Source organism: Elgaria multicarinata, chromosome 7 (assembly GCF_023053635.1).
Source record: "Elgaria multicarinata webbii isolate HBS135686 ecotype San Diego chromosome 7, rElgMul1.1.pri, whole genome shotgun sequence".
NCBI lineage: Eukaryota > Metazoa > Chordata > Lepidosauria > Squamata > Anguidae > Elgaria > Elgaria multicarinata.
This window is the reverse complement of record NC_086177.1, coordinates 56,973,361-57,117,539: the sequence shown is the minus strand read 5'-3', so window position 1 is coordinate 57,117,539 and position 144,179 is coordinate 56,973,361. Positions and strand designations below refer to the sequence as shown.

Sequence of the window (144,179 nt, the reverse complement as noted above, 5' to 3'; positions counted from 1 at the left end):
ATGGCTGGCTGGGGGGTGCTGGGCATTGTAGGACTTTTTTCTGTCAAAACATGCATGGGATTGTGGCATTATTGAGTGAGTATCTCCTACATAGAGTGTCTCCTACCTAGAGATACCTTCAGAAAACCTCAAATGGAGTTTGGAAATGATCATGTTAGAGAGCAGCCAAAGATCCTCTGTCCAGTTCTTCACTGGCTTTTCAATTGGTGCTTCCCTCCCCATGAAACTTTGCCATCCAGACTTTAGTTCAGCACCACATTTTGTGAACAGGTAAAGCCAATACTGCTTGAAGTACGTAGTCCCTTTCCCAAAAAAACCAAGCTTTGAAATAATTGATATGACCCATGAAATAACTTATATGAATTTTGAAATAACTGATATGAACTTTGAAATGACCTTTATGACATATATAAATGAACACATATATTTTATTATCTTTATTTGTTGAACATTTCCTCTCCTGCCTTCTAGTGCAAAGCCAGTGCTAGTAGCATATTAAAAATGATCCAGTAGACAATAAAACAAACCAACAGAAATAAAAATAAAAAATCAAACAATATCCAACATTTAAAAATAAATCTGTAACAGCATAACTTGGGTGCTAAGTCCTTGTCTTTAAAAATATGTATGTTTTTGCCAGTTTTCTAAAAATGAACCAGTTCCACAGTCAAGAGGAAACTACTGAGAAGACCCCAATTTCTTATAGCCACCCTCCTCACGTTAGAAGGTGGCTGCATTTTGAACAAGGATTGCTTAGAAGATCTTGATGTGTTGTGTTCAGACACAGTGAATGAACTGTGCAACATTCCCTTAAATTATGAGTGTCGTCAGTTGAACATTTTATGGCACGCTCGTGACTGGCCACTCACAGATCTTGGCGGGATGTTTTAATGATGCTGATAGCCTAGTGCCAGACCTCCCACATCCCCGCTCCATTTCTTTCTTCCCTTATACTACTAAAAGCCCTGCTATAGGTCTGGGTTTAAAGCCCTGCCAAGTTGCTGTATACAACCCTGTTTAATACACTGCTAGGTTGTTACCAATTCCCTGTACAAAGTCTGAATGTGGGATCAGAGCTCAATAGACAACACACCATGCCGTTAATGATATATATGTATTGTGGAGGCTCTCTGTAAAATGGGGGTTCTTTCCACCATTTAATGAATACATCTCAGACGTGCAACATACTTGAAACTCTGAAAAGTTGCTTAACCAGGTACGTAGTGGCCAATTTTAGGAACGCAGGAAGCTGCCTTATCCTGAGTCAGATCAGATCAATGCTTCATCTAGCTCTGTATCACCTACTCCAGTCTACCCCAACCTGGTGCCCCCCAGATGTTTTGGACCACCACTCTCATCAGCCCCAGCCAGCCTGGACTGGGGAATGCTGAGAGTTGGAGTCCAAAACTTCTGGAGGGCACTAGTATGGTCTAGACACTGACTCGCAGCAGCTGTCAGGGACTGAGATTGGGGTCTTTTTCAGACCTACCTAGAGATGCCAAAGAATGAACCTGGGACCTTTGGTGCATGTGCTTACCCCCCCCCCCAACACACACACACACGAGCTATTCTTTTATGCTGTCTGGAAAACCAGGTCCCAGCAAAGAATAAGAACCCCGTGAGAAACCTGTTCTAAGGGGAAGGGGGAGGGAGACTGAGTCATGCAAACTAACTCGCACATGCCAGAAAGACTGGCTGGCTAGGCCCACATGAATATTGTGGGGAGGAAACCCAGCACCTTTGCACATTGGGACCGCTTACAATGACTTTTGTTGCTGATGGCGCATGTTTGGTTCCCCTTGTTAAATGTTGTGAAGCAGGAAACAGGTTTTGAGGCAACAGGGTCCTTGGGAGTTCAAGCTCCTGCCTCCAAATGTTCTTACAAGATGCACAGTTGGCACCGACTTACAGGAAAGATTTAATTAGAATCGGAAGGCACTGGCTCCACTGACCTTGTATTTATATTCCCTGTGTACTCTTGGCTACAATGACGTTTGCTGATAGTTTACATTGGTGATTTATTTAGATCAGCCAATGGAGACTTCTGCAGAATCAAGGAAGATGGGAGTGGAAGGTGCGTGGGGGGAGGGGAGTGTGTACAGGGGATGGGGGTGGGGGGTGGGGACGAGAGGCCAGTAAGGAGGATGCCTATAAAAGAGAGGGACTGTGAGTAAAGCAGAGAGAGTGACATATTTATGAGTCCAGTATCAGTTGCCTGCACTGATAAGCCATGGTCATTAAAGGAAGGAAAAGTCACCTTTGTGTATATAAAATATGCAAGATACATAGCTTGAAAAGAGTGGACAGGAAAACATTGGGTAAATAAAGGATATCCCATAAAGCATAATGTGAAAATGAAATTACCTCACTAGACAGGAAAGCAGTCCATCTATGCAACAGGAATTTAAGGGGGGACGGGACGAATCAACATTTTCAAAATGTAGGGTGCAATCTTATGCATGTTTAGACAGGAAAAAAACCTCCTATAACTCCCAGCATTCCCCAACCAGCTATGTCTAAACATGCATAGGAGTGTGCCTTTATTTAATTTTTATTCTGCTCTCAGTCCAAGGAGCGGGTAAGGTACACTTGCTTCTTCACAGTGATATCTTTATCCTTACAACCTGCTGAGGTAAGCTAAGCTGAGAAACAATTACAGCTCTGGGTTGTCTGTTGCCAAGGAGAGCCAGTGTGGTGTAGTGGCTAAAGTGTTGGACTGGGAGTCGGAAGATCTGGGTTCTAGTCCCCACATGGCCATGGAAACCCACTGGGTGACTTTGGGCCAGTCACAGACTCTCAGCCCAACCCACCTCACAGGATTGTTGTCGTGAAGATAAAATGGAGAGGAGGAGGATTATGTACACTGCCTTGGGTTCCTTGGAGGGAAAAAGGCAGGATATAAATGTAATAAATAAAATAAATAAGGTTTTGAACATCACAATGTTGACTATCTCAACAGGAGCAGTCAGGAACCAGTATGCATACTCGCTGCTGCTCCTCTTCCCAACAAACCATGGTTTATTAACTGTGGGTTGTTATGACATGCAAGTTGGGTCAGTGGGTCCAAGGCCATCCAGAAAGCCTCGTGAGATTTGAACCTACCTAGGTATCCCTGTTCCTAGTCCAACATGCTAACCTGCTAACCACTAGACTATTACTGCTATGCTAAAGGGATGGCCTGTTCTTATGGTGGAACCTTAATCAGAAACCTCTTATGTGAATTGAAATGATGTTTTTAAAAAAACCAGTATCCTCTTTCACAGTATAGCTTGATAGTTTGAAACCTCTGTCAGTTGTTATTGATAAAATGTTGGTCTAGTTGTCTGCAGTTGCTCAGGTTTACTTAACACAGTTATTGTGAATAGATAATTCACCACGTGAACAAGACTCTGGTGCACCAGAGGAAAGAATATGTAGGAGTGTGCAAAACAACAACACACAAATAAATGTTTTGTTTTCATCATTTGTTTTCAAAATTAACTCATTCATTTTCATATTTCCCACTGATTTCAATGGAAAACCTGGCCAGTGTTCTGCTGCCTGCATCCAGTGTTGGCATCAGGTTTTTGAGGTCTCTTGGGCAAGGCAGGCTCAATGGGCCTCCTCCCTCAGTGAATTCTCACCGCCATTGTCACCAGCTGTAATTGCTCATCCTCATCTTCTTATGAATCATTGCTCCCACTTGCTTGCTTGGCAGAGAGAGAGCCAGTAAGCAAGTAGGTAGTGGCATCTAGTGCTGCTCCTTCCCACCACCACTGTTGCTTGTTGCCAGAGTGAGAGTCAGGTGAAAAAGCAGGTTGCAATGATGATAAGGAGGAGCAAGTCCAGGCTGCTCTTGTCAGTAAGGCCCAGGTGGGAATGGGCCCTTGGCAGGTGCCCAATGATGTCTAACCTTGATGCCAGCCCTGTCTGCAACTTTGGAGTTTTCCATCCAAATGGCATGTATTTTCTGATCATCGTTGACTCCCTCAAGACATCAGACCTGCCACACTTCAGACAGATTACTCAAAAATGGGTCCCCATAAGCAATGAATAAAGCACACAATCCTATAACCTTCCCATGGCTTTCAACGGTAAGTGCTGTTGCATTTCTCCTGCTTGTAACATTGGTGCTTTACATATTATTAGCATCAAATGTTTTGGTATTCTGCTACCCCTCCAAAGGATCAGAGCAGCCAAATTTCCAATAGATTCCCGCTACCACAATGGCATTATTGGATACAGTCCAAAGAGTATAAGACATTCTAATATCCCATCCACTAACTAGACTTTGTAATTAATAGTTGCTACTTTTGAATAGATTTGTATCCTTTAAAAAAAGTTATTTCAAGTACTTAATTTCTATTCTCCTCCACCATCTCCCCCGAATCAGAGATTGGACTGTTGTGGGGTTTTTTTACAGATATGCTTAATAGACACTGTAGATTCAAAAAAACCTGGGCTTGGGGTTTTGGATTTCAACTAGTTACTCCTCTAACTGATCTTTGAACCACGTGATTAATAAATACAGGACCTCGCATCATAAAAGCCACTGTACATAACTCAGAGTAATATGTTACTGATGGCAATTTCTACAGAGGAGAGGCCCACAGATAGACCAGGATGGAAGCTGCATTACCTCCCACTCCTCTGGAGCATGATTTCTGCCTGATTAAGGAAGGGGTCATTGGTAGGACAGCCTAAGAAAGGTCAGGCAGAGCCACTTGAGCAGTAATTCCATGGACCAATTTCATTCTCCTTTCTGTCAGGAGTCATCCCATATTTTCCATGGACATATCTGAAAGCAAGATTTGCTTGTTTCCCCCCCCCTCCCCCGTTAAGAACAGTCTTGAATGGGACAACAGATGAATACCTGTCAACAGCAAAAGAGGGAGGAAAAAAGAGTAAAATGAAAGAATCAAGAAGCCATTTTAAATGAGCAAAGGATCTCAGGCCCTTTCTACACCTAAGGATTATTCCAGGAAAATGGAGGGATCGTCCCTGCCTGCTCCTGGGATCCCCTGTGGTTCATTTGCATGTACAGGGATAATCCGGGCCGGGGGGGGGGGGAGGCAGGTGTAGAAACAGCCTCACATACATGACAGATTTTCCCCACTTTTCCAATATATTTATCGAAAATATTTCTCTACTGCCTTTTTGCCACAAAATGGTATTCAATAGGGTAGGCCACTTATGAATCACCACCAAAAGAGGACACACACTTGCATATAATTTGCATATGCTAATTTATATGCATATATGCACATTTAGAAATAATTATTATAATTTAAATAGAAAGAGACTATGGCCTAATCTACACCAAGCAGGATACTGCACTATGAAAGTGGTATGAAAGCAATATATAAAAGGCAGGAGCCACACTACTGCTTTATAGTGGTATTGGAGTGCACTGACAACTGTTGGGACCTATTGACACACACCATATACCACTTTCATACCACTATATCCTGCTTGGTGTGGCTCCTGCCTTTTATATACCTCTTTCATAGTGGAATATCCTGCTTGGTGTAGATAGGCCTATATCTGTAGTGCAGAAGATTGTAACCAGAGGGTCTGCCTGTTCAGTCTGTTGTCCAGGTGCTAACTGAAGATATGCAGCAGTTCAACTGGAATTGGACTGGGCAGCCCTTTAAAGAGGACCCCTTCAAACAGAGGATGTGCCCTAGCAGCCTTCCAAATGGAAGACTGTCTTCTGTAAAAGAGGACACCTGAGCACCCTGGCACTGGCTTAACAAAAGCAATCAAAACAAAACTCCAGAAATACAATATCAGTAAAACAGCCATTAGCAGATAAAAACAACCTCAATGCACTAATAAAAATAACCCAAGGCAATTTCAACAGGCATTGAGCAGAGCCATAACTGGCAAAACTGAACAATAAATGACATAAACTACAATAACAATGATGGGGAGGGGGAATGTAGAAGCCAAATCAATAATCACTAAGAGCTCAGGTAAATACAAGGGTCAAGGTAAGGAAAATGCTTAGACAAGAAAAACCAGAGAAGCCAATAAGAATAATGTGATTAAAGTGACCATCCTAGTCACAGCAGTCCAGGTAAATATGCATAGGATTGCCCTGCCTGCTAAAGCATTAGCATAAGAATACAATAAAGTTCACTTCTTTGAGAGAATTCCTGCAGGTATGTCCCAATATTCCCTTTACCAATGGGAACTTTCCCCCTAAGGCTCCTAACCACACATCCATGAGGAGGCAGATTTCTCTCCTGATTGCAGCTGGAGAGTGAAGGGATAAACCTCCCTTCCCTGGGCTCTAGACTTAAAACAAGATATGCATGATTCATCCTTCTCGACAGGAGGGAGTTGTTGCATTTATTGTCCTGCTTGTGGATTTCCCATTGGCAGCTGGTCGGCCACTGGGTGAGCAGAATGCAGGACTAGATGGATCCTGAGTCTAATCCAACATGGCTCTTCTCATGCTCTCATGATCAGAGCCAGGGCACATGGAACAGAACAAAGGCCACAGCTAGACCTAAGGTTTACCCTGGGATCATCCAGGGTTCGCCCCTGCCTGAGCACTGGATCCCCTGTGTGCCATCTAGATGAACAGGTTTGACCCCTGGACGATCCAGGGATAAACCTTAGGTCTATCTATGGCCAAAAAGTCACTGGAAAAAGAGTCCTAATGCAACGCCCTACTTGAGATGGGTGACCAAGGATAGGCCAGATTATTTTCCCCAACAGATGAATCTCCCAAAACAGACATGAGGCGAACGTCCACTGGGAGAATGGGCAACTGGGAAAGCTTTCACACAAGGAAACCAGGGAGCAGAATGCTAAATAGAGAGGTTTGCCTGGAAAGGTTCCCCAGGTATTTACTTTATTGCCCTTTGCTGTCTTTTTGGCACCAGGCAAAGGCCTTTTTTGTTTTCCCAAGCCTTTCAGATCCAATGTTAATCCCAATGACTGTGCTACACTTTTAGCTTTCATGTTTTGTATTTACCTTTTAATTGTTTTATTGTTGTGAACCGCCCAGAGAGCTTCGGTTCTTGGGCGGCATAGAAATGTAACTAATAAAGAAATATTCTTTTTGTAAATCGCCCTGGGAATGTGATTGAAATGTAAAAATACTTCAAATACTTAGTATAAATATATGGGAGGAAGAAGGAGTGGGCAGATCAGAGAATGTGTTGGGTCCTTTCAACCTTAGGACATCAAGCAGATCCTTAAAAAACAAAAACACTGGACTAGCCTAGAGCACAACTGCTTAAGTCACTCCCAGGTACACATAGTCCATAGACAAGAGTCACATGTCCCTATGCTCATGCTGAATTCAGCAGGGCATAAGATATCTACCAGGAAGGCAGTGGCAATAGAAAAGATGAATGTAAACAAGTCAGTAAATTAGAATACCTAGCAGAGTCAACTAAATCTTTTGAAGTGTAGCCAGATTGACTGTCACCACTGAGCAAACCGCATTTGTGGTTGCACACACAATAACATAAAAGGTGACCAATGCAGATGACTCAAGTGCCCACACCAGTAATCTTAGAAGGAGAACAATAGAACCTGGAGCTCTTATCCTTTTCGAGGAAAACCCCCCAGATAACCTAATAGCAGGACAAGCAAAAGAAATCCTCCCTCTCTTCTGCTAAACTACTCAGGAGGATAAGTTGATGATTAATGTCAATTGGTGTAGTCCAGATCTGTTGAGGATTGTCATGGAGTTCAATGGAGAAAGAGTTGCATCTATGCACAAGGGGCACTGAATTATACATATTCAAGCCTGACCCTGCTAGTTAACAAGTCATTGGATTTAGGAAACATCAAACATTTCCAAAGGGGACTACAACTCCCATCATTCCCAGACAACACATCTGGAGGGCACCAGATAAGGGAAGTCTACTTTACAGTATAGCTTATCTATTAATTACACAATCCACATAGGGCTGGTCAAGACATTCTCTTGCTTGAGGAGGAAAAGCAAAATGGTGCACCTATACACATACACACTCATTGTATCCAAGTTATTTTGGCACCTGAGAAAGAAAACCCTACAAACCTCTCCCTTGCAGTAAAAAAATGCAATAATAATGGGTTGGATCCAAGAATGCCATTTTGCCAGTAGAATGGGTTTTAGTGGCAGAATGGGACTGTCTCTCCTATCAACTGCAGCCCCCATGTACCCTCTTGATCTGCTCTAGAGGGTCTCTCAACACCCACCCACGCCCAGGGCAGATTTGAAGGGCCTATGTGAGTGGCTGGAGGGTGGAAAAGAGGTTGGGGAAGTCCCATTCCACCAGCGGGATCCGTTCAGCCAGAAGATACAATACAAACTTCTCCTGTTGACCTTCAAAGCTTTTCACGGCCTAGCTCCTGCCTATCTCTCCTCTCTCATCTCACACTATTGCCCCGCTCGTGCTCTCCGCTCCTCTGATGCCATGCTTCTCGCCTGCCCAAGGACCTCTACTTCCCTTACTCGGCTTCATCCTTTTTCTTCTGCTGCCCCTTACGCGCTCTTCCAGAACACTTGAGAACTACAAACTCAATCACAGCTTTCAAAACTCAGCTAAAAACCTTTCTGTTCCCTATAGCTTTTAAATATTGAGTTTGTTCTGACTCTATACTGTTTAGCTTCACCCTACCCAGTGCCTGTTTACACTTCCCTGTGCCTGTTTGCATTCTCTTTCCCTCCTTATTGTTTACTACAACTTTATTAGATTGTAAGCCTATGAGGCAGGGTCTTGCTATTTACTGTGTAATCTGTACAGCACCATGTACATTGATGGTGCTATATAAATAAATAATAATAATAATAAGAAGAATGACCATCTTAGATCCAACACGTTAAGTTAATTAATTAACAACTTCGCTGGCCTTTCATGAAACCCAAAATCAGCTGCTCAAAGTGGTGACCTAATGGTAGTGCCAGTCACAATTTGTATCACATTCGAATACTGAGCTAGAAGATGCTGTAGCTGCTAGAGGAGAAAGTTATCAATGGCTATAGTCCTGATGGCTCTATGCTACATCCAGTATCAGAGGCAGCATGCTTATGTACACCAGTTTCTGGGTAATTTGGGCGGGTAGGTGCTGTGGCACTCATGTCCTGCTTGCAGGTTTTGTGTGGGCAGCTGGTTGGCCACTGTGCATGAACAGAATGCTAGACTAGATGGACACCTGGTCTGATCCAGCATGACTCTTCTTATGTTCTTTTGCTAAATGTAGGTACTCCTTTAAACCTAAAGAGTCGTTTCTACAAAATTGGACCCAACTAAAATAATGGACATCTCTTTCAACTTTATATCCTGTCTAATTTTAGGTGGTAAGACATTGCATTGCCTCTACCAATTGGAATCCTTATCCTCTCTAGCTAGGCATGCCCTAAGACCAACTCATTCTCCAAAAAACTGTGCAAAACTTTTTCCATGTGCTGGATTTTCCAAAGTTAGAAAGCTGACCTGGTGGTGGCATATACAAAAATGTTGTTGTTGTCAATGCGGACTACTTTTGATTCTGTCCTTTTCTTCTCTGTGCAGCAAACACAGAATTATTATAGATGGGGAGGCTGATTTGAAGGCTTTCCCAAAATTTCTTTCCCCCAGTGATGTACTAGCATAATTAAATTATTGTTGATAGCAAAAGGCGACGCTCAAGGAATAGCAGATGGAAGGTGAGAGCACAGGAGGGAGAAGGCCATATGAAGTCGTTCACACAACACGACAATCCAGAGTATGGGTTGAGTATGGATTGTTGTTGAATTGTGGGTTGTTGTTGAATCATACATAGTTCTGTTGTGTGAACCCAGCTACACTAACAAACTGTGGTTTGCTAACCATAAATAACCCACAGAGAGAACCCATCGTTGTTGTTGGAATGTGAATTCTGGGCTGTTTGTAGTCAACAAACCATGGTTGGTTAGCATGGTTGGGTCACACAACAGAACAACCCATGATTCAACAATTCACCAACAACTCATACTCAACGCATTCTCTGGGTTGCCATGTTGTGTGAACTAGGTGAATGTCTTTCTCTTTTTCTCTTCACACCCTCAGCTCTCCCTGTATATTTTCTCCAGTTTTTTCTTTCCCCATACCCATTCCATCCTCCTCAGCCCTTTCCCACTGTTTCTGCCTTCCCCTTCCCCTCCCACAATTTCCCACATCCTACTCACCTGGAGACAATCTACACTTGTCTAGATGAAACGTAACAAGTTGGCAGAGATGACGTCAGCAGTCACGTGATGCTGTTGTTGTTACGTTTCTTCTGACTTTTAAAACCGTTCCACTTTCCATTAAAATCGTTTTAATACTAACAATGTGCCCCAACCTTTCGTTGTTTTCAAAGCCGTGTTTCAAAGCCATGTCTCGTGACCATGGTCTTTGCTTCCTGTGAACAGCAATTTTGGCTGAAGTGGGAGTGTTGTGTGTTGGGGAGGCTTTAATCTTGCTCCCCCAGCGATCCCAAGCAGTCTGGGAACAGTGATTTGGCTGTGTTGAGATCACTGGAGTGGGGAGGTTAAAGCCTCTCCCCAGTGATCCTGTGTGTGTGTGTGAGAGACAGGGGGGGGATGTGTGTGAATGGTTATGCAAACGGCCAAAGGCAGAGGCGCACAAGTGAGGGCTTTGCTAGTTGAGGGGAGGGAGAGCTGGCACAACACCACGAGGGGGAGGGGGACAGAGGCTTATTTTTTTTAAAAAAACGCTTATCTTTCCGGGCGCACGTGGCCCCTTTAAAACGCTGCAGGGCTTCCCTGCTCCCAAACTTCTCAGGATCGGTTAGATGGCTCTAGTGCGCAGCAAATAGCAGCTAACAACGGGGGTCTGGAAATATTTTTCTTCTGCTGCTGCTCAGTTCCACAGCAGTGGAAGGAAGTCTCTGCAGCATGGAATCAACAGGCAGCCGCCCTCTCTCAGCTGTGCACATTCGTAGTTGCAAAGCTCTGAATCCACAGACGTGTCGCCCCGCCTCCCTGCCATCCCGGCAGGTCTAGCAAAGCTCAGAGTTACAGGAAGAAGGAGGTTTACTTCAGAGACGACATAATGAAGAACGTTCTAAAGAAGAGTGTGCCGGGGTAAAACGATAGAAGAAAAGGTATTTCGGTTGACTGGGCTCAAGTTGCATTTCCTAACGTAGCAAGAAAGGACGCAACAATGCACTTAAACAACGATGTAATGAATAGTGTAGATCCCCTCCTGCTCCTCCCATTCCACCTCTCCCTCTACACCAACCCACACATGTATTGCTCCTCACTGCTCTGTCAGTTCCCTCTTCCACATAACCTCCTCCAGTGCTTCAGGGAATGGGGGGAAATGTCTGCCCTGCAAAGATACCAACTGGATCATTTCATGTGCAGGAAACCTGGTCAGAATCTTTAATGGGCAGGTTCTTCGTTCCTTCCCAAAAAGGGCAGAGGAGATATAGCAGAGCTCAGCAACTCCCCTGGCCAGCCTCCCCTCACTTCAATATGGAGAGGGGAATTAGATGGTTTCAGGAGCAGTACATATGTATGAGAGAGTGGGTGTGGGTGTCATTTTGAACTTCTCTCTTGTTTTTCTGCACATTTTTATAGTCTTGCCTTTCCCCAGTTTTGTACCTTCAGCATTTGCCTATGGATATCCAGAGTTAGAAATACATAGATTATTTTGATCCACTACAACAGGGGTTAGCAACTTAATGTCAATGGGCACCAGTGCACTCGCAGACACCTTTCTTGGTGCCCACAAAGGTCCCACTTTTAAAATAAATAAATAAAAAATAAAATAAACCTGTTTTCCTATTTCAAGCTGAGATTGCTGTGAAAATAATTTCTGTTCTGCCCAAAACTGTGAGTTCAAAATAGTTTAGTGTGTTGGGGCTCAGACTCCACCTCTTCTAATTGCTTTTTTGCCATTTTAGGGTAGTACCCAGGACAGTGCCCCAAACTGCCAAATGTGTCCATGGCCCAAAATGACTCCCTGCCCCTGTACTACAATATTCATAATGCTTAAAAAAAGCATAAAATCAAAGGAATAATAAACTCTGTAGATTATACAGAAAACACTGAAGTCAGTATATTATTGGAGAGTTCTTCAGGAAATGCCTGTGAAAACAGCTTTGTAAAGTAACACTGCTGTGGACACTTTCAAAGTAAATACGTTGCTAAATTCCTAGGCTCAAACCCAGCGAATGTCATTTGTGGCTAATTCCCACTGAAACTGACAGTTAGTTGCAACTAAGACCCATTGCTTTCAACAGGATTGATAATGAGCAACTTTAGCTGGATTGGGGCCTTAATATTTATTTCGGGGGTTGTTTCAGATTGAGTCATTCAAGTGGACCAATTGAAATAGATGAGAGTTCAATTATTTATTTATTTATTTATTTATTTATTACATTTTTATACCGCCCAATAGCCGAAGCTCTCTGGGCGGTTCACAAAAATTAAAACCACAGTAAAACACCCAACAGTTTAAAACACAATTAGTTATGTCCCATTGATTTCAACGGGTCTACTCCAGGTTTCTCCAGCCTATTTACCCAACGGATCTTGCATTGGACTACAGCTCCCATAAACCTCAGCCAGCATGGGGATTATGGGAGTTGTGTTCCAATATATCTGGAGGCGCAGGCTTGGAGAAGGCTAATCTGCTCTCAGCATGACTAAATCCAATCCTTAATATTTAAGAGAAATATTTGAGAAGCAGAATGAGATACATAGAATTTTTTGTAACATACATATTAATTAGCAAATGGATAAGGGCAAGTGCTAGATAGTAAGAAAGGAGAAGTCAAAAATTGAAGTTTATGAATCAAGAACAAAATAAAATACTTGAGAGTTGTTACATCACCAAACTCTCTGTCAACCATCATGTTTTTCCATCATTCCAGGAATTTTAAGGTTTGTGAATTCATCAATAACGGACATTAAAATGGTGTCAATGAGCTAGCTTATTCACAACACAAGCTCTAAAAAATTAAAAAAACAAGAAAAATATTGTAAAAAAAGAAAAGTGCAGGAAATTAATGCAGCAGGGTTAGCACATATCACGTTTTGAAGTATGTAAAGTAATACACAGTGAACTGGTTTGCATGATCACCAAAGCCCACCATGGCTTATGTAAGACATGGTGGGTTGCAGTGCATGGGTTGGTTATTCAAAACCCATGGTGGGTTACCTGTTTAAGCCCCAGTTGGGGCTTGTCATGTTGTCCAAACCTGGGCAGCAGGAGTTGTTTAAGGGTTAAACAACCCTCAAATGGTCTTTTGTAGGGTTATCTGAGGGTTGCTTAACCCTCAAACAACCCCTGCTGCCTAGTTTGGATGACACAAGAAATCAAGGCAAACCTACCCCTACCTGGAATTGAATATTCAAAATGGCCACCCACATGGAAGCATATGACCATCAAATGAGTGCCAATTTTTTGGTATTGGGCATCCAAACCAAAGGGGGGGAATGTACTGCCTGTCAAATCCAATAGGTGCATGCATGTATTTTCAATCATATTCCTCTCTAAATTGCAAGTGCATGGAGGTCCCACTTCCATGAACACTGAGAAAAGCAATCCTGAAGTTAGTGATGAATATCAGTAAGGTGTATTACGCAGTAGTAGTGCAACTAGGTAATTTAGACTCTGAATATAATGGACTTATGGGGGCAGGCTCTTTCAATGATAATGGGCCAGTTTCCATGATCACCACAGTCCATCATGGCTCGTTTAATCCATGGTGGATTGCGACGCTTGTGGGTGGCCATTTTGAATATTCAATCTCAGGTGGGGGTAGGTTTGCCTTGATTAATGGATCCAGATGGTTTCCAAAGGGCTCTGGGGAGTTTTCCGGCTGATAGGGCTGGCTCTCCTGTCGAAACCCTGGTTGATCTGTGGAATGCAGAAATGACCCAGGCAGTTGACAGGATTGCTCCCGAGCGCCCTCTCCTGAGTAGAGCTCGTACGGCTCCGTGGTATACCCCAGAGCTGAGAGCGATGAAACAAAATAGGAGAAGGCTTGAGGGCAGGTGGAGACGAACTCCTAGTGGATGCAATCAAATATTGGTAAGTGCCTATAGTAAGGCATATTCAGGGGCACTGAGGGCAGCAAAAAAACAATACTTTGCTGCCACTATTAAATCTTCAATTTGCCGCCCAGCGGAGCTTTTTAGAGTTGTCCGGGGGCTATTACATGCTGGTCCCAAGGACACGGTAGAATCATCTGAGGCCCGCTGTAATGAATTTGCTAGGCACTTCCAGAATAAAATCTTTTGCATCCGCCAGGACTTAGACTCCAGTGTTATAGCAGGTGAATCTAGTGAGGTGTCCAGAGTACAGTCTTGTCCTGTAATCTTGGATGAGTTTCAGTTGGTACAGCTCGAGGATGTGGACAAGGTGCTTGGACAGGTCCGCGCAACCACCTCTGTACTGGATCCTTGCCCTTCTTGGCTAATAAAAGCTAGTAGGGATGGAACAGCCGGCTGGGCCAAGGAGGTGATTAATGCCTCTCTACGAGAGGGAGTGGTCCCGGACCGTCTGAAAGAGGCGGTAGTGAGACCACTCCTGAAGAAAACTTCCTTGGACCCGGAAAATCTTAGTAACTACAGGCCGGTAGCAAATGTTCCATTCCTGGGCAAGGTCCTTGAGCGGGTGGTGGCGGGCCAGCTCCAGACACTCTTGGATGAGACTGATTATCTGGATCCATTTCAGTCGGGTTTCAGGCCCGGCTTTGGCACGGAAACAGCCTTGGTCGCCCTGTATGATGACCTATGTCGGGAGAAGGACAGGGGGAGTGTGACTTTGTTGATTCTCCTTGATCTCTCAGCGGCTTTCGATACCATCGACCATGGTATCCTTCTGGAACGTCTGGCTGAGTTGGGAGTGGGGGGCACTGCATTGCAGTGGTTCCGCTCCTACTTAGCAGGACGGCTCCAGAAGGTGGTGCTTGGGGGACATTGCTCGGCCCCGTGGACTCTTCAGTATGGAGTTCCACAGGGATCGGTCTTGTCCCCCATGCTGTTTAACATGTACATGAAACCGTTGGGTGCGGTCATCCGGAGTTTTGGAGTGCGCTGTCATCAGTACGCTGACGACACGCAGCTCTACTGCTCCTTTTCATCCTCATCAGGTGTGGCTGTGGATGTGCTGAACCGGTGCTTGGCTGCGACAATGGACTGGATGAGGGCTAATAAACTGAGGCTCAATCCAGACAAGACTGAGATGCTGCTGGTGGGTGGTTCCTCTGATCGGATGGGGGGTGTTCAACCGGTTCTGGATGGGTTCTGAAGGAGCAGGTTCGTAGCTTGGGGGTTCTCCTAGAACCATCTTTGTCACTTGAGGCTCACGTGGCCTCGGTGGCACGGAGTGCTTTCTACCAACTTCGGTTGGTGGCCCAGCTACGCCCCTATCTGGACAGGGATAACCTAGCTTCAGTTGTCCATACTCTGGTAACTTCCAAATTAGATTACTGCAATGCCCTCTACATGGGGCTGCCTTTGAAGACGGTCCGGAAGCTGCAGCTTGTGCAAAATGCGGCGGCCAGATTGATAGCTGGAACAGGGAGGTTTGAGCATGTAACACCGATTCTGGCCCGCTTGCATTGGCTGCCTATATGTTTCCGAGCCCAATTCAAGGTGCTGGTCTTAACCTATAAAGCCCTACATGGCTTGGGACCACAATACCTGATGGAACGCCTCTCCCGACATGAACCTACCCGTACACTGCGCTCAACATCTAAGGTCCTCCTCCGAGTGCCTACTCCAAGGGAAGCTCGGAGGATGGCAACAAGGGAGAGGGCCTTTTCAGTGGTGGCCCTCCGACTGTGGAATGATCTCCCCGATGAGGCTCGCCTGGCGCCAACATTGTTATCTTTTCGGCGCCAGGTCAAGACTTTTCTCTTCTCCCAGGCATTTTTAACAGCATTTTAACAGCATTTAACAACGTTAAGTTTGTTTTTAATGGACCCCACAATTGTTGTTTTTAAATGGATACTGTTGTTTTTATACTGTTTTTATGTGTGTGTGTGTGTGTGTGTGTTTTTAAATTGTATACTTTTAATGTTTACTATTTTTAAATGTTGTAAACCGCCCAGAGAGCTTCGGCTGTGGGGCGGTATATAAATGTAATTAAATAAATAAATAAATAAATAAATTTCTTGTGTCATCTAAACCCAGGCAGCAGGGATTGTTTCAGGGTTAAACAACCTTCAGATAACCCTACAAAAGACCATTTGAGGGTTGTTTAACCCTTAAACAACACCTGCTGCCCAGGTTTAGACAACATAATAAGCCACAACTGGGGCTTAAATAGGTAACGTTTGAATAACCCAGCCATGCACTGCAACCCACCATGTCTTACATAAGCCATGTTGGGCCGTGGTGATCATGCAAACCAGATCCCTGTGTATTACTTTACATACTTCAAAATGTGGTACGTGCTAACCTTGCTGCATTTGGGACTCCCTGCTCGTTCTACTAAGAGGAGTCCTGGACTTCTGCCTCAGAGACTTACCTTGATGTTATTTTCACTCTACCAACCTATCTTTCCTACCAACTTTCACCACTGATAGTAAAGTAAGAAAATGTTAACGGACACAGTACAAAAAGACACTATAAAAAAGAAAATCACCATCAAAAGATAGCTAAGGTTTCTCTTTAAAAATTGCTCAAAGAAACCCAGAACAAACAAACCCAAGCTTTGAGAACAGCAACAGAATAATCTCTTTTTGTTCTTTAACCACAATTCTTCAGCCAGAGCAATATTTGGAAGTCAGTTGCTATCCACTCCCCCACCCCCCTCAAAAACAAAACTGCAGAGAAAACAAGTGGAGGATCAAATGGATTAGACACGAAGCAAACCACTTTGGGGACGGAAGATGTTTGAAGCCAAACCACAAGCCACATTTGTCAAGCTCTTAAAAAATAGAAGCAAAGGATCAAAGCGGTAGCCTTCAACAAATATTAACATTTGTCACCTACTATTACTTTTGATGTGCTACTTTTTGAATTTTGTAAAGACAGCCAAGTCCTACAGGAAAGAACCTTTGCACATTCAGAAAACTAATATAATGGTATCTTTGCCAAAACAAGGAAGTCCTAAATGAAGGTAAGAAACTCAGTATACCTGCCCGCCCCAAAGTAAGGCATTGATCCATAAGGTCCATGCAAAGTATCTTATCCCTTACCCGAATAAGATTCTCCTGTTTATTATCCATTTAATATAGTTTTATTACCACTGAAATCTTATGTACATCCCATAAGTCCTACTATGGCCTCAGCTAGACCTACTGGTCTAGCGTGACAGAGGGGTGAAGATCACACAATATTTTTATCACGAGTTCTCCCCCTCTGTTTACACGTGGCGCAAAATGACCTCAGAGGGAGAGGACGTCACACCAGCCATTTTCTTTTTTTAAAGAACACAGAAGATGCATACGAGCACTCATGTGCTCAAAAGATGGTGGTTTTTTTAAAAAAAGTAAGTTCCCCGCTCCCCCCGCCCCGATGGGCACAGAGCTCCTAAGGAGCTCTGCAGCCTATGTGCAGGTCCCGGCTCCTCACAAGTAACAGTGAGGAGCTGGGACAAACCGCGATGCCCGGCCACATGGTCCACAGTCTCGGGATCAGCCCAGGACCACTGGAAAAATGGGCTCAAAGGGAGGGTGAGATCCTGGGGCAAGAAGGGATCATCCCTCCCTGATCCAGGGATCCCCTGTGCATCATGTGAATGCACAGGGACAATCCCAGGGATCACTCCGGGATAAAGCCCCATTTAGCTATGGCCTGAGTTTGAAGAGACTTACAGCCTTTCTATATGATGCTTTTATTGTGCACCTGTGATTGCTCACTCACAGTATTTTGTGGGACCTTTACACAACAATGTCATCCTCCAGGGCCTCTCCCACTCTTTGCAACCATTTCCCCAGATTTTTTTTTCTTGGATCAACAGAAGTGTGGTATTATTTAGAAATGGTGGAATAAGACGCTTATGCATTTGCACAATTCCACTATTCCACAATGCCATATAGTGGTGGTGTAACAAAACATATAAAAAGGCAGAGAAAGAAAAACCCTGGGGGAAAACGTGTGTAAAACAGCTGATCTTCATCTCACAAAGTATCCAGAATCAGACGCCTCAGTAAAGGTGTGGGTTAAAAGCCTCTCATAGAAAAGCCCTTACTCCCTAGTAAGTGTGTATAGGATTGCAGCCGAATAGCGCATATACCACTGAGTTCAAACATGCTTACTCCTAAATACATGTGCATAGGACTGCAGGCTAAACTACAGTTAAAATATTGTGCAACTCATCAGATTACTACATTTATTTCTTTTACAAAGTTATAAATGCATTCATTCCCATGTAAATATTTTGATAGGTCTCCCTCTTACAAGCCAAGTACTGTTAAACAGTGAATTATTTTTGCTTATCTAGACCCTGCTCATCAAATCTCAGTTATCCCAGTTCAGTCTCCTTCCAGATCCATTTAAATGTAACTATGGCCATAGCTAGACCTAAGGTTTATCCCTGGATCGTCCAGGGGTCAAACCTGTTCATCTAGGTGACACACAGCGGATCCAGTACTCAGGCAGGGGCGAACCCTGGATGATCCCAGGGTAAACCTTAGGTCTAGCTGTGGCCTATGTGTCTGTACTTTTAATTCTCTAATTATTAGAATGTTATCAATGTCTCTGCAGACGTTCAGATCAATGAATTTATATAATACAACATTTTGCATTTAAGCAGAGGATCACGGGCATACACTCTAGAATATTGTAGCCAGAATATTTAAAATCAAGATACCTATCCTTCCTTTTTCCACATTGCCAGTAGACACAATTTGTTGTGTTTCTGAGCTGAAATTTTAATAGAATGGTTCAAAGGAAAACCTTCATCGCTAGCTTTATTTCAGTATTTGAACAAGCTTTTGTCAGCTATGAATTTCTTCTTCAGGTAGACTAAATAAGAGACAGAACGTCAGATAATTTCTAGGCTCAGAGATGTGCTGAAGTCTCAACCGGCTGGGCGCCAGTTGTTTTCCTCACCCCTTCAATCAGGTGCTTTTCAAGCCTATGCTGACATCCAGAGCAGCAGAAATCCAATAAGAAGCCCAGGCCCACAGCTTGTTTTATGAGCAACTTGATCCATACTGAGAGATTTACTGGTCTAGCTCCTAGACATTTCTCTGCATAATGTGCGATGCACAATAGCAACAATAGCTCAGCCTTAATTTAGGAAATCTAGTTATTGTCAAGTGTGGTAAATCATCTTTAAAACAAACACTCTTAAAGTTTTCAAGATAAAGTCCATTCCGCTGTGATGATGTGGTAGTATGGAATGCTGAGAGGATCTGGGCAGGGATTCAAAGCAGTAAAATCACATTAGGTAAGATAGAGCCGCCTCTTGTTGCTGGGTTTTCGGAGAATGTTGGCACCAGGATGACATGCCGGATAATCCTTAACAGGGCAAGTGTGTCTGATACATGTCTTTTGTTCCAGTTTCACCTGCATCTTTGAAAAACCTTATAATACACTCTCAGGGCCTTTCTAACTTATCTTTGTCATGCAATAAGTGCAAATAAATGTTACTTATTGGGAAGAGAAAGAGAGGATCCATACCTCTTTCCTCCAGGAAGCAATTCTGTTGCAGGTTTTGTTAGTGAGAAAACTAATGTTGCTCTTGGGGAGAAAAGGATATTTTACTCCAGTTCTGGCAGTAAAAGCTATTATGATTCTGAGTGCTGGGTGATACACGTTCATATAAGGATCAAAGGCACCTATTGGACAGCATCTATGCCCTAGTAACCCACATCAAAATTCATTCCTTGCTAAGCATCTGTGCAATAGTACCCTGCATACTAATTCATCATGCTTGACAACTTTGTGCTCTGGTGTACCATTAAAGTATAGGAATGCTAATGCAACCCTTTGGGGATAAAGAGCTTCATCCCACGTACCTGTTTCCCTCGAATTATCCCCTACAGCGCTAAGCTGTCGCCGTTGTTGTTGCTACCGGGTGGCAAGAACTTTTGCATACCAGGAAATGGGTTTAAGGGGGGAAATGTAAAAAAATCATTAAAAATCAACGGATGACCCAATCAGGTTCAAATTTGGTATGCTTAAAGCTCTCCTTAATAGCTATTACTGTGCCAATTTTGATGTCTTTATCTTTAAAGCTTATGCAGATGTAAGCATTTGTTTAATTTTCCTTCAAATCCTGCTCCTGCGCCCCAGTGCGGAGTTGACGCCGCTCCGCCACCAAATCTCACAGAATCGCTTCTGTGGGGTGGTGTCGAGAAATCCCCACTGAGGGAGGAAGCACGGGCTTTCCTGAAGCCAATCAGGAGTCGCCATCCGCCCAGCCCCCCACTGTTTTTCTCCGCAGCTTTGCTGGAAAGCCCCGGGTGGCTGTGCAGTAGCTGTTGCGTCATATAATCGCAGCTTATATGACGCAGCTTTCCGTGCATTTAGACCATCCCCCAGTTAAGTGGGGTGCCAAATTCAAGGGAAAAAATACAAAAGAATATATGCACAGACACAGGAAATATGACCTAGACTGTGGTGAGTGAGAATAGGGGATATCCTCCTGCCCCACTGCTGCTCCTAGGTGAACACAGAGAGTGAGACACACCCACACCCATTCAAGAGCTGCCACTTCCTTTGCCCTTGAAGGGCTGAGCCTAGGAACCAGTGGTGCCTTGTTGGCCACGTCACCCCAATATTTATTTATTTATTTATTTATTACATTTTTATACCGCCCAATAGCCGAAGCTCTCTGGGCGGTTCACAAAAATTAAAACCACAGTAAAACACCCAACAGGTTAAAAACACAAGACCCCCGTTGGGCATTGTAGAGCGGACAGCTGTGTTTCCTTTGTTGTTTCTAATCAGACCTTGTTGATACAGTGCTTAGTGGGGGAAATAAATAAATAAATGGGGTGCATTTTATTATAAATGATAATATTTCTGCTTCCAAAGATGCACGGGGGTGGGGGAGAGGGGTTGTTGCTTCATTAAATGGAAAATAGGGGCCAGTGTGGTGTAGTGGCTAAGGTGCTAGACTGGGAGTCGGGAGATCTAAGTTCTAATCCCCAGTTGGCCATGGAAACCGACTGGGTGACTCTGGGCCAGTCACAGACTCTCAGACCAACCTACCTGGGTTGTTGTGAGGATAACATGGAGAAGAGGAGGATTATGTATGCTGCCTTGGGTTCCTTGGAGGAAAAAAGGAGAGATATAAATGTAATAAATAAATAAATAAATAAAATGTTTCCCAGTTTACAAAAAAACCTCCACCTCAGCCCAGATCTGCCCTTCAGGCAACCATGTAACATCACCAGGCACCTCCTTGTGACATCACTAGACCCTGCCTTTGTCGAGTTGGCAACCCTGTCCACAGCAAGGTTGTTTTCCTTATAACATGGCTTCTCACACCTACTGACCATGCAGGAATGGGAAATTGCATTGTTGGTGTTAGATTTATATCAGATCTACACCAGCGTGATATAACACTTCAAAAACGGCTTGAAAATTGTATATAGAGTGTGCCCCAACAGTCAGGGCCAGCGCGACCATATAGGCGAACTAGGTGGCGGCCTAAGGCGCAGACCTCAGAGGGGCGCAGAGTAAGCCCTGTAACCGGCACGCTGCCGCAGCTGCACCCCTAAATCCCAGGCCTAGCATTTCCCACCATCCAGCAGGGCCCAAATTAACCTGAAGAAATGGGGGCGGGGGAGAGGGAGAGACACACCAACACTTTTGAGAGGATCGGGGCGTAGGAGACAGATTTGTACCGCCATAGAGCCACTCCTCTTCCTCCTCCTCTCCGGCCCATCTCAAGTCCACTGCCAGTCGCTCCACCTTGCCGCCCACTGACTTGGCTTCCCACGAGGAGCGGGGAAGTGTTCTCTCCTTCCTCCAGAGAGTTAGGCGGTGGAGGATACAGAAAGGAAGGCTCTTTTGGCGCTATGGCGAGTGCTCTCCTAAGCGTGATTACTTGGAAATAAGTCCTCGGTGGGATAAATGGGACTTCTTGGGGATGGGCATAATCTAAGCATGTTTCGACCAAAAAAATTCCTACAATTCCCAGCATGCCTCAGCCAGCCATGCTGGCTGGAGACATGCTGGGAATTGTAGGATTCCCCCCCCCATTCTAAACATGCGCAGAGTTGCGCCCTAAGTATGTACAGGGTTGCAGCCTCAAACTGCATTCTTGGGACTGGCTGTACGTCCCAGAGAATTTAGGAAGAGTTCCCCTAGAAGGCATCTAGGCTTCCCCCCAAACCAAATCCCTGTTTTTTTAAAACATAAAACTCATTCACCTCCACTATGAATGCCCATGATGTTTCATGGTTTAAATTTTCAGAGCACCACAATAACTAGACCCAAGTCAATACACAGATGCGTACAAGCCGGGGGAAGATTTTATTCATTTGTTTCAACACACCCACACACCCACACACCATTCCATTGAAGCCAATAGCCTAGTTTCCCAATAGCATGCATTGACTCGCACCCATGGAAGGGGCATAATCCCATCTTAAATCAGTACTGACTTTTATGAAAAAATATACTGAAGATGTACTTAAGGACTGCAAGAATTTGGAAAAATCATTAATGCATAATGGAAACAAAGATATTGATGCTGAAGATCTGTGTTGCAAACTTATAGCAATAGCTCGAAGACTTCCAAAGTCTATGCCGCCACAAGAAGTACTTCTCTTCATACTACAACAAAACTCCTGGATAATGTGCCTAAAGTTTCTGTTGCTCTAAGGATCCTTCTCACACTTCCAGTATCAGTGGCAAGTGGTGAACATAGTTTTTCAAAGCTCAAATTTATAAAAACTTACATGCGCTCTACAATGTTGGAAATGAGACTAGCTGGCTCTGCAACTATATCAATTGTTCTTAAAAATCAAAGATGGCAAAAAAAAATGTGGGGTGGGGTGCAAGTACCTTGCCTTGCCTAGGGCGCAAAATAGTCTGGCACTGGCCCTGCCAACAGTTGTCAATACAGTTTTTAAAAAAACACGTTTTAAAGCAGTAGTATAGATCCTGCCTTAGTGTAGTATCAGTATACTAGTAAGAAGACAACAGAGCAGGGCGGATTCTTTATCATTTGAAAATACGCTATATACACAACAGTGATTTAGGGCACAATCCTGTGTATGTTTAGACAGCAAAAAGTCCTGCAACTCCCAGCATTCCCTAGTCAGCCAGGGTGGCTGGGGAATGCTGGGAATTGCAAGACTTTTCCCTGTCTAAATATGCATGGGATGGAGACCTAAATGTATTAAATTCAACAGGTAATTTAATCTCCAGAGGAGAGCCATTTTTACTCTGTTGCAGCAAAACCAGCAAAGAGTCTTGTGGCACTTTAAAGACTTACACATTTATTCTGCTCCAAGCTTTCGTGGACATGGTTCAAAAGGGCTGTGTGCATTGTAGGATTCCTGCAACCTGCACTACCACATCTCTTTTGCATCATTACCAGGCCCGGTGCTGCAATAGAGGCAACTCAGGTGGCCTCCTAGAGCGCCAACCAAACGGGGGTGCCGAACAGCGTACCCGGAAGCTGCTCTCCTAGAGCGGCTTCCGGGTGTGCTGTTCCAAAGCCGCCGCCCCAGCCTCCGCCCAACCCCAGCGTCCTGGCTCCTTCGAAGCCAGGATGCTGGGGTTGGAGCTGACTGGCCCGCGGGGGAGAGCAGCAGCAGCAGGGGGAGCCGGGTGGGGGGCGGCCTTGGCAGCCCCTCAGCAGCAGTAGCGGCGGCTCTTCATGTCCCGGAGGCGGCGGCGGCGGCTGTGAGGGGGTCGGTGGGCCGGCCGGCCCACGGCGGCGGCGGCCCCACCCTGCGTCGTAGTTGCCGCCGCGCCTTGCCCCGGCCCGGCTCTCGCCCGCGACGCGCTCCGGCCCCCCAACCCTGGTGTCCTGGCTTCAAAGCCGGGAGCGGGAGAGAGTGGGCGGACGAGTGGGCGGGGGGGAGCAGTGAGTGAGCGAGCGGGGGGGGCGGCTTCAGAACGCGCCTGCCTAGGGAGCAATATAGTCTGGCGCCAGCCCTGACCATTACACAACAGGAGAGGTCAGAAGTTGTGTTGATGCAGGATCGTCTCATGACCCACTAATCCTCTTTTGCATTACTCCCCCCTCTCCGTTTCATCCATTGTTATTCTTGCAGTAGGCAATATTCAAGACTGTGAGTCATCATCACCGGAAGAATGTACTTGCCTTTAAAAACCTAATCAGAAGACATGGCCCTCAGCGAAATAATCCAATCTTAAAGGACTACCCCTGGTTAAGATTAAATAGACATGGTGAGGCATTTTACCATGTCATAGAATTATATGGCTAGAAAGGATGCAAAAGTAAATCAATTTAAACCTTTTCTCAAGTCAGATCATCACTGTGGATGTATAATGATATTACCTTAAAAGTGCAATCCTATACATATCTACTCAAAAGAAACCCTATACACTAGGGGTGTGCACGGACCCCCCGATCTGCTCCGCGGGCCGATCTGAAAATTTCAGATCGGCCCGCTCCGCACCGCTCCGCCCATAGTCCACTCCTCTTCGCCGCGGAGCTCCGGCTCCGAATCGGAGCTCCGCAGTGGAGGGGAGTGGCGCCAGGTAAGGCCCCCTCCCTCCTCTCCCTTACCTGCATCCGTCCGTGGTCCTTTGGCTTCTTCAATTGAGCCCGCGGCTCAACCAGGAAGTCTAGGCCTGCCTAGACTTCCTGGTTGAGCCGCGGGCTCAATTGAAGAAGCCGAGGGACCGCGGACGGACGCAGATAAGGGAGAGGAGGGGGGTTTACCGGGCCCTGCCGCCGACGCCGCATGGGCGACAGCGGCAGGGCCCGGTAAACCCCACTTACCTTTCTTGCGGAGCTCCGGATCGAGGCGAAGGATCCGCCTTCACCTTGATCCTCTTCGCAACGCTCCGCTGGCCCCGCAATCCTCTTCGCCTCCGCCTTAAGGGTAGGCGAAGCCCCCCCCGCTCTGCTCCTGCTTCTCCGGTTTGAGGAGAAGCGGAGCACATCCCTACTATACACACCAGTTGTTGGAAAACATGGGCAGGGGGGTGCTGTTGCACCCATGTCCTGCTTGTGGGTCCCTGTTTGACAGCTGGTTGGCCATTGTGTGAACAGAGTGCTGGACTAGATGGAGCCTTGTTCTGATCCAGCATGGCTCTTCTTAAATTCTTATGTTGTTAAGTCCCATTGAGTTCAATGGGGAAATGGCTCAGTCCCAAACAAAAATAATCAAATGTCCTTATAAAACTTATTTTCTATGTGAGCATGCATACGATTGCAACCCTAAGCTGCCATCTTCTATAAACCCCACCATTCAACAACATGAGACTTACCGTTGAGAAGACATGTGTAGGATTGTGCTGGTGACCTGTTTTGTGACTGCCCCCTCCCCTGCTTACAGAAATAAGGCAAATATGTTCAGCCTCTTAAAGATCTCTCTCTTTGTTCAAAGTCTCTTTATTCACACTTGACTGATTCTGGATGTAATCCCATGCAAGCTTACTTCCAGGTAAACATGTAGGTGATTTTGAATGAGTTCTTTATCTATATTTTTCGTAATGAAAAGCAAAAAGAAAGCAGCATAATGATAGTTAAAACTGGTTATGCAGGTTGTATCTGTCTGCCCCTGCACAATGTTGCCCTTGTAAAACGTTGCACTACCTATAACATGTGAACTTGTACTGCCCTCACAACATTAGGTTCATTTCCTGGGCATCACGTCAAAACGGTTTCTTAGAAATTGTTAAAACACGTACACACACACGGCTAAGACGACGTGACTCAAAATTGTTCTCTTCAAGGTGGGGAGCATAATCGTAAAACATTCAAATGTAAATATACTGGAGGGAGTTTCTGAAAACTTGTTTCACACCTAAGCCAAGGTGACTGCTAGGCATAAAAAGCTCTTTGCAATAAAACAAACTGATTTATAACTGCAGAAGTTGTGAATGGACTAAAGTGATTATCCATTCACAATTATACACAGAAATCTTGCTTATATCCTGATTCCCAAAGAGCCTATTTTACACATTGGAGACGGGTGAGGTTTTAGGCCAGGGATGGGGAACCTCAGACCTGGGGGCCAATCTGGACCTCCAGGGTTCCTCAAATGGCCCTACCCCCACTCCCTGGCCTCACTCCTTTTCTCAACCACTGCTTGTTTGGTGGTTTCCCAGCTTCGGGGCAGTTTCCCCTTCATTCTAAAACATTGAATGCCTCTCCTAAGACTTATCGCTTCATCCCTACCTGTTTCCCTCAAATTATTCCCTACAGCGCTAAACTGTCGCCTTTGTTGTTATTGTTGTTAGCTAAATCACACCCCGGGCAGCAGCGCTCCTAAGATCTTTTGCATACCAGGAAATGGGTTTAAGGGGGGAAATGTAAAAAACCATAAAAAATCAACGGATTACCCAATCTGATTCAAATTTGGTATGCTTAAAGCTCTCCTTAATATCTATTACTGTGCCAATTTTGATGCCTTTATCTTTAAAGCTTACGCAGATGCAAGCATTTGTTTAATCATTTGTTGGCATGTTTCTCCCCAAATTGAAATGTTCTTTTTCTCCCTCTAAACTAGCAATGGGCAACCTGTGGCCCTTCAGGTGTTTTGGCCTAGAACTCCCATCAGCCCTAGCCTGCATCGTAAATGATGAGAGATGATGGGAATTGTAGGCCAAAGCATTTGGAGGGCCACAGGTTGCCTATCTCAGCTCTAAACCATTTTATTGGGGGAAAGAGACCTCAGTGGGGGAAACAAGTCCAATGAGATTTCTTCCAGCAACTCCGAATGTCCTATTAGTCCGGGATAGCAAGAAGCATTCGAAAGTTTAGATTCATGGAACAATAAAACAATGAGCTGTGTCCAGTGTTAGAGTAGACCCATTGAAATAAATGGGACTGAAGTTAGACTATAATTGGATAGAACCCAATATGGTGGGAAACAATGTGCAACCTGATTCGATGCATTTTTACTCAAAATAAGTTCCGCAAAGTTGAATGAAATTTCCTCCCTGTGCAGGGACTGGGGAGGGAGAACATCCAATCAGAACTGCTCTTGGAGATGACTGTGAAAGAAGGTAAAATCTGCCTACCATCCCTTGCACTTGGTGACTTGCATGTGTGTGTGCAACTGTGTGTGTGCAGGTGGATGTGTGTGTGTGCAGGTGTGTATATGTGTACATGCACGTGCATGAGTGTATGTGCACACACATGTGTATGTGTGCATGCATGTGTGTGATATATTCCTGATTCTTAACCCACTCCCCCCCACTAAAATCAGGAGCCAGGATCAGGAGGGATTTCGCCTGTATCCTAAATGCAATTTCTGGAAGAGAATAGACTGGAATGTCAGGAGCAAGCATGAAGGGAATGTGAAGGGCAGGAGAGAGAGGGGGAAAAAACCTCTCCCTTCTCCCACCATAACATTTCTCAACCGGGTGGTGAAATCTCACAGCCCTTTAATGGACTGTGAAAGATGATCCGACTCCCATGCCATAATTCACTTGCTTTTGAAACTCTCCTCAATTTCAAAAGCAGTTTGCCCCCTGGCATTTGGAGCTGCGGGGGCAGGCGGGCAAAGGAGGCTCATACCCTTGACATCCTGGAACTAATTTCATGCAGCAAAGTGCTGTGTGAGTCTTCTCCTGTACTTTGTAAATGAAGACATTGGTTGGTTCTTCTTGAAGAAGCGTGAGTTAGACCCTTTTCTTCCATTGCATCTGCTACAGTTTCAGCAGGGCCTCCTTAAATCAGCTCAAAAGCTGTAAACCAAATAATGAATGACCACAGAAAATGACGTTGGCAGAACTCCACTGAAAAGATTTGTTAGAGAAATTGCAGCTGATTTACCGGTTGAGGGCCAGCGTTGGTGCTCTTTAGGTTTAAGACAAAATATTTGAAAAATTTCTTATGAGAAAAAACATTGCTACTAATCCAGGAAATGTTCTGATGGTAATGATAGATGCTAACAGGAAAGTAAAATTTGTTCTCTTCTAACCTGGGCAGAAGTCCCTTTTGAACAACGATAAAAACAAAAAATTGTTGGGATTTCTGAAAGTTGGTTTCCTAGAGAAGACTCATCTCATGAAGCTGAATGGTGGAAGATTCAGGACAAATGTATTTATTATGTATTTATTTGTTATATTTGTGTACTACCCAATAACCTTCAGCTCTCCGGGCAGTTCACAAAAGAAAAATTAAAACCATAAAATAGAACAACTTAGTAAAACATAATATAAAAACCTTAAGTTTAAAACAGAATAAAACCAAGTAAAGGCCAGAACTAAAAAACCTGGGAAAATAAAAAGGTCTTTACCTCACATGGAAAAGACCACAATGAAGGAAAAAAGGAGGCTAAGGAGAGACATGATAGATTATGCAAGGTGTGGAGAATGTGGATGGGGAGACATTTTTCTCCTCGTATAATACAAGAGCCCGGGGTCATCCCATGAAGTTGACTGATGGGAGATTAAGGACAAATAAAAGGAAGTACTTCTTCACTCAGCACATAGTTAAACTATGGAATTCACTACCACAAGATGTCGTGATGGCCACCAATTTGGATGACTTTAAAAGGGGGTTGGATAAATTCCTGGAGGAGAAGGCTATCAATGGCTACTAGCCCTGCTGGCTATGTACTACCTCCAGCATCCAAGGCAGTAAGCCTATATGCACCAGTTGCTGGGGAACATGGGTGAGAGGGTGCTGTTGCACAGTGTCCTGCTTTGTTCGTCTCTAGCCAACTGCTGGTTGGCCACTGTGTGAACTGAGTGCTGGACTAGATGCACCCTTGGTCTGATCCAGCATGGCACATCTTATGTTCTTACGTTCTTAAGGTGCTAGGTGAGCCTCTCTGGGGATGGCATGACACAACCAGAGTGCCACCACAGAATAGGCCCTCTCACCACCTGCCTCACCTCAGTTAGCAGGGACACCCGGAGAAAAGCCTCTAAAGATGATCCAGGCAGGTATACATGAAAGGTGATGTTCCTTCAGGTAACCAGGCTCCAAACCATTTAGGGGTTTGTGAGTTAATACCAACACTTTGAATTGGGCCTGGAAATGGATTGGCAGTCAGTACAAACCATAAAGCACTGCTTTAATATGATCCAATCATCCAGTCGCTGTTAACAGTATCTCTGCCCTATTTTGGATCAGCTGAAGTTTCCAGGCCAATTTCAATGGCGGCTCCATGTATAACAAAGCCAAACATGACTTACCGGAGCATGGATAACTGTAGCGACATTATTTCTGTTTAGCTAAGGTTGTAGTTGGTTTATCATTCTAAGCTGATAAAAAGTGTTCCATGCCACTGAATGTATAATGCTGGAATCAAAAGCACTCTTAAACTTTGGTGAACATGGGCAGTAGGGCTCTTGCACCTGTGTCCTGCTTGTGGCTTCCTGGTCAACAGCTGGTTGGCCACTGTGTGAACAGAATGCTGGAATAGATGGACCCTTGGTCTGATCCAGAATGGCTCTTGTGAAGTTGTTATGCTTAGGGGAAGTGCAACCCCCTCCAGCACAGGTTGAATATCACTCAACCACGTAGACAAGCTACCCAGAAACAGTACTTCTGTCTTACCTGGACCGAGTGTAGGTAGTTGGCCCTCATCCAGTTCATTACTGCACCTCGATATTGATTCAGAACACTTGGTTTTGATGAAAAGGAGAAATGGAGCTGGGTTATTTGCACCTCGGTTCCTATCTCCAAGTAACCTCCCCCAGCAGTTTCATGTAGATGTTAAACAGCATGGGGATAAAAGAGAACCCTGTGGCACCCCATAGCTTAACTGTCAAGGGATAGGGCCATATTCCCCTAGCACAACCATCTGGAATTGGCTATCCCTCTGGGAGCAGAACCTGTTTACACTTCCCTGTGCCTGTTTGCATTCTCCTTCCCTCTTTATTGTTTACTACAACTTATTAGATTGTAAGCCTATGCAGCAGGGTCTTGCTATTTACTGTGTTATCTGTACAGCACCATGTACATTGATGGTGCTATATAAATAAATAAATAATAATAATAATAATAATAACCAGGCAGAAAGAGGAATCAATGAGGGACAAAAGTTGGAGCGGAGAACCAACGGTAAGGAAATGCATCCATCCGCCCCCATGTGATGACATTCAGAGTCTGGGAAAGGTCCCCTTTCTGGTCTACTTTTCTGGTCTAACTAAAATCTGAAGGCATAATTCATTTTAATTCCTATAGAAGGCTCTCTTCAGCTTCAGTGTTCCTGAAAAATCACCACATTTTTGGAGTGTTGGCTGCAGGAATTACGTTGCTCGTAATTCATAAGGCTCACCCCACCATATTTCAAGCAGCTCTCCAAATCACATTGGTCCATAGCACTGGATGTAGCTGTCAGGTGTGGATCCACGCAATAGTGGTATTACCTAGCTCACATAGCAACATCTTGTCAACCAGGATACCATGGAACACTTCATCAGATGCTTTGCTGAAGCACAGAGACCTAATCCATTCCCAACCCAGAATCCCTGTAATATACAAAACCATTCTCTGCAAATGCCCAGATGCATCGTAACGACAGACATTTTGCTAGTATAAAATAGAGAGCAAGCGAGCATGCACAGTGGTATTTGTCCAGCATCCTGATCGCTGGGAGAAGAATCACAGTTTCCCAGCACCAAGTTATTGCAGTCTGAGTGCTGTGAAAATGTGACATCTTCCCTACCCAGAACAGAAGTGCTGAAGATATATGGAGCCTGTGTAATAAATAAGCGTACACGCACACACACACACACACACACACCACTATTGTGTTATAACTGATAATCCAGAAAGGTTCTGGATCTCAGCGAATACTGTATAGTAGTGTAAGAACAAATAACACGCAATAGGTATTTTTATCTCATCCAAATCTATCTAGCTACTTTAGTCATGTAATCCAGCCTGAAAGCATTGGAACACCTTCTTATCTTTAATATATTTACACTCCCATTTTACAGATAGGGAACTACTGGATAAAACACAAGTTGTATTTGGTGGAACCATTCACCGCCTGAAAGTGATGCTCGGTGCATAAATGCCATCGAAAAAAAGAGAGAGGTCTTTGAAATTCTAAAGCGCTATTGAAAAATCCAAAAATTTAGATTTTATCAATATTCAGCAACGACAAATCCCAGCACATGTGTACACAACCTCAAAGAGGCTCCCTTTTAAAGAATCACCAGCTAGCATATTTGATTCACATTTTGTTCATGCATATATATATTTCTGACTTTTCTCTTTCTAAAGCTATATCTATTGAGATCTTGGTCCTTAAAGTATTCCCCTTCTCTATATCTATATCATTTATAGCTCTATCGCCTATATCTATATCTAAACTATCTGGTATAGGTAGCATTTGCAAAACTGGACAAGAATTTCCAAACTGGCTTGCACCTCTGAAAAGATAAGTTCTGGTCAACTGAATCCCAATTCTTCTGTCTCCACTTTGTGATATATTTTATGATCTCAGACACAGCAGATTGTTAGCCTGCAATGTTTGGAAATAGTAGATGATTAAACCTTCTGGCCAGGTGTAAATGCAACCTTTGTCTTCCTCAAGCTGTGCGAGAATTACTTTCCTCCTTAAAATTCCCACCTGTCTTTGGCACATGGAGCCTTACGAAAGAACCTTAGCATACAGCCAAAGCTCAACGTTCCAATATTTCTAATTTATGAATGTATCAGTGGAACATGTTCACTGGGTTTTCCTGAGTTTCAGGAAAAGCGCTGAGCAAGCCCCTAAAAAATAGAAAAAATGCTCCCTCAGAGGCTTCTAGCACCCCCCACCCCTCGCTCCTCCACTAGAGAATTTTGTACCAGGCAAATAATAAAAAAGTGTAATGATTTACTAGGCTTTTAAAGTGAACTGAAGGTAAGTTTGCATTGCTGCTCCATCTAAATATTCACTTAGCCCCCTTCCCCCCGCCTCCATTATTGTCACACAAGAGACTATTCCTAAATCCTAATGTATTCTTGATTCTTTAAGAATTCTCCAACGTTTTGAATGTTACCTTGAAAGTCACAAACATATGACATTGCCTCGCACACAAAAATCTGAAGACTGTACAGAATAGTTATATTTCTTTGCATAAGATTGCTACCCACCCACCTGCCATTTTGATAGGGCTTCTGTGTCTTCAACAGCTATCTGACAGAAATTCAACAGGTTAACACTTTTCCTTGTATGAGTTTACAATGATGGGGAAAGTTGCATCTGTTGAAAAAGGGCAAAGAGACCTGATTGAGCAGGAAAAGAAATGGGCAACTCCGTCTTGGTTTCTCTTGGTCTTGGAATATAAGCATTCAAAGCTAGTTATAAATATGTACAATAAGCAGTTCCATAATTACGATAGACTAGCATCAGATCAAATGGAACCGAGTATGGGGCTATGCAAGTTGGGTCTGGCTGCTCTTCATTGAGTTCTATGGGCTATAGCCTGGGATACAATTGAAAGAGAGCAAACCACTTAAAAATCCGGGCCCACAAGCCACAAATCTACACAAAATTTGCCTATGTGAACTTACATCTATAGAGACAAATTCAGAAATCACTACTAGGATTTATTTATTTATTTAAGTTGCACAGAGGGTGCTGTCAGCCAACTAATTTCTCATCACTTCAAATAAGATAAATTCTTATCTTAAAGTGATCTTATTTGAAGATCACTTCAAATAAGATAAATTCTTCAACTAACTTGCCCCCCACTCCAAATTAGTAGTTCCTCTTCAGTTACAATTAGTTTGCAACGGCGTGAAAAAATGCAAAACAAAGGAGTTTCTGGTAGTTTTTTTTGTTTTTGTTTTTTCAGGAGCACAAACCTATCTTCCTTTGGCACCAATGTGGACACTCAGGGCTCTTGAGAATAGATCCAGGATTGGGGCCCAGGCCTAGCAACACCCCTGCATGGAGATCACCAGGAGATAGAATTATCCTCAATTCCCTCTGTGCTGAAGCACAGAGACCTGCTGTATTCCCATTTCCAGCATCCCTATAATATATGTATGTGTTACATTTATATCCTGCCTTTTCCTCCAAGGAGCCCAAGGCGGCATACGTGACCCTCCTCCTCCTCTCCATTTTATCCTCACTACAACCTTGTGATGTAGGTTAGGCTGAGAGTCAAAGACTGACCCGAAGTAACCCAGGGAACTTCATGACTGAATGGAGACTTGACTACAGGTCTTCCCACCCCCAGTTCAATGCTTTTACCACTATATTAATGCTGGCTCTCCCAGGGTCTTCCTCTGCAAATGCCCAATGCATCCCCGTGAGACGCATGTTGTTGGTATGAAATCATGGATGGAAGAGAGCAAGTAAGCACGCACAATGGTATTTATTCTGCATCCAGTTAAATTGTTCAAACCGTCCTATATCTATGCTCAGTGGCATTAGCAAACTCAGCCCTTTGAGGGTCACTGTCCAGAGGCCTTTTATTTGCTCTTTGAGGTAGAGTTCTCACCAACAGGCATATGATGCAGAGAGATTATTGCTAAGCAAATAATGGGCAGTAAAGGCCCTGTCCAAGTATTTTCTCAGCACGTTGAGGCTGCCTACCAGTCAAGGTAAAATGCGAAGGTAACAAAACTGGACTCCAAATAATTTGATTTCATTCTTTTCTCCACTAACTCCTGAACTGTGTTTGCTCAAATATTGTCTTCCTCTGGCTCAGAAATTGGGGTGGTGGTGGTGGTGGTGGGGTAGATAGCAGGGAAATGATTCCTGTCTCCCATACACACTCATCAGTCAAAGTGTTGAATTTTGTCTAATTTAGGCAGAATCTACACTACTGCTTTAAAATGGTTTATAATAGTATTGACAACTTTTAGGGCCCAGTTTTCGAACCGTTTCCAAAGTGTTTTATCCTGCTTGGTGTAGATCTGCCCCAAAAGAAGGCAACACTCAAATGGGCCAAATGTCTCAAAGAGAACAAGAACAATATAATTTGTGTTGTCACGTTTTCTTCCAGGAGGACTCTGTGCCTTTAACAAGTACATGGCAGGAAGAAATTCAGTAGGTGGGATTTTCCTGGCATAGTGATGAGGTGGCTTTGCATTTTGAACGTCTGCTGCCTACCAAGCAGTAGCTCCAAGCATTGCTAAAAGGTGTAGTGCTTTCTCACAGCATCTGTGAATATTGAACAACAGAAATAGGCATTTCAGAAAACATAGTTGGTAATTTCAGATCAATATGTCAAACTTAGTCCTACCACCACCGCTCCCACAGCATGTTGGTTCAGTTGGGGTTCCAACAGTGAAAGCAGATTTCCCCATCAGGGTCTAAACTGATGGCCTGGGGTGGGCAACTCGTGGTCTTCCAGATGTTTTGACTTACAACTCCCAACAGCTTTAGCCAGCATAGTCAATGGTGAGAAATGATGGAAGCTGTTAGCTGAAATATCTGGAGGACCACGAGTTGCCCACTTCTAGGGTGACCATGAAAAGGAGGACAGGGCTCCTGTATCTTTAACAGTTCCACAGGAAAGGGAATTTCAGCAGGTGTCATTTGTATATAGGGAGAACCTGGTGAAATTCCCTCTTCATCACAACAGTTAAAGTGCAGGAGCTATACTACAGTGACCAGATTTAAAAGAGGGCAGGGCACCTGCAGCTTTAACTGTTGTGATGAAGAGGGAATTTCACCAGGTGCTGCATGCATACTAATGACACCTGCTGAAATTCCCCTTTTAATACAAGTGTTAAAGATACAGGAGCCCTGTTCTCCTTTTCATATGGTCACCCTACCCACTTCTGCTGTAGAAACACTATATTCCTTACCTCTCTCCTTTGGCTGTCCATTTACTTCAGCACTTTCTGTACCCAGCCTCTTTTGTGAAGTTTTGCCCCAATCTTTATTTCTCTTTGTCCCTCTCTTCTTTAACTCTATGCCACTACTACTGTTTCCTTTGGCCCCAGCTTTTAAAAGCTGTTTCCTTTGGTCCCAGCTTTTAAGCCTACTGCTTAATTTACCCCACTTCCTTTAGTCTGTTCCTGCCTAGAGAAGCATGCCTAGCACTCCTCAGAACGTAAGAAATGCCATGCTGGATCCGGCCAAGGGTCCATCTAGTCCAGCACTCTGTTCACACAGTGGACAACCAGCTGTCTACCAGGAACCCACAAGCAGGGCACGAGTGCAACAGCACCCTCCCGCAATTCCTCTCCCCATAGTATTCAGCCAATTCTAATCTTTAGTGCTGTAAAGTTTCTACAAAAACTTGCCAAATTCCCCCTGCCCTCCTCCCTTTTCCTCAAGACTGATTCTCCACCTTGTCTTTCGGGATTCTTTTTCTCAGTCCATTGTCTACTCTGTACCTCTGGGCTCCTTGTCCCTTTGCTTCCCTATTTCCCAAGATCTTTTTCTGATCCCCACACATCTTGTGTGAAGTTTTTAATCCCAGCCAAACTGTTAACTTTCCTTCCCTCACAAAATTGCAAATAAATAAATAAATAAATAAATCCATTGTTCCCTAAGCAAATGAATTTTCCATGCCACCAAACCAGTTGCTCTAACCAATCAGGGTTGAAACCTTCATTGCCACTTATGAAATGCTAAAATAAGGATTACATTACCAAATAAATCATATTGGGGGTTGCTTTATACTGAAGTTGATCTGAGAGATATGCTTTTGAGTTTGCACACCTAAATCACATCTCACAGTGGTTGACTGGAGCTGCATCCAAGTGACTCCAAAGTCATGCACTGGCCACCCCCTGCTGTCTTTTGCAGTTATAACTTCCCTAATTTATTTATTTTTTAAAAAGTTAAAATCATTTTACTATTTGTTAAGAGAGTTTTGTGGATGCTTTTGATGGTAGAGGATGGTATTTTGTGTCACAGCACACAAAACCAATCATTCGGCCATAAGAGACAATGGCAGCAGCTAGGATGTAGATCAAGCACTCCATCTTCTCCAACTTAGCTCTTGGCTTCCATCTATTCTTTGCAAGCAAACTAAACATTGTGATGTTGAATTCTGACCTGAAAGTTGTCTAGCTACATGAGCAACGTCAACAGGAGGATGAAGTGTTACAGGGTTGATGGTTTGACAGAGAGAGCAGATATATTCTGGCCCAGTAGTCAAGTGCATGAACATTCTCTACAGTTCACTTTGTCCTTGGCTCTTACCATACGTGTGAGGACATTCAGTAGAGCCAAGCCCTCCAGCTGAGCCAGAGAGAGCATCCGTATATGTCTCTGTTAGCCTTCCCCTTCAGTTGAGGCACAAACCTAAGCATGCTTAGGCAGGAAAAAAAGCCCTACAACTCCCAGCATCCCTCAGCCAGCATGGCTATCTGGGGCATGCTGGGAGTTGTAGGACTTTTTTTCTGTCTAAACAGGCATAGGATTGCACCCCATGTTTGTTATTTCCTCTGTTTTCTGTTTACTGCTTAATGCTGTGTTTCTTTACTTTTTTTCTAGTTCACCCTCCTTTCCCCTTTCTTTTCCTCCCGAGACATTTTTTCCATGTCTTTAATACACATATGTGTATGTGAGAGAGTGAAAAGGTTAGTTCTTAACTTTAGTCTTGGCAGCAGGGAAAGCTGCTGGGAGTTGTGCCACAGTTCAATTCACAGTGAATGAAACGTGATAAGCAAGAGACTACGGAACTGGTAAGGGGGAGCGTAAGACTGCCATGGCATTGGGGACTATACCTGACTGGGAGCAAAAAGAGAGAACTCCAGTCACTCAGTCTGGCAAAGTTCCCCCTCAACGCTCAAGAGAATTGTTTAGTGTCTATGAAATACAGTTGGAGATGATGAGAGTGATGGTGTAGGAAGAGTCTGAAGGAACTTGAGTGGGAGCTCATTTTAGAGCACATAATGACAACCCATGGTGGCTTGCATGCATCACTCAGAGCCCTTCAGCACAGTCTGCCACAGTCGCCCAAGCTCTCCTGCCATTGCAAACCTGCTGCTCAATCCCCATGCCTACCTTTGATGCTGGCCCTGGAGAAGATGGTGCAGAAAGGAAGGAAGGAAGGAAGGGAGGGAGGGAGGGAGGGAGGGAGGGCCCTGGTAGTGCTGGCTCCAGGTTTTGAAGACCCTTGTACAAGATACCTTTAATGGGCCCACTTACTCAGTGATTCTACTGATTCATTCTCATTGTCACTAACTACTCTTACTCCTCATCTTCTTTCTCAACATTGCTACCACTTGCTTGCTTAGCAGGAAAGAGGCAGTAAGCAGGTAGGCAGTGGCATCAGCCATTTCTACAGCAGCCCAAAAATGCGGGCTGGTCACGGCCGAGTCTCTGTGCATCCAAATGATGCAGGGTGCAGGGGGGGAGCATGGATTTTCCCAAGGATAAATAATTCCTGGGAAAACCCGATTCCTCCCGTGGTCTTGGGATCATCCTGAGACCATGGGAGGTGTGTGGCCGCCCATCCAGCTTCTTCCCTCCTCCCCACGAGTAGCGGGGATCAGTAGAGGGAAGGAGCCAGGCCAGGAAGAATCGGGGAGTGGGGTGGGGGAGCGGGAGCGAGTTTCTCCCCCCACTTGCCTTTTGTTGGAGCGTGAGTGAGCTCCAGCTCCTGTAACTTAAAAAAATGCCCACCCCCACTCACACAACGTCCCTCCTCCTATCGGACACGGGGAACAATCCCAGAAGGAGGTAAGTCCAGGATTGCTCCCCTTCCCTCCCTCTACATGTGTATGGTGAAGAAAGGGCCATCTACTACTTCTCCTTTTCACAACCATTGTTTGGGCCACAGCAAAAGGAAGGTTAATGAGCAGGTTACAATAATGAAGAAGAGGAACAACTTCAGGGGATTTTTGTCAATGGGTCCCTGCGGGAGTGTGGGTCCTCAGCAGGTTCCTGACCATGTCTACCCTTGACATCAGCCCTGAGCCCAGGTCCTGCCCTCCTCTGAATCTGGCCCCACACACCCCCACACACCCCTAGAAAAAGTAAAGGAGTACACAAGGAAGGGAGGAGGGAGTGGCCAGATGCCCCCAGTAAAGAACTCCATTTACCCCCATGCAAGCAGCACGTAGACACTTTCCCAGCCCCCTAGCCTTGTCAGCTCCAAAGAACACCAATTGAGTTAATCCCATCAAGACAAAGGACATCTGAGAGCAGGTATTTCACACTGATGGCGTGGCCAGATGCCCCCCCCCCAGCTCCAGTGCCACCTAATTTCAGGTAAACATAGCTTAACTGCCAGGACAACACCAGGTCAGTTTCAAATGAAGCTGACCAATCAAACCCAGCCAAGTCCTTGCAACTGCCCCCTAGCCACATCAGGCAAAGCAAATGGCAATCTCAGCTGCAATTCCCCTTCTGACCACTGCATGGAAGTATTTAAGCTATTGTCCTGCCCCAGCCCGGTGTGATCCTGCCTTTGCAGCGCGAGCGCCAGGTCATCACCTACTCTCGAGAGTAAAAGTTTTTGGAGACCAACGCCTTGTCTGTGATCTTTCGCGAGTGTCTCAATATTGGGTTTTGGCACACTTGGATTTGGCATAATTTATGCAACACACCCACTGCCAACATACAACCCCCAACCCACCATCTACTGCTGCATGCATGAAGCCCCCATTGGCAAAAAGGTTGCCTATCCCTGTTAAAAATAGTGAAGAGATGTTTACATATGGCACCCAAAGCTGGAGAAGGGAACTCTTAGTGGCCTGGTGTGATCAATTTGCCAAAACCTTTGCCAGTAAAAGACCTTGCATTCACTCTGACTTGGACTCCACATTTAGAGCAGGAACCAGGGATGGTGCACCCATGGCATCTGCTTGTCTTGTTTTGAAGGATAGCTTTCAGTTTCTTCAGTCTGAAGAGTGACCAAGTTGCTTGGAGGCTTGAGACTGTCCATGTGCTTGTTTGACCACTGCCCATCCCAGTCTCTAATATGAAAAGCAATACATAGCCATCAGGACTAGTAGCCACTGATAATCTTCTCCTCCAGGAATTTAAAGCTACCCAAGTTGGTGACCATCACCCCATCTTGTGGTAGCAAATTCTATAGTTTAACTAAGCACTGTATGAATAAACGCTTCCTTTTATCTATCCCAGATCTCCCACCAACCAACTTCATGGTATGACTCTGGGTTCTAGTACCATGAGAAGGGGAGAAAAATGTCTCCCTCTCCACTTTCTCCATATCACGTGTAATTTTTGTACACCACTATCACGTCTCCCCTTATTTCCCTTTTTTTCTAAGCTAACAGTTCCAAATGTTGTAACCTTTCTTGGGGTTGGGTAAGGGTCGAACTCCTTGAAAATTTTGGTTGCCCTAAGTGTCCTAGATGGGAGCATTCAATACTGTAACATTTTGTTACAGGTTCTATAACCAATAACCATTTGAGCTAGTATCCATTGCCACATGTTGTGGCAGTGGATTCCATGATTTATGTATGGTATGAAGAAGTCCTGTATTTTGTCTGTCCTGGATTTACTGCCAATCAATTACAATGGCCTGGTTCAGACAACACGCTAAACCATGCTGTTTAACCACAAAATGGTTCCCTTAACCATTTTGTGGTTAAGCAGCATGGTTTAGCGTGTTGTCTGAACCAGGCCATTGTGTTGCACCAAGGTAGAGTATTACGAAGAGAGGGAGAGAGGGGGAATCATATGCATTTAAACACAAACATTTCACTGTTGCTTCCTTCTAAATAAAGCACAGCCCCGGGTTTCTTTTAAACTTCAAATACATATTTTAGAAAAAGTACCTAATGCAAAACAAAAGTGATTCAGAGAAGAACAAACTAGATGAGCATTTGTGGTCAAACATTTTGTCAGTCTGGGATTTTCATAGGAATCCTAGAGCCTCATTTTGAACTCATACGTTCCTAGCCCCTACAGTGGTGGGGGAAATCTTAGAAAATTTAACCTTCACATATGCCCACCTCTTTCCCTGCAAATCTGCATCCACGTCTCATTGTCTTTATAGTCCAGTTTGCTCTGTTTGTGTACCGAGGCTAGTGTCCCTGAGTGCTCTTTTGTGCCTGTTATAAATAGCGCTTTATATTTCAACCACTCTGCTTTCTCAGGAGGCTTTATTCGCAGCTGTAAACCTTTGATAAGGTTGTTGAACTGAACACTGGAAGAGCCTGTTAAAATATGAGAAGGTTTCATTCTTGTAAAAATGTCTCAAACCTTATTATTATTAATGCATTATGCAGGCAATCAAAAATAAAGAAAAGATTTAAAAGAAAATCCCATTTTTACAACATAACGGTATAATACATGTTTTGATAACATTCGTCCCTAGGAATTGCTATGAAATACCTGAAGCATATGTAATTACCATTATCATTCATTCATGTATTATATTTCTTTACTGCTGCAAAGCCAAAGCACTCATTATTTTTAATGCATTGCAGTTTATAAATGTCATTAGCAGAGGATCCCACTTTGGTGTACTCATTTGTAGATAAATGCTTGGAGAAACATTAGATAGCATCATTACTGTACATTGCACTTTATGGAATAATTTACAGAATAACATCAATAAAAAAGACAGGTCTCTGCTCCAAGGTGCTTTTAGCCTAAATTTTGTTACTAAAGGGTGAGACAATAGGGGAGAGGCAAGAAAAATAAATGATCAATGTGAGCAAATGTATTCACATTTTTCATTTGTGAATTGTGAATCAAAATGATTGGAAATTGAGTTAAGCATCAGATTTAAGCTTACTCAAGTCTAGACAAGTTGGGGCTGATGCAGGTCCAATGGCTTTGGAGGCATTGGTGCTGTCAGGCTTTAAGGCACATGTTTGGGGGCTTGGTCAGCAGAAGGAGCAGGAGGGGCCCAAAACATAGCAGGGCTGACTTAGCACATTTTGAAATAAGTGAAAGAATGCAGCATGTTGCATCTAAAGAGCCTCCCACTGCCCCACACTAAATAAGACTTCTAAGTCCAGTTTTTAAACTTATTTAAGTGCGAGTGTGCCTGTAATACAGAGTTGCAATATCTCTAACTGAACAGATTTTGGAATTCTAGAAATTCTCTGGAAACCTGCTTTTTCTTTGGGTAAGTTGATAGTGAATGTTACCAAGAACACTTTTCATAATCTTCATTACATAGACTCTATCCCTTCTCAGAGAATGGGAACCTTTCTATGTGAAGTCCATGCTAGGATTAAATACTGAAATGAGCTTTATGTAAGGCCACCCTTAAAGACACCTACCAAATAGTCAGAGTTGTGAGTATATTATTCAACCAATGTTGCAGCAAGTCCAGTCACTGTCTGTCTGTTCCAAAGCCCAGTTCAAGGTGCTAATGCTTATTTTATTTATTTATTTATTTATCTTCCCAATAACAGGTATTCTCTGGGAAAAGCTGAAGGAATAAAATATAATATAAAACCACAAAAGCTAAAGTAACAAAATACAAAACAGGACAGCAAAACAGCACAGGTGGAAGTAGAAAATATATTAAAACACCCATAAAATCTTTTTAAACACCCAAAAAACCTAAACTATAAAATATTTGGGAGAAAAGAAAGCTCTTCTAGACTTTGGCTTCATTCAGACAACATGATAGTCAATGGTGGGGTAATAATCAACTCAACAGTTGTTTATCTAGGGGTTACTCCACACACAACATGATGATAATAATAAACTACGGTGTGGATTAGGATCACCATTGAGCTGCCTATTAGTCCATGCTGAGTTGACTCACTCATCCCCTGTCCTCTCTCCCCCCACTCAGTCCTCTTGCTAGTATCCCATCAGCCATTGCTGCTGAAAATCTATCCTGCCAGCTAGACTAGAGTGACAGCCATCATTTTGACCACTCTTGCCTTGCGACTCTGTGGCTGATGAAATAACCAGCGGTGGCTGAGGAAATAACCAACGATGCCCTCCACACAATACAGTAACTAATGGTTGTTCAAATAGCCAACTCCGCACAGCATTGGTTATTTGTGTTGTTTATTTTTGCCAAATTACTAACCGTAAGTTAAAAAACTCCCTCCACGCAATAACCCATGGTGGTTTAAATAACCAACCATCAACTATTTAAACCACCATGAGTTATTGTGTTGTCTGAACCCAGTCTTTGTCTGGTTCCAGCAGGCAAACCTCTTTGGGAAGGCATTCTATAAGCAGGGCGCCACCACTGAGAATGCCACCCACCTAGCTTCCTTTGGTGAGGGAACCTTGAAGAAGGCCCTAACAGATGACCTAAGGGTCTGAGAAAGTATCTGTAGGGGAACACATTCCTTTAGATATTCTGGCCCCAAGGCATTTAGGGCTATAAAGATCAGTGGGTACTGCACTATATTCATAAGTGTGTGCCCCAGAGCATAACTACATTTTTAAAAAATACCAACACAGTGGTGCCTCCCACGAATATAGTTGGCTGGTATCAGTATTCAGGGGGAGAGTGACAATATGGAATAATTTTTGCAATTTGGGAAGGATCAAAAAGGCTTCTAGGCACATTACATAGAAAATTAATCACTGTAATACATTGTTGTGTTGGGAAATGATCCAATGCCAGCTGAGCATGAAAACTCTTGATTATTGCCTGGCTGGAAAGTAAAGAGAATGGAGTACGTTTTAAAATAGCTACCCTACGTATAAGGGTTGTCTGATTCTATCCAAAGTAAATGTTGAGTTGAACATTTACCCTTCATTCTTCACGACTGCTATTCTTTTTTCACATTTCACTTCCAAACTTTCTCGTGTCTCTTTTTCACTTCATTGCTATGAGCTCACTAGCAAATTGTGCTACCATAACTTCCCAAAACGATACCTTGAAGATTTTGGCTTCTAAGTAATTTTCTGGCTATTGTCTCTTCCTTATTTTTGGTATTGAAACCTTGGAAATATGTTATTCACTACTGCAGCAAAAGTGTAGTAACAAGATAGGCAAGGTCAGACATCTGCTGCTTTCTCCACTTTCTTATCCATGATGTCACAAGCATCAAGGACTTTTTGCTCATTAGCACCATCAAATCCTTGCAGAAGTTACAAACTGACTAAATTTGTGGCCTTCTGCTTTAGTCATAATAGAGGCCCACTTGTTAGAAAATGAGGCGTGCAATTCCACTAGAATCAGTGGGAACTCTGACATTTACAACAAGTAATGTGCGTCGGCTGCCCCTCTGTTCTGTAACTGAATCAAGGTCACAGAAAAGACTGAAATTAAGAGCTTTTGGCAAATGCATCAAGAAGTGAGGTGCTATTATTTGTTTGTTTTAGATTTATGACTCAGCCTATCCATAGAAGATGAGTATTGGTAACAGCTTTTTAAAAAATACAATTTTAATAAAAATCATTTAATATACAAAGGACCCATGCATTTTAGCATCTCCTACTGAAATAATCCTTACTCATTCACTAAACACTTGAGGTCTCCTACCACCGCCACCAAAATATTCTACAATACAATTGGGTGATGCTGTAATCCATTTGAACAGAGCAGGAGACAGGAGAAAGAGAAAGAATAGAAATCTCAAGGATCCCACATGAGGAGCCATAGGTGGAAAATGTTAATATTTACCACTAATCCCCCATTGGGGTCTCTGTGCACTCAAAGGAGACCTTGTAAACCGATTCTCTATTTCATATTAACTGCCATTTCCTTCAATTGAGTTTCTTAGTGCTGGAAGTACAAAAAAAGGCAGAAACTTGAAGTTTCAATAATAAAACTCTCCAGTAATTCCAAAAACTCTAACGTTTTCTTAACTGCACTATTAAAAATTTAAGAACTATGTCCACATCTCAGCTCAGAATGGTTGCAGTCAAGCCAAAAAGAAAAACAATAGAAAAAAACACCCACACACAACTCAGTAGAAGGCTACAACAACCTTTTTATGTTATTGGTAAAACGAATTAGAGAAAGAGGGAAAAACAGTGGAGTGATGGCTAATCAACTTGCAATCGGAAAAGAGCCGTCACAGTGTTTTCCTTTCTACATAATACATGGGTTGGTTAGGGCGCACAATACCAGGCCGTGCAAAGGCCTTGTAGCCTTCTGTTTCAATGGCTTGTTGACATAAGGTGGAGCTTGGGGTTATTGTGATGGAGGCAGCTTCCTGCCACAGTTTCTGATAGCCATAAATCAAAACAGTGTTACTGGCCTTTTCGTTCTCAATGCTAGGTAGCAGTAGAATTTTTAAAAGGAACTTCAAAAATGTAAAGAAAAAGATTTGTCCATAACTGTGTTCTATTGATAACTCCTAGGCTTGCTCTACACAAGTGCTTTTTATCAGTACTGAAGTGGACTGATAACTGTTGGGGCACATTACACATTCCATATACCATTTTTCTAGCATTATTTCCCACTTTTTATTCCAAATTATCCAAAGTACCACAAAAAATGTCATTGTGTGTGCTATGAGGTATAAAATGTGTAAGAGGGATTCCACCATGATGGAATCGTATCGATGTGACACGAGGTGTAAATCTGGCCCTGGTGACAGCAGACTTCTTTATGAGGCAAACATGTTGCTTGCTTGTCTGCTTCTTTGTTCTGAATCAAAACAAGCCACCGTCATCCGAACCTGGGCTGCATGGTTTGTTGGAGAATTAAACAACCCTCAAATAACCCTCAGACCTGGTTTGCACTATCACTGCAGCCCATTATTTAAGCCATGTTGGGTTATGGCACCTGCCAGTGGCCATTCTGAATATTCAAGCTCAGCAGGAGGTTGCCATGGTTTGTCTTGTCATCCAAACTTGGGTGATGGAGTTGTTTGAGGGTTAAACACCCCTCAAGTATCCCATGGTCTGTTGTCTGTTGTAGGTTTATTTGAGGGTTGCTTAACCCTTAAACAACCCTTGCTGCCCAGGTTTGGATGTCACAACAAACAATGGCAACCCCCCACCCACCCCGCTGGGGGCTGAATATTAAAAATCACCACCAGCATGTGCTGCAACCCACTGTGTCTTAAATAAGCCACAGTGGCCTGCAGTGATCATGTAAAATAGCCCTAAAACAGACCATGGATTATTTGAGAGTTGTTTAAACCGCCAACAAGCCTTTCAGACAATACAATAAGCCATGGCCAAGCAATGATTATGCATTATTATTTGCAAGATCATTGTGACTTGTTTTGATCCTGCAAATGGGGTCAGAGGGAGCAAAGGCCTCCTAGAGGCTTGACATGGAACATACTAAACAATCCCCTCCCTCCTTAATTAACCCTCTCCCCCGAAAAGGATATTTGACTAGATAACACGTAACAAGTGTAAGGGATGGGTGAATGGAACTGGGGCTGGCCTGTCTTTTAACATGTTAATTTTATTGTTATGGTTCATAGGAAAAGGGAGATAAGCGGCCCAGCTGCATGGGGGAGAATGGTGAAGCCAGGAACCGCCTGAGGCATGTCCGCTTGGCCTTGAGAGACATTAACATCTCAGGCGGAGGTGTGAAAGATCTACGTATGAAAAGCCAAGGGGAGGGGGGAAGGAGTTGGAGAAAAGAAACTATGAAATATACTTTGTGGGGGGAGTTCAGGCGGTTGGCTGACTCCATGGCTGGGTGATGTATGAACTGTAGTTTTAGTTTTCTGGCTTGCTTTTTCTGGGTTCTCATATATATGCATGTTTTAATAGTTTTTAGTATGCTAATCCCATGTAACCTACCCGTTTCCAAATAAATGGTCTTAAACCTCAAAATTGTGAGCTGTGAGCGTTTGTTCTGGGGATCTGTGCTAAATCCAGTCCAAGGGCCGGCTTTTGCTGGTGCGTGCTTCCTTTACAACAAGTATAACGAAGGAATGTCTTTGTGTAGAACAAAAAAAACCTAGTGCAGAGATGTTGAACCTTTATCACACCGAGATGGACCAAGTTCTATTCTGGAGGAAGTGTCAGGGGCTGGATTTGGACTTCAACTACCTGCATTCCTGACCAATGGCATGACAGCAGGGGCTTCTGGGAATAGAGGCCCCAAACATCTGGAGATCTATCTTCTGCCCACCACTGGCCTAAAAGCTTGAAATACACAACCATCAGAATTGTTCTTCAAAGACATACTTCATCACCTGCCCTTGTTTTTTTCAGAATTATCCGTCAGAAAATTCATTTGGGTCTCTCTTCCTTTCATGGGAAAACCTTCAACATGTCCTGTCATGTGTGAATGCCTCTGACCTGTAACATCTGAAAAATATGATTGCTAACTTTTCATACACTGGAGCAGAGCTTATTGCAGCAGTGAGGAACCTGTCACCTATAAGATGTTGCTGGACTGCAACTCCCATTATGTGTGGCCATGCTGGTTGAGGCTGATGGGAGTTGAAATCTGGTGACATCTAGATTCCCCACTCCAGGTTTACTGGAAAATAAAGCTTATCTGTGATAATTTTACTGTGACAGGAAACGAGTGTTATGAGAACAAGTTCTCATTCAGCATGGTAGGGATAGGGCATGAGGGGCTTCCATAATAGACTAAAAAGGCAGGGGACCAGTTCTCTTCACCATAAGCTCTCTATTATTCTCCCTTCCCATCTGCTCTGGATCGCACCGGCAAGAAGTCAAACGTGCAACTTTTCTCGTTGTTTTGAAGTTAGGTTACTCCTAAATTCAACCTCAAATAATGGAAATTAGATTCAAGTTGCTTTAAATAAACACTACCACACCTTCTATGGTGTAAGGGAGAAGGGGGAGGCAGGCTTCAGCTTCTATGGAATTCATTTGCTTGGTCAACATTGTCCTCTGGTAAGTAACTTTCAGAGAAAAGTGTCACCAACAAGACAATGGTGGTTAAGCTGACAGCTGTAGTTTTATGTATCTAAATGTTTGCTGATACTTGGTAAAATACTCTGAGCCTTAGGGGATGATTGTCCCTTTTGCTGACTGCACTTGTTTAAGGAGCTAATCTCTGAGGTATGCTGAAGGCAAACCTTTTCATTTATGCTAGAGTCTTCCAGGAAAATACAGCTAGACTGTTTTGGAACTATAGATGAATTTGGATGACAGGACAAATCTAATCAGCTTAAGTTACAGGATGGTAGATGTTGAATATTAGGAAATGTCTTGATGGTAAGAACAGTTTGACAATGGAATCAATTACCGAGGGGAATGGTGTTCTCTCCCTCACAGGAGGTCTTCAAGCAGAGCTACTGAGGGAGTTCCAGCTCTGGATTTCTAGCATCAAACATGGGGTTGGACTGGATGGCCTACAAGAGACCACCAAACCTATGATCTCACCATACTACACACACATATACATGACTCTCTTGAGACTTTCAGAAATAGTTGATGCTGTAATTTATTGTCATCAACATCAAGAGACATATGCTCTGACCAATTATCTATTCCAAATGTGGAAGCTTTGGTGCGTTCATGGATGCCCCAAATATCTTCTGAATTGATTTGTGCAAGGATGCATTACTTTACACATATGGAGTAAATCCCTCCATTGAAATTAATAGAGACCCTTGTGAGTGTAGGAACTTTTCTATATGAGACATTTATTGTGTGTTCCCTACTCAGGACTGTTTATGTGTTCTTTAGATGATATTGGGACCCTCTAGTTTCGTTTCTGGTTTTAAAGAGTACTTTCAACAAGCTTTTTAGAGCAGGGAAATGCAGTATTATTTATGAAAGTGAAAGAAAATGCATTTTCCACTCATGTAAACTGCCCAGAGCACTTCGGCTATGGGCCGGTACAGGGATGATGATGTCGATGATGATAATTATAATGTATTTATGCTATTCCGCTATACCACAGTGTCGCGTAGAGGTTATGTAGCAGGAAAGCAGAGAAGGAAAAATTTGTGTAGTGTTTGTTTTAATTTTGTGACAAAAATGAAAGTAGATACAGTGATTAACAGCCTTGTGTAGAAAAGCCGTAAGAGAACCTTGTGTACCTTTGATCTGATATCTGCAGATGTTAAGGTCACAATCATCACAAAATCTATTAAGTTCTTTTTAATAAAACATTTTAAATCCTCAACTGTGAGTTAAGACATTCATTATATCAGCAGAACATGACTTAATGCCATAAAAAAAATCTGTTACTTACTTATACAACTTATTTTATGCAGAGTTAACAGGCTGGTGAAAAGATATTCTGCTCCAAAATTTTACTTTAGCCCCCTCTTTCAATAAATTTTAATATTAATTTAGTCAGACCTGCATTGAAAATTCCCAGTAGCTTGCTTTGATCAAAAACAGGCCATTATCTTGATAATGTTGTTGTTTATTTGTTCAGTCATTTCCGACTCTTCGTGACTTCATGGACCAGCCCACGCCAGAGCTTTCTGTCGGCTGTCGCCACCCCTAGCTCCCCCAAGATCAAGTCTGTCACCTCCAGAATATCATCCATCCATCTTGCCCTTGGTCGGCCCCTCTTCCTTTTGCCTTCCACTTTCCCTAGCATCAGCCTCTTCTCCAGGGTATCCTGTATTCTCATTATGTGGCCAAAGTACTTCAGTTTTGCCTTTAATGCCATTCCCTCAAGTGAGCAGTCTGGCTTTATTTCCTGGAGTATGGACTGGTTTGATCTTCTTGCAGTCCACGGCACTCTCAGAATTTTCCTCCAACACCACAGTTCAAAAGCATCTATCTTCCTTCGCTCAGCTTTCCTTATGGTCCAGCTCTCGCAGCCATAGGTTACTATGGGGAATTCCATTGCTTTAACTATGCGGACCTTTGTTGTCAGTGTGGTGTCTCTGCTCTTAACTATTTTATCAAGATTTGTCATTGTTCTCCTCCCAAGAAGTAAACGTCTTCTGATTTCCTGGCTGCAGTCAGCGTCTGCAGTAATCTTTGCGCCCAGAAATACAAAGTCTGTCACTGCCTCCACGTTTTCTCCCTCTATTTGCCAGTTATCAATCCAGCTGGTTGCCATAATCTTGGGTTTTTTTGAGGTTTAACTGCAACCCAGCTTTTGCACTTTCTTCTTTCACCTTTGTCATAAGGCTCCTCAGCTCCTCCTCGCTTTCAGCCATCAATGTGGTGGGAAGCAAGATCCTCTATACATCCACCATAGCATTCAGAGTCCAGCTGCCATATAAACAGCCAGGGTGAGAGGTGGGGGTGGGGGTTTCCTGATGGGGTGGTTCTCTTTTTAATTTTTTTTTAAGGCTGGTGCAGGTAAGGGCCCTGATCCTGGGGCCTCATTGGGAAACAGAAGGATTTTGGATTGACTGGACACAAAATTGCCCCCGTCTTGCCCTCAGAATACCCCATTTCAAGGGCTACTACTGCCTACTAGTGGTAATAGATTTATGGGGATTGCTTAGCTGGATACATTCCCCATCCCTGCCACTGCTGGCAGAGGAGCTTCTCTGCTCTATCCTAACCCAGCTGACCCCCTCTCAGATGGCCATCTGAAGGGGTTAGGATTGCTCTGTTTGCTGTGGAAAATAAATATTTATTTAGGTTTGAAAACAGCATTGTGCAAGCTTTTTCTTCCAGACTACAGAGGATTACTTGTGCAGAACAAAATAAGTACCCACACTACATTCTTATATTTTTATCGTGTGTTGATTGGATATAGATACAGGTGTGTGTGTAGCAAAAACTGTAAAAGAAGCAGCAGCCCTGTCTATTGCACTTTGTCCCCCCACTACTCTTTTGTTATAAATTTATGGTGTCAAAATTTTATGATCCTGTATCATAAGGTCATTCAATTCATAAAGTCATTCAATGACTTTAGTGATTAAACAAATGAATTTGGAATGTTCAGAAGATAAAGCGAAATAGAAATTATCACTCCAAGTAACCATTAATGTTTCATTAATATTGCAACTCAACAGTTTGATATTTTTAAACATTTTATTAAATATGTTCTGCTGATATATTCCTGCTTTGACATGTCATCCTTATCATGTGAACAAATGCACATTAAGGATGTCACCACTTTTCACTAGGTAAATTTATGTCCATCGTTCCTTTGACCATCCCATCATATAATGACACTTGGATGTGACTCGTCCTTGACTGACCCAGGGGGGGGATCTACACTACTGCTTTATAACAGTTTTAACAATTGTTGGGGCCCAGAACACACTGCATATACAGTTTTCAAAATGTTTTCAAAGTGCTTTAAAGCGCTTTAAAAGCAGTAGTGTAGAACCCCCTATTGTTGAAGGGTTCGGCATATGTTATTTTCCAGCCTTTGCCACTATCAAAAATAGATTTATTTTAACATGAATTCTGGGATGCTCCAAAACTGCTTAGATGATGCGTTCTGCTCATGTTCAGCAGCACTCTTCCTAGCAAAACGTTTGTGTGTGTTGGATCCGCAACCAATGGGTACCTAAACCTACTTCTTTCTCAAAGTACATCACACATGTGATAAAATAGGCCCTTGACTATCGTAGTTCGTGCTGTCATACAGCAGCCTCTAATGGACTACAGTCCTATTTGTGCTGAGAAACAAGATATCATCAAGATTATTTGCTTGGCCCATCCCAGCTAGGCTGTTTCTGCAAACATGAATATGACGCTCAGAGAGAGCTTCAGCATGTCCTGCCTTTTCCCAATGGGTAAATAGACAACCAAAATATCCAGATCCGTGGCAGCTTGACCTTTCAATGACCCTTAGCCTGACCTTACACTAGTCACTCTCACCGGCAGATTTGTTTATCTTAGATCCTCAATGCTCTGAACCCGAAAGCATCAGCATTCCCGGTCTCTAAACTCCCAAATCCCACTGCAGCCACTTGCGAGTTACAGTTTAAGTGCATGCAGTCAGCTTTGTGGCAAAAGCCTTTTTTAGTTTCGAATCCCAATCTCTGATATTCATGGTGGCTGGTGACACATAGTTTCCAGAGAGTTCTGAGGATTGCCCTAAGACTGTCCAACAGAACCCCTCCTCTCACTACAGTACTGCGCTCTCTCGCTCTCTCTCATTATCTCTGCCTCTGATAAGGAATCTCTTTCCCTCTCACTCAATAAATTAAATATACACCCTCAAAATGAAATCCTGTGGCAGTGTCTGGCTTTCTGGCATGTTAAATGAATGCCTCAGTTACAGTGGTGTTCTTATATCAACAGAAGTTGGTCGCCCAATTAAATAAGGTCAGATGACAGTGCATCTAAACGTATCATTTCCCCCCCCCCAAAAAACCAGAAACCTACCCCTGCAAATAATGTTTTTAATCCCAATGTTTCCTTTGTGTGAGGAGAAATAGGATGAATCTCATGAAATCATTTGAACATCAGAACATTACTTCCTATAATGAAATGGTCTTTGGGAAATTCAAAATAGTTAAATAATCAAAAGAAAATAAGTCACATCATTTTCTCCTCCTCCTCCTCATTATTATTATTATTATTATTATTATTATTATTATTATTATTATTATTACACAACTATTAGCTAAAAAGCTATTAGTTTGGGACAGTATCCAACGGTGTCATTCCCAATACACAAATAGTGCTAACAGAGTTCCACTGAATCTTTTCATTGTCTATTACATTTGTGCAACCCATTGCACAAGCAGGCAGATTCAGGTTACACAACAGGTTGCACAAGCATAATGTACCACTGCTTGCACAACCATGTTGGATGCTCCTATGATCTTCTTGTGCATAGTTCGAAACCTAATTTCCGCTAGTGCAGCATCATTTGCACTAATACAACATCACCCTCCAGTAACGATCAGAAGGAAGTGATAGTCTTCTATGGGGATAGATGATCTACTAGGGAACGTTTGGAATATTAACTCTAACATTCATATTTACCTCCTACTCAGGTAGCACATTTTTGTTTAAAAAGGGAAAGAAACGCATATTTTATTTATTTATTACATTTATAACCCGCCTTTCCTCCAAGGAGCCCAAAGCAAGGCACACATAATCCTCCTCCTCCTCTTCATTTTATTTTCCTGTGAGGTAGGTTAGGCTAAGAGTCAGTGACAGGCCCAAAGTCACCCAGTCAGCTCCATGGCTGAGTGGGGACTAGAACCCAAATCTCCCTATTCCCAGTCCAACATTCTAATAACTACACCAAGCTGGTCACATTCCTGAAATGCTAATACATTTAGAAATTAAAAAGCTAGCAGTGCTCCAAGATCCAGTTCTCTCAAATAAAATGGCGAATATTATATCTATTCTAAATGAAATAATGTTATGCTGTACCTAATACAACACTGCTTAGTACATTATTTTCTTTTTTACTTTATTTCCCCCAAGTTGTAATTACAGACCAGAGGATAAACATGTAGGGAACGAAGGAGGAAATGGAAATGAAGACTAAATATGGGAAAAGACAGTTTCCATTCTATTGAAGAAATGCTGCTTTTTGAACTTCCTGCTTGGTGCTGAAGTGCAGCCATCCCTCAGAATGAGCCCTCACAAACAGGTTAAATTAGCACTGCCTCCAGTACCCATTAAAAGGTTATACTAGATTTATCCCTATATATACCTCCTGTATTACCGTACTTCAGGATGATCTTTAGAACATTTTCATAGACAATGCAGTGCACAATGCACATTAATGCTTATATAACATAGGGTTAGAATGATCACATACCCATAACATTTCCATAGTTACGCTCTGAATTTGACATCTGAGACTTCTTCACTCAGGCAGCCAGCAGGTGCATTCCCATGGTGCATTCCCATTTTGCAAGGGAGTACTTATGCCTAACACAATCACATCAGCATGGTTGATAGCATAGGCTAATCCTCCTGATTATTACCTTCCCTTCTGGTAAGAAGCTGCTTGCAGAGGAAAGATAGATGCAGTTGGCCCTGTGTGCATGGTAGCAATATTCACACATGTCCCCTGATAAGGTGGCCATGTGCCCTCTTTTACAGAGAGCAGTCCTCTATTGGAAAGTGGCCTCTATTTGATTGGCTGTCCTGTTTCATTCTGGTTTAAAGATAAAGAACTATAAGGACAGTTGACCATCAACAATTAGTACCTAGACAGAAGAGTGAACATGCAGGCATACAAGTCACCTGGTCACAGTTTTCCACAGTATTGTAGATGTACTGTATTTCTATTTACATAATAATAACTATTTCAAAATTTGCACATTAGCATATGCAAATTTATGTAAAACTGTCCTTTTTGTCCTCTGTTTTGGTATTTCATTCCTTCTTTTTTGGGTGGTTCATAAGAAGTCACCCTAATGGGAACTCATCCCATGTAAGCAATACAGACCTCACCAGATTACTAGTGATCCGCTCATTCTCTGTCTTCCATACGCTACCTCCCAAACTTTAAGGTAGAGTGTTGCTGTCTCATACAGTCAATCTTTCCCAAAATCCACAACTGCAGTGCACTGGGCAAAGCCACTCTGAGAATAGATTTCAGAAGATAAACCAACCTTTTCCATATAGTGCTGTATAATGGGGCGGGGGCACATCATGCCAGAGAATGTCTGCTATCCAAATAGTGACTAGAAACATCCCATCTCAAATACAGGCCCATTATCAAGCCCAGTTTAAATAAACTTCACTAGGCCTTCTGTGATCAACCTCCCTTGGAGCTGCTGGCTCCATTCATCACTGCCACCTTTTCAAAGTGACTGCGATGACAGCCCATGATCATTAACCTAGTAATGGTGTGCTTTACATTAAAGTGAAGGCACATCAAACAACAGGCCCTTACCATTCAAAAGGTAACTAAATGATAGAATAGACATTCTCAAGCTAACAACATACAGATGGTGACGAAACCTGGAGGAAGGGAAAACATGGACTTTTGTGGAAGATGAAATGCCCACTATTTATGCAATCATCCATTGTTTACCACCCCCCATTTGTTATTATTATTTTTATGACTTATTTGCTAGGATAATAGGATGAGGATGGGACTTAAACCGATTTATGTTATAGAGATGCATGCTGTATTGTTGGAACTTGACAATGAACGTTATCACATGGGGTAAAATCGCGTTTGCTTACCGTCACTTCTCTGCCTGCGCTTTTGTCCCTCATTACTGCCTCTTTCGCAAGAGGAAGTAAACAACTTGCAAGCGGTCCATTCATTGGGCCATTTTGATCACGCTGGTTCTCCTGCACACAGCAGGAGATAGTGGCAAGTTTCATCTCAAAAATAATTCGGATTTACCAGGGTCTTTTTTGTCATACAAAGAAGGCTAGAAGGGGTGGGAGTCGCGTGAGACAAAGACAACGTCGTGAATAGGACCCGCGAAAATCCATGAGTGCCTAGTAACGAGTGTGCAATAAAACGCTCATCTGATGATGCCCAAAGAATAGATGGGGGGGGGGGATAATGGTTTGATTTGTTAAGTTTCCAACTGATACATGTCTTGCAGTATTTATTATGGCTGGAACCCAAAGAGCCCCATTGCCAACTCCCAAAGCACTTTCATATACATAGAGGAACTTCCCTGATTTAAATTTTTGACTTGGGCAGGATCTACACTACTGCTTTAAAAAGGTTTATAACAGTAGTGACAACTGTTAGGGCCCACGACACACTCCATATACAGTTTTCAAACCGTTTTCAAAGTGGCATATTGTGGTTGGTGTAGATCTGGCTACCATCTCATCACAGTGCATTAAATGTTGCCCTGGATGCTCTAGTCCTTCAACAGTGGCAGGAAGGGGGCACAAAACGATGTTACAGCACAGAGGACTGAAAGCTCCTACATAGGTGTGCAGAAGCCCATGCTAAAATAATTCAACCACCTCTAAGTCTTCAGCAGAATCCTTCCCCCCACCCTCTCTTTTGGATATGATAGAATTTTCACATTCTTAAATAAATGATAGAGCCAATGTAGCATAATGGGTGACTTTAAACCAGTCTCAAGCTTAATCAAAGGATTGTTGTGAGGATAAAATGTGTGTGAGAGAGAGGGGGTGGAAGGGAGGGAGAGACAGAGCGTCATCCCACATACCTGCTTCCCTTAGATTATCCCTGTAGCGCTAAGCTTTCGCTGCTACCAGGCGACAGCGATCCTTTGCATACCAGGAAGTGAGTTTAAGGGGGGAATGTAAAAAAATAATTAAAAAAATCAATGGATGACCCAATTCAATTCAAATTTGATATGCTTAAAGCTCTCCCTAATATCTATTACTGTGCCAATTTTGGTGTCTTTATCTTTAAAGCTTACGCAGATATAAGCATTTCTTTAAAATCCTGCTCCTGTGCCCCAGCGGCAGCTCGGAAGATACGCTCAAAAAGTAGGGGCTAAATACAGTGAATCTTTTGGCTTTATAGCATAATTAAGGCAGGATGCATGGGAGTACTTCACAATCAAAGCAGATTATAAGGTGGAAAACTTCTGAGTCCTTTGCATGCAATTCACAGTGATTGCAGAGTATAATACTGGTGTGATAAAGCTCAGAAAGAGAGAGAACACTGTGTGCTGTCTCAAGCTCCTTTGATGGAGCTTGTAATAAAGAGCTTGTAACATGCAATACAGAAATAAAGAAAACAAATATTTTGGGTTGGATCTAGGGTACAACCAGTGGCTTATTTTGATTGTGCAAACTAGGTCAATAGGTGTTATTTTTTCTGAAAGTAAATTGAGATATAACATTGTATATTATTATTATTATTATTATTTATTTATATAGCACCATCAATGTACATGGTGCTGTACAGATAACACGGTAAAAAGCAAGACCCTGCCGCATAGGCTTACAATCTAATAAGTTGTAGTAAACAATGAGGAGGGAAAGAGAATGCAAACAGGCACAGGGAAGTGTAAATAGGCACTGGGTGGGGGTGAAGCTAACAGTATAGAGTCAGAACAAACTCAATATTTGAAAGCTATAGGGAAAAGAAAAGTTTTTAGCTGAGTTTTAAAAGCTGTGATTGAGTTTGTAGTTCTCAAGTGTTCTGGAAGAGCATTCCAGGCGTAAGGGGCAGCAGAAGAAAAAGGACGAAGCCGAGTAAGGGAAGTGGAGGTCCTTGGGCAGGCGAGAAGCATGGCATCAGAGGAGCGGAGGGCACGAGCGGGGCAATAGTGTGAGATGAGAGAGGAGAGATAGGCAGGAGCTAGACCGTGAAAAGCTTTGAAGGTCAACAGGAGAAGTTTATATTGGATTCTGGAGTGAATTGGAAGCCAATGAAGAGATTTCAGAAGTGGAGTGACATGGTCAGAGCGGCGGGCCAAGAAGATGATCTTAGCAGCAGAGTGGTGGACAGAGACCAGCGGACTGATGTGAGACGAAGGAAGGCCAGAGAGAAGAAGGCTGCAGTAGTCCAACCGAGAGATAACCAGTGCGTGAACGAGATTCTTGGCAGAAGAGACAGACAAAAATGGTCGAATCATGGTATAATGGTGAGTAGTGTTAGAATAATCAGATGGCTGGGTTCCAGCAGATTCAAAGTTTGTAATATTAAAAAGGATGCATGAAGCAATGTATCTGCATATAAAAACAAGTGAGTTTAGTAACTCTTAATTCAATGGAAGTACAAGTAAATCCTTTGCATAGCAGAACCTGTTGTAGTGTGATAGACTATAAAAGAGCAACAGTGCAATCGTCAGTAGTGTGGATCATACATACATACATAAATACATACACACACACAAACACACACAGAGAGAGAGAGAGAGAGAGAGAGAGAGAGAGAGAGAGAGAGAGAGAGAGAGAGAGAGAGAGAGAGAGAGAGATTTAAGCAGCCTAAGCTCTGCTGCCTTATGCCAGCCAGGATAGGAGGTGTGGGTTAACTTGTTTTGTCTCACACAGACCTTTGTTTTCTTAAACCCACCCCCACACATGGTTCCATTGGTTCTAATCAGAGGGCAGTTAGTTTCAGGATGGTGTACAGTGTGGGCTCTCTATTGAATGAAGGGGCTTTGCATTCAGTGGATTCAAGGCCACCTCTATCCTGGGCCACCCTCAGAAGTCCCCACCCACATTTCAGGGCCTACCACAGGTAGAAACACCTCCAGCACTACAACTACAGCTGCAGAGACTCCTGTGGACAGAACTGGAGCTTCTAGGGTGAACATGCCTCCACCAATGAAGAGGCACCTTTGCTCCATCCATTGTGGGAGAACTCGTAATTCAAAGGACTTAAGATAGTATATACCATCATCTAGTGGAGGTTGGTAGTGCCAATGTCAGTGGGCCAGTGTATCAGCACTGGGTTTCAGAACTCTAAAGGAGCACTCCAAGGTGCAACACTATCACTGCTATAATCTTTCTTTGAGATTTTATTCATGATCTTAAGGAGTGTGTCATTTCATTTCTCCCAGTTTGGCAGTATTTGGTACCTAAAATTTCAGAAGGTATTTATTTTTTCTTTATTTTTTAAGGAAGGAAAGGAATAAGAGAAGCATGACTGCACATTTACAAAAATTATCTCTACTTATTTTGGTTTACTAATGAGAACTCTCTCTTTGACTCACAAATATTCCCTTATTTCCTATATAAAAGTGCTAAGTTTTAAATAAATAAATAAAGTAATTTTTAAAAACACTCTAATAAACCTCACAACTATTTTTTTAAGCAAAAAACACAGAATAATTTGCAGAGCATTCATAGGAACACACATTTTCTCAGACGTAAATCCTACTAAGTTCAATGCGACTTACTCTCAGGTAAGTGTGTATAGGATTGCAGCCTTAAGGAACTTACTAGTAATGACCTATAAGCCAACAACCTGGCACACATTACTACAGGCAGAATGTGAACCTATTGGGATTAACAGTATTTCCACTTTAAGCTTCCTGGTACAAGACCTGTCTCCCAATGTGCCTTCCACAATGGGGGGTCTGTTCTCAGCAGGGGAGAAACTACAACACCAAGAGGTGTTGGTGTTTGTTGTTTGTATCTGATATTTATTTTATTTTCCCCTCTCAGCTTCCATTGGATTAAGCTTTCCTCAGACAATATAGCCAACTCTAGCTGTTTAGGTTAGGTTTTAAAGGTCAATCAAGTTCTCTTTTTCCCAGGAAACCCTCTTCCTTCCTCTTCAACCCTGGGCGTTTCCAGAGTTAAAACTTCAGGGGTGTTTTTTTTCCAACTGGATTTGGTCATTCCTACTCATCCCCTTCTCCAAAGTTTCTCTCTTGCAAGCAAGGAGGGTACTTAGATTTCATTAATAATAGACATGTGGGGAATTATGTCTGCCAGAGTCTTATAGAGGGCTGAGAACTCCGAGGCATGATTTGAGACAGACCAAGTAGGTTATTTCATCAATTTGTTTCTTATACCCAGTGGAAGAAGTACCTTTGCCTTGAGCTATAGAGGGTTACGGCAACAATGAGTGTGCTTTTTCTGTCACTGACTTTGTAGGAGACATGACCAAGGCCATAAATGGTAGAGTAACTTGCTTCTCTCTGAGCAGCACTTAACATGGCTTATGCTGTGTTTGTATCTGTAGTTTGTTATTCTGCATGCTCCTGCATTAGGAGGGCACTGTCTACCATAAGTACCAGGCTTATAGATGCATTTCTCTCTGGGCCACTCATCACAGGCAAGAATTACATGTGCTTAGATATATGCATCTTTTGCTATAAGCTATTGTTCTACAGAGCTCATCTAGCAAATGTCTGCAATTGTACATAGCGTAATAAAGAGAGGGGGAAAGTTTCATATGGGATAAGCAAACCTGCAGGAGGAAATGGTGGCAACATGACAGGCTCTGATCACAGAAAAGTCACACTACCCATTATCATGAAGGATTTCTGTTCCTACCAGTTTCGGAGCATAGACCATTGCAGAAGGAAGCTGCAAATCGACACTGAGGCAGCAAGAAGTAATACATATATACACACAGGGTAAAGCTGACATGGCTATCTATACATGTACATCCACAGAGAGAGAGGGGGGACAAGAAAGAGAGAATATCTTGTTTTGCTCTAAAGCAGGCTTCCCAAATCTAGTGCCCTCTAGATGTATTGGATAACAACTCTACAGTATTTCAGTATTTGGGTTAAGACTGAAATTTCCACTTTGCATATAATGAACTTCAAAAAAATACATCCATTTACAAAACTACTTTCAGAAGTAAATCTGGGATTCCAAGATGCCACTGCACAGCCCTAATTCAAGACCTAATGAGAAATTTGCAAGTGAATCAGGGCCATTGCTAGAATATTTTTAAAGGTGAGAGGAGATGCTGTGACAACTATTACATGCAGAGTGATGCTGCTGAACTAACGAAGACTGCAGCAGTGACAGACCGACAAATTAACTAGCCATGTTAGTCACACACCAGCATGAGGATTATGGAAAGCCTAGACTCAAAGTAAATACTCATGAGCACAGAATTGCAGAGCAGCCTTGCTGAGGCTTCAAAATGAAACTGCTGCTACCTGTCCATTGGGACCAGCTGGATCCGTTAAACATGGCAAGCTTCACAAGGCCAAGGGTTCCCTGAGGAAATATCACAGACTTCCTCAATATAGCACCCTCCAGGTGTTTTGGCACCCCATCATCCTTGACCATTGGACATAACTGGGCTGGGCTTGATAGGTATTGTAGTCCAAAATATATGGAGAGCAGAACACTAGAGAAGGTTGAGTTACCTGGTATTGTCTTTACAGAAAAGCTGAATGGCCCACCTCCAAGCGCACCAGAAGGGTAAGGAACAAATCCACTTACTGGTGACAGTTCCTCCCTCCAGCACCCAAAACACACACAGAGATTTTTTTAACAGGGTCATTGCTGATGAAGACTTGATATGGAATAACCACTGGCAGAGGGTAAATCCTACCAGTCTATGCACACACACTGTGCTATATTTCCAGCAGATATCAGGTTAAAATATTAAAGTGAACCCAGCCCTGAGAGTCTCTGCTCCTCCCAAATCTAATGGAAGGCACACTGGCTTCATTGTTACTACAACACTTCTAGTAATTCTACCATGGCCAATATTTGGCAGAACACCATGGCACTGCTTCCCACATCTGATCAAATGCATCTACTGCAGAATGAGCACCCAGGAGAATGAAAGGATTAAGAAAAGAGAAAAGAATGTACCGTCCCCTGCATAAGCAGGTGACCTAAGCCCATTACAGTCCCTTATATGTCAATTTACAAGCAAAACATAATGTATAAATGAAGCTATTGTTAACCCAAAGCAGCCATGGTGGCTGCCACGTTAGGTTACTGATCTGGGGGCAGGGTGGGTGGGGAAGAGGAAAATTGTGAAACAGATTAGCTGAGCTCTATTGTCTGGCTGCTTACTCATCAATTTGATTTAAAATAAATAGTGGCCAATACGAGCATAGTCCCTTTAACTGGGGCTGCTCAGTTTATTGCTTGCTCATAGTTACCACCAGAGATCTACCAATCTGACTGTAACACAACAGTGATCTAGCTAAAGGCTTCTACTGATTGAATTCTACTGATCCACCACTTCAGACTACATAACTATTCTAATCCAGCCTTTACCAAGCGGGCACCCTCCAGATGTGTTGGACTACAAAGCCCACTCTCAGATGATATGAATTGTAGTCCATGAAACAGTGAGAAGAAGAACCACCAATTGTATCCAGAAATAGTCATTTGAAATAGAGGAAGCATTAGCCAGTTTTTGCAAGGTATATGTGGGGGGGAAATTGAGTGGGCCCCTGAGGAAGGACATGTCTTTCCGAAACGCATTGGACTTATTAGGGGGGGGGGGCACCTGAGAACATTTTCTCTTCTGTTTATTGAGAAGTGGAGTCCAGCATATCTGTTTTCTGTCCGTTGTTGTAGTGCTATGTTACTGTGTGAGGGGCTCCAATCTGTCTGAGAGAAATTTGCTGTCACTAAAAGCTTAGCCAAGAGCTTTCCATCAGTTTATTCTCCACAATTGCAGTTTAGACAGGAATTGTATAGAGCACCCAGACACTGACAAATTGTGTGTGTGTGTGTGGGGGGGGGGTTGTGTTATCCTCCCCTGCCAACCTGAGTTGTGGTGATTAAAAAATGTAGGCACAGCTTTATCAAGGCTTTTCAGGACTTTGGTGTCTTTAATTAAAAGCTTCCTGATTGGAGGTTCTACCCTTTTATTCCTCCCTGTTGAGCACAGCAGCAGAATTACTGATAAATAGCTGTTAATTAATTGTCCCATGTAAAGCCTTTATTGCTTCTTGAAAGTGTGGGGGGGTGAGGATTAATTATTTCCTCATATTTCCCCCTCATTTTTATATAGTGAAATAGCAGGACGATTTGTGTTTGCATCCCCAGTTGCAGTAAAGTTAAGCTTCATATTGGGCATTTTTATTCTGGAGCTCTGAGATGGAGTACTTTTAAGGATTCTGGGAAGATAAGCTTGAGTACTATGTCCTTCCCACTTGTGTATTAAAACTAGCTGTTGTTTGTACCAAAAGCCCCTTTACCATAACGCTGACCACCACAGTTCACACTTGTGTACTCTAGGTTCTCCACACATACACAGAATGATATGTACCCTTTGCCCTGTTAGCCAAGATGTGTATTCCCTGTCTGTAGTTTAGATACATTTGTGGGTGTGCCATTATTGGCTGCAGAGTGAGCTGGTATCCTTGAATACAGCTGCAGCTGCAGAGCAGGAGGGAGGGAGGGTAACCGTTTGGGACTCTTCATTGACTTCAGTTGGAATATGTTAACACAGCTTCTATCGGTGGCTTAACCACATACCATCTCCAAGGACAGGAACAAGATTTGAGTGAGCATGGGATTCCAAGTCCCCCTTCCCCCCAACACAATCTACTTTAGGCCCTCACATTGGTGGAATTACACAAACATAGTACACAGCTGGGCAATAACTTTATTAGGACCAACCAGATCTACTCCAAGCAGGTTATGACTTTGAAAATGGTTTGAAAACTGTACATGGAGTGTGTTGTGGACCCCAACAGTTGTCACTACTGTTATAAACCATTTTAAAGCAATAGTGTAGATCTTGTTCAAGACTCCAGAAAAATGTGCAACTTCTCCAAAACTATTCATCAGGCTAAATCTTGCACGGGGTAATTCTGGACTATGACTTCAGATTTGTTCCAGAAAGCATACCATATCCTATGCCAAATACACATGCGTGCAATATCGAGAGACCTTTTGATTACATATAAAATGTACATTTTATATGTGTATAAAACACATAATACAATGTGTTGTTAAAATACACTTTTAAAAAATGCTAATCCATACTCTAAACTTGCATGCTGCAGGAAGCCAACACTCTTTTAATGCTCAAATTGAAGGCTACATGAACAAAACGGAAGAGAAGCCCTACACTATAAAGGGAAAACTGACAAACATAAACTAGGCATAATACAAACCAAGAACGGCTACCATCGCCTGGGGAACTATTTAGTCCATTTGCCAGGGAACAGCCGTTTATGCTTGCTTAGGCAAAAATATCCCACATGGCATGGGGCATGGTGATAATAGCATTGTTATTAAGATGTTATTAATTTCCATAGAGCACATTAATTCTGTGCAAGGAAGGAAGCAGACTCTTTTAGAGCTCTCTGCAGATGGCAGATTCTTTGTTGCAAAATATTTCTGTCCATTATGGGATATTAAATCAATCATATAAACATAAAATCAATAATGGAAAATCTATAACACCACAGCAAAAAGATCAAACAAAAAGTGAAAGGGCTACTGGACAGACGAGCTGGGTAAAAATAATAAATCATCAAAGTGTGTCACAGTACAGACTGCTCTCTTTTTATGCAAAATCATGCCAGTGCAAACTTGTACCCGCAATAAAATTGACTGATTTATAACCCTTACCATCTATGGAAAAAAGTTTTCTGTGTGTGCCCTCTGTAAGTAGATATTGTATGAGTAGAGTGCATGTATGCTATAAGCATTTAATCACCCTGTTGGTGTAATTACCTTGCAGGTAATTAATTTACCTATTGTGTAAGTCAATGTTAAGTGCAAATTAATGTTAATAAAGGAAAGGTTAAAAGCTGCAATCCTAAATATACTTACTAGGAAGTAAACCCCATGGAACCCAGTAAGATTTACTTCTAAGTTAAAAAAAATATGTTTAGACTTGCACTGTTAGATCAGGAAAAGCTTCATTTAATTCTTATTACATGTAGAAGATAGACATGGCCAAGTTTCTATCTCTCAGTCTCCTGTTAGAATAAGCCTGCTTCACAGGTAGTTGTGAATATAAAAGAGTATAGTTGTAAAGTACAATGTTGGTTCATTGCATATAAGTAACATGCGAACATTGCATTCCACTATGCATTGCCCTTATAGTGAGACGCTCTGCCATTAGAGATGTGTATGGCCTCTTCTCTAACAGTAATTAGATGCCAGCTTAAAATATTATTTTAGACCTATGGCCTAGTTCATGTATGAATTGAACATACAAAGCAGTTTACAAAATTAAAAACAAAATATTTAAACATTAACATAACAGTTCTCCAACAGCAGCAGATGAACTCAAAATTTAGTCATTATTGTTTATTTATTTGTAACACTTATATCCTGCCTTTTCCTCCAAGGTAACATACATGATCCCCCTGCTCTCCATTTGATCCTCCTGCTCTCCATTTTATCCTCACAACAACCCTGTGAGGTAGGTAGGCTAGATTGATAGTCAGTGACTGGCCCAAAGTCACCTAATGAGCTTCCTGCCCAAGTGAGGATTTGAACCTGGGTCTCTCAGTGCCAGTGGAACACTCCAAGCACTAAACCAAACAAATACATAATTATAATTTTTTTTTAGGTAACTGGACCCAAGCCATTTAGGGCTTTAACGATTAAATCAGCATTTTAAGTTTTGCCTGTAAACAGATAGTCAGTGAACCAAAATTGTGAAAGACTGGAGTAATACAGAACATAAGAAATTGACTGGGTTCACACAATCTAGGTTTCACTCACTAGGCCTATTTGCACAAACACTGTGGGAGAAATAAGCCACAGTGGCTTATTTTCCCCACCACACGTACCATCGTCCATGGGTTCTAGGTGGCTTGTTAACCATGGCAACAAGCCACCCTGGCTGGACTCACATATAAGGAAAGCCACACTGCTGAGGATAATTATGCTAATCCCCCACCCCAGAATGTGCCCTGCCCCTACAGGGTGGTTAACAAGCCACAATGGCTTATTAATCACCCAGTAATCATGCAAACTGGGTCATTGATTGGCAGTAGCTGTCAAGGATTTCAGCAGGAGTTTTCCCTGGCCCTACCTGGAAATGCTGAGGATTAAAGCTGGAACTTTGTGCATGCAAAGCATATGCTTCACCACTATGCTAAGATTTTCAATTCCCAGAAGTATGTCATAAAAATATGGATTAAAATTTGTTTAGATTAAAATATGGATTTGTAAAATTTGTAGAACACTCAATTGTTTGGAATAAGAAGGGGTATCTCTGTGCGAATGGGTGGATTATCGCACATAGAACACGCAAATAGAAACATTTGTGAAACCCTTCCAATTAATGTCTATGTTATTACACTGCATCGTTTTGGAAAGACTATGCTTTTTACCACGCACACAAACAACTTTAGTCACTGAATAATTAAATACACAGTAATTATATGTTGTGATATTAAAGACAAATATGCTTGTCAACTGAGCTAAAGCAGGGAGCTAGACATGTGAAAACAAATGTAGCATCTATTTTTTTACTCCACAGCTAAATTTCCTCATCATGAACAGCAATGGGGTAATAACAGAAAGTAGCGAATATTAATATCGCTGTTTCCCCTACAAGGAATAGTGTTTTAATGAACATACAAAGCAACTTTATCAGTCCTCATAAACCTTGATTGAACACACAGTGATAAGGTCTGTTTAAACTGTCATCTTCATGATAACACACACAGAGCCAACTTCGGCCTTAGCAATGACCTGTGCAGAAGAGGCCTCTCTGAAAAGTGCAGGACCCGTTGTGTGTAATGTATATCATATAAACAGTTCAAAGCTTCTGTGGCTGGCTTGTGTGTGTGATTATGGGTGGCTGAAAGGTGGGGGTTGTCAAGTGTGTGTATATACATGTTTGTGGCACCAGCTTTAAAGGCCATTTTCTTCAGAGCAAGTCTAGCTTTGGTAAAAAGGTGAATAGCCTAAAAAGGACGGGTGCTTTGAGCCAGAATGACCTTCAGCACTTAGATCTGCAAATACAAGCAATTTCACAGGGATGGCCCCTCGTTTTAACCATCACCTTAAATGCTAACACACAGCTGACGAAAAATAACCGAATTAGTGTGTGGCCCAATATTTTAGCTTGCTTCACTAGAGGTGAAGTAACAGAAGAACTCTGTGGAATTAAGCCTTGGAATTTTTAGTTTTCTTTGACTCGACAGAATCCAAAGTTAGTAAGTGGCGTTATGTTTTTTAAAATCCATTCTGACTCTTATCATCTGTGGCACAGGGATTTTTTAGGCTTTCCTGGTTTCCAAATCCAGTGACCACAGCGACACCCAATGGTACTGGAGGGCACAGACCAGTTCAATTGTTACTAAGAGAAAATGTAAGGGATTCCAGCCTGTTTTCAAATGAAGAATATCCAAAATATATAGGCACAGGGCAAGAATTGAATATTGGTACAACACTGTGATCAATTATTTTCGTCTGTACTTATAGTAGCCATGTGCCCTCTTTTACAGAGAACAGTCCTCTATTTGATTTTGAAAGACCATCTTTTATTTTAAGGTATATTTTTAAGGTGCACTGAGGTTGCTTTTGATCTGCTACTGTCTATTTTACTGATGCTGTATTTCTGGAGGTTTGTTTTCATTGCTTTTGTTAAGCTAGTGAGGGTGACCATGTGCCCTCTTTTACAGAGGACATTCTTTTATTTGAAGGGCTGCCAGAGAATCATCCTCTGTTTGAAAGCACCCTTTATTTGAAAAACTGCCCTATCCGATTCCAGTTTAAAGATAAAGAACCCTAAGAACTGTTGCCCATCAACAGTTAGCACCAGGACAACGGACTGAACTGGCAGGCACATAAGTCACAGCCTTCCACAATATGGTGAGATGTACTGTATTTGTTTCAATTATAATAATCATTTCTACATTTGCATATATTAGGTTGCTGGCCCCCGGTTATAGAACGATTTGCCAGTGGAAGTTAGACAGACTTCCACTGTACACTATTTTACATGTCTGTGTAAGGTGTTTTTATTTACACAAGAGTTTGGTGGCGGGAGTAGTGATTTGAATTTTAATGTGGATTGAAGGCTTTTAATGGTAACTGTTTTTATGTGTTGTTGTAAAGCGCCATGATGCTGGAAATGATGAGGTGGCACTATAAAAATGTTTAAATAAAGAAATAAAGTATGTGTTCATATGCAAAATTTATGCAAATTTCTGTCCTCTTGTTTGGTGATGCATTTCATCTTTTTGGGTGATTCATAAGTGACCCGTCTATCTTCACATCCAATGATTGATTCTCTGGTGGAAGAGAGATACATCAGCACTTTGCTGCAGAAGTGTTTTGGCAAATGCTGTGTGAAATGCAATGCTACAGTTTGTGGGCTGAATGTGTGGAACTGTTGCAAAGCAGCATTGGCATGATTTAACTGTGCTTTGTATAACAAAAGAAGAGTGCATTATTATTAATGTAAATTTCACAGTCTATATCCTGAAGAGATTAGAAATGATTATGTCATTGGGTTGAAGTGCCACAGCACAGGCATACTATGTCCCAGGTAAATTCATTCCCTGTAATTGCTATTTCCTTTCATAGGAATTCATAGAATAGTAGAGTTGGAAGGGACCTATAAGGCCATCGAGTCCAACCCCCTGCTCAATGCTGTGCAGGCAGGAAGGATATTTCAGTGAAAGGTTTGTATTTATGCTTACATTCAGAAAATCATAACATTTTATTAAAGCAGAGATCTAAATAAAAAAACCTAACAATTACAAACTGCTGGTAGCTGCGTTTCCCTTACTAATACATTTAGCTCCATTGAAATAAATAGAATTCATTTCATAAAAAACTATGCTTTTAGTATTTTTTAAAAAATACAAATGTGAAGGTAATGGAACTACTAGAAATCTTATACTTCAAGTTAAACAGGAAAAAAGGGAAAGTGAGAATACTAGAGGAAACAAAGCACAAAGAATAGCTGAACCAGAAAAATAGGAAACAGTTTGAAGTGTGATGCTGCACATTTTGAAGACCTGGAAGATCCTTAACCTGTCCACAAAATGCAAAAAGTAAAACTCATCTAGAAAGCCTGTAGTGACTGGACAGGCCTTGGTGAATATTGTTATGCCCTTTTTGAGAAGCAGAGGATTGTTGCAAAGGCAAGCTTTTCTTCTTGCTAGAACATCTCTGCCCCAGCTTCAGGATTGCTAAAATGTTCAATCACTCATAGCACAAGCAATTATTTCTTCAGGAAGAACATGCAATATAGATACTACAGCTGGCTAATGTTCAGAATATTTTTCAAGAGCAAGAAGCATCTAGGCACGGGACATTTTGGGCTGCTTTTTTATGAATATCAGGCCATGAATACAAGAGTAGAAAGCTCCATTCTCATTTCCATTTTTCAGGCTCATAAGGATGTGTGATAACATGGTCACAATTTAGAGAGATACTTTACACAAGCCCCACAATTTGTTTTCATTTCCTCACTAGCTTTTGGGACAGCAGGGCCCATTCCATCTTGAACTATTTTTTGAAACTCTCCCAAGTTTCAAAAGCAGTTTTCCATATGATATGGGGGAGAAACATGAAGTCCAAAGTCTTGCTGGACATGTGAAGCTAGTCATGACATTCTTGGGATTACTAAATTATTTGAGAAGTACATATTCAAATAGTACTCTGGGCTACTTCCAGACTAGACATTTAGTTTGAAATTACCATGTCTCATTCACTCACATTTTATAGTGGGTCCCCAATATCATCCATGTGTAATCTTCCAGTGTTTTCCAAGTGCTTTTTTCTCTCCCCCTGCAGAAAGCCTGATATTTTTGAAGACAGAAGAGTATCACAATCTCCACAGCTGTGGATACCCTCAGCACTACTCTCCCATCTTCTTAAAGAGACATGGTTTTGACTTGGGCAGTGATGTAAGGCAGGTAAATATGGGGGAAGTATGTATGTATGTATGTACATACAGACCAGATGTAAAGAGAAAAGCAAAATTTATACGATAATGGAGTAAGAAAGATGGGCACTAGACATATTTCAAAAGCCAACAAACAGGACATGAAGGCCACAGTGGCCCTTCCCCACGGTTTGCTTTCCTGTAACTGATATAGGGTGGTGCACTGCTTTTGAAAATGGGAGGTTCCATTATCAAGGGACAGAAAATAAAGGGGGGGAGACTTTAGTAAAGATTTGGAGTGGGGCTGAGAAATGATCAGGGAGACACAACAAGAGAAGACACATTCCAGCAAGACAATATGGCCCAGATAATGGTAAGGGTACCAGGAAATGGCACACACCTTTTGTAGGGCTGGGATGAGACTGAAATGTGTATATGAGAGCAAAGTGGAAGGGAGAGAGGCAAACAGAGCATTGATTTGAGTTAGAAGCCCCAGTAGGGTGACCATATGAAAAGGAGGACAGGGCTCCTGTATCTTTAACAGTTGCATTGAAAAGGGAATTTCAGCAGGTGTCATTTGTATATATGGGGAACCTGGTGAAATTTCCTCTTCATCACAGCAGTTAAAGCTGCAGGTGCCCTGCCCTCTTTTAAATCTGGTCACAATATAGCTGCAGTATAGGTCCTGCACCTTTAACTGTTGTGATGAAGAGGAAATTTCACCAGGTGCAACTTGCATACAAATGACACCTGCTGACATTCCCTTTTCTATGTAACTGTTAAAGGTACAGGAGCCCTGTCCTCCTTTTCATATGGTCACCATACCCAATAGTGTCTGCCAAACAACTGCTTTTCTACCTTGTTGCCCCATCTGCCAAAGGGATAAGCTGAGGTGCCTATTTGCTCCTCCTCCTCTTCTCCATACTTCCAAATCAGTCATGACTGCTACTTTGAGCACCTTAATTGCCTGCTAGATACCCCCAACCCCATCCCTCCCCTCTACAAAAAAAAAAAAAAAAAAAAAGAATATTCACACATCTGAGATCCAGGGCACTCAGAAAAAGGTTCAAGTTATGAGCTCTCTTGTGCCCAAAGTTAGCAATGCTCAGGCTTTCCAATCACAAACATTTTAGCAATGTTTTTCCCCCTAATTAAGCTTCCAATCCAAAACAAATGTTAAAACACTTTTCTTTTTGTCATTTCATGGGTACCAGTGGACAATCCCACTTGTTTATACATTTTAAGAATCATTTGGAATCCCACCCTGCCACTCACCCAACATTCAGAAAATGTGCCACTTCTTCAATAGTCTGGGAAGTCAATTGCAATTCCCTTGTAACTTACTGCAAAAGAGCAATTATTTATTAGTTCTAGGAACCACCCATCTGGAAGCACCCTTGGAGAAAAAAGAAAAGAAAAATGGCCTCTAGTTCACCCACATTTATGCAAACTACCGTATTTCTTCTATTCTAAGACACACTTTTTTCCCCATATAAACATTTCTAAAAACGGGGTGTGTCTCAGAATCGCAGGTGTGATTATTATTGTTAGAATCAAAGCTTTTTTTCTGTTGGTGGTGCTGAAATTAGTGTGCGTCTTACAATCGATGGTGTCTTACAATCGAAGAAATAAACATTTTGCTTTATGATAGAATGCTCTTCTTACCAGTAGACAGCAATACTGGCCCCTAGTGGATGGTATAGATATATAATCAAGGAATGCCTATTTAATTAACACGTCAGGGTTGCTACCAAATGAGGCTTTTAGTGTGCAATACCCTGCATCATTCTCAGAATTTTACAGGGTTCCATACAACATCATCTATTTGTGACCCTATTATACACTATTATACACTATTATAGAACACCCAATTCTGCTTTCACTTTCAACCTTCAATCCACCCTTTGAAATTTGTAAGGGGAAACGTATTGACTTAGAAAAATGAAAGCCTAACAACTTTGCCACAATAAGTAAGGACACAATCATTTGCATGTATAGTCAGAAACCCCAGCTCCTTGCTTACTTTGGGGGGGGGGGGTGTAATTGTGTTTGTGTGTGCCAAGTTAGATCTTCTCCTTCACACACCTAGCAGCATGCTAAATAGTTTGCTGTTTGCTCTACCATATCCCAGGCTCCATTCTAGGAGATTCCTGGGGGCAGAGTGTAGAAGCAGTCCACCCCCAGGCTATAAAATGGGGGCCTGGCCAACAGCTCCAGTACTGCTATTAGCAATTGAACTTAGTAGTGGTTCTGCCCGAAGTGTGCATCACAATTTATAATTTCTGACTGCTTTTAGTCGAATAGCTTTGTCAGGGCATTAAGACTAGAGCCCTATTCACTTCACTGGTAATAAGGCCCAATGAACATAGTAGGTCTTATTTCCAAGTAAAATGCTTAGGTTTGTGCTGCAAGTCTCCCATGATTTCTCGAAGATTATCAATAAATGGCGTTTCAAAAGCCCTGGCCAAATTTGCATACAGGTTTTCTTGGTACCAAAACGTTAGCAGAATCTTGACATAAGAAAACACATATTAAAACCTTTTATTTATTTATAGGAAACAGCAAGAATGTACAGCACTGCTTACAAGATTTATACCCTCATGTGACTTGGGAGTACATGAAGGTCACGTCATTTTTCCTTCTCAAGTTCTACCGCCCTGTAGAGGTGGAGTTTGGACACAGTGATAACAGTTTAGTCAGCGCCAATGTCTCCATGAAATCACAGTCCAGGCGGCAGGGTGCTTATGCACAGGGAGAGGCAGCAGACTGAGGCAAGAAGAGGTTTCTGAGAAGGCTAGGAAAACCACAGCAATGAAGGGGCCTAATAGACAGTAAGATGATGATTTTATGGTCCGTACTCATGTGAAATTTTCTGCATTGAGCACTTAACTAAAAATAATTATGCAGTCATTCATAAAATTCAGGCACTGGAGAGTAGTAGTGAGAGGTTTGTCACCTTTTAATACTGAGGTAAAACTCTTTGCTAATGTAGCAGGTGAGGCTCTTGGCCATGGCATTTTCACTACTGCCATTTTACTTGTATCCAGCACAGGGCTACCTTTGCCATATTATTCATTGGCCACTTTACCACTCTAGCAACACAGCTGATATAGAAAAAAGTAGCTCTGATCAAAAATAAGTAGCCCTCATTTTTTTACTCTAATGCAACACTGCCAAACAAAAAGTACCATTATTTCATTAGCACTTGTAATAATTCAAAAGGGTCTGATTAACTGAACTGGATTGTAAACCAGTATAACCCAAAGTGTGACATGCAGCAATTGAATGTTATGCCACAATATCATTTAAACTTACAATAGAGCCCTGGATAAGAATTGGACCTAACAAGCACCATTAGTGATACACTTGAAAATGACAAACTTTTAGCATGGCAGTTTGTAATATTAAAGGGCAGTAGCATATTCAACAGCTGAATACAAAATGTCTTTGATAACGGGTACATTCCACAAAACAACATCACTGCACAACCTGAATTTATTTCAAAAGGTGTGCAGAGGTCCCCAAGTACATGACACACTCAAACTAACAGAGATATAGTAGCATTTCTTGGTGGACTGCACCCAGAGATTTGCAAATGGATTAATGTGTGTACAGAGCTCCCATGCATCTGAGTATTCCTCATTTCAGTGGATGGATTCAATGTGCACGGGGCAAAGACACACACGAGGAATGTGGATCACTACCATTCTAATGAATAGGGAAGACCTTGTAGGTTGTGGACTTCCATGAGGCCCTGCACCCATTACAAATTGCTGGTTAGGGTCAGCAGGTTATGCAGGTAATACAATCTAATGCTGTTATACATAGGGACATACTTTGGTCAATTCTACAAAATATTTTATCCTTATCTTATCAGGCAAGAAAGTCTATTAAGATTTGATAATCAAATCCAACAATAATACATATTAAGTTTATACTAACAAGGCACACTTTGTTAAAGTTTTCCTAGATTCCTACTTGTGTCAAAGTTAGGACTACCTTAGTTTTTACATAGATTAACAAATTGGTGTGTCTATTATTTTCTAGCTTAGTTCTTCACATCTCATCTTAAATGAGATGTTCTAATTAGCCTAGTGCAAATATTTCTACAGAATTAAAGAGGTCAATATATAACCATCATATTGATATTTTTGTGTGCAAACACAACTATATTCATCAATTCTAGATGCAACAAGTCATATATGATTACATTTTCAACTTGAGACCATTTTTATTTTTAATTCAAGAAGCTAGCTGAGGCATCAGGCAATCTGTATCAGGGCCACAAGAGGGTGAGGAAATCAATTCTCCCCACCCATCATTTCCTGATGAAAATCACTTCCAAGCTTATATTTACGCCAGGAAAAAGCACATACATGGCAGATATGTTTTTCTTCCCAGGGTAAACAACTTTTTGGGGAGGGGTTAATCTCTTCCTTCTGCACCGTGATCCCAATCTAGAGTGTGTCCCTGCCTGCATAGAGAAATGTAATCACACAGTTCTTGCTGTGTTTGAACCTAGAACTTACTATTCCAACATACTCACAATATTGTATTGGCAAGGGATCTTACATTTTGAGGGCTACAATCTAAACAAAATTAACTTATACAAATAAATAAAAATACCTTTGAAGTATTTGTGTGCAACAGTCACTTCTAATGTGAACACCTGATCGCCATATAAATAGGTCTTTGTAAATGATTAATTTTAAGCATATATTGAAAATGCTTCTCTAATGAATTGCACAAACATTTGATTTTTCTCTAGTTTTTGCAAGGGAAATAGCCATTTTCCAGTTCTAGGACTGTGTCCGTATCAATCAGTCAATTATCAAATGCTTTAAAAACTTTCCCTGATAATACTGTATGCTTAATGTTATCTTCCTTGCATTGATATTGGCTTCATGGAACACCTATACAACACGCTTTTCCATATCAGTACTACACGTAATACTGGCATTAAAATATGTCAATGATCTATCAGCTAATTCAGGGTGCATACAGGCCCTTCCTTGTCCCAGGTGGAGGAAGAACAGAGTAACATACTAATAGCTCAGTAGCATAAATGTCTCAGCAATTTGCCCATCCTCTCTCCATACCACCAAGAGCAGATTGATGTAAGTGGCACAATCTCTACACTGGGTGCACGGATTTCAATGGGAGAGAGGTTTCCTGCAACTGCACTTTTCTACTGTACATCAATAGAAAGAAATTTGTAGTTTCCAACTGCGGCAAGGCACAGGTTCTCTTTTTACCCATTGGCTGCGAAGTAGTGCCAGCTACTCTGACCAATTTCCTGTGGTCTTGTACAACTGCTTCCCTCTTTTGTAATTCTTATTTGTACAGCTGCTATATAGGCACAGGCACAATACAAAACACTGGAGCTGGGATGGTGCATGGACAGATCAAATAGAGCACACGGCTGGATTAGCCAGCTAACCAACAGTTGTCAGTCACTACTCCACCTCGAACACTTCACCTAGTTGTCCTGCTCAGGTAAGGTGAGATTCATGTGTGGTGCTCTGGATGAGACTGCAACTACAGTTTCTAAGATGTATATAAAAGATACTATAATATAGTTTGACACAGCCATCCACCTCAGGTTTATATTTACACTTTAATAAAAGTATAAATTCAAGTTTCAACATCTGACTTCATGTACTATAAAGGTTTAACAAAGTACTTATAAAATAAATTAAGAAAATTTAAAACAAATGTACTGTTTTCTACTGGCTATGGGAAATTACAAAAACTCTACATGGTGAAGAGAATGGCATAAAAGAGAATCAAAGGAATAAAAATCTTAGACTTCCTAGTAACTAATATAAACAAGAGTGCTACTTTGTCCTACTAGATTTGAGATAAATGCAACATCTCACGTCCATCCTTTAAAACACTGAATAACTTACAGTGCAATCCTATCTATTCAGAAGTAAGCTCCATTGGGTTCAAAGAGAAGTATTCCCATGTAAGTGTGTACAGGACTACTGCCTTGGTCACCTGCTTACAAGACTAGTCATGCTAAAAATGTTTGCAGAACTGGTGGAGGGGACTGAGAAGACATTTTAATAACTTTATCATTCAGTTTTTCCAACTATGTTGAAGTAATAGAACTCCAAGTTACATTGACCAGACAGTCCTTTGTCATCAATGTTTGCCCTTTTCCTATGACATGCAACATTCAGTACTTCCTTTACGTTTTTATGAAAGATGCCTTGATTGGCTTAGTTCTTTACACAAACATAGTGTTCAAAATCAGTTTGATTATTCCTGGATAAATCTGGCTCATACGTTATCTTTGAAAATCATTTACTGTTACCCATCCTAGGGAAACTTTTCTATGCATATGCATGCAGAGGGGGGTTTTTTTGCAGGAGATTGCCTGTAGGAACAGTTTATTAAGTTGGAACCAGTTAGTTTGCTTTTCAAATTGCAACTAGCCAATTCAGAAGCCAGAATATAAATGTCAAATATTTGACAAGTGTTTAATCATTTTATAAATTTGAGCATGTTGACTAGAAAGTCAGGCAGCTCATATTCATTTAACACACTTCATTCCAATACACATTTACTATGTGTATCATTTTTTAAAAGACTCATTAATTTCAATGTAACTTAAAGATAGGTTTGCTTGGGAATCATACTCCAATTCTATATATGTTCATTCAGAACTAAGTCACATCAAGTTCAATGGGATTTATTCCCAAGTATACATAGGGCTGTAACCTTAGTCATTTCACTATAACTACTGATATAGATATCTGACCATGCCACAAAATAAAATCTTAAACCGTTCTAGATTGGCAATAGAAGAGAACATTGCCAAAGAAGGGGGTATTATGTCATTATGTGAAAATACTATTTCTTCCTGCACCTGTTTCTGTCTGTAAATAGTGTTCCTAATACATGATCAACATTGTTCAAAGCAATTTGCAAATATCTGCAAAAACAAAATCTCAACCAAAATTTATATGGCACAGATTACACCCACCAAATATAGAATCTTTTTGCAAGCGATAGATATCCTTGGTTAAGAATTTAAGAGAAATAAAATTACTAGATAGAGGAAAGGCAATTCATTTATCTAATGTGTTTCTTCACATGCTTACAAGAAAATGGAGATAAATACAAAGACTGGTACATCTGTCAATTATAAAGCTAATTTTCTGCAATCATGCATCATCTCTAGTATGTAGTTTAATTTTGGGGGAGTATCTACAGCCTACCATAGAATATTAAGAGCAAGTTGCTTTCCCGCATCCTTCAGTGGCATATATATTTTTCCTAAAAGCCTTATCTTCCCCAAGCAACTTCCCAAATTGAAGAAATCTCACGAACCTATCAAGAACTCTCTTCCTTATTGTTAACTGAATATTCCCAGTGAAATTTTAATATTTCAGAGATATTGACAGAAAATGCAGTTCACACATAAATATGCAACAAACAGGGATATTATTACAGGAGCTATTATTCCTGTATCTTTCTAATTTCAGTAGAGGTAATGAAATGAATAGAATGTAAATTAGTCACAACTAACTTAAGTAGCATTCATTTCAATGGGTCTATTTTAAGTAAGTCTAACATTGGATATGACCCTTGCTATATATTCCCTTTTTGCAAAGTGGTGCTTCAGTCTAGTTTATTAGACTAAAGGCACAATCCTATGCATGTTACAGAAAAAGTCCTACAACTCTCAGCATTCCTCCAGCCAGCTATGCTGGCTAGGACACACTGGGACTGGTAGGAACATTTTATATATAAATATATAACATTGAGCCTTTAAGATGTTGAATTCTACTCTTTGGATTGGCTCCAGAGTTAGTCCTGTTTAGAGTATACCCATGATATCAATGGGATGTAAAAGTTAGTAATGACTAACCTAAGGCCCATTGATTTCAATGAGTCTACTCGAAGCATGACTAAGTCTCGATCCAAACCTATAGATAAAATGTTTTTCTTTTACAAAGTATTCCAATAATTATATCTACTCTGTCACCATTCTAAAAATTGGTTTCTCAGCTGAAAGGATTATGGTTGAGATTCCCACCCCATCCAAACAAACAAAACTCAGGCAAACATGATGTTTGCTTGTGTGGATTTGGGTTTTTTCTTATTCCTAGCAGCAACTTGAACTGTGTTAGCCTCACATTTGGAGTCTTCCCAAGTTTGAAGGAGGCTTGATAGATGGCTGCTTCTAGAAGGAACCCTCACTATGTTGTGTAGAGTTTACCAAGAAGCCCTTTTGATAAATGATTGGGTTTGTTTTATCGTTTGTACTCCTTCAAACTAGCTTGGAGCAAAAAACAGACCATACAAAATTATAGGCTTTCAGATTTTAGAGGCAATATGTAATACTGAAACACTATTCATTTATTGTGTCAACTTTTAAAAATTCCTGTACCTAGCTACAAGGCTTAGTTTGCAGGCTGCATTTTACTACTGACAGCACTATGAAAAAATCTTAAAACAAATACAGTTAGAGAATTAAAAATATTTATACATGAAAGCAACTGACAGTATAAAAATCAATGTTGCTGAAAGTAGAGTTCATACATATAAAATAAAAATACCAAGACAGAAAATCAAGATTGTCCCTTTAACATAAAGGGTTTGGGGAGAAAGAGGAAAGGCAAAAGATATAAACAAACTGCACTGTTAATTAACCTAACCTTGGTTTAGCTTTTTTAATGATAGGAGACCACTTAAATACTGGTTTGTGTTGTTGTCATTAGCACTTACAATGCAACAGACTCCGCAGCATTAGAAATGTTTTCATAACAACCTTTAGCTGTCACTAAAGTTTATGGAGATTCAATGAGCAAAACCTAGTCATAACGTGACAAGTTACCATAAGACACTTTATATTTTAATACAAAAGGATCCTTCGTTCAATAGCCTTTCGGCAGATAGGGCATTCACTCATTCGATCCCCACACAGTTGACATGTTCCATGACCACAGAGAAAAATCATGTTCTTCAGACGGTCCAGACACACAGGACACATGGTCTGTAAGAGATAAATAAGGAATTGAAGAACTGTATAAAGGAAACCAATAATAAAATATAATACCTCATTTAGCATGCTACTTTGTAAATGCTCTCAGGAAAGTGAGACTGGAGAAACAAATGGCAAATAACCTCTGAAGGCAACAGCTAAACTAATTTGGCTTAGAATTACTATAGCATTTACCTAAAGCCGTCTAGCAGTTCATGGCTAAAACTTGAAAAAACAGACTTCCTGCTTCATAGCTCACTTAGCCATTAAACTACACTAGCTGTCTAGTAAATACAGGATTCCGCAAGTATAATTTTACTTCCTTTCCTAAATGCTCTGTTCTTCCTCACTGCTAAAAACAGAGCTTTGAAAAAGCCAGTTATTTTGTATGGAGATGTATTTCATGCTCCATTGTCACACAAAACCAGAAGTTCAGCTAAACAATTCTGAAATGCTGGATGCACACACAAAATATTTTGGCATTTCTCACGATGACTAAAAACAAGTTATTTAGCAGGAATAGTACTTTTGAAGGGCAAATATCCATATGTTTCTATGTATTATGCCCCTTACTGAGTTTACAAAATGCAACCAGCATGGGCTTAAATTAAGAAAGGAGGCCATTATTTTAATAGAATCTGTCTAATACCCATGTGTTTTGTTTTGTTTTGCAAGGGGACATCAAAGGCCAGGAATGGTTGGAACAGCCTACAGGGCATAAAGGAAGGTGGTTTGAACAATTTATCTGATTTGTCTTTCGACAGCTAGAGCAAATCAGGCAATTCACTATTGCGCTAGATGGTCAAATGCTGCTCTGGAAAGAAGTTTAGATAAAAGCTGGGGTCCAGCCTGTACGGCTTTTCCTCTATAAGTTCCTTTTTCTTCCCTGAGGAAGAAGTAGCGGTCTTTCAGAAGCTTGTGAGAAAGAGTGGCAGAAGATTTCTGTGGATCTGATCTCTTTGCTTTATGTCTTATGGCGTGTGTGCATGGTGTGTGTGTGCAGGTGTGGAAGAGGGGATAGAATGGAACATTGGTACTTACCGAGAAGGTTCCTTCTGGGTTGGTGTGCGGAAGGCATCCCACAATGGGTTAACTCCCCCTATCGCCCAGGAAAAGCAGGGACTCACATGACTGAGTTTTAAGCCCTCTATTGGTCTGAAGCTCCTCCTAGCCAGTTCCGTCCATGGCTAAAGCTCGGAAATTGAGAAAGGAAGCATCTCTTTGTATCATAGGTAAGGAAGAACCACAGAGGAACAGATAACTTATTAGTAAGTACTTAGAAATCAATCTGAGAGTACAAACTTTGAGGATCCTTAGGAAAAGGTCTGGCCGGCTAAATGCAGAGACAAGTGGCCTGATAGACTCGGTGGTGTTTCAGGGTGTGGTTGGGATGCCTTCCGCACACCAACCCAGAAGGAACCTTCTCGGTAAGTACCAATGTTCCATTCTCCAGGTTGGTGTGAGGAAGGCATCCCACAATGGGATATGCAAAAGCTAAAAACCCCTTATCTGGGTGGGAAAATCTTAAGCCGAGTCTATTGTAGTCCTACAACCTGCTGGAGGACTCTCCTGCCAAAGGAGGCATCCGCTGAGGCATATGTGTCTATTTTGCAATGTCTTATGAAGGAATTAGGACTTGTCCAGGTGGCCGCCTTGCAGATTTCTGCCAGAGGGGCATTAGTACTTAAGGCGGCTGATGTGGCTGCTGCTCTAGTGGAGTGAGCTGTGACTCCTAATGGCTTGGGGAGGCATGAGGCCTCATAGGCCGAAAAAATACATGCTTTTAACCACCTAGCTAGGGTAGATCTGGTAACCTTCTTGCCCATAGCCACAGGGTGAAAGGAAACAAACAGTGAATCAGATTTTCGAAAGGACTCTGTCCTTTTTAAGTAAACTTTAATGGCTCTGCGGACATCCAGCTTGTGCCAGGCCTTCTCCTGTGGATGAGAAGGGTTAGGACAGAAAGATGGCAGAATAAGCTCCTGTGACCTATGGAATAGCGTGTTGACCTTAGGGATAAAGGTCGGGTCTGTTCGAAGGACGACAGAATCCTTATGGAAGGTGATGAGGCCTTTTCTGATTGAAATGGCAGATAACTCTGAGATTCTGCGAGCAGATGTTATGGCCACAAGGAAAAGAACTTTTTGTGACAAAATGCGTAGTGGGATAGAGGCAATTGGTTCAAAGGGAGGTTTAGTCAATGCAGAAAGTACAACATGTAGGCTCCAGGAAGGAAACCTATGGACAATGGGAGGACTCTTGAGTGCGGCTCCACGGAGGAATCTTTTGATGTGAGGGTGTGAACTTAGTGGCTGCCTACCAGGCCTGGAAAGGACTGATGACAGGGCTGACGTTTGCCTGCGCAGGGTACCCGGTTTTAAACCCATCTGAAGGCCTTGTTGGAGAAAGGCTAGGAGTTCCTTGACACCTGTTGCCCGTGGAATAAGTTTCTCCCTTTCACTCCACCTGCAGAAGGACTTCCAGGTTGTTTCGTAAATTCTGGTGGTGGAGTCCTTGCGGGATGCCAGCAGGGTGGATATGACCTCCTCAGAATAACCCAGAGTTAAGTAGATGGACCTCTCAGCAGCCAGGCGGCTAGTTTGAGCCAATTTGGGTCTGGGTGCAGTACTGGTCCCTGAGACAAGAGATCTGAGATCTGGGGCAGGAACCATGGACCTTGCACTGCTAGGGCTAGAATCTCGGAGAACCAGGGGCGTCGGGGCCAGAAGGGGGCTACTAGGACTACAGTGGCTTGTTCCTTTCTGATTTTTTGTAGAACTCTGGCTAAGAGGGGGATTGGAGGGAATGCGTAGAGCCTCTCTTTCGGCCAGTTGATATATAGTGCATCTATCCCTTCGGCTCCGTAAGACTGGAATCTGGAGAGAAATCTTGGCAGCTTGTGGTTTTGCCTGGATGCAAACAGGTCCAGCGTTAGTGGGCCGAAAAGGTGTATGATTCTCTGGAAGACTGCTGGATGTAGGCTCCATTCCCCTGGGTCTATTTGTTGCCGACTCAGATAGTCTGCTGTATGGTTCAGGGTCCCTTTGATGTGTTGGGCTGATATGGAGGCTAAGTTCTGTTCGGCCCATAATAGCATGCTCTGGGCCTCCAGGTGTAAGGAGAGGGATTTGGAACCCCCTTGACGTGTTATGTGGGCTCGTGTTGTTGTGTTGTCCATTCTGACTAGGACATGAGAATGTTGCAGATGGCGTGAGAATGCTTTTAGACCCAGGTGTACTGCCCTGAGCTCCAGCCAGTTGATGCTGTGGCATTTTTCCTCTGCATTCCATTTTCCTTGGGCCAGGAGAGAGTTGCAGTGGGCTCCCCACCCTTCGAGGCTGGCATCTGTTGTCAGTAAGATCCTCTGAGGCTCCTGGAAGGGGCTGCCCACCTGCAGATTTTGGAGGTCTTGCCACCACATGAGGGAGTCTCTGACGTGCAGAGGGAGAAGTATTGGGAGGCGATCCCTCCTTGCTATTTGAGCTTGGAAGGGCAATAGGAACCACTGAAGGGGGCGAGAATGCAGCCTGGCCCATGGGAGAATGCCGAGGCATGAGATCATTAAACCCAGAAGATGCGCAGCATCCATTAAGTTGGTTATTCTTTGCCGATGAATTGCCCTTGAGCGGTCCTGAAGCTTGACTATTCTCTCTGGGGAGAGGAATATTAAACCCTTGGAGGTGTCGATGAGCGCTCCTAGATGAGGGAGGACCTGAGTGGGTGTGAGATGGCTCTTTTTCTGTTTATGACAAAGCCGTGTCTTTCTAGGCACTCGACAGTTGTCTGTAGATCCTGCGAGGCTTTCTGACTGGAAACAGAACGGATAAGAAGGTCGTCCAAATATGGATAAATATGCATGCCCTTTAGCCGGAGATGAGCTATTACTGTCACCATGATCTTGGTGAAGATGCGGGGTGCCGAGGATAGGCCAAATGGAAGTGCTTTGTACTGGTAATGATAGTTCTGGTACGTGAAGCGTAGGAATTTTCTGTGAGGTAGTGAGATGGGAATATGCAGATATGCCTCTGTGAGGTCTATGGAAGTCAAATATTCTGCTTTGTGAAGGGCTTCTTTGATGGTTTGCAATGTCTCCATACGGAATTTTCGATATTTGACAAACCTGTTCAGATGCTTGAGGTCCAGAATTGGTCTCCAGCCTTTGCCCTTTTTGGCTACTAGAAATAAGATGGAATAAATACCTTCGTATTTTTCTATGGATGGTACTGGTTCTATCGCTCCTATTTGAAGTAGACGCTGTATGGCGGTAGATAGGATGTGATTCTTGGTGGCGGATTGTGATGTGGGGGATGGGGTGAACCGAGGGGGAGGTTGTTTCCAAAACTCTATGAGATAACCATGGGAGATGGTGTCCAGGACCCAGCGATCGTCTGTGGATTGTTCCCATGCTGGGAGGAAATGTTGAAGTCTCCCCCCGATGAAGGGTTCCCTGGCGTCAGAACTGCTGTCGTCCAGACCTTGAGGCCTGGAAAGTAGAAGGGGGTTTGGCAGAAGCGCTAGAGGAGTTGGCGCTTCTGGACTGAAAGCGGGATCTGGACCATGCTGGTTTAGGAAACCTGTAGCTTTTGGATCGAAAGGAAGATTGGTTAGTGGTCCGGAATGGGCGAAAGGATGTATAAGACCGGATGAGTTTTTTATCTTCTCGCCGGAAGGATGAAGGCATAACTTTTTTCTTATCCTTAGTCTCTATGAGGACATCTTTTAAGGCCTCTTCTCCAAAAAGGTGTGCACCTGTGAAAGGTACAGTCGCAAGATTTCCCCTTGAGGGAAGATCAACATTCCAGTGCTTAAGCCAAATGGAACGTCTGGCCACATTAGCAGCTGCTATGGAGCGGGCTGAAAACTGAAGCGCATCTTGTGTAGCATCAGCCAGGAAGGCAAAAGATTTAGAGAGTTTGAGCAGTCCTCTGTATAAAGTAGGCTGATCTAATTCCTTATTATTTATTATGTCTTCCACCCATAAGATGGAAGCTCTAGCGAAAAAAGATGATACTGCTGAGGCCCTTAAAGCTAATGCTGAAGCTTCATGCGCCTTTTTTAAAGCTGTATCTGATCTTCTTTCCCCGTGGTCTTTTAGGGGAAAGTCACCGTCTTTTGGCAATACAGCACCTGAGAGCAAGGCCGCCACAGGGGCATCTACTAATGGAATTTTTAATTCTTCCATCACATTGTGAGGAAGAGTATAAAACCTCTGCGCTGTACTGACTCCCTTTTTCCCCTGGAGGGGAGATTTCCACTCCTCCTTCATTAATTTATTAAAGGAATTGGGAAAAGGTACCTCTCTGGTGGTTGGCTTGGGTTCTGGAAACATCGCTGCCCCTCTAGATAAAGATTGCTGTTTGTCGGGTTGTACTGGCTCACTAGCTAGAGAGACAATTGCTTTGGACAATAAAGGTAAAAAATCCTCTTTGTTAAAGAATCGATCAGCCGAGATATGGTCTGTAATTTCTATGTCTGACCATCCACCCTCCTCTCCTTCTGAAAAGAACTCCTGCAGTGACATTATGGAGGAATCACTGTCATGGTGGGGCTCAGCCAAGGGGGTCTTGGATTTGTTAGAGCGACCTTTGGCTATGGAGTGTGGGTCTGGAGAGTCGTCCCCAGAGCCTGCTGATGAGTGCAGACTATGGGAAGAATTGGGCTGTTTTGACCTGAAAGCCTTATTTTTGTTTTTTGTTTTATCATTGTTTTTATTTTTGTTTTCTAATTGTGGAGGAGGAGAGGAGGAAGACTCAGAAGTGTGCAAGCCTCTGGTGCGTTTTGCAGAACGGCTTGATCTCAAGGTTTGCTTGTCTAACAAATGGTCAGACAGATTATCCAGTACTGCCTTAGTGATCTGTGCTAAAACAGATTTATCTATTTGAGCCATGCTTAGGATAGGCGTTGGGGCTATCTCATTATTCTGTGGCTGAGCAATGGAGGAGGTGGAAGGAGGAGGGGCTTCCCTTTGCAAGTTGGAATCGAAACTGCAACTCAAAATGGCCGCCCGCTTTGTTTGGCGGGAAACATCCACGTGGGGGAGAAAGAATGGATTTGATCTCACCCTTGATGCTGTTGGAGCATCCAGCTGCTCCGTTGCTTCCTCCTCTTGTTCTGAGTGGAGAGGGTGGCGTGCTGAGCCCCCGACTCCCTCAGTCTCGGCCGCATCTTTTGAGGCCGGGATCGCACCGTTCCTGGTGTGTAAGAGACTCAGCGAGGGGCCTTGGCCTCCGGGCTGGTGATCTCTTTGATCCTCCGCGGCTGGGAGACTCAGTAGGCAGCCGAAGCCGGCAAACTGGTTATCTCCTTGACCTTTCTGGCAGGTCATCCTTTTGTCTGCTGATGGCTTCCTAACGACTCTCACATGAGTCGTTGTTTTCTTTTTCTTTTGAGGCTTCGAAATGGTTTTCTTTGCCGGAGGGGTCATAGAGAATGATAGGCAAGCAGCAGAGAAAAGGAAGCAGAAAAGCGTTTTTTGTTTGTTTGTTTTTGGTAAGAGAAAGAAAGTCAAAGAGGTAAGAAGTTTAAAAAGTGTTAGAAATAGAGATAAGTATAGGCTTGAGATAGGAGGAGATGAGAAGTAGCTCTGTCCTGGGCGAAAAGCAGGGACGAACTGGCTAGGAGGAGCTTCAGACCAATAGAGGGCTTAAAACTCAGTCATGTGAGTCCCTGCTTTTCCTGGGCGATAGGGGGAGTTAACCCATTGTGGGATGCCTTCCTCACACCAACCTGGAGAAAGAGGGAAACAAGGCCAGTGCAAGACTCTATCTAGGGAAGCTGGAAATAAATGCTCCATCTTCTTTCTTTATTTGATTTGTACCAAGCCTTTCTACCAAGAAAAATGGCACTCAATGGCTACCCCACCTTCCTCTTTTGAGCACTTGGTTCTTTGTCACTTACTTGCCCTTTCCTCCTAGGTTGTCTGTGGGACATTCCTCAAGTCAGGAGGATTGGTGTTACTGTGGGAATGGCTTCCAGCTCTGACACCACATATAGCATAACCAGGATCAGTTTTTCTCTGTCAGCTGTCCCAGCTATGGTGCTACGGATACAGGTGCAGTTTGTCTTTGACTCAGGGTCAAACCAGTTTGATATGGGAGCCCCACAAACAGAAGCGCCTATATTTTTCAAGATGTTAATGACAGTTGTTGGGAAGTCAATGAAGCAAACTGGACCAGTGCTGGGAAAAGGAGGGTGAATCCCCATTATTCCAACAGAACTCTCCCCCACCTGCTTTTTGCCCCACAGTACAACACACACAGGTATCCAAATAATATTTGTATGTTTGCCCTGTGGGGCAAACCCCAATATTCTGTTATCGCTCAACAGTGCCCTCTAGCATGTCTGATAAGTTGGCACCCTGCTGAGCAACCTGAATAGGCTTATCTTATCTCTTTCTTTCCCAATATGAAAGAATAGGCTAACGTGTTTAACCTGGCTCTACATTTCAAGATATAACATTAGGAAGATGGGTCCAGCAACAAATTTTCTGATTTGCTGGCTAGAGCACTGACAAGAGAAATGGAAATGATCACATTATCAAACAAAAGAACAACAAAGTCCTGATATGAATCGGGTCCCAATTAGGATGCATAACCATCCCTGTGCTCACCTTGAAAAAGGGTGTTATCTTTTGCATATGCTTCATGTGTGCTTAAAGCACCTGCTGCAATCTCCACATTCCCACGTTCCCCCAAAGGGCCCAACAATTTTTTAGAGGCAGCAGGGAAGGTACTCAGCTCCTTGGTGGAGCATCCCTTCCTGTTAGGCAGGGGCTTTGACTAGAAGTTCCAGCAAGAAGCTGACCATCACTAGAGAGCTTTGCTACCTGTCACTTACCATCAAGGCCACAGGGTGTCCACAGAGAGCTAAACTGTCCACTGCCACAGTTACGTTTTTATGCCTTTGGGGACAGAGGAAGTAGCAGTGAGGATGGATGCTCAATGTTCAAGTCAATGAGACCCTGATTGAAGCCTGCTCTTATCAAGCCACAAGCAGGAACCCTGTCTGACTCATGCCTACTTGTGACGAATCAAAACAGGGCATTATCATGACATCCAATTCCCTAGTCCCAATAAGTGCTATTAACAGTGGGGCGGGGGGGGGGGGGAGACACACAATTTGATTCTGTTCATGAATCTTCTGTGCTATATCTAAGTTGGCTATAGTTGTTAGCACTGGGGTGGGTGGGGGGGCAGACATCTTTGATACAGACAACTACATCAAGAGTGAAGCTATTTGCCTTCCACAACTGCTCCATTCATACAGAAACTAGATTTGGAAAACTGTGAAGCCAAGAGGTTCACCCTATGTAGGATCCAACCTACCATATGCAGTTTAGATTTGCTATAGTGTTATAAAGGGGTGCGTTGGGGTAGGGAAAAAGGAGTTATGCTGTGAGATGAATAAATAAGCTGTGTGGTGGGGAAATGCCTTTGCAGCAGTTGCCACAGGAGCAGCAGGCCTCCTACACTTCCTTGCTGTCCTTGTTCAAACGGAATGGACTAGATTCACTGCTGTCCATTATAGCTTCAATTGAAGCCCCAAAAGGACTGTTTTCCTTTCCTTTTTTGTATTGATTTGTTTGTTCTTGGGGGAGGGGAGGGAATGGAAGAGACTGTTTTCATATAGAAGTCAGGGTAAGCTGGGAGAAGTCCCAATTCTCAAGAAGTTGATTACTAATTTTGGCTACCAGGTCAAGGGCTAAAATCTCTTTAAGAACTGACTGTTCTTCTGCCTCAGGGAGAATACATTGGTTTTACCCATTAATAATTCACTATTCACAAAATTTCTTCGCCCCATATTAAACACATCACACATTTTAAGAAAAGAAATGGAATGCTTCAGAATCATTTGGCTTTAGTCTGGCATTCCTGTCCTTACTTAGGCAGGCATGAGTTTCCTTTACAAGATATGTGCCTGTGCTCTCTTATTCTGAGATTCAGTTTATGGCTGCGCACATTTTATATGAAAATGGAGGGAAGATTATGTCCTAACGCTTTCTCCACACTTTACTCACATTTATTTTGTGTACTTTAAGGATAGGTTTCAGTAATACATTTACTGAAACATATGCTTAAAAAGATTATTACGCAGCTGATGACTATGAATGGCAGTGAACTATATCTCTGCTATCTGCATTTTTTCATATATATATATATATATATATATATCTAGCACTTATTCTGAAAACTTTCATATTAATGGCTTCAAATACTACAGCTTATATTTTCCTTTGATATTTATCACAGAGTCTATTTGTTTTACCTGTTCCTTTATGTCCTGCAATTGCTGCTGCAATTTCTGTACATCAGCATTGACATTGGTATTGTCCTTGTCTTTCTGCAGAACAGGAATGTTTCCACTGGCTACACAATGCAGAGAGGGAGAAATGGTGACATACAACACTTGCAAAAATGAAAAGAAAATAATAATCCAAGGCTACTTGTTAAACACAATACCATGTCTGAATTACAGTAGTTTTTTAAAAACAAAATCTTGTTAAATATGACTGGCTTTATAAATACACTCCAAGGAACAAGTCATGAATACAAATCTTGCCAACTGTTTCTCTATATCAGCTTCAGCGGCTGGAAATTGCTTGGGAACTCTGAACTATAAATATTTGAACACTGTGAGATAGTTTTAAGACAAATTTGAAGTTGTCGCACACAGTTATTAAATACAGGGCATTAATATCTTTCACTTTATACAGGCCCTGTTCTGAAAAGAATGAAACAGAGATAAGATCACTCCTAAAGAAAACACAACAAATTACACTAGCAATTATATTAATCCTGATGCAGAAGACTGAATGCACAGTATATGGAAGTTCCCGCTATGGAACAACAAATATCCATCACACGTGTTAATCTTCTGAATCTCAATCGGTGCCTTCAGAATTCAGCTCCAATTTGTGAATGTATATAGATTATTGGAACAAACTGTTTTCTTAATGGAGAAAAGGAAACAATGGGGTTCCCCCAAGGATCTGTATTGACAGAAATGATGTTTAACTTATTTTTAAATTATTTGGAATCATGGTGACCCATATTCCCAAGTTGCAGATGACACTTTTTATTATTTGGCACCTACATTATATGCTTTTAGACGCCAGGTGAAGACCTTTTTATTCTCCCAACATTTTAACAATCTATAAATACACTTTAACATGGTGTTTTAAATTTGTAAATTTGCATTGCTGCTGTTTTTATCTGGTTGAGCTTTTATATTGTATTTTATATTATGGTTTTATACTGTTGTTTTATACTATGAATGGTTTTAATTTTTGTGAACCGCCCAGAGAGCTCCGGCTATTGGGCGGTATAGAAATGTAATAAATAAAATAAATAAATAAATAAATAATTTATTCTTTTAAAAAGCCACCTTTTAGACTCAACACTGAAGGTGTCTATATTATATTATACCTATATTATAGTCTATATTATAGACTAAGACAATCTATAATATATTTCCAATAATTAAAGGTGAAATAAAGTAAAAAGAGAACAACAGAAACAAAGCTTCACAGAATAGGGCAACCAGACACAAACAATAAGAGAAAATACTTACTGATGGGACAATGGACCAAAAGTGTCTGAATAGTCAATCTGTTCAGGGGAGGGGCAATTGAGCCTCCCAGGGGAGGAAGTTTCACAACCATTACAGAAAAGGCTCTGTCCTGCACTCTAGTGAAATTGATAGCAACAGGATGAAGACCAAGGCCTCCAATGACAAATGCAATGTGCAGGCTGGTCCATGTTGGAGAAGACAGTCCTTCAAGCACCGTGGTCCCAAACTGTTTAGGATTTTATGGCTAATGATCAGCGCCTTAAATTGTGCCTGGAAACCTAATGGTAACCAATGCAGATGAAACAAGTCCATAGTAATAAAATGCTCCATAAAATGGCTCCAGATACAACTCTGGTGGCTGCTTTAAAAATTGTTAAATCTGCCATAAAGAGCTGCAAAAAGCTCTGCCCACATTGGCGAAATTACAAATTAAATTCAGTCGGGGGGAAAGCAGAAGTAGGTCAGTTGAGAGCAAAAAATTCCCCACCACGTATTCACTGATGGGAGTCTGTGCTGGCTGGAAAGAGATCTTGGGGTCATGGTGGATAGCATTGGTGAAAAGGCTAACCAAAGGGATTTTTAAGAAATATCTTTAGATAAATCTGTAGTGCAGCCACATTTGGAATACTGTGTATAGTTCTGATTCTCCCATCTTTAAAAGAATATCACAGCTTTGGAAAGGGTACCTAAAAAGGCAACCTGTGGAGCATCTTCCTTATAAGAAGGGGCTGAAGGTTTTGGGGCTCCAAGTCCTGAATAGCAGATACTGAGGACAACTTTGAGGATACTTTGCTGCTTCATGCACTTCCTAGAGGCACTGTAAGAAACAAGTTGCTGGGCTAAACAGGCTCTCAGTCTGACCCAGAGGGCTTCTTGTGTGAACATGAAGAACAGAATTCCAAAGAGGTATGGATACAGTACAAGGAATACAATGCTTATATGGGTTGTGACTATCCTATGTAAATGTGGGGTTATTTTATTTAGGGATTAAGTCACCCATTGTTCCTAATATCATAACTTCTAATGAAGCCTTGTTATGAAGCCTGTGATATATACAAATTCCTTGACCTGTAATACAAAAATACAGCATTTTCTAGGACATAACAGCAGCATCTGCCATCAGTTCAAAGGTGCAATATGCTGCTGTTTGCATGCCTAGGACAGGTAGAAATTGATCTCTTGGAAACAGGACTTCCCTCCTACCACCACTGTCTGCTGAAGGCACAGGAAAGAACTGGAAAAAAAATGGGGAGAAATGTTTCCTGTTGTTGTTTTTCTGAAAAAGCCTTTCTTGGCTTTTTTCTGAAAAATTGATAATGGGTAATGAAATATCCCACCTATGTTTCTTAATTAAAAAACAACTTTAAGGCTTCAGTCTGTGCAACTTAATGCCATAGTTTTTAAATAAAGTTCCCAATTAGACCTCACCATTGAGAATAATGTCTCAGCTATAAAACTTTTTAACTGCTGTCACCAAAATAAATTGTCTGTACCTAAAAGAAACACAGTAGGCTAGTTCCTATGCTATAAGCACTAATGGCAACCTTTCAAAATAAACAAAAATTAACATACTTATTAATGGAATCTGTTCACAAAAGCAAACAAAATGTCACTCTTCAAATAATAGGTTGAATTACTTATAGGTTTTTAAATTAAATATGCTTCGTTACCATATGCTCTAATAGGTAAGAGCATCTTCCCCAGCAAATAAGTTCTCAGTAGCTTTTCTCTCAGACCAGATGTCCCTAAATACCACCACAACCACTTCCTCACAAACAGAATCAGATGCTGTACACCAGGTTTCCTCTGCCTCCAGTTCTTCCTGCTTCTTCTAATCTCTAAGATGATTCAGGTGTTTCAGGGGCTACTTCCTTAAGTTTTACTTGGTCTAACATAAAATAGGAATCTAAAATGTATTGTATTTTGATTTGCTCATAACATTATTATGTTTGGTATATGAAATTTAAAATTATAGCTTATTTATTTCAGATGATTACAAATTTAATGAGTTTTAAGTGTAGGAAAAGGTAGTTGGGGAAGAAGAAAGGGAGAAGACATGAGTTTACTGATAGAGCAAAAGATATCTGGAGAAAAAGAAATAACTTACTAATATCGTCTGTGGTATCTTCTGTACCTTTCCCACCACAACACATAATGAAAGGCACTCTTTTCTCTACCACTGCCCGACACTGCACACATTTTTTCATCAGGCTGGCACAATCTGGGGAAAAAAGTTTGTTACTGAGAATGACATTGTGCTTTAAACGAACTTGGTAATTAACAAGGAAAGATTGCAGAAAGTCCCAGACACATATCATATCCATCAGTGTCTGGCCCTTCAGTGTGAGGGACAGGTGTTTTTAACTCTCAGGATGGTTGCAAAATTTGCAAAAGACTGATCTCTTCCAGCAGGCCTACCCAGTTGAATTTTAAGAAGTCTGGCTGTTATTTTAACAATGTATTGGTTTTATGTTTTAATCAGTTTTATGATTTTATAATATTTTGTATTCTATGTTGTTCCCTGCCTTGATCCGGAGGGGGAGGCGGGTAAAAAATATTATCATTTTTATTATTATTTATTTTTCCCCATAGCATAAGCAAAGGGATGCACTCAGACACATCTAGGAGTAAGCTTGTCCTATGCTCTGGCAAGGGAAAGGGGACAGAAGAGAACACATATAACTCCCCACCCACACCCTTGCCAACTGGAGTCTGTACACTATTTACTTTCCCCTGGTATACAATGGAGATAATCTAATTTATAAAGGAGAAAATAAACAGTTCGCAATCATGGAGATGAACGCAAAGCTGCCCACCTGCCAAAAACACAAAAGTGTGATGAACTCAGAAAATGGCTTTTATATTTTAAACACTATCACATTCATCACCTTTTTTCAGTTTCACCAGTTTCAATAAGTGAATTAATTAACGTTACAAAACAATTGTTTCCCACCAAAAGCACTTACTTTCACAAGCACACATGTGTCCACAAGGTTGGAAGAGTACGGCTGCTTTTTTGTCTGAGCATACCACACATTCCTCAATCTGCAAAGAAAAATTGAGCTGTTTAACTTTTCGTATAGTAATATTTATTTCCTCAATTACAGGGCAACTAGCTTAATGTCTGCCCTGGGTAAACTGATAGAATGCATTGTTTAAGGTAAAATGATCAAGCATATAGGAGGGCAGGTCTTGCTGAAGGAGAATCAACACAGCTTCTGCAAAAGTAAGCTCTGCCTCAATATAACCTTTTAGAGCTCTTTGGAAGTGTCAACAAGCATGCAGACAGGGATGGTCTGGTAAACACTATATACTTGCACTTTCAAAAATCTTCTAAACTCATCAGTCATGGGATAAAACAACATGATCCTCTTATCGACTAGTAACTTATTAAAGAGCAGGAATAAATTGACAGTTAAAGGAGTTTTTAGTTTAAGGAGGTTAAATCTAAATAGAAAATGGTGCTTTTCTTGGTCAGAAATGATCTGGAGTTAGAGTTAAGCTCTACGGTGGGTAAGTCTGCAGATGACACCTAATTATATGGGATAGCAATTACAAAAGAGCTCCAAAAGGATCTTTCCAAACTGGATGACCAGACAATAAAGCAGCAAATGTGGTTCAAAATAAGGTAGCACAAAGTGACACACAATGGTGCAAAAATTTCTAACCACATGTACACTGATGAGGGGTGAACAGGCACTAACTGACCAGGAAAGAAATCTTGCGGTTGTGTTAGATAGCTCAATGAAGATGTCAACCCAGTATGCAGCAGCTGTGAAAATGTTGAGTTCAATGCTAGAAATCATTAGGAAACTTACTGAAAATAAAACTGTCATTACTGTAATGCCTGTATATAGATCTACATTGAAGTCATATTGCAATACTGTGTACAGTTATGATCATTGCATCTCAAAAGCTGGAAAAGGTGCAGAAAAGGGCAACAAAAATGATCAGCATGGAAGGCTACAAAATTGGGGTGTTTTAATTAACAAAAAAGGCAACCTGGGGGCAGAGTTTTACATAAGTACCAATGGGATTGAGGAACCGGATAGAAAGGCTTTTCTTCTTTTTCTCCTGGAACTCAGGGTCATCCAGTGTAACTGACTTGCAGAAGATTCAGGACAAAAGAAAGTACTGCTTCATACAGAATGTAATTAATCTGTTGACTTTAAAAGGGGTTTCATCTATCAAATGGCTGCTAATCATGACAATGATATGCAACCTCTAATTTCAGTGGCAGTATATTAGCTGCTGGGAGCAAGAAGAGGAAATGACTATTCTTTGCGTCCTGCTTGCAAGCTTTGATTGGCTACTGTGGGAGATGAGATGCCAGACTAGTTGGACCACTGGTCTGATCTAGCAGGACTCTTATGCTATGACAAGTTAGACAAAAATGGTTGTCTGCATCTGCTCCAGACACAACAGAAACGAAAGATATTGACTTAATTTCTTCCTTCTAAAGCAAACGAACAGTTGGAGGGATTCTTGGATGCCTTCTAGACCAACTCTATTAATGCAGGAAATCTAGAGCATTCCAACATGGCTGTCTACTCTCTGCTTGAAGATCTGCCCCCTCTGTAATATAAATACTTTGCTGATCTCAGGAAGTATGCCTAGCATCTCGTATAACTTGGCAATATTTATGTGTATCCCATGTTCACACAGATTAAAGGGCATGCTAGAAAAGTAATCTCATGTGCTACTCACTGACTGTGAATTACTCCTTTTCTCATTTCCACCTAGGTTCCTATTGCAACTGATAGGTGTCACTAGGTCAGACCGTTACATACTAGGCTAGACAGAATAAGTTCTAAGATCAAAATTATGGAGAAAAACATTATTGTAAGGATGGCTCAATCCTTCTGAGAATACAGACAACAGGCTAAATTAGAACACTGGGAATCACTGTAGTTTCAGTGTTTGTGTTTGAACTCAAATTTAAACAGAGCACTTAAAGATATTCCATACTGAAATGAGCAGCAAATGTAAGCACACACCTTTGTTCTCGACTGAACTTGCTCTTTGCAGATGAGGCATTTCTTGACTCTTGGTGAACAGAGGGAACAGGTAGCAATATGCCCACATGGGCCAAATAAAGTATCTCTCTTCATATCAGAACATACCATACATTCTTCTAAGGTTTCTGAATCATTGCTGATCATAGAAGGACTTCGGGAACCAACCTGACCACTAAACACAAACATTCATTCAGACATATTATTATATAATTATTCAGCATGATATCCTTAACCATACTGTGTTATATAAAACTTCATTCTGTGCTTACATTTTTTATTTCCTCATGTGCACTTTAGATTCACGGAAATAATAGTATGATCCTCCCTGCCTAACTAACAAACACATTTTGGGAAAAGGTAGCTAATGCTGCAATCCTATCTGCTTACCTGCAAGTCCCACCAAACTCAGTGAGACTTACTTCTGACTAGACATGCATAGGACTGCACTATATAAAACCATTACAGAGATTGAGTATAGCTTAAAATGAGACAAATGGAATGGGAAAACCTCCTTTAAGCTGGATGAATGTATTAAAACAGACTGGGATATTAAAAAAAAATATGGAGCAACACAGACACGTAGTAAACATCAGGGTAAACCCAGAAGAGCTGGGTTTTGATCCTGGCTCATATTCACAAATTCTTAACTTCCTGTATGAATCCAGAAATGGAGAATATATTAATTGTTCTCAAATTTTGACCACAATGCTGTGCATAGCATGAAAAAATGCTGTGCACAGCATGTACAAAACAGCCTCTGCGGACTGTGTATTCAAAAGCAGGATCATTGCAAAAAATACAGTATGTAATAAAATAAAATGAATAGAAATGGTAAAATAAATGGTTAGTGAAGCTTTTCCTGTATAATTTAAACAATGACTGGGTTTGCATGATATGACAACCGATCGTGGGTGACAAGCTACAGTGGGTTGTAGTGTTGTGCGAACCCAGACCAATTCCCACAGGGAGGCTTGTGCATGGGGAACAAACACCAACAACCCATGGCTTGTTTTAGAGGTTGTTGTGCCCATGATGGGTTGGCGTGTTGTCCAAACCTGGCACTGGCTGGTTGAGGGCATCGGCAAGCCAGCTGCTTGGCAAGACCAGCAGAAGCCCCTGCCATTGTTGTCATGTGATCTCGCCTATGCTGCAGTGACAGCCCCTTCACCAGCACCCAAGTGGCACTTTGGAGAGCTTGTCACTTGTTCAGCAACGCTTTTTTGCGCCTCGACATTTGCACAAAACGGGAGCAAAAATTCATTTTATTTTATGTTTTGTATCTGGCAAGTGTGCAAATGTCTTTGTAATTTTACTATAGTTTTTGGATTGTTTTTTGTAATTGTGGAGGTGCATAATTACGGCTGTCAAACTATATGTAGCCTTGCCTTGTCTATTGCCTTGTACCTTTCAGCTATCAAAGGGAACAAAGTGTGCTAGGAAACATACAATGTAATTGACAAGACGGAACTGCATATACCCTAATCTGACAGATGACAAGTCAGAGGGAAAGGGGACCAGAAGAGCCCTTATCAAAGTTATCCTTAAGTTTTAAAAGGTGAGATTTGCCCTTGGGGGTCCCCCCCCTTCTCCGATCCTCCCCAAAGTTGTTTTAAGGGTAATCTAGGATCCAACCTATTTTCTGAGCTTTCTTTTTACTGTAAATCGGACCTCTGAAAATTAGGTAGACCCCAGATCACTTGGGACTTGGAGAGGGGTGGAATTGAAGGGGAGACTCCCAAGAATAAGATCCACAACTCAGAACTCAAGGATAACTGTGCTAATAGTGCAATATGCTCTCTGATCCCCAGGGGTTGAAGTGGGGAACTTACACTTGGGGGTCGCTCCTTCCATTCCACCAGTCCCAAAGTCTCCCCCAAGATAAATACAAAATTATATTATAAATTTATACCCTTCCCCAAGATAAAAGAAATAACAAAGACAAATTCCTAGGGTTGAAAAAATAATAAAAAATAATAAAATTTTCAACCCTATTTTGTACAAATGTCAGGACACTTTTTTTAAAAGTTCCAAAGGCAACCAGGGTCGCAATCACAGGGGGAAGGGGACTTGGCAGCAGACTAGATGGGTTCTGCTGCCAAGTCCCCTGGGATATGTTCTGGAGCCAGCTGGAGGACCAAAGGAGAGTGGGAACAACCCCTGGTAAGCCTGATTGTCAGTTGGGCTCAATGTGGGTTGTTCCAACAACAACCTACGTAGCATAGCTTATTTCACAGGATGGGTTGGTGTGTCATGCAAACTGAACCTATGTACTTCACAGCTTTTCTGTGCTTTCTGATTCACACTGAATGCAAAAGGAAACATTGTTCTCTATAGGTGATTCAGTAACCAGAGCAACAAGAGCCTAAGACAACGATTTAACACATTAAAAATTGAAATTCATTTTTGTTCGTATTAAAATCAAGTGTCTAATCTATAGAAAATAAAAGATTGTAAAGTGAAATGTGTGTAAATCGCAGTGCTTTGTTACAATACAAACCTGACTTTTTCTTTGTGACATTTAGCCAATGCTTTACAGAGGCTAGGATCAGGACACAAGTCAAGGGGTGACTGACCCTTCTTATTACGAATACCAAGGTCAGCTCCGTTGGCTGCCAGGAAGCAGGCAATAGATGCTGCACTCTTCTTCTCTGCTCCTTGAGTACCCAGTCCCATTATCAACTGAAAGAAAGTAAATGCGCAAGTAACTTGAGTTTCTCTTTATGTACCTAGAAAATAATCCCTTAGAGAGCAAACAAAACTGATCAGACAAAGCTATAAATATCATTAATAGATCTCAGCAAATAGTAACTTTGTACAGCTAGTACCTTTCACTCACAAAGTAACTTGAATAGTACAAATCATGACATGTCTTTAGAATGGATGTCTTACGCTGAAAGTTCCAAGTCCTTTTCCCAACACTTCACCTCAATCAACAATTCTGGCATTGTTCATATTTGTATGTTTAGCCACATCCCAAATCTATCCCTCAACTTCTGTTAACACTATTGCAATAATATTGCAAAATATCCCCACAATTATTTTTCCTATTGTTCTGCCTCAACCAAACTATTTAATAAAAAAAACCCTATCCCATTCATGACATACACAACCACAAATACAAATATGTAACTATGTACATGTACTCAATGTCAGTTTCTATAGTTTAGTACAAAGCATGCAATTGAAACATTAGAGGCCATGTGCATTAGAAATGCTTTAGCCCATCTTTGTATTACTGCTTGTTTGTTGAAATAACATTTTATGAACTTTTTAAGAGACATTTGCAAAATCCAGTTAAAATTTATTTATTTATTTATTTATTTAGAATATTTATATACCGCTCCTCATTGGAAAAATTTCGGAGCGGTGTACAAGGTAAAATGAAAATAAAAACAGAATAAAACAGTTAAAACAAAATTTAAAAAGAAGCAAAACAACAGCAACACAGAAATCCAAGGCTGCATGTTAGAGAAAGGCTTCTTGGAATAAAGATGTTTTCAGGAGGCGCCGAAAGGAGTACAAGGTTGGAGCCTGTCTGACCTCCAGAGGCAGGGAATTCCACAGGAGGGGCGCCACCACGCTGAAGGCTCTTCCCCTGGTGGATTCCAATTGGAGGATGGATCTAGGTGGAACCACCAGGAGTAGGCCCTCGGATGACCTCAGTGACCAGGCAGGTTGGTAAGGGAGAAGGCGCTCTCTCAGGTATCCTGGTCCCAAGTTGTTTAGGGCTTTGTACACAAGTACAAGAACCTTAAACCTGGCCCGGTAGCGAATAGGCAGCCAGTGCAGTTCCCTCAGCAGAGGAGTTACATGCTGGAAAGGGGCAGCTCCAAACAACAGCCGAGCTGCAGCATTCTGCACTAGCTCCAGCTTCCAGAGCAGCTTCAAGGGCAGCCCCACATAGAGCGCATTGCAGTAATCCAATCTTGAGGTTACCAATGCCTGTACCACCGTGGTCAAGCTATCCCTGTCCAGGAGAGGCCGTAGTTGGCGAACCAACCGAAGATGGTAAAAGGCACTCCAAGCCGTGGCGGCTACTTGAGCCTCCAATGACAGAAATGGGTCTAAGAGTACCCCCAAACTACGAACCTGTTCTTTCAGAGGCAGAGCAACCCCATCCAGAACAGGCAATGAGCCTGTCTCCCGGACTTGGGAACCACTCACCCACAGGGCTTCCGCCTTGCCAGGATTTAGTCTCAGTTTATTGGCCCTCATCCAGCCCATTACTGAGTCTAGGCACTGGTCCAGGACTTGCACAGCCTCACCTGATTCAGTTGTCACAGGGAGATAGAGCTGCATGTCATCAGCACTTAGCTCCAAATTCCCTAATGACCGCTCCCAACGGCTTCATATAGATGTTAAATAACATTGGGGACAAGATGGTGCCCTGCGGCACTCCATAGCTCAATTGCCAGGAGGCCGAGGACTGGTCACCCAATGCTACTCTCTGAAAACGACCCCGTAGGTAGGACCGGAACCACTGTAAAACAGTGCCTCCGATGCCCATCCCACAGAGTCGATCCAGGAGGATACCATGGTCAATGGTATCAAAAGCCGCCAAGAGATCGAGCAAGATTAACAGGGTTGCATTCCCCCTGTCCCTCTCTCGATAAAGGTCATCCATCAGAGCGACCAAGGCTGATTCAGTCCCGTAACCAGATCGGAACCCAGACTGGAATGGATCTAGATAATCAGTATCCTCCAAGAGTGCCTGCAGTTGCTCCGCCACAACCCTCTCAAGTACCTTCCCTAAAAAAGGAGTGTTAGTAACTGGGCGGTAGTTGCCTAATACCATCGGGTCCAGGGTGGGCTTCTTCAGGAGTGGTCGCACTACTGCCTCCTTAAGGACAGCAGGGACCACCCCTTCCCAGAGAGAAGCATTTATCACCCCCTGGACCCACCCAGTCAGACCCCCTCGGCTTGCTTTTATAAGCCAGGAGGGACAGGGATCAAGAGGGCAGGTGGTCAGCCGCACTGCTGCAAGCACCTTGTCTACATCATCAGGCCGCAATAACTGGAACTGATCCCACAAAATTGGGCAGATGGTGGCATCGGACACCTCAACTGGAGCTGCACTAAAAACAACATCAAGCTCGCTGCGGAGAGAAGCGATCTTGTTCTCAAAGTGTGATGCAAAAAGGTCACAGCGGGTCCTTGATGGAGCCAGGGCCCCATTTGCTGGGGAGGATGTTAGCAGCCCCCGGACCACCCGGAAGAGCTCCGCTGGACGGCTACTTGAGGACGCAATGGAGGCAGCAAAATAAGCCTTCTTTGCTGCCCGCACTGCCACGCAATAGGCACGATTATGCGCTCTACAGCGTGCTCGGTCATCTTCGCTTCGAGTCTTGCGCCATTTGCGCTCCAGCCGACATCCAGCCTGTTTCATTGACCGCAACTCCTTAGTATACCAAGGAGCAGAGCGGGCTCTACAGGACCGGAGAGGACACTCAGGTGCGATCAAGTCGATGGCCCTCCGCATCTCACCATTCCACAGTGAGGCTAGGGCCTCAGCTGGATCACCAGCTCTCTCCACTGGAAAATCCCCAAGAGCATTCAGAAATCCATTGGATTCCATCAGTCTCCTGGGGCGGACCATCCGAATGGGTCCCTCACCCTTGCAGGAGGGTAGTAACGCCGTGAGTTCAAATCTCACCAAGAAATGGTCTGACCATGACAATGGGGTTACATGGACCCCCCTCCAATCTTCAGACTACACAGCTTGGAGCAAAACCAAATCAAGGGTATGCCCTGCTTTATGTGTTGGGCCAATGACAAACTGAGACAGCCCAATGGTTGTCATGGAGGCCATAAAGTCCCGAGCCGGAGCCCCAGAGACAGCCTCAGCATGAAAGTTGAAGTCGCCCAGAACCACCGTCCTGGGTTTCTCCAACACCACACTCGAGACTGCCTCCGCCAGCTCAGTCAGGGAGGATGCCGGGCAGCAGGGTGGGCGGTATACCAGCAGCATCCCCAATCTGTCTCTCTGGCCCAACACCAGATGCAAACCTTCAAGGCCTGCTCCAAGATGGAGTGGTTTCCTGGTGATAGAGATGGAAGTTCTATGAATCACGGCGACCCCCCCACCCCGTCCCTCCAATCTATGTTGGTGCTGCAAATGAAACACTCTGGATTTTTAAAAATGTATGCCAATCTAATTTTTAAGTGTCACTTACGTTTGATGGAGCAATAACTTTAAATAATTGCTTTTCAGAGAACAGAAAGCAGTTCAAAACAAACAGGACTTTTTTGTAACACACTGGAAAGAGAAAGTATAGTAGAGAAGTAATAAATAAGTTCAATTTATTTACTGTGTTCTTCGATGGTTCCCAAGCTGTATCGACCTTGCCCACATCTTGCATGTCTTGGAGCTGGCGAAGCTGTGACAAGGTATGATGCCTCAGGGCTTCATGCAGGGGAGTATCCCCATCTTTATCCTGAATATCCAGTTTAGCACCTGCACGGACTAAGAGCTGAAGAAAAATAAATAATGCAACGTTTTAACGCATATTGTTTTATACTGTATGCTTTTATTTAAACCTAAGATCTTAATGATATAGGGCGGGATATAAATGTTTTAAATAAATAATAAATAAATAAGCAGGCAGAGATAAATTACAAACAAACATTAAAAGTAAAAAGCAATATATAGTATACTATGTACTATAATAGTACTCACAATTATTTGTATCTTTTAGACTATACTTTAACTACACTTTGTTTTCAGTGAAAACAAACTTATATTTTACAAGTGAAGCAATGTGGAATGCTCTTATTCTAGGCTCCAGAGTTTCCGCCCCACCCCAGTTCCCCATCACTCTGCCCAGCAGACAGTTAGTGTTCCGTGTTCATTGAATATGCTCAGTCTTCACTGGATCATTTTAGAGATTCTTGTCATTTGGGGGGGAGGTTCATGCGGGTGGGGTTGACAGCATTCCAGCATCATTGGGCTGTTTCTCCACTTTTAGGACTTTTCCACTAAAGATTTGTCCTACTTCTGCAAACTTCAGGGCAACCCTGAATTTATTGATACCTCCGCTCTTGTGCATGGAAGAATTTAATCCAAAATAGAAGGAACCATTTTTAATGTTAATATAAATATATGTAGAAGAGTAGACAGCATGCATTTGAACAAAATTTAAGCATTACATAAAGGAGGGAGAGAGAGAGTCTTGCAACCATATACCAATAGTATGCTGTTGGTGGGGAAAAAAGCCCATGGAAATGGGGGGCAAAAGCCCTTTGTTAGATCACATTCACACATACTTGGAATAAGTTGCAAACTCCTCTTTGAGAAGCACCACCTTATAATATGTTATAGCTACCTTACCCGCACTATTTGGGTGTGCTGGCGTTCAACAGCAAGGTGCAGTGCAGTTTGTTGGTTTACATTCTGGATATCCAGGTTAGCATTGCCCTGAAAGAGATATCCTAATTGTTACTCATCATTATTATTATTATTATTATTATTATTATTATTATTATTATTAAAAAACCTATGTAATTCTGAAATGGACCTCTTCCTCAGATACTTTTCGGAAAAGGTGTGGGACAAAGTAGAAAGAGAGAAGAGACTACTTTCTCCAAGTTCCACAAAACCAAAATCTGAAAAGTTACTCCTACATCTTGGTTTATGGAACTAAATTAACACATTTTTCAAACCATTTTTTATCACTTGTATTAAATGTTCAGTATTTGTTACAGAAAGGAGTATTAATTTTTTCCATCAACTGTTTTAAAAATCTAGCGCCTATCCAACATGATTTACTGAAATGCCTTAATGTTTCTCACAGTTAATGCTAATTCCTGGACAATTTATGAATACAAGTTCGATATAATAATTTCTCCAAACTGAGTGGAAATAACCAACTGATAATCCAAAATGTCACTGTCCAGCTAAGTGGGTTCCCAAGATTAACTAGTTCAAACATCCAGCTAGCAATTTACCCACAAGGTTAGAGTAACTGCAATTATTTCTGGATGAGCACTTTACTAGATGCATAACTTAAGCTGCACTGGGACACAAAAACATTCAGGCAGGTACAAATGGAGGGGATAATTCTCTTTGAGACTAACTAGCCTCTACAAGACACACCAAACTTATTCAAATGAGAGTCATAGCAAAGCTCTTTTAAAAACACCAATTTCATCCACATCTAAGCCTGTCCAATCCTACACTTCCACAAACATATTGAGGTTGCACCAGAAACAGCAAAAAGAAAGCCAAGCATTGGTATTACTAGGAATCGAATCCCATGAACTTGTGGTCAATGTAAAGCTGCTTTAAGGGGCAATGCTATTGGGATGGCCAAGAGGTTCCAAAGTTGGGGACTTACAGCCAGCCAATGCAGAGCAGGAAAAGCAACAGAGACTATCTTCGCCTCCGCACTCCTTCCTGGTCTGTATTTAGAAGGGCTTTCTACCTGTCTAGCTGGGGCTCTGCCAAGCAGGAGGAAAGGAGGCCGGGGAGCCCAAGGATACATCGTAAGCCAGCCTCCCCAATCCCCTCCCCTCCCACCAACATGCCCCCTTTCCTTTCTCCCCAAGTTCACTTTTGCGAGCACCAGCTGCAAGGTGAAAGAACCCGGCTCTCTCTGCACCAGCTGCAAGGGGGAGGAGGCAGGGAGCTTGGATTCCTGGATCTGAGCACTGTCTCCAACCTCAGATACAGAAATCCAAAATATCCTATGGCTTCCCAGATCCTGTCTAGGGGCCATAGGATTGCTCCTTACTTGCTTTATAATCAGTCATAATTATTTCCAGTGAAATAAGAGTGGAAATAGTTTTAATACTACCTATAGAAGTATTTAACACTAAAAGCTTGGGTCACTATTAATTACAGTAATAATTCACAAAATGTAATTTCTATTATATCAAAATTGGTGCCGATACAAAATAAATATCAGAAAATTATATGCATTTTCTATCTCTTGACATTTTTTGCAAACAAATCAATGTAATATCCAATGTGGCATTTCCAGTTAAAAGGGTAATGCAGTAGGTGATGAGAAAAACCTCTTTGCACATACCTTGGAGAGCCACTGCCAGAGGAGACAAAATATGGCTAGATGTACCAATGAGCTGACCGATTCATATGTTCACATGGATATAAAAAAATAGTTTGGTAGCCCATTTAGGCATCTGCTTCAAGCAGGCATTGTTTTCATACAAAAATATTAATAAAAACCTTTACCTGATGCACCAAGAGTTCTGCCACTTCCACATGATTATTAAGTGCTGCCAAATGCAAGGCAGTATACCCATCATCTTTTTTCTCATCCACAATCCATGGTCTTGGGAGCTTGGACAACAACACTCTCATTGCACTGAAATACACAACACATACAACATTATTATCCGTTTTCCTGTAATTGTAGCCCAAACTATTTATCCAAGCGCAAAATCCCAAAATGCAATGGTAAATTGTGAAGATTGGAGATCATTTTTTCCAGTTTTAAAACCACTTTAAATTGAACAATTTCAACCACCTTATTTTATTAGATATTCCAGTTAATAAGCTGGTTCTCCAAAAAGAGTATCCATCTTTTCTACCTTGATGTACCCCCAATGTAGTTTGCTACTCAGGACATTGGTGCAATGTCTCCTCATGTACTTCTAGTAGCATGAAAAACAGCTATTTTAGTAACCCTCAATAAGCTTAAACTCTAATGTGCATTTTAGCTAACCTATTTAGGATTGTCCAGCAATGCAATAACACCATCCTATGAAATACAGCCAGACAGTTCTATAATATTTTATACCACGTTTTTAGTACAATATGAAAACATTGTACTTTAAACACTTTCCCCAATCTCATATTTCCCTTCTCTCCCTTTCCATAGCCTCTAATATCACTACTTCATCTTCAAGAATGATGTTCATGGAACTCATGTACCACCTGGTGTGCTTCAATCTGCCAGAATGGCATGACATACCTTCCTACCCTTAATACATATGAATGGAATTCAGTACAGGGTTCCATGGCAGCAAAATGAAGTGGCTTATCTGAGTGTAGTTTGGTTTTAATTATTATTTTAATAGGAAAAGGTATGTGGGCATTTAGTTAATCTGCTCCTTTTAGAGAAACTTTTAGTCTTACACACTACTCTACTGCTTTTGCTTGTTTGCAAGCTAAGACAACTTCCCCTTCTTTCAAACCTCCCTGAATCCTCCAGAACATACATGGAACATGAAGCTGCTAGAGTAGGACTCCAAAAAGCATTGGCGGAGGGGGGGGTGTCACATTTATTTAATTATATATACACACATACATCCCACTTCAAATGCTTCTTCAAGGTGGTTTACACACACAAAATAGATACCAGCAAAAGAAGAATAAAAATATTACATGACCTCAGAAATAAATCAAATGATCCAGCTAATCTTCTCTAAACACAGCAGCCAATAAAATACAGAGTTAAAAAATGTCTATGCCCCCAAAATATTTCTACCTAGCACCTAATAAAAACATTCCAGAGATGAAGTGCCCCACAGAAATGGTCCATTCTCTAATTAACATTCACCTAACATTAACAAGTGGGAACATGGAAAATACCCTACACAGATGATGACAGAGCACCGACGGGTTCATATAGAAACATGTGATCCTTGGAATGCAGGTATAGGTAAACAATTCTGAAAGGTCAGTAATTTTGTATTTCTAATACACTACTCCTTCCAAATATTTTAAAATATTTAATGGGGATCCAATCACTTGCCATGTCCTGTCCACCTCTCTCATGAGCATTGATTTGCAGTGGGGAGTCCAGTAGTCCTCCCACAAAGCCATGATCACATAAGTGCTGTATGAAAAAAGAGCCCATCTAAACTAGAGTTCACCCCAATTGTTACTTTGCAATAAGGTGTTTTATCTAGACCCAAATAGGATAGATGGCTTATTTTAGCCACATTTCAATATATAAAAAAAGAACGATTGTGGTTTTTTTAGTTGCTCTTTGAACATCAAGCCACTATCTCTAACATACATGTAAGTATTCATAAGATGTACTGCAGTATTTCCTAAAATAAACTGCCCTCCAGTTGCAGGAGGTTTTAAAATAAAAGAGCATAGGTTTCTTCCATCCTGCTTATTAAACTGATTTAGCCTTGATGCATCTGACTACTTCCACACAAGTATTTCCAAAGCTAAATTACTGCCTCATTGAAGAGTCATTTTAATTTTAATTCCTGGTTATCCTGTGATTTTCCTTGTTATTCCCTCCTCCTTCTTATTTTGATCTCTACTGCTTCTAAACATGCTGACAGATGCACCAGGCTTCTGAGTCTTAGAAGAAGAAGAAATCTAGAAAAAACTAACTAGAAATATAAATCCCCAGTTCGTTTGACATTGCTAAAAACATATCAGCACAAATAGCTGAGTAGTGTTGGGACTGCAGGATGAACAATCAATAGGCAGAGAAAAGGATAGAGCCACCCGCTCCTGGAACGACAACCAACAGCCTAGATACTATTTTTTGCAGTGGTTGACTAAATATGGTCAGGGAAGAGAGGCAGAAGAGAGCCTGGGAGTGGATGTTTCAAATGCTTAGCTGCCTATAAAGCTGAAACAGTTTTGCTTGTGCCCAGAGTGGCAAATGGATACAGCCTAATAGCACGCATGTGGGAGCCCTGACCTCAACAGCAGCATTTGACCTCTGAAGACAGAAAATAGCTACAACAGATCTGTCTGGAAATTAAAAGCCAAGCACGAAGAGACGAAGTAAAACATCTAAGGAGGAAGAAAGAAATAATACTTGCTTGTGAAGGGGTGGTAGTGAAGGTGCATGCTGAATTTTTAAGATCTCATGAACATTTTCTTCTAGCTATTTTCAACTGACAAACAAGATGAGTTTATCCTTCTTTGGGTTTCCTAGCAGCCATCCCGGATACTTTACTTTCAGTCTTGCAAATACAAGGAACTTCTTTCCACGCATCCACACTTTAGTATTTAAGGAAAATAGCAGATACTATTAGCATACCTGCTTGCGTTTTGGTTATAACTACTTTAGAAAGTGAAATATATATTCACTTTCACAACCCCACTGCTCCCCCTCCCACATAACGAAGAGCTGAATCAGCGAATAGAGTGAACACTCAAGATGAGATGGCTGCTGCTGATGTCTCTCTCTAGGTCATTACCTCTCTTCAAACTGCAAATGCTGCATGATAGGCTTACAGGTAACAGAGCATTAGAAGTCCTGAATTATTGCACATGTTTAAAGGACTCCTGACTGCATGTATCATTTCCTAGATTGGATTTTTGTTATATTAATATTTATTGCAAGTAAATACTTATTGCCAGTGTGCTTAAGTATCAAGCATTTGTAGTGTAAAAGAGTACATTTGGAGAAATCATGTTTAATTGAAATACTATAGCTGATTACTTATTTGCCAGGAAATCTCATCTTAGCTATGTTTTAGGTATTGTATCCACAGCTGTCTAAACATTTTGAAAAGTATTAATTTTAGAGAAATGCATTACCTCACTCTCCCTTTCAAATCGTATCTAGCTAGCATTTTGCAGCCATTTCATTATTCATAAGAAAACAGGATGGCAATGCATTGTTTGACTACAAGGTATTTTTTTACTAAGAGGGAACATTAAAACTATTTTATTCTGAAGCATGACAACAATACAGTTCAAATCTGAAACAAGCAAATTATAATTCTTATGCTGCATTGCTGTTTCTCCTTGTAGTACTGTGCTAGGTATTGCTAGGCTCTGATTTGCTAGGCTCTGATTTGCTCTCTATCAGCTGCACTAGCTTTTTGTCATGGGCTGCAGAAATTGAATGTTCACAATTTCCTCTCATCTCAGGACCCTTAAGATGTTCTACCTGAGCTTTTCTCTAAATGAATACTCAAGTGAAAACCTATTTCCTCATTCAGATTACAAATCAACTTTACAGATGTCCCTGTGCATCTTTCAGAACTATAATCTACATATTTCAGCTATTTGAAAAAATCTGACCCTACAAACTTGAACAAAATTATATTGGTTCTTGCAACCTGTCTTGTACTGTCTTTGCCATAGTAAAGGATTCAACAGAAAGAGATGGAATTGATTAGACTGCTAAAAAAATCTTAATATAGCTAAAGTGGTACATGTGGCAAACCTGCAAATGATTCTTTACTGAAACAAATGAACTATTGCATGAAGTTACCAATTCCGGAAGTGTTCAGATAAGGACAAGCTCACACTGAGTGAAACAGAACCAATTAAAGGCTAATAGTTATATTCAGAAGCGGTTTTCTCCCTTTGAAGTTTGTCAACTTTTAACTCAGAAATATTTTATAATTATTATTATTATTATTATTATTATTTTTAAGCGAACTACAGCAAAATACTAGAGCTGGGACTTTTTATAAAGATTATTCTTTCCCTTTCATCTGAACTGCTTTCAAACTCTAGTTTAAACAGGCTAAAATACGGATAAAGGCCAACGGTGATCCAACTCAAAGGGGAATACAATTACCATTTCATGAAGGCATTTTATTACAGCCAATTTTAGTGACGTCCTACTGCTCCTTATAAACATGCTTAATAGACAGTAAGAAGCAACAGACATCTGAAAAAGTACTTGAGATCTTCAAGACAGTACAATGCATTTTAATATGCTTTAAATTATTGTGCAGGGAAACCACACTGTGGATTTTGAAAATAATGCCAGTTATTAAAAGACAAGGACAAAAACATGTTCTTGTGACTAATTGGGAACAATTATTTTGCACCTTAGGACAAAGAGTGAGGAAAATGATTTTCAGCTACATCCAGCAGACAGCTGCTATTAAAACCTGCCCAGAGCACATACTTCTTTATGTACCCATATGAAAATACAATATTATGGAATGTAAAGAAGTATGTATTTTTGGTAGGTATGAACTACCAGGAAAAGAAACCCGAACTAAACCTCTGAACAAAGTATTGGTCTTCTATACGTGAAATTAAGGATTTTCTTATCACCTAATGTAAAAGGATCCAGTGTATAGTAGTATGAAAGTACACACTTCTTTACAATTTGTGCAACATTCATATTTGTTTAAAATGTGTTGAGTGTGCTATTCACTGGCAGTATAACGTTTGTGCTGCCAATATTGTACAAGCATAAGTTTTATTTTCTATCAATTCAAAATCTAAGGAAATAAAAGCAACCACTCTAGAATATACAAAAACACATTAATCTTATATGTAAAAAATATTACTATACAATTTCAATAATAGTAATGATAGCCACCAATTTGGATGGCTTTAAAAAGAGGTTCGATAAATTCCTGGAAGAGAAGGCTATCAGTGGCTACTAGCCCTGATGGTTGTGTGCTGCCTCCAGTATCCGAGGCCGTAAGCCTGTGTGCACCAGTTGCTGGGGAACATGGGTGGGAGGCTGCTATTGCACCATGTCTTGGTTTGTTGGTCCCTGGTTGACAGCTGGTTGGCCACTGTATGAACAGAGTGCTGGACTAGATGGACCCTTGGTCTGATCCAGCGTGGCTCTTCTTATGTTCAGGATCATGATAATTTTGACTGCTTGATTAAGTGTTTTTTTAAAAAAACATTTTCTAGTTTGAAATCTCTTTACTGAAGCTTTACCAAAAAAATGCTAGAGTTTAGACATTTTTGCCAAATTATCAATATCTACATATGCCAAGCAATAAGTAAAGGATTTCCTTGTCACCTAATGTGTGTTTACATAAAAGACCATTCAAACTCAGTATTATAAAAAAGGACTTTTAATACATTTGTCAAAGTGGGTAAACTCAATGTATTAGGCAAAGGTTTGGTCCTAGCCTTCTGCTTAACTTGACTTGAATGTTCAGTTAGAAATTTGTCAAGCATTCAATTGCTTAATAGCACCCTTGCTGTTATTAGCAATTTTTCCTATTGTGCTTGTTCTTACTTGCCTTGCTTCCGTTGATGACATAACAAAAAATATATCCATGTGCTCTGAACCCTAAGCGTACAGTTTAATCTTTAACCCTGCCCACACTATTCCACTTGTGAGGAATAAGGATCATGTGCCCCTGAGTGTCCATACAGAAAAATCTCTTATTGATTTAAAAATTACAACAACAGTGTTTAAGCAGTCTAGGCAGGGTGTGATTCTGCAGCCACTCTGTGCCTTTCATTTTCCCAGTTTGGCAAACATGTCAATAGGACTTAAGTGGTTTGATCTGGAAGAAGACCCAGCTCAGTTACTAAAATGCAATAATCAGGGTGGAATTATTTTAAATCAATAATTTATATCTTGAATTAAATTAGATAGGAAAAAGCTTAATTTTTATTATTTAAAACAATTTTCTTTTTCTTACTTCATTTAGCTCTAAACAATAGTGAAAATCTGAGCACCAAACTATGTTAATTTACAACTAGTAGAGTATTATTTATACTGTTTCATTTATACAACCAGGACATTCATCTGTTTTCCACATTGTATACATTTTACATTCTTTCATTTTTTATATAGAGAGGAAATGCATTTAAAAACATTCCTAAATAAACCCTTTTTCCTGATTTGGGGTGGGGGGAATCAATGCACAGCTGCAGGGACAAGTGCTGCTCACTTCTGCAGCTTCAACACTGAGAGGGTGGTTACACTTTGCCAAAGGGCAGCATCACACTTGCCATAGCTAGTGGAATTGTTGAGAACTGAATGGCAATATTGGAATCTGTACACTAATATTTTGCCTTCTTTCCAGTATTGCTCCTTCCTACTTCGCTCTGCCTTAGCCTATCCTGACTTTTACAAAAACGAAGCAGCAAACAAATTAAATTTCCATAATTGATATGTCAAAGAAAGATCTGGTAGTTACTGGGAAACAAGAGCAGTTCATTTTTATCAGGTGAAAATGAAATGACTCTCTTTCGTAGGTACAGGCAAAGATTATCTTAACTTAATATAGGGCCAGCATACTTGTATTCATTTATTTTTAATCTAATTTAAACATTTTTTTAAAAAAAACACCAAAGACTTTTTATACATACTGATTAGCCACATGGAAAGATGGCTAACCAGCTTTTATGGCATGGTGGCATCTAAGCATATAGTTGATTTCATTGCAAGCAGACATCTGAAGTTCCTATTCAGTTAATGTATGCATAAAGCTTTCTTCTGTCAGCATACAGATGCCATTAGTTTCCAAGATTTCAAAGAGGAAAGACAATTGTTAAAGTGTGAAAAATGCTTATTAATATCTTGAAAACTTCAAAGATGGCAGACAGAATATCCTGGCAGCCACCCAAAATGTCAGTTTTATTATTCAGGACAAGGTCTTTTGAAAACACAGAACTTAAACATTAAAGGAACCTTCATAAAACAGATATTATTTCAGTTCATATAGATTAACATTATATATTTCACAAACCCAACTATTTATAAATATTATAGGTTCTCTAAACTAAAATCTGGCTGTCGTTAGGTGGAGCTACATTAAATATTAATATTTCAGTATCAGATTAAATTAGACTTGAATGAATTTCCTTATTAGGCATACACATAAAAACCCTTAACTTCCATTTTTATCTTGCAAATACATTGTGTTCATGCCACAATCATCCAAATATTATTGATAAAGCAAATGTGTTGACCAAGGCTAGATCTACAGGATATAACACTTTGAAAACTGTATGTGGAGTGTGTCCTGGGCCCGAATAGTTTTCACTGCTATTTTAAACCATTTTAAACAATAGTGTAGATCCTGCCCAGTAGTCAATATTTGTAAATGTGACTAACACGAATTCTATTCAACAACCCACAGAATTCACTAGTAGCAAACTTGGCAAGCCTGACTTATTTCTATGAAGCATCTGAGCAACAAATAAAAGATTACCTTTCGAAGCTCACTTTTTAAAAATTGAGCATTGTTTTGTCTGAAGAACAGACTTTGCACAAGGAGCAAAACAATCCTTAAATAAACTATACACAGAGCAGCTTAATAAAAATTCATGTTAATATTTTTCTTAAAATATCATCACACTGAAATGTCACTTCCCTTATTTAGGTCAGCTGTTGAAGTCTAGCTAAGCACTAGTTGAACTCTGGACATCTGCTGACACAGTTGTAACTCAAACATCTCAACCATTTGACTGACAAGGATAACAGATGCTGACATTATCAAATGCTACCAAGCTTCTTTCCATAGTCACTTTTTGTCCAGATATGGCAAGTACATGAAACTATTGCCATCCAAAAGAACACTTGAGCAGCTGGACCAGGACAACAGTTTCCACATAATGATAAAAATAGATGCAAGTTTTATAGCCCCCTTAAATGCTCAAGTTCAAGATGCACACATGCTATGCTTCTGTTAAAACCTGAAATAAAAATGTATATTTACAGAAATCTCATCACCACCAGTAGACTTGCAACAGGCTACATTTAATGCACGCATTATTAATAGATGGCCTGAAATTCTATTGTGCCCTCTAGTTTGGCTGAACATTTGTAGCTTTCAAATAAAAAAAAACTGCTTTACTACATCTACTGCCATGTTTGAACTAATTAACTTTTATTAACCAAACCACATGCATTTTTAATTCTGAGTGCAGACGATGTGGTGCAGTATGATAACTGCATCCCAAAGAGAGTTAAAATAATTGTTTATAACACACACCACCAGATATTCTATATAGAAAGAACAAACAATCCCTACAGAAAGGGCTTTTAGACGTTTTAACTGGGGTTATACTTGAAAACAGTTGAAGAAGTGTTACAAGCCACAAATGACAACACTGCTCCTTTACCTTCCCCTGAGCAGCTCTCTGTCAACAGCTGCTGTAATTAAGACCAGTAGTATACTTGTATAAATATAGGCGAGTATCTAATGCTGCCCCAACGCTAGCAGGACTCACCAGTAGTGCAATAGAAAGGTAGTGTCTCATAAGGCAACCAAAATAAGAGGAAACACTCATTTCTGGAACGGGGGCAGCTCAACAGAGCTTGCAGAATGGAGCTCCGCTGACCTGTCCTGCTCCAGAAACAAGTGTTTCCGCTTGCTTCCAGGGTTGCTTTTGGAAGCACTAGTTCTTGTTGTGCTAGCAGGAGGACCCGCGGGCGCAGCAGAACTGGTGGAGGCACAGCAGCAATATTTGGTACTGTCCAAAGTATTCCGTTTCAGTGACAGGTTCTATTTGGGTAATAAATATGTTGCCCAGGCACTGGTTATCTCTCGGTTGGACTACTGCAACCTCCTCCTCTCTGGCCTCCCCTCGTCTCACATCAGTCCGCTGGTCTCTGTCCACCACTCTGCCGCTAAGATCATCTTCCTGGCCCGCCGCTCTGACCATGTCACTCCGCTTCTGAAATCTCTTCATTGGCTCCCAATTCATTCCAGAATCCAATATAAACTTCTCCTGTTGACCTTCAAAGCTCTTCACGGTCTAGCTCCTGCCTATCTCTCCTCTCTCATCTCACACTATTGCCCCGCTCGTGCTCTTCGCTCCTCTGATGCCATGCTTCTTGCCTGCCCAAGGGTCTCTACTTCCCTTGCTCGGCTTCGTCCATTTTCCTCTGCTGCCCCTCATGCCTGGAATGCTCTTCCAGAACACCTGAGAACTACCAACTCAATCACAGCTTTTAAAACACAGCTAAAAACTTTTCTTTTCCCTATAGCTTTTAAACTTTGAGTTTGTTCTGACTCTATACTGTTAGCTTCACCCTTCCCGGTGCCTGTTTACACTTCCCTGTGCCTGTTTGCATTCTCTTTCCCTTCTTATTGTTTACTACAACTTTATTAGATTGTAAGCCTATGCGGCAGGGTCTTGCTATTTACTGTGTTATCTGTACAGCACCATGTACATCGATGGTGCTATATAAATAAATAATAATAATAATAATAATCCAAAGTATTCCGTTTCAGTGACAGGTTCTATTTGGGTAATAAATATGTTGCCCAGGTAGCCAAGAAAAGTACATTATTAATAATTTATAGTACAACTTTCCCAAGGGAAGGGGCACAATTTAAAGCTCTGCCTTGAGTTTTCATTAAAAGTTACGACTACAAAAAGGTATAACTGAAAAGGACAAACAACTAGTTAATGCAAGCCTTTAAAGTGTCTGCTCTAGAACTTAACGTTTGGAGTTTCATTTTTTTCTACCTTTTTATAATGTAGAAAGGAGTCATTGTATGGAAAATACTGGGGGGAAATCCAATTTAAAACCATGTAAATATATTTTTTATGAAGTATACATGATAAGCTTTCATTAACAAAACATGAAAACAGCTGTATGTTTCCTAAACTTCAATGCTTTGCTGAAGCTGGTAAAATGGAACCAAATCACTTCTTTAATGGATTTGGTCCCCTTCAACCAGCTGTAGCTATGTATTGATCACTACAGGACAAATCCTTTCAACAGCAAGGTATGAAAAAGGGCTCCTTAAAAGTAGTCAAGTACATAATTACAAGCCATCAGCACCTATTCTACATTAAGAGTAGATACTTTGCTTCTAAACCATAAGCTACGTATTGGAAATGAGTGCTTTCCACCCTCATGCACATATTGTTGTAAATGGGCACTATCCAACGTTGACCAATGCAAGCAGTCGGCGGAGCTCACATAAGCAAGGCAAGTTGGATACTGTTCTATGAACTTGAGATCAATGTTTCTACTTTTTAAAATGTAATTTCCTTTGTTTTTTGTTCTGTTTCAGGAGCAAACTCTAAGACAGTTCCTATAAAATAAACTCAAAGCATTCAAATATATTTGATTTATGATCCTTCTATTTCAAAGGTATTTTTGCTTGTCTCAATCTAGGTTCAGAGAATAGCATGCAACCACCAAGACTTCTTTTTCATTATGATATACAAAAATTAACAGAGAAGTAAACAAACTCTACTTATGTGTTCATACTAAGATATTTAATGCCAGTAAATAAATGTTTCAGACGGGACTTATCCATGATTGTACTAATCCTATGGGAGACAGATTTGAAGGTACAAATAGGGCGACAGAGCTGGGAGGGACTGTGGAAACAAAGAGTGTTGAGAAGTATGTCAGTGAGAATAAAAGAGAATTACTTTAAAATTTTGTGGAGGTGGTACCTAACCCCGATTAGATTGAATAAGATAAATGAGCAGCATTCAGCAAATTGTTGGAGAGGTTGTGGGGAAAAAGGAACGTATTTACATATGTGGTGGGAATGCAAATATGTTCAAAGATTATGGAAGGTGGTGTTTTTGGAAATTGAAGAAATAGTGGGAATGAAAATAGAACAAACACCAAAGATTGCATTACTGTCACTATTTGAAGATTTAAAATGTGGAAAAGAAATTAAAGAATTGATATCGAGTTTGCTGACTGCAGCACGATTGATGATAGCTAGGAACTGGAAGATTCAGGGGGAATATTCTATTGAAGAGTGGTATAGAGTAGTTTGGGATATAGCTATTAACGATAAATTGACTTGTAATATTAAGTGGAGGAAAGGTATAACTAAAATAAATGAGTTTGAAGGAATCTGGAAACAGTTCCTAATATTTGTGTTTACTAAGGGAAGTGGGAAACCGCCAGCGGAAGAAAGCATGAGATTTTGGAAGCAGGAATAGATCCCGAGGTGGAGGGTGCACTTATATGTTTAGAATGATTATATATGTAATGATAGGATAGATTATAGTTAATATTATTTTATATATGTATTCAACATTTATTCAAAATGTATGTAGTATGTTGTGTTGTTGTTTCTTTTTTGTAAGATGTTTATTTTGTGTTTTAAAATATATATATATATATATATATATATATATATATATATATATATATATAAAAAACATGATTGTACTAATCCTTCCAAGGGCACCATGGGATCAAATAGCAAAAGTATCTCATTGTTAACTGGTCAAATTGGTGAGGTTCACCTGAAAGTTAATGGTGACTTGCTTACAATCAATTGTCATTACTGTAACTACTATTGCAATCAATTTTCTGTCATGATGTTACTTGTCATTTAAAGATACCTGTGTATGAACACAGACACATTGGGCTCCATCTAATGTCATGTGAATGTCTGCTTGCAGGGTTAGACTTCCCGTGCACTATTACACACTCCCCAAATCTGCTCCAGACGTTCCCAACCATCTGGAGCAGATTTGGGGACATGCAGGAAATTGCAGGGGAAATCTATTACACCAGTGGTTTCCATTCTACTGGTGGACAACAGCCTAAGATACAACCCTTAGATATTTAATCACTAATCAACAATTTTCCTCTCACATAATTGTTATATACATACTATAAAGGATATTACAAGACAACTAATTTTCATACTATACTTAAATAATATACTTCATTTCCTTTGAACAAGGAGAATATAAAACATACTACCAGACACGGCTCAGTTGAGCCTGAATAGTTAAAGGTTTATTTGAGAGAGGGCTGAATCACACAGACGTAGAAGACAGAAGCTAGCAGATAAAGAAAATGTTTTATTGCCACACAAAATTTCTTTCAATTTTTAAATGTGACAGTACTTCCTCATGGAGAAAAGATAAAACATAGAAGCAATCTTTAGGGTAATTATACTCTCTTCCAGGTTCTACCAAAATAGATGAACTGGTTCATTAACATAGCATGTACAAGAACAACGTTCTGTTCAGACTGCTGTTCAGGTTACACAGGTAAAGAAAGCCTCAGTGTTTTATACCACTAATACCATCCCAACTCTGGAACCATTATTTGTACATATGTAAGCTATTATTTCCTTGGGTTTAGGTGCAGCAAAGAGTTTTGTGGCACCCTTAAAGACTAACACATTTATTCTGACATTCGCTTTTATGGATTATATTCTACATCAGTTTAAGGTTTCATGTAAATACGTATAGTAGAAAGGATTTGGGGGGGGAGGAGAATTGTGAACAGTGAGATCAGAAGGAAATTAAATGCAGAAGTGACTGACACTGACAATCACATTATTAACAGAGACCATTCACAAAATAGTTGCTGCTGATAACACTCACATTCTGGCACTAGATAAACCAATTAAGAAATGTAGTGTGATAAAAATCCTTTCTCCAAATTCAAGTTGCTGGAGACAGATCATGTAATCAATATCTCAATTAAAATGCTGTACACAAGCAGGGCTACATGTGTTGAATTTTATAGACACTAGTTGCTATGCAACTGTTAGGTCTCCCTCCTGGAGATAGGATAGGTATACCCACTGCGTGGTGCAGAATGAGATGGTTTTGAAGTTGATTTGTAAACCATTGTTATTAGGGATCCTGGTTTGAGCTGACCATGATATGTGTACAGATGTAATACTAACCCTTAACACAGAAAGAAAAGGAGAGGGGAGGAGGAAGACAGGATCATAATTTGTAAATAGTGGTTTTAGGAAGATAACGGTCATACCTGCACCAGAACGTTGTGTGACAAATTACATGATGAAGGAGAGAGATCACTCTTTTCTCAAATAATGCTTGCAGGAAAGAGGGTGGGCTATAAGGGAGGAAAGGTTCCAGATAGGGGAGGTGTACAAGATGAACAAGATGAACTATAGTACAAGATGAACTATATCATGTACTCATGGGATTTTTGAAATAAGATTTGCTGTACAAAAAAGTTGCCAGGACACACTAATCACACTTGTTACTGATACACCTCTGACCTAGGTACACAGATCAGATAGCAATCAAATCTCTGCAGGATCACTCTCAGGTGTTGATCACCTTTCAAATTCAAATACTTAGGTCCTGTTTTACTTATGCTGCTGAGCAATTGTAAAATGTTTCAAAATGTGGCAAAGAGACAGTTCTTTTCCACTAGCATTGCATCTTCTCAGTGTCATCCAGCGGAGCTTTTCCGGGTGGTTCGCAATGTGTTACACTCTGGGCCAGGACATGAGATGGTTGTACCCTCGGTAGCACGCTGTGACGAGTTTGCATGGCACTTTGAAGATAAAGTCGCTCAGATTCGTCTTGAGTTAGACACCACACTTAATGCAGTTCCACTAATAGAGGCATTCAGAGCACCGTCTGGGCCAGTTTTATTGGATGAGTTTCAGTTATTGAGGCCTGAGGATGTAGACAAGGTGCTTGGCCAAGTCCGGTCGACCACATGTGTGCTTGACCCTTGCCCTTCATGGCTTATTACATCAATTAAAAAGGGGATCGCCCGGCTGGGTCCAGGAGGTTGTAAATGCCTCCTTGAGAGAGGCAGTGGTGCCGGCCTCTTTAAAAGAGGTGGTAATTAGACCACTCCTGAAACAGCCAAACATGGACCGGCAAGATGTTAAAAACTATAGGCCGGTGGCGAACATCCCCTTCCTGGGCAAGGTGCTTGAGCGGGTGGTTGCAGGACAACTCCAGGCACTCTTGAATGAAACAGATTATCTAGATCCATTTCAATCGGGTTTCAGGCCTGGTTTTGGAATGGAAACTGCCTTGGTCACCCTGTGGGATGACCTTTGCTGGGAGAGAGACAGGGGGAGTGCGACCCTGTTGGTTTCTCCTGGACCTCTCAGCAGCTTTCGATACCATCGACCATGGTATCCTTCTGGATAGGTTGTCTGAGCTGGGAGTTGGAGGTACTGCGTTGCAGTGGTTCTGCTCCTACTTGGATGGCCGATTCCAGAAGGTGGTGCTGGGGGATTATTGCTCTGTGCCGTGGCTCCTAAGCCATGGGGTTCCACAGGGCCCTTATGCTGTTTAACATATACATGAAGCCGCTGTGGGGTTATCCGGAGATGTGGACTGAGGTGTCATCAATATGCGGATGATACCCAGCTCTACTTTTCCTTTTCATCAAACCCAGGTGAGGCAATGGCTGTTCTGAACCAGTGCCTGGGCACGGTAATGGACTGGATGAGGGCTAATAAAATGAGACTCAATCCAGACAAGACAGAGGTACTGTTAGTGGGTGGTTCATCTGTCCGGCGAGGTGATGTTTGCCCTGTCCTGGACGGGGTTGCACTCTCTCTAAAGGATTGGGTCCGTAGTTTGGGGGTGCTCTTGGATCCAGAACTGTCACTTGAGGCACAGGTGAACTAAGTGGCAAAGAGCACCTTTTATCAGCTTAGGTTGATATACCAACTACGCCCTTATCTGGATAGATATAGCCTAGCTACAGTTATCCATGCTCTGATATCCTCTCGTTTGGATTACTGCAATGCGTTATACGTGAGGCTGCCTTTGAAAACAGTCCAGAAACTTCAGCAGGTACAAAACAGGGCAGCCCATTTACTAACAGGGACTGGCCGGCAAGATCACATTACGCCAGTCCTTTTACAACTTCATTGGCTGCCAGTCCAAGTCCGGGCCCGATTCAAAGTGCTGGTATTGACATTCAAAGCCCTAAACGGTTTGGGGGGGCAGGTTATTTGAAGGAACGCCTCGTCCCATATGTACCTGCCTGGACCTTAAGATCATCTACAGGGGCCCTTCTCTGTGAGCCCTTGCCAAAGGAAGTGGGAGTACTAGGAGGAGGGTTTTCTCCGCTGTGGCATCCCGGCTGTGGAATGAGCTCCCCAGAGAGCCTGGCATCTACACTGTACTCCTTTCGTCGCCAGCTGAAGACCTTTTTATTCTCTCAGTATTTTAACACTTAATTTTAACTTAAATTAAAATTTTACTGTTCTACTTATATTATTATTTTAAATTATTTTAATCTTATATCAATAAATTATTTTAATCTTATATCAATTTTTGCTGCGTGGTTTTATCCTGGTGCTTTTTATACTGTATTTTGTATTTGTGTTTTTAACCTGTTGGTTGTTTTATTATGGTTTAAATTTTTGTGAACCGCCCAGAGAGCTTCAGCTATTGGGCGGTATAAAAATGTAATAAATAAATAAATAAATAAATAAAAAAATAAAAGACAGGTTCAATAATGAATGGTTCAGCTGGCTACTCAGACCTCTAGAATCTAGACAGCACAGTATGAGTTTTGTGTGGAGGGAAAGAATTTTTGGAGTGAAAAAGCAACACTTAATTTATTGTTTACTTTTTATATATCCAGAATGATATCTCTACCTACAATGGACTAAACTATATTGGGTCAGTCACTGAATGTTCAGACGATTGTGGGGGGAAACCACCTCCACTGCACCGCATGCCAAGTTCTGACAACATGCCAATCCGTACTGTGTGGCACACATAGGGCAGGGGGAAGAACCCGGACACTGGATTAAATGGTAACTGGTTCAGAATAGCTACCTGTTTTATTGCACTGCAGAGACGGTATTGTACCACGTAAGCCACTCTCTCAAATCAAATATCACATAAAATCATGGTTTGCACTACTCATAGTTAAGAACTAAAACCATGGTTTGAGCCTCCAGGTATACAAACAGACCAAACTTTAGAGTTCAATGTGCAGAAGCTAATGGGACGTTTATGTCCCCGCCAATTCTCTTACACCGCAGTTGTAAGAGAATTTGCAGCTGCGATTTAGCGCTTGCAGAGCAACCCCAAACAAGCAAAAACACTCATTTCTGAAAGAAGGGAGGTTGGTGGAGGTGGTGTCTAGGCTAAAATGGATGACAGGACAGATCGCCCAAATGCTGCATCAGCCCTGGCTCTTACATCCAATTGACAATGACGAATGAAAGTAGAAGGGTTAGAGCACATCGCAGCCTTACAAACATCAGGAAGTGCAATTCCTTTTTCAAACGCGGCAGAAGATGCTAGTGCCCTGGTGGAGTGTCCCCTCACCGGCTCGGACAGCTGCAATCCTGCTATTTGGTATGCTAACTGGATAATGCGTCCCACTAGCACAACAGAATTGGCAAGATCCACTGCTTGTGGAAGGGAATCAGCAGGACAGAAAGGAATTGATGGGGGTGTAAGTGCCCACTGGATTCTGCCCAAAATGTGTTTTCATTTTTTAACCCTTTGGCACCCTGCTATATAAATTCATTCCCACCTCAAGTGTGAAGGAACAGCAGCTTTAACTACAGCTTGTCAATTCCGACATTCCACCAATCCACAGTTAACACAACCTATGATTTGCAAGCTCACTTCAAAGCACAGAGATTTTTTATTCTCATTCACTGGACGTGTGCAGACTACATTTTATCAGTTCAGGCATCACCTCCATCCATAAGTGAATTTCTGTAACCATAGATTGGCATGTCTAAATTAGCCACTCTCTGCCCATAACCCAGGCAAGGCATCTCTCTATAAATGGCTGTTCCATATTGGGAGATAAACTACACCTCAGGCCAAGGGATGTTTTTTTTCTTATTATTAAAAATAAACAGGTATCCTGCCCAAGAGATATAAGTATTTTAGTTCTGGGCGAGGGACAATTATATCACACTATATGAAACCTATCATTGAGCAATTCTCCTCTTAATACCCTTCTTCAGGGCTAAACCACAGGCCTGACTCAGATGTTACTTTTGCCAAACGATTGCTTTGCCAAACTGCCCACCCAAGGCTGGCTATCACAGTGCACTTGGAATGCTCATAACACACCGGGATTTCCCATGCTAGCATTAGTGTTCTGCTGAAGATGGAAGGTGATGGGACTGGAACATCAGTAAGGAAATCAATCTGGCCTACCCATGCAATATAAAAATATATAAATATTGTTGCTGTACAAACAGCTGTAGTACAGTGATCACATCCTGTATCTGTTGTTTTTACAGCATCTTTTCTTAAGTAGTTCTAATTTCTTACATGGAAATTACTTTATTTCCAAATCTAGGAGAATTGCAGCCATGGTTTTCAAGCACCAATTGCATTAATAGCTATTTCACCCCCAGGCTCTTTCACTGTGGTGGTACGGAATAACAACCCGATTATACAAGATAACCTACTTGTGACAGCCATAATGTGTAAACATGTTGACCTGTGCTAATATTAACACTTCAACTACTGAGCAATAGAAAAATGAAACTCATCTGAACAAATGTACAATCTTCCCCAAAAAGAAATTATTTGTCTAGTAGTTATTTTTCTTACCAAACATTCGGAAGCAACCAATGTTAACTGTACCTTGGATTTCCTCTTAGTGCAGCATGATGGAGAGCATTAAACCCATTGTTGTTTGTAATAGTAACATCAGCTCCAGCTTCAAGGAGTACTGCCAAGATGTCATCACGTTTTTTACTTATTGCATCATGAAGAGGTGTATCACCCTCAGAATCCTAAAAATAGGCATTAGTTAATTCCCATAAATACCTATTTGAAAAGCATATTTCCAGAGAAAACATCTGATTATGAAAAGGCTACATGTATAATTTGACTTAAATAGACACACTTAACAGTAACTATATAATATAAAACATACATTTCACATGAATGTTAACTGGATCAATGCAAGATCTGACTTTTGTTAAAATGCTATGGTACAGTAAAAGTAGTAAACTACTACTTCTTTCCAGATAGTGCCTCGTGCGACTGAGATGCCTAAAATGTTTCTAGCCTAAAATGTTTCCTGCAATGTTTAAGTAATTTCAGTAGTTATACTCAATATTTGTTTTGAAGATTCTATTTAAATTTCTAACTTGCATTACCCTGAAAGTGAGCAAAATAACACTTTCTCTTTGTAAATACTAGACGCGTTATAGCATGGAAAGCACCAATATGATGCTGCTCATTCCAAGTCAAAGAGATTATACTGAGGATGCAGAGAGAGGGCGTGTTCATACATAACAGACGTTACTTAACATTACAGTAATGGATGTTACTGTTCAGATGTTAATTAACTCATGATTTGCTGTGTGCATGCCACCATCATTTGGCACATGCAACCTCTGATCAGCTGGATTGGAGGTTTCTCCATTACATTCAAACCTGGAGACTATGAGCTATAGTGGGTTAAACAACCCAAAGTTCACCTAACTACTAAATGGGGTTCTAGGGAATCTGAAAGTGAGAAGATGATTGCACTTTATGCCTAGTCCCTGGTTGAAGCTACATTTCTGAAAGCATGTATGCGTAATATTTAATTTATGTTTTTAGTTTGGCATGTATATATCTCAATATAAGAGTCCCCCAGACCAGTTTACAAAACAAATAAAATACAGTCTACTAAAACAGAACAAATTTCTGTTTAGATAAAAGAACAATCTTTTATCTAAAAATATAAACATATAGCGACAAATCAACTAACATAAAAGAGTCATACAGGCTTCACAAAGGAAGGCAAGCCAAAGCCTGTGCACTGCTATCAGGAAGGTCCTGCACCAAATATCCACTACGTTTGGACCCAATGGTAGTGAAACAAGGCCCTTCCCCAACAATCTCAATGGGCAGGGCAAGTTATGTGAAAGAAGTGGTCCTTTACAGACCCTGGAAACAAACTGTATAGGACTTTAAAGGTGATAACCAGCACTTAGAATTGGGCTTTGAAACAAACCAGGAACCAGAATGCAGATGGAACAATATCAGAGTAATGTGTTCCACGTAACAGGCCAGTGCACTGCAGCAGTCTGACCTGGATAAAACCAAAGCATGTGTAACAATGGCCAGATCTGCTTTCTCCATGAAAGGAACAAGACTGGCAAAGTAGCTGAAACTGTAGAAAAGTACAGGCAGTTCCAGAGGACAGTTGGCTCCAGAAGCAATTCCAAACTGCAAACCTCATCTTTCTGAGGGAGTACAATCCCATCTACAAGATACTCACTCCTTGATTAGCTTTTCTAGTGACCAAGGCCTGGTTTACATTTAACAACCAATGGATGTTGTGTGTTGTTGAAAACTGGATTATCATAGGGTTATGTGAGGGTTGTTTAACTACAAACAAATGGATGTACAAGACCTGTTGAACCCTTAAATAACCCACAGCAGCTGGCTTTGCATAACACAGCAATCATGTGATCGCCCTGGTCAGGGTTGCATATTCAAGGTGTTGCCCAGCATGCACTGTGCCATATGAATTGCTGTGTTTGAACCTAGACTTGCTAACAAACAGCAAGTTGTTAACTAGCCACCAGCCAGGAAGAGAACCCATAGTTTGTTACTGGGTTATCAACTCTGGGTTGATAAACCCATGGGAGGTTGTTATGCCCATACCTAGAAAAACGGCTTGTTTCTCCAGTTCACCGCTATTGAACCAAGGCTGCTGTAAAAACTGGTCTCAAAAACTTTCATTCTTCCCCCTCTTTTCCATATGTTTCCATATACACATAACATATATTTCCATACATCTATGTTTCCATACATTCCATACCTTTTACTGGCAACAAAACAAATAACAAACAGTAGCACAAAAATTACCTGAAGACTAGGATGGCAATCAAAATCCAGTAATGTCTTCACTACTTGGAGATGACCTTTATTAACAGCAATATGAAGTGGTGTCTGTCTACGTTTGTTACGAGCATTAAGATCTGCACTGCCTCTATGCAACACCTCTATCACAGCTCCTTCATCACCAAAAGCTGCATGGTGAACAGCCCTGTCTCCATCTTTGTCCTAAACAATGAACATTTAACAGGATTAGTCATTATTACTTTTGTTCTAGATAACAGTTCTAATTTCTGGCAGATGATTAAGCACTTTCTACACCATCAGTGAAGTGACCCACTATTACTCTAGCCTTTTATATTTATTCATGTACAGATACACAAAAAAACACATGCGTATGCACATGAGACTGACACAAAATACAGTTCACTTGAGATTTTGCTGAAATATAAAAATCATTCACTTATCTGCAGTATCTGTACATCACAACAGTTATGCTGCTGTTAAAACATATGACTGCTCCATGCAATAGTCCGATCAAGCTACAACACAAGGACCAGTGCAGTGACCCATGGTTTAGGGGTAGCACAACCTTCAGACTCACATGCTTCCTCCCTCTTCATGTGCAAATGGCCTACCTATCGTAGTCTGACATTATACATGACTGTTGCTAACCCTGGTTAATAAGGCAACTGTTAAATAATGACAGATGTGAATAAAATGAGGAGTCAAGATGATCCTTATCCAGAAGCAATAACTTGAAGTTATAAATGAGTGATTTAAAACATAAGTAGTTGCCATTTTAAAATTATTGGTAACTTCCACTAGTATTAAGCTGAGAAATTAAACATTAACTTACCTCTGCTTCTACATCCACATTCTGTTTCAGAAGCAATTTCAAAATGTCAACATGTCCATTCTGACTAGCAGCTTGCATAGCTGTGTGTCCCGCACACTGCCCATTCACCTGTAAATACATGATCAATGACGTCAAGTAAGCTTAAAATATATATTCATTATATGCACAAGTGCTCAAGAACTGCACTATAATATATTTTAGAGGATAAATCCAATTAAATGGAGTATCAAGTAGGTAAACCTATTTTACAAATGTTTTCCAAACTCAATTGACATTGATTCATTGCCCCTTCAGACTCTCATATCTCTTTTACTTACTAACTAGGATCATAAAATACAATATATCTTTCTAATATCTATTAAAGGATTATAGATTTATATTAAAATGTGACTTTTATAAAGTTGCAAAGGGATTGAGAAATAAGTGACAACATTCATGCTAAAGGCAAATTAATCAGGGTTGATTAATTTATGACAAGGTGCTTATCTATTCCCCTCTCACAAATCCTTACCCTACTATTTTTAAGATAAATTTTAAATACATTTATAATACTGATTAATGTATCTCCATTACTAAAGACACAGTAAAATCTAAAGCAAGAAATCAGCTCAAGACCAACAAAACATCACAGGTCCCTAATTGCCTTTTACCTGGATGAATTGGGGATTCTACCCAAAAATGTAATTATTCACAGTGTTCATTAAAATATAAACATTTCAGGAAACAAATTTTGACATCTGAGTAAATTACAACAATATCACAAAAGTCTTTCAAGACAATATAATGGCCCAGTTTGCACAGTTACCACAGCTTAAACAAGCCGTGGTGGCTTGTTTAAACTGTGGCACATGCCGGGTGCCATTTGCCTAATTACCCATCCAGGGATGGCTTGTTCTGATGTCTGAACATAGGTGGTATGGCTGGTTTGGAAGGGAAACAACTGTCAACATAGGTGGCATGGCTGGTTTGGAAGGGAAACAACTCTCTGTGGATTATTTGAAGGTTGTTTCCCCCTCAAACAAGCCCTGCTGCCCAGATTTGGATGACTCAACAAGCCGCACCCGGGTGGATAATTAGACAAATGACACCTGACATGCACCAGCATGCACCTCAGCTTTAACAAGCCACAGAGGCTTGTTTAAGCTACAGTGATCATGCAAACTGGGCTAAGTTATAAACAAAAACAAAATACATGAACTGTAGAAAACCAAAGTTGGACTGGTTCTCCCTCTCTGAAGAACAATGTGATTAACTTGCTAACCTTTCTCATTGCTATCCAGCAATAAAGATTGTAAAATGAAGGTCTGTCTTTGTTTGGAGCATTAGGAAGTGCCCTACATCTCTAAGAATCCCTAGTAATGAACTGAACACTTTTTGCATTACTCACATCCACATCTGGTCTCTTAAGCAAGTCTTCCACTTTGGCTACATCTCCATTAGCAGCTGCTTTAACAAGCTCTTCATTAAGATCCCCAGATTCTTGAGTTTCAAACAGTTTCTTCAATAACTGGGACAATCTCTCTGTGAATGTATTATTTATTGTTATATTAACAACTTTTGTTATAAAAAAATATTTCATTAGCTTCACCATACCTGAATGCTGTGTTGTGCTTGAATGAACTTCAATGTATTTCCAATTTAAGAATTACAGTATGTAAACATGTCAGAAATCAATATTCCAAAACTGTTTAAAAGCTGTTTTGTAATTCGCTACTTGCCTATATACAACTATTAGCTCCAGAAAAGCAGTAACAATTCCCTACAGCAGAAAAAGCAGGCAAGACCAGATATGGTGGTGAAGTCTCAGAGCAAGACTGTTTGAGCATACACTCTTTTATCACCTGGTGGGTTGTTAAGATGAGAAAAGTTGTCATTCATATATCAGTAGAGAGGTGCAGGAAGACAGTATATACAATTTGGGGGGGAGGGAAGGAAGTTATGTAAGTTAGTGAAGAACACAAAAAGACAAAGGGGTAAGAAGCAAGTGTTAGGTGGTGAAAATCAAACACATCTACTTCAAGAGCAGCTACACTTGGAATAATGGTAAGAACCTGGTAGGGCCAGAAAAGGGGGCATGGGTTGGAGACGGAAAGAAGCAGATGAAGACTGTGAGACAAGGGTGTATTTTAATGTGTGTATTGGGTTAAAAAGGAACCCAGATGCACTAGCAAGCAGGACAGAAAATAGGATCTAAGAGTACAATGAGTATGTAAGTGAAGACTGCAGAATATTGGCGTAGAGGGGATGGAGAAGGGAAGAATGTGAAGACAGAAGGTGATGCTCAGCATTTTTCTATTCTTTTGAAGCAGCTTTCATAACAAAACAACAATAAAACATAGTTAGAATGTAGTCTTCTTATATCAGCCAAAAACATTCAACTATCCTTGTTGTTCTAGATCACACAAAAAAGAAATGTTCTTCAAAATTAACCAAGTACTTATTTCTCTTAGATAAACACACCTTTCAAAATTTCAAATCACGTAGACATTATAAGTTTCTAACTTACCACCAGATGCATTGCTTATAGCAGAGCCTGCCGATGCCACCTTCGACACAGCAGCTGGATTGTATGTCCATGAAGTTCCACAAACCTCTACTTTTAAGTCACTGTCTGAATAGATCTGCTGGACTCTTCCAACTTTACCTAAAGTCTAAATTGAAGACAAGGCAGACCCCAACATATATTATTTATAAAGTTATGTAAGTACAGCTTTTTACATCTTATGGGGAAACTTTATTCTCTAATTCAGTCAGGTTGTGTGTACACTGTTGCCTGAACCATCAAGGCTTGCCTGAACCATTCACCCTGAACCGTCAGGGTGAATGCTAAAAATGTGCAGAAAGTTCAGTTTTTTCTGTTATGAACTTGGTTCAGTAAAAAAGGGAATTTTCCAGTGATTTTAGACATTACATAAGTGACCCTAACTCTACTGCGATACCATTTCAGGCAAGAATTTCCTGACCAATGAATAAATTCCAGCCACGGTTTTTTTTGTTTTACTGTAACATTCTGTATTTTAACTTATTGTACATTGCTCCAATATCTCTCAATGTGGAGGAGTTTGAACGTGTTATAATAATAATAACAAGTAACATTGTGGCTACCTAAGCACCTACTATTGGATTTTTTTTTATCTAGATGATGAAATGACTTGGAAAACAATTGTTTTTAAGATTACTTTGGCATCCTGGTTGTGGAATGAGCTTCTCAAAGAAGTTCACCTGGCATCTACATTGTGCTCTTTTCAGTGTCAGGTAAAGACCTTCTATACCCTGGCATTTGGCACAAACCATGGGATTACATTGGAGAACACCAGTTTACCTCACCAGAGACAAATTTGCTATGAGATTAGAAAAATAGCCCACAAGACAAAATACATTAGTTCTTTAGTAACAATATTTTACTGAAGTTTTACCATGTAAGTTTATGATACTTTTCTAATATTCTGAGTACGAAACATACTTCTTCTGACACTAGACACATCATTGTTCATGGAACATTTGAACTGGCTGAGTTGGGAGTGGGAGGTACTGCATTGCAGTGGTTCCGCTCCTACTTGGCTGGTCGGCACCAGAAGGTGGTGCTTGGGGAACATTGCTCGGCTCCATGGATCCACCAGTATGGGGTTCAGTCTTGTCCCCCATGCTGCTTAACATGTACATGAAACCGCTGGGTGCGGTCATCCAGAGTTTTGGAGTGCACTGTCATCAGTACGCTGATGACACACAGCTCTATTTCTTCTTTTCATCTTCATGAGGTGAGGCTATGGATGTGCTGAACCGGTGTCTGGCTGAAACAATGGACTGAATGAGGTCTAATAAACTGAAGCTCAATCTAGACAAGACTGAGATGCTGTTAGTGGGTGGTTCTGCTGACCGGATGGAGGATGTTCAACCTGTTCCGGATGGGATTGCACTCCCCCTGAAGGAGCAGGTTCGTAGCTTGGGGGTTCTCCTAGAACCATCTCTGTCACTTGAGGCTACACCCCTATCTGGACAGGGATAACCTGGCTTCAGTTGACTATGCTCTGGTAACCTCCAAATTAGATTACTTCAATGCACTCTACGTGGGGCTGCCTTTGAAAACAGTTCGGAAGCTGCAGCTTGTGCAAAATGCAGCGGCCAGATTGATAACAGGGACCAGAAGGTTCAAGCATGTAAGACCCACTCTGGCCCGCTTGCATTGGCTGCCTGTATGTTTCCGAGCCCGAATGGAAGTGCTGGATTTAACCTATAGCCTTACATGGCTTGGGACCACAATACCTAACGGAACGCCTTTCCCGACAAGAACCTACCCGAACACTATGTTCAACATTTAAGGTCCTCCTCCTCCTGGTGCCTACTCCGAGGGAAGCTCAGAGGCCTGCCTAGCGCCGACATTGTCATCTTTTCGGCAGCAGGCATTCTCCCAGGCATTTAGCAATATGTTATGAGACTGGGTTTGTTTTTTGGCTCATCGTTTTTAAAGTTATAGTGGTTTTAAATTTATGTGCATATTGCATGTTTTTGTGGGTTTTAATTTTTGTATATTGTTTTTAAGTGTTTTTATCTTATGTGAACCGCCCAGAGAGCTTCGGCTATGGGACAGTATACAAATGCAATAAATAATAATAAATAATAACAACATCCCAGGATACACTGGAAATGGCTTGCAGTACTAAAATGCCCCCACAATCATATCTGTATATATTTCTTTAGAGTTCTGTATAAAGTGTAATAAAAGCATTTGTATAAACTTACAGGAAGCATTGCTTCAGCCCATTCACCATGTCCTCTTTGAAGCAGTTTGATTCTTTCTAGGTCATAACAAACTTGGACAAGGTCACCCACTTGAAATTGTGATGTGCCACCTTCAGCACCTTGAGCAGCATCTCCACTTCGGACAACATTGGCTTTGGTGAGAACAGCAGGATTAAAGGTCCACCTAAAAAAATATCAGTAACTTTAAATATTACAAAAAGTGGTATTAAGTATTTTTATGAAACTATAACAGGATAACTGAACTATTAACTAGTCTGACCCCACATTTCTCCAGTCTGCAACTGCATGATTCTGCAAGAACCCAAGTAAGCTGATAGGAGAATGCCTAAAGTTATAAAAATAACATAAGGATTCATGTGCAACACTATTTTTTTTTTAAAAAAAAGGATCTCGGAAAGATCTAGGAAATTAAAGTCTGATTAGCTCAATATCTGTTACGGATAAACAGGTTGAAGGCAATATTAAAAATAAAATGGTGCTTTTTAGCTCATACATAAATGATCTGGAGTGAGCAATGAGGTGGCCAAGGGGGGTAAAACCAAAGAGGGATAGTGAAAAGTTCCAAAAGGATATCCCCAAATTGGGGGAATTGGCATTAAACTGCCAAATGTGGTTCAATGTAAAGAAACGTACACTGGGGCAAACCACCACCCCCTAATTTCATATATACACTGATGGGTTCTGTGCTGGCAATTTGGGGTTGTGGTGGATAGTTCAATGATAGTTCAATGTTCAGACGACATGCTAACTGATGGTGGTTAAGTATTTTGAGCTAAACATTATGGCTTAGTGTGTTGCATGAACCATGACCTAGCATGTCGTGTGAACCATTCCTAACCATGGTGGCTACAAAATCATGGTTTAATCATGCTCACTAATCATTTGCTGCAAAGGGGTTAGCAGCCTAACCATGGCTTATCATGTTGTCTGGACAGGTCCAGTGTATTGTAGTTGTGAAAAAGGTAGATTTGATGTTAGGGATCATTAGGAAAGGGACTGAAAATAAGATTGCCAATACTGTAATGCCTTTATACAAATCAAGTGGGTGTCTATACTTGGGATTACTCTGTACAGTTCTGACTGCTGGATCTCAGAAAGGATATTGTTGAGCTGGAAAAAATGCAGAAAATTATGATGATCAAGGGGTGTGCAACTCCACTACAAGGAAAGATTGCAGTGTGGGGCTTAAGGCAAATAAGGATGGGACATGCTAGAGATATATAAAATTATGCAGGGTATGGAGAAAGTGGATAGAGAAGTTTCTCTCCTCGCATCATATAAATAGCAGGATCATCCAATAAGCTCAAGACATGTTCTGCAATTGTTACTGGACACATACGCTAACTGCTAAGAATGCAATTAGATAACTAAGTACCGAGGCAACTAGCAGTAAGTATTCTAGGCAACCACAATCTAGAAAAAACTAATAGTAATCAATAGTGCTTGCCTTTACTGTGCAGGACAATGTGTCTATAAGTCACGTTTATGCCTGTGCTTATGCCTGGGAGAAGGAACTTGTTGCATAAGCAATCATGGATGTTGAGATTCAGCAGGTAGCAGCAGTGCACCAAATCATGTCATGAACAGAGAGAGCATTTTATTGATGGTTCCCTTTACTAAAATATTTGAACCCCCAGAAAATATTATTTTAATTAGCATTGTTGGTTTAAGTAGTGGACTTAACAGAAACAGGCTTTTCTCACAATGTCAAAGTGATTCTATACCAAATGTTTTAAACAGGCATAGTTCTACTCAAAGTAAGCAATGAACATATATCCAAAGTTTTACAAAAATAAAAATAGTGTTTAATGCATTATTCAGCATTTTTACAGTCATCAGTACGAACAGCATCACTTACTTGCAATTCTGTTGCCTGCCTGCCTGAATTATTTGGTATAGAACGCAATGATACTGGAGAGGTGGATAAAAGTTGCTTTTATGCAACTGTAACTTTTGCGTTTCTGATATTCTATCTGAGGTTTAAAATGCAAGAAAGCCAAGAAATTTACACTAGTGTCTTTTTGGTATGTTTCTATGCAATCTATGACCCAAAAAATTTATGTAACCATTCTTGTTTTGGGATACAGCAGGAGTCAAAGCGAAACTTAAAGTATTACCTAAACACACACAGTTAAACCAAAGTTTGCCTTATAAAAATATGGGATTAATATACCTATTGCCACTTGGATATTGTACAACAATGTCATGATCTTCATCTATGCCACAAACTGTGCCAGTAGTAGTTAAAGTCTCAAACATTCCATCAGTCCATCCTCCATGGCCATGCTGCAAAGACTGAACAATTTCTAAGTCAAGATCAATATTGACTAAATCACCGATCTGCAATCCACCAGGATTCCGATTACCGTTTTGTTCACCTATGTTTAGAGTAAAATGATAAGATATTTAGAAAGCCCAACGCACACTCACAAAAAAAATAATGGTGACTTCAACATTATACAACAGAAGGGAAGCTCGGAGGATGGCAACAAGGGAGAGGGCCTTTTCGGTGGTGGCCCCCCGACTGTGGAATAATCTCCCTGATGAGGCTCGCCTGGTGCCAACACTGTTATCTTTTAGGCGCCAGGTCAAGACTTTTCTCTTCTCCCAGGCATTTAACAGCATTTAACAACGCTAAGTTTGTTTTGTAACAGACCCCAGAACTGTTATTTTTAAATGGATACTGTTGTTTTTATACTGTTGTTTTTATGTTTTAAAATTTTGTATACTTTTAATGTTTACTGTTTTTAACTTTTGTAAACCACCCAGAGAGCTTCGGCTATGGGGCGGTATATAAATGTAACAAATAAATAAATAAGAACGCTGCTATTCTAACACCTATTCATGCTGATACACAAGTTATGACTTCAATGAGGTGGTGTACTTACTTAGCAGTGTAATATAGCTGTATGTCTGGTCACTAAGCAGTTTAGATAACAGTATTAGATCTTACACAGCAAAGGGCACAATGCTAAGCATGTTTAGACAGAAAAAAGTTCTACAATTCCCAGCATTCCCTAGCCAACCACAGTGTCTTGGGAATGCTGGGAGTTATAGGAACTTTTTTTCTGTCTAAATATGCATTGTATAGTGTCCTAAGTTGAATAGATTGCACATTTTCATTCTTTCATTCACTTATTACATTTCTACACCACCCAATAGCCATCGCTCTCTGGAAGGTTTACAACATGATAGAGCATAATATAAAAACTTTAATACACAAAATTAAAATCAGTTAAAATACTTAACTATGGTAAAAACTAGACAAAATGTTATTATCTTAAGTAATGGCTTTAATCCCATATCAAATTGAGCATACACAAATCCACTGATTTAACTGAGTCTTATATACTTATCATACAAGACTTCAGATTATATTTCCTCTAACTCACCAAGCACAGGACAATGATCTCGGTAGAAGGATCCTCCTTTCGCATCCTGGACACATTTAAGGTCTGACTAAAAAAAACACAGAGAAAGAACTTTAGTTTTACCCATTTAAATACAGGTTGATTTGGCTTATAACGAGCCAGTATTTGCACCATAATGATTTCGTCAGACAATATCTAGAATGACCTTGTATATGGGGCTTTTTTTCAACCACGTTTTTCACTAATTGTCCTTACTTTGTCTACTTCCTTCTATGGCCCATGGGAATTGGAAGAATAAATGCCTTATCACAAATCCTATGTAATTATCCAGCTCTGTACATGTTGTTTGCAATATAAACCTGGTTTCACACTAACATTTATGAACAGGAAGTTAGTGGTCTGTTTCATTTCATTATATTTCTATACCGCCCCGTAGCTGAAGCTCTCTAAGCAGTTCACGAAAAATATATTGATATATGCTGTCATCTGTCCATCATCTTGTTCGTGCCATGTCATATTCCCTCTCCACCCACATTCAACTCATAGGAGGCCTTTTCCCACTCAGACATACTTATCATCCTTTGCCACAGTCAAATGGCACGAATCACAATGCTGTTTCCCAAAATAGTTTGCCAAAGTATAGCTCATCTCTTTTTTAAAATAGTCCAAAAAAATTATACACGATAATTAAACAACATTACAGAAATATATTGTTTTAATTATTTGTTTCACTACAACAACACAAAATTATGCATGCTATTTTAAGTGTGCACTTTACAGGATACATAGGCAAGTTATTTTTTTAAAAGAAACCTCTACTGAATATAGCTAGCAACAAATTCTAATACGTTTCTCTTTCCTAACTGTTGTTCTCACGATTCCTAATCCAAATAGCAGCCATCTGGTGTTATCTCTGAAGTAATTCCCATTGGGCAAAGGTCATTCAATGCATGTACACTAAAGGGTGGGGTGAACAGGAAGAGAAGAATCCTCTAATTCATATAAACTGGAACTGAGGGAGCAAACAAAGGGACAGGTGGTGTATAGGCCAACTATGCGCTGCTGCAAAGATCTGTCTGTTTCTTTATTACTTGGAGAAAAAAGCCCAGAACAGTAAACTTGAGGTACTGGCAGACTGCAAAATGAAAACAGTAAGTCAACCATTGAGTTACAATGAATGTATTAAAGAATGATGCTGAAATTGAAAGGTACTAACTGATACTTCCAAGATGAGAACATACTTACTTAGATATACCACAAAATTCTTAGATAGAAATTCTTAGAAAATTTAGACATATTATAGAACACACTTTCACTGACGAAAACGCCACACTGTACTATTTAATTTTTGTGACAATCAACATTTCTGTTTATCTTGATAAATGTAATTTATACTATGCTGCTTCCACAATTTAGTGTGGTCACAAAAAAATTAAAACATGCAAAAAAATATGCACATGAACAGCAACTCATTGAGTTGCTTCCTGAAGAAAGACATATTTAAATGTAACACCAACTTGACAAAGATTAAAGCATAAATTCAGCAAAAGCATATTTACTCATTAACCACAATTTTAACACAGATTATACAAACTTTTCCTCCATGCGAAATAAAGCATTCTGTTCAAATGAGAAAGGGGAGCAAAGATTTTGTAGAGGAAGGGACGACTTGCAAATCAGTAAACTTTCTACTTTGTAACAGAAAATGGGAGTAATTTGAGGGTTGATTAGAATATACTGGCAGTTTGCACAAAAACAAAAGATTGCATTAAATCCAAGTTTCAAAGGAAAGGAACAATGAGTTCACTAACACCAAGAAGTACATTTTTCAAGTAACCATAGAGTTATTCAAGTATCTTCATGTTGTTTAATGAGTCTCATTTAACATATTAAGTACTTTAATCTAATGAGTAATGCATCAATGCTATGCATGAAATATGACATATAATTAAACTTAGTGGGCTAAAGAAAACAACTATCTGTCCCACTTCTGCAATACATTATATGTTGCAATTATGCCTTCCCACTACTGAAATCAACATGAGAAATTTACTGATCAATCTTGAACTTAATCAAAGCCCGCTGAACACTACCATGCCATTAGAAAGATAGTTAGCATTATAAACATACTTACAGATTTGGGGAATTAAATACATTTTAGCTGTCTTCTCATCTAATCATTTCTGTATTATTTACAAAAACAAATCAAGAAATATACTAGTTACAATAGTATTTGACACTAAGATTGAGACAGAAGCCAGCTAAAAAGTTTAAGGTCTGCATGCTTAATAAACCACGACCAGACTTATGAATATGCATGAGCCATCCTTACAGCTGTAGGAACAATGAAGTGCCTAATAGCATGCAAACTGACAGAAGGATATCACAAAAGAAGATAATAGCACAGCACAAGCCATTTTTACTATTCCTCCATGAAGCAATTTTATTCTTTGTATTGCTTTACTCCTTACCATGCCCTCAAAGCCAACTCTGTAAAGGTTTTTAGCTCCATTGTCCCATAAAACATATGCTGCACTGTGCGGACTTGATGCACTCCAGTCTTGGATTTCAGTTACCTAGCAAAGTAAAGAAGAATATGTTTCTGCTGTAAAAGAGTAAATAACCTTCATCCACAACCTACAGAAAAGAATGTTGTTTATTCTTTATTTAAGACATTTATCCCTTGCCTTTCCAAGAAGTTCAAAGCAGCTAACTAAGAAAGGATATACAATATAAAAATAAAATAAAAATACTTTAAAAATACATCATCCTTATTTAAATGAAGCAATAGAGCAGCTAAAACCAGAAAGATTGAAGCAGAAGAACAGCAATAAAAACAACCCAAAGTTCACTACAGCCTCAAACAATCAAAGGCCTTTCTAAAAAGGAAAGTCTTTACACTGCAGTGGAAAACTACCAGAGAAGCAATGAGACAGATATTGCTCGGCAGATAATCCCAAAGTCTTGGTGTAGCCACCAGAAAAGCTTGTCTGTCCCTCAGAAGTCATCCACCAAGGTGACAGAAATTCAGGACAATTTCTGTCCTGAAACTAGGTGAAAATACATACTAGAATGGATATAAGCTATCAGTGTCATCCAATACCACCTGGAGTGAAGAGGCTACCCCAAAGGAGATAATTAGAAATGAGTCTAAAGTTATTAAGGTCCAGCGGGTCTACTGTTAATGATTTTTCCCCCAGAAGGAATTTCTACACTGCTTCCTTTAATGCAGTGGGGACTACACCTTCTCTTATGCGACCTCTGTGACAAAGGTAGTCAAATCTTCTCAGACAACTCTAATTAGCCAAAACAGGCAACGATCAAGAATATTTGTGGTAGGCCACAACCTCCACATAACCTGGCCATGTCCTCAGGCTGCACAAGTTAAAAACTGTCCATTATAAAAGGACTAGAAGCCGGTAGTTGGGCTGCACCCATCTTTGATTCTGCTCCAATCATGACATCTAAGTTGCAAGCAATTTTATCTGCAATATACATTGTGAATCAGTCACAGTGGACCACGAAGGTCTCCATGCCCAATTCTATGAGTCAGATTGTATTAGACTCCTTAACATTCAGAAAACCACCACTGGACAACACTGTGCAGATGTAATGGTGCAAAGAAGTTTTCCACCACCATCACTGCCTGTGCTTGGTCATATTTATTGTGAGTTTTCTGCCACTGGTTCTCTAGCTGCTGAACCTATCATTTCATCACCATCAGTTCCTCAGTATACTAAGGACCTACCACTTGAGCTCTATGAGTCAAGCAAGGGGACTTGAGCAAGGAAGTCTGAGCAATTCTATCAATAGCCCTTCATTCAGAGGGAGAACAGGGCCTCAGCGGAATTGCCACGTGCATCTGTGGAAAAATCTCCCAGAGACACCACGAATCCACCCAGGTTTCTACCAGTGCCTTGCTTAAATATTCACCCACCTTTGACTTGTCCACATTTTGTTGTGTTACAATCTGGAATTAAAATGGAGTTAATTGGCATGTTTACCATTTGATTTACACAAGATACTTAACATTTTGAAGGTACAAAATGTTTTTATTGTGGCACAAAAGTGAATTAAACAAAAACAAACTGGCATAAGTATTCATCCCCAAGTCGAAGCACTTGGTAGAAGCACCTTTGGCAGCAATTACAGCTATGAGTTTTTTTGGGTAAGTCTCTACCAGCTTTGCGCATCTGGATCCTGCAATATTTGCCTATTCTTCTTGGCAAAATCGCTCAAGCTCTGTCAGGTTGGATGGGGACTGTTTATGAACAGCAATTTTCAAGTCTTGCCACAGATTCTCAATCACATTGAGGTCTGGACTTTGATTGGCCATTCTAAGACATTCAGATTCTTGTTTTTAAACAACTCCATTGTAACTTTGGCTGTGTTTTTAGATCATTGTCCTACTGGAAGATTAACCTCCGACATAGTCCCAGGACCCTTGCAAACTGAAACAGGTTTTCTTATAGAATTGCCCTGTATTTGGCTCCATCCATCTTGCCCTCAATCCTAACCAGCTTCCCAGTGCCTGCCAATGAAAAGCATGCACAAAACATGATGCTGCCACCAGCATGCTTCACCATGAGGATGGTGTTCTCAGGGCAATGAGCACTGTTGCCTTCGCACCACACATAAGAGTTTTGTGATAAGGCCAAAAAGTTCAGTTTTGATCTCATCAAACCAGAGAACCTTTTTTAATATGTTTGCTGTGTCTCCCACATGCCCAATGGGATTTGATATGGTTCCCACCCACCCTGCCCAGCAATAGCTTTCTTTCTGCCACTCTTCCTTAAAGCACAGCTTTGTAAAGTGTCTAGGTGATAGTTGCCCCATGGGCGTTTCTCCCATCTCACCTGTGAATCTCTCCAGCTCCATCAGAGTTACCATTGGCCTCTTGGTTGCTTCTCTGACTAATGCCCTCCTTACCTAGTCACTGAGTTTTGGTGAACAGCCTTTTCTAGGCAAAGTCATTGTTGTGCCATATTCTTTCCATTTTGTAATAATGGATTTAACAGTGCTCCGGGGGATGTTCATAGCTTGGGATATATATTTTTTAAATAACACAACCCTGATTAGTGCTTCTCCAGAGCATTATCCCAGACTTGTTTTGATAGCTTCTCGGTCTTCATAATGCTGTTTGTTTAGATAGGCTCTCCAACCAAAAGATGTATTTTATGTAAGATCATGTGACACTTGAATTTTACACAGGTGGACTCCATTCAACTCATTATGTGATTTCTGAAGGCAGTTGGTTGCACCAAGCTTTTTTAGGGGTATCACAGCACAGGGGGTGAATACTTGTGCAATCAAGACCTCTCAGTTTTGTATTTCTAAATCATTTTGGAAAACAGATAGATTCTTTCCCCACTTCAACATTATGGACTATTTTAGGTAGATCAGTGAGAAAAAATCCTAATTAACTCAATTTTACTTCCAAGTTGTAACACAACAAAATGAGGACAAGTCAAGAGGGGGTTTAATACTTATGTAAGGCACTGTAAGCCTCCACTGGTGTACCAAAATAATGGGTCTACCACCTCTGTAGTCCAAACCTCATGAGGTAACGATCTGTGCATAACAAGGAAGCTATCATAGGTACTATGAACACTTACTTTTCCCCTACGTCCATTGCCACCATCCTGATCTTCCCATTGCCAATCAACTCCTCGTACCACTCTGGCACCTGTGAAGATTCCTCTTGCAGTGATTTTCTTTGATTTACGGCGAGATTCCAGTAATACTCTAAAATTGAATATCAAATGACAGTTTAAAGGATGGTCAGTCGCTCAAATCTCTTTCATTTTCAAGAAGTAAAGATAGTGCTTTAATTTTTTTTAAAGTCAATTGTTAATTTCTTCAATGTCTCAGTATTTCTAGTGGTAACAAGACTTTTCTATATCTGAGTCACAGAACTAACTTTAACTCGATATTTTTTAATTAAAATGTGAATGCAAAGGTTACCTTTCACTTCCTGGTGTGGTTATTCTGTAAAAGCGATGTCTCAAATGATGTTTATCCCCATGGTAACATACAGTGCATAAGTCATAATTCGTGCATTCTGCACATTTCCATCGAATGCCAATTATTGGTTGCTGGCGACATGTATCACACATTGTCCCATCATGTTTAATTCCTGTGGAAAAGAGAATAATTTGCCAAAAAATTGGAATGTACATAAGGAGGCATAGGCAAACATAGTATACAGAAGAACATGACCGCACATGCTAAAAAATGTCCCTAACAGCATCATTTCAATAGCTTTCTAAAACACTGCCCACAATGTCAGCATTATTCTTCAATATAATTACATACTAGATTCAGGTATTAATCATGGCAAGCGTTCAACCATAACTTTGTTTCACAAAGCACTGTTTCATATAAGCTGATGGGAATGCAACTACTCACTAAACATCAATTCTAGAGCATAAGCAAATATAGTATTATTTAGATGTCATTAGAAGCAACTAAAATAAAATAGCAAGTATTATAATTAATAATCTTCTGTGTGAATACATATTGAATGTAGCTTTAGCTACCCTTTCTAGCTGCTAGAATTTTTCTCTGCATGTTCAATGCACATGCACACAGCAGTGAGCTGCATCCCCTGGATATTAAAAGGCACATCTGTATATGCATAGGCAGGTCATAGACGGTCAAGAAACCTGAAAACGCAGAGTTCCTGAACATGTGGAGCCCTTCCACCACGTATTTGCTCGTACACAAGTTGCAGATGTGCCTATCAACACATGGGGGCAGAGCTGAGACCACCCACACATACAGTGGATGCGAGGAAATGTAAGAAAAGTGCTTATCACAGAGCTAGAACAAGTACAAGAAAGAAGAAATCACACTGACCAAAGGGTGGGGAAAACAGAAGCGTTTGTGACTTTTTAATTTTTTTTTGGGGGGGGGAGAAAACGAGAGACATGATATTATAATAATAATAATAATAATAATAATAATAATAATTTCTTACCCGCCTCTCCCTCTGGATCGAGGCAGGGAACAACATTAAATACAATAATACAATACATAAAACTGGTTTTAAGGGCATATAAAACCCTTAGGTTTTAAATTCATCTGGGTAGGCCTGCTGGAAGAGATTTGTCTTTATAGCTGTCTTAAACTCAGAGAGAGTATTAAGTTGACAAATCTCTTCCAGCAGGCCATTCCACCGTCTGGAGGTGGCAGAAGAAAAGGTCCTCTGGGTAATAGTTGTCAGCCTAGTTTATAGGTTTATAAAATTACGCGCTGAATAAAAAGCGGAGCTACAGATTCACCCCCCCTTCTCTCAAAGGTCACTGAATGAATTGATCGGTAAGGGGTTAAAAACAAACCAGAAGAAAGTACTCCTTCACACATCCAATGGCTCAGCTCAGTGGTGACTGTGCCAAGGGGAGCTCCAGGCCTACTCAGTGACGGGCATACTCTATGGTGGTACCCTGTTAATGATACCAATATTGCCCTTGATTTACACACATCAGGATGGGGTTAACATCATTATTAGGGCAACTCTGGCCAGCACATATCCACTGAGTGGGGGGAACAACTTCAGCTATTGGGCGGTACAAAAAAATCAATCAATCAATCAATCAATTACAATAGCCTAGTCAAGCCACATCCAGACAACGCTGAGCAGATTCTGCTGGAGCTGCAGTCTGACTGCAGAGTTCCCAGCCCACACATGTGTACTGGCACCACCCTATTAAGGATATTGTCCCCACCACAAATGAGAGCTGGGCCTGTGTCACTAGCAGGGCAGGGCCAGCTACTACTGCTCATCACCGCCACTGCCGCCCCAACTACATGTTTTAATCTCAATAAAGAGAGTGAAATTGCATAATTTGCCAACCAGAATTCTCCCTCCCCCCTGCTAAAACTAACCTATAAGCAAATAGGTAGTGACTTTATAGCAAACAACACGTACATACACATTTTTGGTTTGTATGAAGACCCTATTTTGCTACAAAACATGAAACTTTTAAAGGGTCTTTCAGACAATAAAATGCACCTCTTTAGAGGAAAACTAAAGGCCAATAAACTGTAGAAACTTTCCTTCAAACTTGAAATGTATTATGTGACGTATTCTTCTAATGCAACATGTTGTTATAGTTTAGAGGGAAACGTTTTTCTTTTACTCAAAGAATATTTTATGACAAGTTCCAGCTTTGGGGCACAGCAGGCAAATGATCAAAATAACTTGCAGGTCTTGGGAAATATTTCAAGGACGTAGCATATTATTTTAGTAAAAGAGTATGTTATTGGAATATGCAAATGATATGTTAGCCATAAACTATTTAACAAGAAGTTCATCATTAAGCTGCTCTAGGCAGCAAAGTCCTCAAGGCAGGTCCTTCTACAATCACCAGGCAAGCCCATCAAACATACAGAACTCTACTGCCCACTTGAGTAGATTACTAAGGAAATGGTTTATTTCTGGTCAGAGCGCATATTTTGCTATGAACTACCCTAGCAGGAGGAAGCCACCATGAACAAACACAAGAGGAAAGCAGAAGCTTCGGAGACTAAATCCAGGCTTCAAACAGCCAACTGCTTGGTTGTCTAATGCAAGTAAAAATTGTCCCCAAACAATAAGATGAGCCTTCATTCTTCTTTAAGACCATAAAGCTAGTCTTCCTGGAATGGAGAAAAGAACAGCCCTCCACCTCACCAATAGATCACAGCCTTGTTGTAAACAACCTGAGAGAATCAGACTGCCAGAGCATCTTGGCTCACTCAATGCTTCTGAGGCCAAAAGGCAAATTTGTAGGGACCAGTCTGCAGTGCTGTAATCACAAAGTCCCACTTCTTCTGTACATTGAAAGATGTGTGGAGAGAGGGAAAGGAGGTGGGTGAGAAGCAGAAGCCAACTAGACAAGTGGAGCAGGGGGAAGGGCATTTCCCTTGTCCAGCCAAATATGCCTGGATTTTTAAACTACAGCTGCAAAGGAAATGCAGAATAAGATAATAAGATAATATTGTATGTAACATCAACATTGTTTCCACCAACATAGAGTGTGAGTTATCAAATAAGCAACAATTTTAGAAAAAGTATTTTAAGACTTTAGATTTTGAATATATCAGCAAATGTTTCCTTTTGGTCAAATAGACCTAATAGTGGTGGATAATTTTTTTGCAAATAACTGTTTGCAACAAATGGAGCATCAAGCAAATTAATGGCTCCTATTTTAAGTTATATATGGGTACAAAAGAAAGGGGTAATTTAACTTTAATTAAAAGAAAGTCAATCAAATATTGCAACAAATCCTAGAGTGGAGTTTAATTTATATTTTGACTTTTTAGAAGTCCTGCTACATTTATTTGCAAAATACCATGGGCAGTATCAAATTCTGTCACTGTGCTCCTGCTGATTCTGCTGAGCTTGCAAGACCCACTGCTTGTGCAACAAGATCTAGCAGTTCCAAGAGCAATCCTGGAAATGATGGGAACTATAATTTCTAGTACAGGACAGGTCAGCGGAACTCCTTTCTGCAAACGAGTTTCTGATTGCTGCAGGATTTGCTAGCTTCCCATTGCGCTAGCAGTGGGTCCCACTAGCATGAAGGCAGAATTGGATACTGCTCTATGTCAATCTTTCAAATCAAAATGTCAATGCCCAAACAACATGGTATACATGGTAAACTTTGTATGAAAGTGATCTTTTAGCTAGTTTTTTGAATAAGATAATAATGAGCTCCATTCTACTGAGACATATTAACTGTCCACTTAGCCTGTTATTACCTAATTGGACTGGCAAAAGCAAAGTAGCTTTTGCCAGTCCTACTACCCTTAATCTTTCAACCAGAAATTCTATGGATTGAACATAAGTCTGTATAGAAAATATATCATGGAGTGTCATAGTAGTTAAGGTCCTGTGTGATGTGATGTTGTAAAGTTCAAGTGGGAAAACTCCTCTATCTCTGAAAGACCTGATGTGCCCAAAAGCCTATGTCAACTCATTTCAAAACTTGTTGCTCATAATATTTTGTTTCTAGATTACTATGATGTGATTTGCACTGCCCGAGTAATGCAATGCAAATTCAATTAATGAATGAAGCAGTGGTATTTAGAAAGGCTGGATGGATTTGGTAAAGTTATTACTCTGGAAAAATTAATGCATCTGAAATTGATCAACAAAAACTTGTAAGAATGCATGCCTATCACATATCAAGGTCAAAAGAAGGCAGATCCCTAACAGCTGGCATCTGTATAGTGATTTCACATTCAACTTCAATTAATTCTAATACAGTAATTCAAGGTTTAAAAAATGGTAGGTAAAGGTATTAATTCAAACTTTAAAAAGTAAAAAAGGGAGGCTGGAATTAAAACACACTAAAAATGTAATGCTACACACACTTATGTGGGAGCAAGCTCATTGAACTCAATGGAGTTTATGCCTAAGTAGACAGGCATAGATTGCACTATTAAGGTGCTTTAGAGTGCAGTCCTATGAATTGCACTCCCCTTAGAAGGAAGCCTCTGGTCTTAGTTCCGAGTGTTCAAAAGGCCAGCCTTGCTGCAGCTAACAGTGTGGGAAGAGCAATGGAGGTGATCTTCACCTCTCCTATGAAAACTTTTCCCCTCAAAACCAGGCCTCTGAGCCCGCCTAGAGACACTATGCTGCCAGAGTTTCTGGAATCCTGGCCCTACCACTTCCCTCCCTGCTCACCAGAACGCCCCCTTTTCTCTCCCTCCAAGGCCATATCTGCAACCCCAGTAAGCAGCTGACACGATTCTTTCCATGGCATCAGTAAGGAGCAGGGGAGGAGGATTGGAACTCATAGTCCTGCCCCGGAAGTCACAGCAGTGTGTACAGCCTCAGGAAGGGGACTCTGACACTCCTGGGGACACTCTCTCAGGAACCATAGGATGACTCTCTTAAGTGTCATATTCAAACAATTCAAAGTGTTACTTAGAAATTGTTTTATTGAAATAGTTGTCTTTAAAAAGTTTACATAATAATTCAATAGCATACAATTCCCTTACATTATTTCAATTTTTAAAAAATATATGAAAGCACTGAAACTGTTACCACGCTAATGTTAGCATGTCCAAAGAACTGTTACAATTTTGAAACTTCCTAATTTGACTGGTTTTGCATTAGTATTATTTCTTTATGTTGTCTAATTAATTTAATAAAATACATATTTAGAAACAGAACATTTTCCACAGAAAGATTCAGCTACAGAAAAAATTCAGCCTCACATCACTGGTCTTGCCTACTGGAGGAATTCCACTAGAGTGATAGCGCTGTTAAGTGAGGTGCAGAAGTGATAAACAGGGTCCCTGAAGAGACTATAGTTTGTCAGTACAACCTTGAAAAATTTATCCTACCATTATCATACCATACTTTCCATATACATTACTATCGCTGTGTTTGTATTTCTGTAAAAATCGAACATCTGCTATCATCATTTCCTTGCAATTTTGAAACACCAAATTCCCTTCCATAGTGCCCAAAACCTTCCCCTTGACTAAAGCAGAACTCAAAACATGAAGTTTTTTTTAAAAGTTTTTGATCACATGAACAATAAGGAATGTATTGATATCAGCAGAAGAGCTCTCCAAACCTCTTTCTAGCAATATACATAACATCATCATGTCTATTGAGTCAATTCATGCCTACTGCTAGATGAAAGATTTCAATCTAAAACTTGCTTCTCCTTGAGAGAACTGATTTTTAAAGCTATCGAGTCCAAGGCTGTAAACCCATGCACATTAATCTGAGTAAGCCCTACAGAGTACTATATTGTAAAATCCAAATCCTAAACATATTTACTGAGAAACAAACTCCAACTGAAATCTTTTTTGAATGGCATGGATAGATCTGTAGAACTTTTCTTCATTACTTAAAGAGGAGTCTTTAAAAAGGTCCTCCCCATCGCCAACAATAAAGTCTACTTTTTCTCAGGGGCTTGGATCCAGGATCTGCCTTCTGTGGACAGATGGTCTGAATTCACAGAAAGCGGCTCTCCCATTCAGCAGAGTATCCCGACCCTCTGTATAGCATTTTCAGGGGGCTGGAGGGGCTGCAGTAGAGAAGAGGGGGGGCTTGGTCCACATTCACCATCCCAGCTGCATACGCCTAAATCTGGGTCCAGCCCAGGGGTTGCTAGTAACCTGCTCCACTTTGGCTGCGATCCTTCACACGCTTACCTGGAAGCAAGTCCCACTAAACTAAACGGGGCTTGTTTCCGAATAGATATTCAAAGAATTGTGCTCTGGCCCCTCACGTTCCATCTCTGTGCCTCTGACTGTTGACGACTACAGGGCAGAATCCCATGGATTACATCCATTGTTAGCCTAACTTCAGTCCCATTCATTTCAGTATGTCTACTCTAAGAAGGACTAGCGTAGGACACAGCCCACTGTATCCCAACCTGAGCCCGCAACAGGCTTCCCCGCCTGGACAGATCTTGCATCGCAATTAGGAGCCCCGAGGGCTGGCAAGCCCTTGGCAGACGGCCACTGCCGCCCGGCTGTCTGGGCAGTCTCCAAGCCGGCGCCCCGACGGCGCTGGACGCCACGCCAGCCACGGGGAGCGGAGAGGCCTGAAAGAGGGGCGGGGGTGAAGTCCTCCCGCGTCTCCCCCTCCCCTCAGCCCAGCCCCGCCGAGCGCCCCCTCCTCTCACCGGTGGGCGCACTGTCGAGGATACGCAGGTCGTAGGCTCCCGAGCAGCGGTAGTTGGCGGCCGTGCCGTTGTCCCAGACCACCACCACCTCCTCGGGGCTCTCGAAGCTGCGCACGGTGCCCACGTGGCCCTCGCCGCCGTCCTGCTTCCCCCACTTCCAGTCGGGGCCCCTCACGACCCGAGCCCCGACGCCCTCCACCATCACACGGTTATTCCTCGAGTTGCTCATGGTCGCTTAGCGCCTTTGGGCGTCCCTCACGAGCCGGAGACAGGGAAGGCCGCGCGCGGTTGACGCCGATAACGGAAAAAGGGAGTCCGGAGGGATATCCTCACGGAAACGCCGGCACAACAAAGACCGGGAAGGCAGAGCTGGAGCTGGAGCCGGGCCGGCCGGTCTCCTGTACTTGAGGGGTTGGCGGGTTGGATGCGGCCTCCGCCAGCGGAGCGCAGCGTCCCTGACTGACTGACTGACTGACGCACCCCCACCCCTGTACTCCTCGATGGTCTCTCCCTACTGGAGACGCTTGCGCCGCTTTTCCTAATGCAGGGGCGAAGCTTGCGCTGCTGCTGCTGCTACATCCGGGCTCCGTGACGGGAGCGCCACCACGGCCTTGGGAATGGAGGAAGGGCAATAGACCCTCCTGCGCATGTCCCGATTCTGTCATTTCAACAAGAGGGCGAGGAACGGCCCCGCTGCGAACAAAGAGAGGAGATGCTCCCTCGCGACACCTAGGGTGCCGAGACGTGAATTGCAGCTGACATGGCAGAAGGGCTGCACTTTTGTAGGTGTTTAGGGTTGCCAAGCCCGATTTGCTGCGGTGCGTGAGAACTATGTCAAGATCACCATAGCTGCTTTGTGTCATATTGTTCCATATTAGTAGTGGCAGCCTGTATCCACACTTGTTTTTAAGATGAGAGCCATAATTCAAGTATGTTGCATATCACTCTTAGAGTGCAATCCTATATATGTTCAGACAGAAAAGTCCTACAACTCTTAGCATTCCCCAATCAGCCATGGGGCAAGCTGGAAGTGGTAGGGCTTTCGCTCTGAATATACAGGGCCGGTGCCAGACTATTTTGCACCCTAGGTAAGGCAAGCTATTTGCACCGCCGCCGCCACCCAAAAACTTGCCAACTTTGATTCAGCTGTTCA

General features: G+C 41.3%; 1 protein-coding gene across 2 annotated transcripts; it reads right to left on the bottom strand.

The window, feature by feature from the left end:
* Positions 1-73,297: 73,297 nt before the first annotated feature.
* On the bottom strand, positions 73,298-143,672 carry MIB1 (MIB E3 ubiquitin protein ligase 1). 2 transcript variants are annotated; one of them, XR_010025664.1, is made up of 22 exons: positions 143,027-143,672; positions 136,356-136,527; positions 136,007-136,136; positions 132,863-132,967; positions 130,413-130,479; positions 129,194-129,398; positions 127,000-127,183; positions 124,766-124,910; positions 123,647-123,780; positions 122,260-122,367; positions 121,431-121,628; positions 119,205-119,356; positions 101,472-101,604; positions 99,609-99,695; positions 98,590-98,751; positions 94,779-94,960; positions 92,261-92,453; positions 90,230-90,308; positions 89,371-89,484; positions 85,959-86,059; positions 84,531-84,594; positions 76,617-76,706 (listed from the first exon to the last, which is right to left on the bottom strand). XR_010025664.1 is itself a non-coding variant. In XM_063130628.1 (21 exons), the coding sequence occupies exons 1-21, from the start codon at positions 143,253-143,255 to the stop codon at positions 76,566-76,568; spliced, it is 3,021 nt and encodes a 1,006-aa protein (XP_062986698.1). In that variant the 5' UTR covers positions 143,256-143,669; the 3' UTR covers positions 73,298-76,565. The 2 variants fall into 2 exon arrangements, 1 of the variants encoding a protein (XP_062986698.1); XM_063130628.1 differs by lacking the exon at positions 84,531-84,594 and having other exon boundaries at positions 73,298-76,706; positions 143,027-143,669.
* Positions 143,673-144,179: the final 507 nt, after the last annotated feature.

Excerpts from the sequence above, each read along its gene's own strand:
- MIB1 (XM_063130628.1), bottom strand. The coding sequence starts at position 143,255 with ATGAGCAACTCGAGGAATAACCGTGTGATGGTGGAGGGCGTCGGGGCT. Across the intron at positions 132,968-136,006 it reads GCAATGGACGTAGGGGAAAA|GTAACTGAAATCCAAGACTG; the intron begins GTAAGTGTTCAT and ends TTACTTTGCTAG. Across the intron at positions 130,480-132,862 it reads GAGTTGGCTTTGAGGGCATG|TCAGACCTTAAATGTGTCCA; the intron begins GTAAGGAGTAAA and ends TGTTTTTTTTAG.